Here is a 136,886-nt window from a genome sequence, read left to right on the forward strand (position 1 = left end):
CGCTTTAGAACCTTCAGCGATTTCAATGGGCAACAGTATATGTATTTGAAACGTTTTTTTTTGCAAGTTTGACATTGCTGACAGAAAGGTCGGGTCAATTTTGAGATCGCTGAAGTCAATGGGAGAAGGTTGAACTGCGCTTTTTTTGGACGGAACGCGTAATAAACACTCTGAAAACATGTGGTGCCTGATGAGATGCAAAACTGAATGATAAAATTGTTTGTTTTGTTGGGAGCCATCTTTTTTGGTCTGAGAAGGCCCTTGCAGAGCTCTATGACATAACTATGCTCTGGTGTAGTAATTTGGTTGTGCGAGCCAGCGACAGTAATCTGCGGAAGCGTGACTGTTCCCGTGGGACGATTGCCCTGTCGGGGCGGTCCAGCCGTCTCCCCAACGGTCACCCGAAGAGGATTATGTGTCCTGGAATGGAACCGACATCAACTACAGGTTGGCTGGTGGGGTGACCTCCAGTCCAGAGAGGGAAGCATGAAGACTAGGGGCGATGCGGATTGGTTTTTCCTGAGGATGGCGAGGACGGAAGGAATCTAGCACCCTTGACCCCGGGTAACTTTTAAAGGGGGGAAAAGCGGAATTTCCCCCCTTCGAAAATTCCGCTCCCCTTTCAAATTGTGCGTGAACGGCTAGGGAGGGAAGGGGGAATTTCCCCCTTTCAAATTTATTTTTGAACCCATTTTCAATCAATTCGCTACTCAGATTCTATAATCATCGTTGATCAGACTCTAGTCATCAATCAACATTGCTGGCGCTTAGATAATTTTCAATTTGAGGTTCCATCCAACCATTTTACGTTCAGTGCAGCGCAGCGGGAACTACAGATTTGACCCGATACCGATCGGATGGTCGGTGGGACCGTCTCTTGTCTTGTCTCTTCCGTCTCTTCGCAATCACTGACATATCGCTACAGGCGTCGGCGTAGAAACTGGCGGGGGACGGGGGTCATGACCTCTAAAATTAACACACATAACACGCTGCGAACCAGGGGTCTTCCTTCGAACCAGGGTCCTTCAATCGGTCTTGGCCTAGCAAAAATAGTCACGTGTTAACCTCTCTCTATTTAGAAAGGCGCTAATTGATGTTTGGCCAGGGTAATAGGTTGATACTACTGATTGACATTTGCAAGGGCGCAGTCAAGTTGGGACCTCCCCCGCCCCTTACCGCCAAGGTTACCTACGGATATTTTTTAGCTATTTTTTTTTTGGCAACCTAACAATATAAAGTGGCCAGAATCCGGGGAGAGAGTAGGATTTGGGGGTAGGTAAGGTTCTGCAGGTGCCATCCTAACAAAAACCTAATGGCATTGGGCCCCCCTTTCAGATGCCCCTGGATCCGCCCTTGCCCCGAACTAATTCCCCCTCTCGAGTTTTCCTGTAAAAGTAACCCTAGACTTGACCCTTCCTTATACTGAATGTATCTCAGGCTGTTAAATCTCTTAAGCGTTTTTTTTCTCGACATCGTCAGGGTGTCATTAATAAAAATATGAAATCCGGGAGGATAAATTAAATATAGAAATTGTGGCCAACAGAACATTATCAGTTGCGTTCAACATACTCGTAAGCATGATCACACACCCAGCTTACACATGAGCCATGTAATAAATATTTTGATAGACATGCTTAAGTTATGAAATCAGCTAAAGTGTTTGTAAAGTTCCACGATACGGATCTAATATCCTGCTATGCATCATGACCATTTCTAGTCAGGTCATGTCTTTGAACATAGGCCAAATTATTCAAATGACCTTTAAAGATCAACTTTTGATTCATTCGAAGCGTTTTGATCAAGTTTTGATAAGAGGAACACGAGGCTGGTAAAATTAATTTCATGCAAGTTTAGCTTAAAACTTTTAGTGTTTGTGGAAAAGCAATTGGTTTTCTCATAATACCGATGGTGGCAGACGGCAGTTGCTGTTATTTACGTGCTAAGCCGTTGACCTTAATTAAATCTGACAATATTATTCAGACATAGCGGTAAACAAGCTGCTTGTTGTGTTAGGTTAGGTTTTTTTCGGTCGATTTCAGAGTGGGAAGGATGACAGGAATTAGGGGGAGACAGGGGGCCTGGGCGGGAGTTCTGGGCCTCATGCTCCGCTGGGGCCGAGCCCATCACGTGGGTTGGATTGCCCTGACACATGGATAGCCCTGGGCGATGTTTCACGGCCCCGCTCTGCAGCACGCTGCGCTGCGCTGCCATGCATTGTTGCGGCGGTTGATATGAATTCGGCTCCACGCTAGCGTTACGAGCTTCCGAGTCTGTTGATGTTTCCATGGAAATTGGAAACCCAATGCACCGGTGCGCGCAACGCACCCTGTCCAAGCAAAATTTTACCATCGATGACCTCTGGTGACATGATCTTTTGCTCTGACCCGATCTAAAATTGGCTGAAGTATTTTTTTCTGCTTTTTGCTACTTTTGACGCTACTTCGAATATCACTTAAATGCCCAAAGCTGAGTTATAAGAATGATGCTCAATCCCCATTTCCCCTCCAACAGGGCGTGACAGTCTAGGCATTCCTGTGGGCACGGGCTAACAATGACTATCCCATAATCATTGTGGCCATGAATGATTATTCTTTAACACCGGTAACACTGCCATTCTTTAACACCGGTTTCGCTGCGCTGAGCGGTGGCCGTCCCGTTTGTTGGATTCTACGGCTGGCTGGCGGAAAGCGTTACCGGCCGCCCGTCCACCGCCCGCGGGCCGGACCGAGCGGTCCCGCTGACCCTACCTGACCTGAGCCCGGCGCGATATGGGACGGGCAGACGGGGGTTCGGCTCAGCGAATGCAGCGCCCACTGGTGCTGGCGACTTTTTTAATAGACCTACTGTACAGTCTGTATAACGCCCCGGTCAGTCTGTCCGCCAGTCTCGCGGTCTGTACGTCATCCTCTCTGGACAGCCGGACCGACCGACGGACGATGGCCCACACCGCCTGGCCGCCGTCAATTAACCAATTACATAAAGGGTCAGCCTAATCGGATCCTGGCTGATTGGCCCGCTCGCTGGTTATTGGTATTCGCAATATTGGCTGCGCTGCGTCCGCCGCCACCGCGCCGCTGGCGTCACAGCGCCGCCGGCGCAGCTAACATGATATACGGCGCGCGCGAGACCTGCGCCACAGGAGTGGTCAAGATAAAGGTGGCCACTGGCCGGCATGGGTAGATCGAGTATCGGTCGAGTGCGCGGCCCCTCGGGCAGATGGCTGCATAATCTAATAGATAATTGATGTAAATGGTCGGCTGGCAGCGGAAGTGACGAGGGCCTGCGGGATGGCACTAGCCAGGTAATGGGAGTGGACGCACGGACAGACTCACGGACAAACGCGCGGAAGGACTCACAGACGCACCCATGGACAGACTCACAAATGGGACAGAGACAGACTTAGATACGAGTTCATGGGCGGGACAGACTCCTGGAAAGACTTACGAACAGACTCACAGACAAACTCACGGGCGAAGCAGTCTCTTACCCTTGGACAGGGTTACTGACAGACTTACAAACAGACTAACAGCTACGTTATCATGGACAAACTCACGGACGGACTCAGCGACTGCGTTACGCACGGTCGTTCATTTCAGTTCCGTGGTGTCAATGTTGGATTTATTATCCGTCCCGTGCTCGAGGCCGTGTCGAGCTGCAGCTACGACACCGCTGTATTGATATTCTATAATGGAGTGTCAGCCACCGATACAAGGTCTTCGTTCACAGTGACATGCGGTGCCTCTGATAGAACTCAGGAGCGAACATCCAGAGACCTGCTCAGATCGTGAAGGGACGCAGTAGCTAGATAGGCTCAGAGCTCACTTCGCATAATTGTTTCTATACCTAATGGCATAAATATGCTATTATGTAGTGCCCTGTCGTAACTGTAGGTGTGCCCTCTGCTTAACGTCGGGACGCAGTGAACATTTGTTAGAATATGCCCTGAAACTACTAGGTCTTCAATGCTCCCTACCCGCTGCTGTCAACTGTTTACTGTCCAGTATACAGTGTCCACTGCCCAATGTCCACTGTCTAGTGCCCAATGTCCAGTGTGGCCAGTGTCCAACTGTCCAACTGTCCAGTGTCCAACTGTCCAGTGTCCAACTGTCCCTACTACCGTGACCAGCCGTAAAGTCACCGTCCGAGGTCATCTGCTCACGGAGGGACGGCAGTCCAGGTAAAACCGCCACCACATACCCCGGTACCCCTTAACTGCCGTCCAGCAGCAGAAATTTCATTAACCTCTGACATTTATGTCATCGTCGTTTGGCAAAAACCATATGAAAAAGTAAGATTTACGAGTGAAGCCTGATATAGCTGTAACGATTCGATTAAATCGCTTCGGAGATGAGCTCCCGCAGAATTATCATTTTCTTTTCATCAGAATAGCCAGAAAACTATAAAAGTGATGTCGGAATGACCACTTAAACACGACAGTGAAGTGATAAAGCAAATTGGATGGACTATGATGGTGGGTTGTAATGAATGGCCCAAGGCAGGCGGGATTTTTAGAAGCAATAAAATGAAACGCATGAATTCCTTCTTCAGTGCGACTCTGGAGTCTGGAGGTATCTAGTGTCAGAGCCACTACCTCTGTCACCTGGTCAACTTTGTCCAGTTTTCTGCACGTTCAGTAGTCCATTAATTTATAGCTCATTTGAACACAGCGAATGTTTTTGCATATTAACGAAATGTGAGGCATGATGCACTGGCAAACACAATGTAAATGTTCTCAACTTTACGGTAGACTGGAAGAGACAAAAATTCGAAACACCTTTACACAGTAACAACACATAAAAAAGTCTGATATCCTCTGCAGTAATATCTGCAGTGCCCGATGCATACAGCTAATGGGGGAGGCGCAAGGTCCAAAATCTCTCGCAATTCGCAGGTGAGCTATTCAAGGAAAATATTGCTTTTTCGTGTCCGTTCGTTTCTCTGACCAAACCACCATGAGCTCAAAAAGAAGCATTCGTCCTCGCCCTCAAAGATCACACCTTTTAGCGGTACATAAATCTGATCTGATAAGAGGAACTGGGCCACCTTTTGTTCTCATCCATCACCATGAAAGTTATTGTTACAGCGGGGTGCGCTGTTCTCTTTCGAAATCCACCGTCCTGGGAATGCCTCTCGGGTGAAAACTGAATGCCCAACTCGTCCCGAGACTGGCCAGTGAGAAACAAACATCCTCGCTGTCCCAAGCAAACAAAGCTGCTGGCAGAGGCCGGTCCAAGGTCCCTCCGCGCTCGGCCGGCCACTTGTCACCGTCCCACGCTGTCGCGCCACGTAAAAGTCATCATTTCTGCCTCCGGCCCGGCCGTGACACCCCCCAGGAGGGCGCGATTTTCATACATGGCGGCGATTTATGGCTCCTAAACTATATAATCACCGGCCTCGGCTGCATCCCTTGTCAATTTTTATTGGCCCCTGTCATTTATTAACGGCCCGTATTAGCAGAAAAGTCATTACGGCGCCTTTTGGGCTTCCTCGTGGCGCGGTGTCCACTCTGAAGTGGCCGTCGCCGTAAACAGGCGGGAGACAGCATTGTAACCGGGTCCCGACGACGCCGAAACGGTCCGGCCACTGGCAGCCATAATGAAAGCAGGGAATAAAATAAATAATGACACACAAAAAGCACACGTAAGAGATGAGCCATAAAGAAGGCCGGTCTGACAGGTAGGCGGCTGTAACGGCCGAGCCGGCAGTGCATTTCCGATGACCGGCCGCGGCCGATTCGTTAGCGGAGCTCGGAGAGACGGAACGCCGCGAGAGGGCGGCGCAGTCGCACGCACCGGGCGCGCGCACACTGTAAATTAGAAGTGCCGCTTTCAGATGGGACAAAAACGTGCAGCGCGACGACAGCCGGCCGTTTGATTCGTCCGGATGGTGGGCTGATGCAGGTCACATGGGTTTCGAGAGGCTCGGGAACGCCACTTGACGAGGACGGCCACTGGGAGACGTGGGAGACACGGCGTGACACGCAGAAATGAAACATACAAATACTAGGAGATGAGTAGAGAAATAAAGCAACTGTGCAAGTTTGAATATTACCTGTCGTTTTTTTTTTTAAGATGAGAGAACTTTGAAAGGACACGGTGCATTGCCCAACACCTGTGACAATCTGAAGTGGGTTCAACAATCAACATACCTGTTGCAAGCAAGTTGAGGTTGAATTATACTGCTCCTGCCTAAGCCTTGCGCAGTGTGGAAAGGGGTGGGGGCTATTTTCACCCAAACTCAACTCCTTTCCAATGAAATCGAAATCAATACATGCTAGAAAAACCAATGACATGAAAAAATAGTATGGTAATTTTTGAAATCAAAGACAGCATATATAACAAGAAAAAAATGAATTGAGCCTTCGCAATCGTTGAACCTAGCCCTTGCTCATTAGCAAGACCAGATTGACAATATGTGATGGACATTTTTGTCATCAATGATAAATATGTTTTCATTCAGTCATGATTGATAACTTAGAATGGCTTTGGAGTTTTATTTACATTTATTACCTCTATCATGAACTTCAGACGCACTCAATTTCATGGGCGTAAGAACCTCACGAAAAGTGCGGGGGGAGGGGGCAACGAAACTTCAATGTCACTTTGTGCGAGCCCCAATACTCATATGAAGAAGTTTTTTGCAGTTTTGTGCTCATCTCACCTTGCTGAACCATTTCCTGCTCTTAGTTTTGTCATTTAAATCAAACATAAAGATTAAGTGGGGGCCATGCCCCCCTCGCCCCCTGTTCGTACGCCTATGGTATGGACTATTTTACAATTACTGGTACGAAATAAAATGATCAAAGGATTGCCAGGGCTGAACTATAACTTGAGGAATTCGAGAACAAATAATCAAAATGTATGCTACACTTCCAATCCAACGTTGCTGATGAAGAGAGCAGACATAATATGATAACCAGTAGACGGCTAGTCTTTTTTTATAAACGCTAAGCAAATGCTAAGCAATATAGCAGTTCGCATGATAAGGCTGATGCAAGATGCCCCACATGCAAATTTCAAAACACTGAATGTATTTTTGCATATGGATGGACGACCAACATCCATGCAAATAGATGTCTATCGTCCTCATTTCCATCTGGCGGCCCCCTAAATTCTGGACCCTTCAGCGGCTGTCACCGGTAACGTAGCGGCGGGCGACGGCCATCGTTCACACGCGGGAGCACCTGTCTCGGCCCCGCCCGGTGCTAGCCTTCTGTGAGTGTTTGGACAGGTGCAGTCTCCGCGCGGCGCGCACTGCGGCACAGTATCCCGCCCGGCGCCAGGCGGCTGCTGACGGCCGTCCGCCGGATCAGCCTGCCGCGCCGCGCCGCTCCTCCCGCGGCCGCCCAGGTGGGATGGAAGCCGTTTTTGCCGACACCGCCTGCACAAAGAGTGACATGAATATGGCCGGGCCGTCCTGGGCCCGGTTCTATTTACCTGTCGGGCCGCCGGGCGCCTCGTCTCGTCAGGGGCGCCGTTTTTCAGCGGCCGACGCGTTTTTCTGTTGTCCCGATGCGTGGCGCGATTACACGAGCCACGGCCCGATAAAGGGGTGCGGATTTGTCCACAACAAACGAGCGAGCCGACCGCCGCGCCGCGACGGTGGCCGTGCAGCGTGCACGAGGTGAACGGGAACAATCGGACGGGGAGGGTGCACGCAGTCGGGGAGGGATGGGGTGACGTTTTTGTACGGGTATGCTCCCCTGAGCGGTAGAAGTGACGAGCAAAAATAGACGCCATATTATCATTTTGTCTGGAGTTGAGATTTACGACGTGCACATCCGAGGTGTTGGTAACAGATATTTCTGTCAAAATTAGCGGCTCGCTCACTGTGTTTCGGGGAGGCGAGAAAAACGGTGTTTTATGAACGAGCACGTGCCATAAGGCAGCAGGGCGCTGGCGAAAGCGGGACGCGGGGGGACAGAGTGCACGTCAAACCTATTTTAGGACGCCCTCTCTGCCATACATCTGCCGTCATCCCGGGGCTAACGGGCAGCACCGGCGAGGAGGGATGTTCACCAAACAAAACAATGTCGCTCGGCGCCGTTTGACTTTGGCCACGCCGTCACAGGCACTCGGACCTGTCAACTTCGCCTGCGGCATAATCACCTTTTCTGCCTGAAAAACCACAACCTGTCAATTAAGATTTTTCTTCAAGATGTATCGGTTCAAAAAGTTGGCGGCTGCGCGCGTGCCTCACGAGTCTCACTTGCTACATATCTCTGTTCATTGAACGGCCGGACTGAGGGGTTAAAGGCTCGGCGCTCGAGTAGCCGAGGAATGTCTGCCGCGCGCAGCCGGCACCTCACAGAGTGGCTCGTCTATCGTCGTGGCCCGCTGCGGCCGCCCCTGTCGATGCTGAAAGATGAGGCTTCTCGCGTGTGCTAGGTTTAATGTGCCGTTGGTGGGCCGGGCAGTCTGGCGCGCCGGCGCCGGGGGTGGCCTATTTTTGACAGAAGTCCGAAGAGCAAAACTCGTCTGAAACGGCGCGGCGGCGCACCTGGTCACAGGCGGCGGAACGGGGAGGGCACCGGGGCACCGTGCCCCCCTTTGATTTTGGCATCTTAACATTAGCCCTATGGGTGTTGCATGGAAAGAATGGGACCAAAAGCCGGCAGTGCCCCGCTTAATTGAAGGTGATCCGCCGCTACTGCACCTGGTAGCTGGGACTCTAACCAGGGAAGCAGCGCTGCTGTGGATTTCACTGTTCTGATATGGCTTGCAGGATCGACAAGTGAAATAAACGCATAACACATGCAATCAGCAATCTGAACTCACGTGGTTGGCCAAATGGGGAAGGTTATTGACAGACCGCTGCGCCCATGTTGGATTAAAAAGGCTATCAATGCACCTAAAGAACATTCCGTGAACTGAGCACGACTAGGATATCGAATACATTTGTGACGTAAAAGATGGCAGCTGAATGGCCGTAATTGTCTTAAAAAAGTTGGAAGTTACAGAACAGTTTCATTTTCATTTTTATTTATTTATTTTTCTTGCATCAGTATTCTTGATCTAGCCGGATCGCGGTAGCGCATCACTGAACACACCTACTCACACACCTCAGCATTGCCGTGGCCGCGGTGAGTCGGGGATATCCCCTGAGTGAAATGTGTGTGTGTTTCCTTACAGAGTAGCGCCTCTGGCTCCCGGCAAAAGCGGCGTTAACCGACAGGTGATTGGCGCCGAACAGCGCTCTCTCGGACTCCACAATTGGCGGCCGGGAGCACCATTTGACGCTGGCTGTCCGAGCCGCAGCCGCCGCCAAACACAATTAGGCACCGCTGCAAGTGCTCAGCCATCCTAATGGCAAAACAATGTTGGCAAAACGCTATAGATATGTGGTGTATTGAAGGCAAGTGCGGCCCATCTGGTCGAGCGTCAGTTGGCGGAGTGGCGTGGCTGTCTGATTTAGAGGGGAGAACTAGAATAGATCGGGGCTTCGGCAGTCACAGAAACAAAAGTCAATAGCACAAACAGTAATAGCGGCAGTGGGAACGGTGTCGACTGGAACAAAGAGAGACCTAGTACAGCTAAAGGCAAGAGGATGTTGCAATGCAAGCATTAGCAATGGGTGCATTCAACAGTGTTCATAACATAAATGCAGCTTATATACGCATAGGCAAAACTAGCAAAAGGAAAAACTTACAATATTTGCATCGCTGACATGGTAGGAGCATTTTATAGAAACAACAACAAAAACAAAAACAAAAACGCACAGCAGCACATTATTTTAAGATGATTTCCCAATATAACATTTATGTACTTCAGCGGTCAAAATCCTTTCAAGCAGCCACGACAGGATAAACATAAACAAAGGCATCTAGATGACCAAGCTCGCATCAAACCATTTCTACCTCAGGGAGCTCAGTGGCAAAAACGACTGCGTCAGCAGCCTCGGCGTCGGCGGTATAGCGGGAGGCCGGCTCTCCAATCAGCGAGCGCCGCCAACTTGTGTCATTGATTTTAAACCGGGCTTTGTTCAAATAATCCGGCATTGATTGAGCGGCGCTGATTTGGCGATGGCGGGCTCACTGGTCAGCGGACTGGCCAGACAATAAGTCCAGCCTTGGTCAGAGAAATAACCTGACAGTCAGTCCAGTACTACTCAGCGGACTGGCCAGACCATAAGTCCAGAATTGTGAGCGTCGCTGATTTGGCGATGGCGGGCTCACTGGTCAACGGACTGGCCAGACAATAAGTCCAGGCCTGGTCAGAGAAATAACCTGATAGTCCGGTCCTGGCCAGTGGTAGATTGGCCAGACAATAGTCCAGAACTGGTCAGAGAAATAACCTGACAATTAGTACGGCCTTGGTCAGCGGACTGGCCAGACACGAGCCCAGTTCTGGTCAGAGAAACTATTGGACAATCAGTCCTGTCTGATTAGCAGGCTGGTCGGACAATCAGTCCAGCCTTGGTCAGAGAGGCGATCGGACAATCAGCCCTGTCTGGTCAGCGGACTGGTCGGACAATCAGTCCAGCCCCTGGTCGGTAGACTGACCAGACCATCAGTCCAGCTCTACCGTCATAGAAATGGCTAGGAGGCATTTTTGTCCTGCTCAGCAGACTGGAAGTCCAGTCAGAACTGGTCCGCAGGATGTCCGACTCCGGACATTCAGCATACGTACTGGCTCACATCGAAGATCATACACTAGATTCAATCATCAGATGTCCAGAAAATCGGTCGTTCCAAAGGTGAATGACTGCTCGGACATTTATTTAGTTGACGGACTGGATGATTAGCGGACTGGCCAGCCAATCAGCTGACCTGCTGACCAACCAGTCCAGGACCTTTGGTCAACTGACTGATCGAAATTCCGGCGCTACACAGGCAGACAGATATGCCGGATATTCAGTGGACTGGAATCGTTAGAAGTTCGTTTGCTGTTCTGGGTCTGGACGAATCAACACCGAACATATAGAGAAATGATGATATTCAGTTCGCTAATGACATGGGCTACCTAACTAAGATATACATACTCGTATCTGTGGAATAGGAGAAACTTTAATGAAATGGTAGCATACTTTTTTTTTTTTGCTCATACTGATAAGAAATTGCGAATCGAATCCCTTCCCCTGCCTCATTCAGGTTTCTGATTCATTGTGTTAGCATGTAACTCTGGTCTCTGGCCTCTGGGTCAATGGTCATAGGCATCAATCATCATAATTCATAACTCGGAGGGCTGAATTGAAGTCTGCCTATGAAAAATGCCTTTCATAATGCTTTGGCACAAGTAAGTTCCTTATTTGTTGAAGGAACAAGATTAATTACTTATTGAGGTCATGAAATGCTTAACTTGCTTATTATTAAATGTGCAACAGTATGATTTCTAGCCTCCAAGTCATCAAGTACTGCTTTTCCACGGTATTGCAGTCCGATTTACAAGGATGAAAGACATGATCATACGATAAGAAGCTTGAAACGTATCCAATTTTAGGAGCACCAATATTTTGGAAGTTTAAAAAATGTAGAGATGCCCCTCAATCTTTCTGTCCTCTGGCCAATCTCATACTCTGAGGAGTTTTATGTGTAGCGCTTCTGTAAATGGAGGATCGCGCCATATCTTTTCCAGTTTTGCCTGCAGCTTTTTGCGCTGCGTGTGACTTCTGACGCCGGTTGAGGCGTCAGTCTTTGATGTTGGTCGTACGACTTTGATGCCTGCTAGCAAACAGTGATAAAACCATTCCGCCACGAGCGCTCTGCGAGCCGATTGGACCACGCTCTTTCATTAGGGCGTCCGGGGCGCCTCCGGCTCGTTAGAAAGTTTGACATTAAAAAGCTCGCCAATTTTGCATCTAGTGCGCGCAGCAAACTGAGGAGGAATCGGAATTTTATTGGGAACATGAAAGAGGTGCTTCAGAGAAGCTGGCAGCGCTTCAAGAGCTACTGCTAGCTTGCTGCATTCTATATGGGATTTGTGCAGGTTGAGAAAAATTTTCTGTTTCAGACTTGGTACAGTGACGGATTGGAGAACGTCTATAGAGATTACAGTGTGATTCTAAGACGTTTATTGAATACTAAGTTTCATACTTTAACGACATGATATGCGGAAAATCTAATTCCTAGGCATGTATGACGTTCATGTGGTTTAATAATTTCCAAAGTTGCGGCAAGTACTCTTTTTTTTTGTTACGTAGAAGACGGGACTATGATAGTTACATTTCTTTTGTCTTATGTCTATTGAATCTAACAAATGAATTCCAATTTCCACAATTCCAAAGCAGTTTGACAAAAAAACAGGTAGATAAAATATCATAGAATATATGACCTCCTCGGAAAATGACGAAATGAATGAAAATGATTAATTATTTATTGAAAAATTGATGATATTTCGGTCGCAGACCTCCGTCTAAATCGAATTCGTTAACCCTATTAGTGGCAGGCTCCTGGCTACCCCTATTAGTGGCAGGGGGGGGCTGTTTACGACCCCCCTTGATATCTCGAGATCTAATGGGCCGATTTTCAAAATTCAAACGGCATTCGATTTCGCTCAACGTGATCTACATTTCTAAAAACATAAAAATTAAAAAATGTCAATAGGGGGGTAAAGGGGGGTAAAAACGGGCAAATTGCAGATACATTTTAGACTGTTTATCACGGCCAGGTTTCTGAACCAATCTTAACGCAACTTTTGCCGATCGATAGAGAATGAACCAGGAATTCACATGGTTCCTAAAAATATGCATTTTCAAAAATCATAGGCGGATACAGATCATTGAGATTGGGGGTACACAAAAAGTATAGTAAATAAGGTTTTTGTTGGTACTGTTTCTAAAAAGGGTGGTAATGGTCTTGTTATGTTACAATTTTCTTATGGGAGAACGACTAAAATTGTATTGGTCATGCATAGGCGGTGTCAGGGCACCTATGTTGGGAGGTAAAAAATAACCCCCCTTTTTGGACGCCTGGATCCGCCTATTATAGCAAAAACGTGTCAAAAGAGGATGCACAATAACTTTGTATATGTTATCACATGATACCTTTCATTCACTGTTCGTAAAACTGGTGCATACAGTTATACTACATCAGCATCGTGATCTTCGCCCAAATGACTCGCTTCACGAATAGGACCCCCCAATTCCCAGTGCTCTGGAGCCGCCCCTGGTAAAGTTATGAACTTGAAATTTTCAGGGAATGTGCCCAATTTAGTTTTAGGAAAAGTCCGAAAATTTCAGCATCGTAGCTTCAGCGGTTTCGGAGATATTCCCGAAAAACATGAGGGGTGGATGAAAACAACCCCCTGCCATAGGGTTAAGACGTACAGCCCTCAGCAGACTGCGTGGTGGTAGGTATTCTTTTTTCGACAAAACCGGTGATAACTCAAAGGCTATGTTATCAGTCGGTCGAAACTCACTGCAAATAGATGCGCCATGCTCCACTTCTTCGATTAGGTCTATCACTAGACAACGTATACGCCTTGTGTGGCAACAAAATGCAAAAGCCTGTTTTGGGGGCAAATATAAACTTTTGGATTTTGTTGCCAAACTGGATAGAAAATGAACACGATGATAATGCCAATCTAATGTGCGAAGTCTCGCGCGTCATACTGTTACGATTTCCGAGTGACCGATGGCATAGTATTCGCGTTATTCTCGGTTTTGTCGAAAAAAAAGAATACCTACCACGCAGTTTACAGAGGGCTGTACAGTGTACACTGTACAACGCAAAAGTGTCTTTTTGCTTTTTTTTTGCAAGCCGCTTTTGCCTTGTACAACTTAACGAATTCGATTTAGACGAAGGTCTGCGACCGAAATATCATCAATGTATCAATAAATAATCATTTTTGTTCATTTCGTCATTTTCCGAGGAGAAGGTCATATAGGTAGGTATTCTATGATATTTCCTACAGTTATCATGCTCCTCGCCGCAGCTCTGAACGATTTACGAAAGAAAAAAAAACACCAAGCAACTGAGCACCTCAAGTTGTTTCTAAACAAAACGCATATGATCCTTCAAAAATTAAATGATTGAGTCCGTTTTCTGGGAGATTTCTCTCAGTACAAAGCATTCGATTCGCGCTGTCATGCTGGTGACTGGTTTCTAGAAATAGACGATCGCTCAGTTTAATTCGTTACATGGGTGTCAAAATATCTCGTTCCGGCTGCTATCGTAACTGCCCAGTGTCCAAATAACCGTACGCCGTATTCCAGTTTTCAGCACCCGATCGCACAGCCCGATGGTGTAGTTCAGCTGTCTGCGGATAGATGGCTCTGCCGGTACCTCTGGCGGCGGCGACGACCGGCCGGCCGCCGGCCGCCGCCGCCGACGATAAATAATATGTGATATGAGGAGCCGGGCGCGTCATAACATTTTGATACGCCGCGATATCGAGGCGGGTCGAGGGCGGAGCGTTATGATTGGCTGCTAGCGGATGGGGGCGGTGCCAGGCCGGGCCGGGGCGGCCGTGCGAGCGCCTTGAGACAGCGCGCCGGGCAGGGCGGGCGGCTGACGGGGAACGGTGCGGTAGAGAGAAGCATGGACGGAATGAAAATGGAATATGAATATGATTTAAATAGTGTATTCTATTTGAGAGAGAGAGAGAGAGAGAGAGAGAGAGAGAGAGAGAGAGAGAGAGAGAGAGAGAGAGAGAGAGAGAGAGAGAGAGAGAGAGAGAGAGAGAGAGAGAGAGAGAGAGAGAGAGAGAGAGAGAGAGAGAGAGAGAGAGAGAGAGAGGTCGGCTGCTTGCAAGACAAATGAGAGGTTGAATTCTGGAAAAGGTGACCGAAAACTGCATATTTTCAGTTTACAGAGAAAGCAGACTTTCAGGATAGTTATATGTAAATGGTTGTATATTCCAAAAATCCAAAACCTTCATCAAAACATTTTAAGTAAGATTTCACAATGAAATGAGAAATAAAGTAAGGAGGTCAGGCTATGTATAAATCATAACATTTATAACATTTTAAAACTGTAAAAAACTTTTTTATATATTTCATTTGACTTCTAAGTTTTAAGTGTTACTGTGCTTTACCGGTTCGTAATTGTGCTCAAAAATAAATTATCAGTCTAAAGGAAAACTTTTTATATTTTATCTAAAAAGGAACTTAACCCGCGCCCCACTGGGGGGGGCTATTTATAGCCCCCCCTCCCGTTTTTCTGCAATAACTTCCAAACCGCTCGACGGATCGACGCCAAACTTACAGTACCTTTGGCTGCATCAATTTGACACCTTGTGTCAAAATTTGAACTTCGTAGCTACCATAGGTCGGCCGGAAATGACGTCAGAGTGACGTCATGTTCGGCCGATTTCGACGCAAAACATTGAACCACGGCAATCGCTCCCAAGAGCTCAGTTTTTAAGCTAGATTCAATTTCTTTGCATGAAAGGACTCAGAATTGACCGCGCTATTAAACTGCCATCTCGAATTTTCAAAATTGTGAAAATTTCGAAAATTTTATATAATAATATTCAAAATATGTATTTTTATATTTTTTTCAAAAAGTTTTTGACTTTTCGAAAAAAACCGGAATATATGTGACAGAACGCTTGATTATGACTAACTCTAGCAAGTTTTAGCTAAATATCTTCAAAAATGGCCAAGTTATACGCATTATTGCAAAAAATTCACAATTATTAATTTTTCAAATCAATTTTTCAGTACGTATTTGACATCGTACACCAATATAAATGGCACCATCGTGTTCCTGAGCTCAAACTGCATCCAATAGACACCTTTTTTGTTGAAAAATTTTAACTTCAAAATTTGACCTTTTTTGACCTGAAAGTGACCTGACCTAAGCTAAATTCGACTCAAAATGACCTCGAATGACACAGACGAGATCAAATTCGAAATCTATGGCCTAAATGGACCATAAAACATGTGTCACGTGACCGACGCATGATAAAATATTTTCGTGACCTGTGATGACCTGACCTTGACCTGAAAATCAAAGTAAAAGCTTGGTACCCTCAGGGTATCTAGAGCATCTGTTTAAGAGTGTGTGTACCAAAAATGAGCCTGATCTGACTTGTAAGACGGCGGCCAGAGCCCAAAATGTGAACAAGCCAATATGCTAATAATTTTTACTTTGACCTGACCTGTGACGTCATCGGTGACCTCGAGGTCAATGAAATTAGGTTTCGCTCGACAGTTTTTCCGGGGCTATCAGACGCCGTTTGAATTTTGACGATCGGCCCAGTAGTTTCGGAGTTAAGAGGGGGGGCTATGAATAGCCCCCCCCCCCCCCAGTAGGGCGTGTTATACACAGACCCCAGTGGGGCGCGGGTTAACCCGGCCGGGCCCGGGGGGTAATCCCAACCACCGCAGCCCGGGGGGGGCGTTTTTCGCCCCCCCCTGTCTAACTCCGTAAATAAGGGAGCTACGGAAACAAAACCGATACCAAACGAAAGGTCCTTACGAGACGATTCTAATGCACCCAAAATTTTTGACCTCAGGTCAATTTTCAAGGTCAGAGGTCAAGGTCAAAGGCCAAAACCGGCACATGTGTAGTGATCTCAAAGTAAGCATTCTAGAGGACGGCAGGCTGCATCAAACCGGCAAAATTGGGTGTCAAACGAAAGAAGAGAATCTGAGGATTCTGAAAATGTGCTCCAAATCAAAGGTCAAGGTCAAGGTCACGCTCAAAGTTGACCTCAAACTTGGCACTTTTTCGCAAATCTTGCGTGTTAACTTCCAAGATGTTTTGAAATGTTTTGAGGCTTATCAGTTCCCTATTTGTGGTTCATCTTACGATACAAGGCTGCTCAAAGGTCAAGGTCACAGAAGAGTATCCCTGCTAGAGGCTATTTCACTGATTCAAGTTAGTAATAATCATGGGCGCCGCCACCGGGGGGGACGGGGGGGACGCGTCCCCCCCACTCTCAGAATGGAAGGGGGACGTCCCCCCCAAACTCATTACGGAGCGAGCGAAGCGAGCGTAGTCTTTCGGGAAATTTCTGAATTCTGAGTATGAGCGGCCGGCCGTGGTCATGCTTTTGCGAGACTTATATCTCAGGAACCACTTGACTGATTTACATGCCGTAATTTTTGTAGGGTAGCTTCATTCCTTCTAACAAGCATTGAACTATTCTCGATGCATGTAGGTGACCCATTATGCACCTGCCACGTGAAAAACGAAGAGGTCAGTTTTGTAACAATTATAATATCTCGGTAACATACTGGGCCGATTGCGCTGAAAGTTGGCATGTAGGTAGGCACCCACTAGGCAATGCATATCCTTGACCATGTGCCACAGTTGGGGGTTGCTGCTGCACGTGCGCACATGCAGGGGTCGATTCCCGATCTCGAGAACGGCTGAACCGATTATGCTGAAAGTTGACACATGGTTAGGGAGTAGGGACCGGTTAGTAGGGTGCAGTGCACAAGTTGGTTGGAGGTACCCCCTCGCAATTTCGTACGTGCAAGGCCCACCCCTCGCTCGCTCCGTTGGTCGCCCCAAAACGCGTTTTACTGGTTGTTTTCCTACTCGAAATTTGATTAGGCCCTTCGGTCCAATGAGACCATTTCAGAGCGGGAGGATGAAAGAATCAGTGGGAGACATTGGTCTGGGCAGCCACGCCAGTGAGCCACTTGGGCTGAACCCGACCAATTGAACAGGCAGCCCAGCCCACTGGCACTCACTGCGCCCGTCAAAGGACTATAGCTCCAGTGGAGCCATTCCCGCATGGGATAAAGTTGCCCGTCCAGCCCGGAGCAGGGGATCGCGGCGTGGAGGAGAAGGATTTGACTGTCCTGAGGATGGAAGAGATGGAACGGTGCCGAATCTGAGAGGGTCCAGGAGGTTTAGATACTCAGTATATGGGGTATGGGCCTACATGCATTGGTCTGACCCCTGCCACCTCGGCCAACAAAATCTCCAGCTCTTATCCGACCCGTCATCGCGGAACTGCCGATTTTTGATATCGTGATCAACGTGTGTCGCATAACACGACTGGCAGAAAACGGGCATAATATATTTCGTCTAACTAGCCAAGAGCATGATTTTAAACCAATCCGACCTCGGAGTCAAAATCCGAACAATTTCGAAGACTTCAACTCCGATTCTGGCCAAAACTTTCACTCAGACTAATTCCGGCTCCGACCCCACAGTTCTGCAGTCACACTACACTAAATTTTCAGCTTCTAAGAAATAAGCTATACCTACCGTTGACAGGACCACAAAACTTTGAGGCGACTTGACTACTTGACTTGGTGACCTGACCTAAAGTTTTCTGGTATCAAACTTGTTAAACGGGCTGCAAAATTCGTATTTTGGAGCAGTTTTGCCTGATGTTTTTTTTTTGCCAATTTTCGCGGCGCTTCGCGCCGATTCATGCACAAGCCAGAAAGAGAGATTGTAACTATACAACGCCTCCTCCCCCACGCGGGTATGCATCCTATGCAATATGCATTACCGATCAGATTAGTGGCATACATCAGCAATTATACCCTGATAGAACACTAGAGGCTTTGCCGTGTCAAAATTGAATCGGACATCAGATGTGTATATAGGTAGGTACTCGGTGGGAATTCGGTCTCGGGTCTATTAAAGGAAATACCTAAACTACTTTCCTCAAACCAGTTGTTTTGCCACAGGTTTATGAGTCTTTATGCTTAAAATGGTCAGGAAATAACATAATGAATATTTGCAAAAGGATTTTATTTTTATTCTTACATAAGAAGTTAAGAACCAATTACCGTCTTTCGTAGAGGCCTGATATTGCAGCGGAAGCTGATTACGCGTTGGCCAATCATATAACGTAGTTCAAACCAGCTAAATGCTGATTGGCTGGTATTTTTCCGTAAGGGAATGGATTCCTCGGCAAGGGTCTTCAAAACCTAAGTCTTTAAACCTAAAATCGATACCAATATCTTTGGCTAGGGTGATCGTTGGGCCATAAAAGCTCCTGATTTGTTCTTGTCGCAGCTCAGGCTACAAAACTGTTACTTCAGTTCAAAACCCAATGTTAAAAGTGGCATATTTGCTTTAAACTTTGAATGCATCGGGCCGAAAAAGCCACGGTAAGAATGCCTACTTTTGGGTTTTCAGTCGGTCAGTCCGTCCCCCCCAGTCAAAAATCCGTGGCGGCGCCCCTGGTAATAATAAATAAGACAATTTTGCCATCCGGAAGCTCTAAATGAAGGCTTAGAGGAAAATAGATGCCAGATTCGTGATCAGCGGGTACAAATCCATCATAAACGACCTTTCATGTGTCAAGGTCAACCAGAGGTCATTCGAGGTCACATGAGGTCAACATGAAACTTGACCTTTTCCGAACAAAATATATATCATTCGACGCGGCTTGACAAGGCGAATGCGATGGTACCATTGCTGTAGCTCTAGGACCATTTTTGTCGAAGTTATTTGCGAAAAAACTAAAACCACATTTCGGGGTTGTTGACCTGACCTCTGACCTCAGGTCACCGAAACTATTTTTCTATTTTTCTCTAGGTCAAACGCTACACAGCCGTGCTCGCAATTTGTCTTTATCTCTAAAACTCTATTTTTAGCAGCTATTTGAAGTTTGCGTCTGTGACGCCGAAGTTTGCCGTGCAGGAGTCTAGAAAAATGGACCTTGTGACGTCATCAAGGGGGCTAGGTCCAAATTTTTTACTTCAGAAGATGTCAAATTGATGGGAGAAAAGGTACTGAAAGTTTCGCCTTCCTATCCCTAAGTGTTCGTGAGTTATCGCAAATATTCGCCAGGGGGGGGGCGAAAAACGCCCCCCCCCCGGGCCCGCGAGGGTTAACTGTTCTCGTATCCCTTGAGGTCATCCGTTATTCCACCATGTTTTGATGGACTCAAAAACCTATTTCCACCCTAAAATTGTGAAGTGTTTTATCGGAAAAGATTACCAGCCACTCCTTCCTTGATTTGTTTTGCGATTTAAAAATGCATACTGTATTGTGAGAGTTGGAATATGACTCCTGACGCCTTGGGAGCCCACATATTTATTTGCAATAATGTTATTGTTATCAGTTCATCATCCGCCGTCTATTCTCTAGGATGACTGATCCGTCCAGCATGTAAATTGACCACTCGGTCCCACGGTAGACTGAGAGTCCAGTCTAGTGATGTCAATTACAGAAAATCGGAATACCGATACCAAACCAAAGACCAACCAAAACCGTGCGGAACTACCGAAACCGAACCAACTTGGAAAGATAAGGGAAATACCAACTTTTTACCAATTTCTTAGCCTCTTGTACATTAGTAAGGTTTCATAATGCCAACAAAATACCAAACACATTAGGATTGAAATACCAAATACCAAGTTGGTATCGGTTTGGTATCGGTATACCAAAAAGTTGGTATCCGATTGACATCTCTAGTCCAGTCCCAGAGAAGACTGACCGTCCATTATCACGGTGGACTGACCAGTCACCATTCAGTCCCAGGGTGAGTTGATCGACCAATCCCAGGGTGGACTGACCATCCAGTCCAGTCTCACGGTGGACTGTCCCTCCGGCCCCAGTGTGGACTGGCCGTCCAGTGCCAGGGTGGACTGACCATCCAGTCCAGTCCCACGGTGGACTGTCCCTCCGTCCCCAGGGTGGACTGACCGTCCAGTCCTAGGGTGGACTGACCGTCCCGATCCGTCCCAGAGTGGACTGACTCGTCCAGTCACCACCAGAGGTCGGTGGACGCTCACAGCGCGTCACTATTGCCGCATCACTGCCCTCCGCGCCGCACAAACGCCGGAAACGCGCCGTAAAACAAAAGGTGCGCCGCTCCACGCCGCGTCGCGCCTTGTACCGTTCATGGCTGATTGGGTAGCCTTCTGCTGTGAGACTGTTAGCGGAACTGGGAGAATCGGACACCGTGAGGGGGATGGGTGAGGGGCGACGTGTGTGTGTGGGGGGGGGGGGTAAATCCGTTGGAAGCGGAGCGGTAATGGCTGAAATGTTGTGCCAAAATTAACGCTATCTTATCGGGCTTTCAAATGATATGAACAACTATCGCAATAAAAAGACATATCTAAGGAATGAACACTTACATTTGTTTTTTAACAAGATGTCCTAAATATTATGCACTTGAATAATTATTGCAACATGGTGAGGCGAAAAAAGGTCGTAGTGGTGTATTGACATTGAATCAATACTTCCTCATCACAACACTTATGCAATGGTTCAACAACCTACAAAGACAAATACAAATCTGTATAACGGAGAACTTCCCATTTCAAAACACTGTAACTATTCACAAGTGCATAAGTTTGCGAATGGACGCTTCAAGCAATACTTGTGTTGTTTCGATGAGGCACATTCACGTTACAATAACACAACTTGCTCCAACGCCAATTTTAGATGTTTTCGACAACGAAGCGTCGCATTACGTAAAACAGCCTCCGCATGCAACACTGGAAGATAAGTCAGCGAAGAAGCTTATGCAGGCAATGTTCGACGCTTGATTTCCAAAAAAGGTGATGGATATGATAGGATATGACAAGATGAATGCTGTTGCTTATCTTTATGAGCATTTCAAGTATAAACAGATACATTAAAAAACTGATCAAATAATTAATGTTGGTGGCAACTCGATCCATAACTTCGGCTGTCTGGACATCCCTGTCTGTTCTCAGAAATTTGTTGGTGATGTCATTATGTCAAAACCGATGCAGACGTTCATATTTTTTAACCAGTCATCTGCAAGCAGTTATCAATCAATGACAAAATCAATCATGAAAACGAAATCTGAGTCCCTAGCTCATCCGTCCAGGACCATCATCTGTCTCCGGCCATCGGTTCTGGTCGCTCTGAGAGGTCCCGCTGTCCGAACTGCCCCCATCTGAGTCCTACATAAAGTCCGTCGTGTTAAAACCCTCGTCGACTAATCAATGTAATGCACCGACGGCGTATCCGGGCGACCGCCTATGATCCAACCCGACCGCTCCAATAACGAACCTAATTATGACCAACTGATAAATCTTGGCCCGTGTTTTTCCAGCTCTCGGCCTAAATTATCGAAATTAATCAGTCTCCGTCGCGGTCGATGAAAAATTGCCGAGCCGTCCGCCCTCCCGATTGCAGAAGCCAACTCATCATTTGCATAGCTAATCGTGGCATCACGTCGGTTGCGACGTTGCGGCGTCGGCCGGCAGAGGGCATCATCGTCAGCGACGAGCGATCGGCCGGCGCCGAGCTCCTAAATCCGGCCGCTGCGCCGTCGGCCGGCCTTCTCTGAAATATGGTATTGATCAAAACGTATTACATCCATTAGTTTTATCGTTATTAATAGCCGGCGTCGGACGGCTGAGAGCGAACGCTAAATCACATCGAGCGAAACTTATAGAATTCCGGCTCCGGTCAGCGGCTGGCCACTCGGCGACCGACGACGGCGACAGACCACGTCAGCGCCGATGGAGAGAGGAGGAGAGAGTGGCGGAAGGGTTGGAGTAAGAGTCAGAGAGGGTGTAAGAAGGTATTGCCTGCTCAGTGCTCAGGTTAAAGTACTGTGAGGAGTTTGGATTAGGACGTTGTGTTATTTCTAAAAATTGTTGTTTTAGATGACACATGCACCAATAGATAATCCATTAAGCCGAATGGCAGCTTAAGCTTAGGACTACAAATAGCTAGAAAATAAATATAAACAACTTTACAAAGCCCGCGGCAGAGCAAGGTGACCGGTCACCCCATGGTGCTCGCTCGGCTGACCCGCAGCCCCTCTCATAGTGGTTTCGGCCGGTGACCGGTGGTCAGTGACGTCACCGACCGGTCAGCCCTCCTGCGACACGGGTCCGCGACAGGGTCAGCGGCGCCGGCGGTCGTGTATCAGACCGATCAAATATTCAGCCCCACCGGCGGCCATCGACGAGAATCAATACGGCCGACGGCCGGACAGCCGGACCGTGGTGGGAGAGACGGAGACGGGACGGAGACGGGACGGAAACGGGACGGAGACGGGACGGAGACGGGACGGAGACGGGACGGAGACGGGACGGAGACGGGACGGAGACGGGACGGAGACGGGACGGAGATGGGACAGAGACGCGACGGGAAGGACGGAGGCCGACAGAGTCATTGAAAATGATGAAAAAGAAATATAAGCGTCTGAGGCTCTTCTTTTCAAAAGTAGCAGGTCCTGTATCATTATCCCCTAACTTTTCTTTCTGATTTTCTATTCCCCTTTCACTCTCTCTCTCTCTCTCTCTCTCTCTCTCTCTCTCTCTCTCTCTCTCTCTCTCTCTCTCTCTCTCTCTCTCTCTCTCTCTCTCTCTCTCTCTCTCTCTCTCTCTCTCTCTCTCTCTCTCTCCCTCCCTCTCCCTCTCCCTCTCCCTCCCTCCCTCTCTCTCTCTCTCTCTCTCTCTCTCTCTCTCTCTCTCTCTCTCTCTCTCTCTCTCTCTCTCTCTCTCTCTCTCACAGTACCCCACACGCATTAGTGGGCCGATGCTGGCCCACGTCGGGTCGAGAGCCGTCGTTTTTACCTGACATCGATTGCCTCGCGTCAGAACGATGCCACAGACGCATCGACAACGACGAACAAAAACGGGGCGCCATTCGGCGATGGTGGCCAGTATGGCCGCCGATCGCTGTCTGCCTATCGCCTCTGCAGTCTGCAGTATGGGTGCTCTGTGATCTGTCCTGTACCGCGCCCCAGGGTGCTGCAGGGCTCAGTGTTAGGTGCGAGTGTATGTAAACAATTGAACTGCATTGTCTGCATTGTCGAACCATAGGTAGTAGACAAATATTTTTACGACGAATTTCTTGGGTAAAAGTGTATTGAGCCATGAGCATTGAGCATTGAGAATGAACCATTTATTTGGTCATGAGCATTGAACAGCCGTCTTTGAGACACTGGGTCACTGGCTATGCCTTGGTGAAATGGCTTAAGTTCTCGCTTGTGCCTCTTATGACATTTGGTCACGAATGTCATAAAAGAAACACTCTAACGACTCTTTAAATGTACCAAATATGGCTGATAATCCATTAGCTAACGGCTGAAGTTATCCTATTTTCATGCACCGATAGTTGCCAAACATCCACTGTTGTCAGCGCCATCCACCGTTTGTTGGGTTGGCCATAACGATGCCACTCGGCACATCCACATTTCCGCGTCATTGGCCAGTCCCACACACCACCAAAAGCCGGGTTCACGCCGGCCTTCGGCGTGAAATATGCACATATATGCGCATAATTTGTACCTTATGTTGCCAGCGCAGTCGACACAGCGCCGCCATGACTCTGCTTCAGTCGCTACTGACAGTCGTCCATTCTGTTCTGTGCCAGAATATCGGGGTGCCACCGCCGCCTCTGGCGCCTCCATTCTCTCATTACTCTCCACAGTCTCAGCCTTTCTCTTTCCAGATTAATCCCAGTCCTTCAACCAGTCCACCATTCAGAGCGTCGATATGAATAATCCGCACTGCCGACGCGGCACCTATGAAGCCGCGGCTTAAGTGGTGCCCGGCGCCCGGCAATATTCCACCTCGATTTAGACATTAACCACGCTCACCGGCTCCCGGCTACCCCTTTCAGAGTCGGAGCGGCTCGCAGGCTCCCCCGGGAGCCGGGTGTTTTAAGCCATCTTCACATGTATGAAGCGGGCAAATAGAATTATGGAGTTGACACTTTTTAATACCGATTGTCGGGTCTCATATTTGTCCCCAGGGTGGGGTGAAGGGTAGCGGCCCCTGCGGATCAAACAGATGGCCAAAACGAGTCACTGCCGGGCGAACAGGGAGGCCGGCGACAGACAGACAGACGGACAGACAGACAGAAAGACAGACATAGAGACAGAGAGACAGAGAGACAGATAGACAGACAGACAGACAGACAGACAGACAGACAGACAGACAGACAGACAGACAGACAGACAGACGTATGCAAAAGACAGACGTATGCAAAAGACAGACGAGAAATAAATACGGTTATTACGAGCAATCAAACATTAGACAGTTTTGGATGATTTCTATTTCAATTTGCCCCTAGGCTATAATATCATTGCCTTTTGAAGACGACCAATATATTCCACCCATTAACCTTAAATTAGAATTCGCGCACTTCAAGAAAATCAATTGCAGATGAATGTTAACTGGGAAATATTATGCAAATCTGATTCTCTAGTATGTCGATCGCCCCTCGACAATCTACTCATTTTTACTGGCACGGTTTAATCAATTCCCATAAATGAATTTAAGTCGCACTAAAGGTTAATAATGATTCTCCCTGTAGTCATTTACAATGCAAATGCCGATCCAATGATAACATATCCCCAGGGAGGGCGACGCAGGAGATCCGCTACAAAGACTCGGCGGCTCCCATATGGTGGCAGATCGGCAATCTACTGCTGCCAACATCATAAGGTTGATAGAATATATTAACGCCACAAATTGTCGTAAACAGCGCGAATGGTAATGGCCGGGACGATGAATTGATATGAAAGAAGAGAGGAGCGAACAACTGTGACTTTCTGGTGTGCAGAAATAGAAATAACTTGTGCGGAACAATGTTATTTTGTAGGAAACGAATGGCATTAGGATAAGCTACATCTGTGCGATATGAATGGAGAATATCCACTCATGCTTGAAATGACTGCGACTGCGCAATACAAGCGACTCGAAAAATACTGCAATGACTATTCAGAGGAAGACAAATTATTTGAACATCGGGTAGCTTATGAATTAGTTTTTGGCTGGATGGTGTAAGAGCACACGGTCATCTGCCTCAGTATCTAATAAAGAAGTTCTTACGACGCAATGTTTTGATTATGAAACACTTAAATCACGCTTATTTACGTAAAAGACGAGCTTTGCATGAAAACTTCAGTTATTTATCCTGTGCTTCCCCTTCTTGCTCTTCTCTGTCCTTTTGCTATTCATATTATCTTCCTTCTTGTTCTTCTTTTTCACTCCTCTTTCGTCTTTTCTTTTTCTTCTATTTGCTTATCTTCTTTTCTTCACAACTCCCCTTCCGCCTCTTTTTTGTCTCCTTCTCTCTTATTCCCTCCTCTCTCTCTCTCTCTCTCTCTCTCTCTCTCTCTCTCTCTCTCTCTCTCTCTCTCTCTCTCTCTCTCTCTCTCTCTCTCTCTCTCTCTCTCTCCCTCTCTCTCTCTCTCTCTCTCTCTCTCTCTCTCTCTCTCTCTCTCTCGTCCCGTCCCGTTCCGCCGCAGAACAGAGGCCTGTCGATGAAGGGCCACCCTCCAGCACCTGTTCCGTTTCATAAAAGAATGATAAATCCATTAGGGGAGTGATTGGGCAGTATGATGAAAATGAATGTCGGAAGCGTGATGATTAATTCTGGCGATCGTTCCGGGCGCCCCGCGACACCAAACGTTGCTCCACGGCGGGGGGCTGCCTTTTTTGGTGGCTTTTTATTTGGCCAGTGATGGATGATCGTAGTGCTAATATTGAGTAACAGGATGGCCCAGCTACCGTGTGTAGCCGGTTAATCGCGGGAGCCGCAAGGAAGACGTGTGGCTGGTGTTCTCCGAGCAGGTAAATCCTGAAGGCTGCCCAGAGATCGACAGTGATCAACGCATGCTCTGATTGGAATGTTGAGGATTGTCAGCGATTTTCTCATAGAATGGGGAGGTTTTCTTAGAACATTCCAAACATTTGCACTAAAAAAGGCGTGAAATGTGGGAAAACGAAAATGCAAGAAAATACAGAAACGGGCGCCAGATGTCATACAAGACATTTTATGACAAACTCGCTTACATATACCCATAACAAGACACAAAATGCAATAATATACCTTTGCTTTTGGTTTTCAGATAAGTAAATGTGTCCTCTCCTCTTCAACACGTTCCTCTACAACCAAATACCATTTTATTGATAACGACACATACCGTTGTCAGTGAAGGGCCATGGCAAGGCCACGCTGCTGATAAATCCTCTCATGTCATGCTCGTAATGGATATTTTCCGTGCATCCATACGGCCGTGTTGTAATAAGACATACAGCCTGACATCCGGCCAGCACACGGCTATTGTGTCGGCGTATGACAAGACGGATGGCCAGACGTGCAGTAATAAGTTGATACTGTCCCCCGGGAGCCGCACCCGCTGATGGCACGATGAATAGATGCCTACCCCGTTAGCGACAATACGGGACGGAGCAGGGGGTCTCGGCACCCGGCGGGACACGGACAGGGCGATACCGGTGTCAGCGAGATGACGGAACGGTGGACAGAGAGGCAGACGGAAAATATGGGTAAGGGAAACACAGACGCAGGAAGCAGCAGATCAGATGGTGCAGCAAGAAGACAGACACGGATGGAGACAAAGCTGGAAATGTAAAGATGTGTCTGTGTGCAAATTGCAAATGCACACAGCTTCAGTCAAACGATAGGCATGGAGACACGTTTTGACCGAGGTGCTGCACTGGGTCAAATTAATCCAAAGAGCATACCTAGAATCTTGAGCTTCATATTCCTTTTTGATGCCGCATAATGCTCCCGATAACAAAGCAATTCGCAAGCTATTTCATTCAACCCTTGTGGCTGTGGCGAGAAATACGCGTATGAGTTTGCTAAGCAAAGGACCTGTCGTTGGTAGGTATACTATGCTGCTTGAATATGCTTGTTTTTCCTGAAGTTAAAAATGCTCCTCATAAAACGTGTGAATGCATTTTAGCAGGTAACTACTATTCATTAGTTAAGCGTATTTTCGTTGAACATTTGATATTGCCTATCCCAGATTTGTCCCAGTTTTACGATCCTCCCTGAGCCGTGCGGTCGGTCCATCATTTCCATCCCATCTGTCCACGGGGCACGTTCCTGTCGTTACCTTCAGTTTCCCATCCCAGCTCCCCGCCTCTCCCCTCCATCAGCCACCAGCGCCGAGAGAGCGCGCGCACGTGAACTGTAAAATTCATCTATAAAACAGTTATTAGTGTAATGTACCGGCCTGTCTTGCAGACTTTATGAAATGATGTCTACATAGGTCCCTAGTGAGCAGGCCGTCAAAACGACGCGCCAGAGCAGAAATTTATCACTGCCGGCGCCCCCTCCTCACTGCTCTCGGCGCTCTCCCCCTCTCCCCTCACATCACTCTCCCCAATCCCGGGTGGCGGCCGTTCGCCGGGCTGCAATATGGAATCGAATGGGGTGAAAAATGTGAAGTTATTAAATGGAGAATGTGGTGTCGGCAGTGTCAGATTGGCCCTCCGAGTGGGTGATGTAGCCGCAGGTCGGCTCTCCCATCACCTGAGCTCGACGGGGAATGGTGCTGGGTCGGGTGATGGAGGGAGGGGAGAGCTGCACCACCCTTCCGGCGAACTCCTCGATAGGCGTTATCACTAGTGTATTCGCGGCCATTGGGGCGACGTAAGAAAAGAGGAAAACAACTGGCCCCAAGAACTTTAAATTATCAGTTAGCATGCATCTTTTCCTTAATATGTAGATAATTTACCATTAATTGTTAGAGAAAATTGCATATAAAATCTTCCATTTATGCTTTTTTCATCGTTTGCATAATATGTTCTTTTACTAAGCTAGAAACACTAATTAGAAATAGTTCCCGCATCTCGTCAAGAACAATAGGAAAGGCTTGAAGTGAATAGAATAATTTAAATGGTTTGTAATCTATGTGAAGACACTTCTAAAATTGCCTGTAGAAATATTGAAGGAAAAAGTTCAACTTTTTCACAAGACAGATGTCTATAAACCTATTCAACGTGTGACAACTCAGCCGGTATTTCGTCGCCTGCAGCCAAGCTTTCCCTAGTGACCGATAGAGGCGCTGCTATCGATGTCCGCCCGTGCCGCCTAACGTCTTAGATGGGGGTGGTTAAAACATTAGACTAAACATCATACAGGGGGGTTGGAGGCTTAGGGTGGGGATTGTACCCCACATTTTCAAGAAATTTCATTTGAAAGCATAAATATGTAAGTACAGGGATCTATCTGTCCGTAGCCACCTCGTGCTTTGAAATCCGCCATTTATGTCTTCACTCACATTTTCGGCGGAAGCCTAGCCACCTGACACCATTCAACGACTTCCAATCTCCTTCACTGTGACGTGTTTGTGGTCTGCCAGATATCTGGCCGCTAGCCAGCATCAGACTGATCCACTGTCACCTCCAGTTGTGTGTGTGGTCCAGCACCTGTTCAGTAGGACGCAAGGGCCACTAGGCTTTCGGTCATTCTGGTTAGCGCCATCCCACGGACCCTACTGCTGCAATTTGCCGTCCACTGCACCTAAATCCTGCAGTTTGTTGATCATCGAAAACATCTTATCAGGTTTGCTGATTCTCCAGTCCACGACCGACTCGCTGTTACAGTTTGCTGCCCAATACACCTTGCCGCCTCACGGCTCCATCATGCGGCCCCACCGGAACCCATTGCTGCAGACTGTCCACTGTCCCCACCACTGCAGACTGCTGTCCACCGCACCACCACACAGCAAGGTGACGCTCGCCGCCGCGCTGTCCTGGTAGTCAGCGAGCCAATAAATATCGTGCCGTATCCAGACGCACCGTGCCGTCATTAATAACGGCCGACGTCACCAGATTAATCATTGGCCACAATGGCGGCGACGGCGGCGCAGCGCGGCGCAACGGCGACGTCCGGCGCCGGACACTGCGCGATGACGGCAGAATCACGCGCCGCCCCCGCCCCCGCCCCCGCTCCCGCCTCGCCGAGCTGTGATACAGTCGTGCGTGGCCAGTGTGCTCGCCACGCCGCGGGAGGACGGGCTTCTGCAGACCGCAGCTCAATCGCTATTAATTCTAGCTGCGTCTACCTCTGGGGTGGCCGGTTTGGGGTTGTGGTGACAGAAGGGACTTAGAACTGGATGCCGAGAGCAGAGTCTCCGTACAGGAACGATGTGAAGTTTTGAAGCAACTTCTATATTGACTCAATGGCTGTTCATCAGAGGTTAGGTGTTATGCAACCACTTGCGCTTGATATGACATGCCGAATATAATCATGACATTTTGCTCAAGAGGTTCCTCGAAACTAGTCTTACAGTTTCACTCTCAGTTGGAGCCGTCTACCACACGCACCTAGCGATTTGCTAGCGATGTTCATCCCGTGTGCTGCTCATCGGCCTCTGCTGTCCGTTCAGCGCCTGTCCTCTCGTCACTCAATAGATTGGTCACGGGGCCGGCCGGTCCGCGCCCCCCTGTGACGACCGCCCGAAATATGGAGCGGCGCGTGTCACGCTCTGAAGTGGCCGCGGCTGAGAGAGGAGGGGGCGACAAGTGCCGTGGGCCGGCGCGGAGCCGTGGAGCCGCGGCCATCCTCCACACCAGCTCAGCGTCCGCGTTCATCAGATAACATGCAAATCGTCCGGCCGACGGCGTCACTGTGACGCAAGAGTTGACGATCGGGCTGGGTTGCGAGTTGACAAGCCGCCATCGTTGACTGGCCGCCAGACCTAGCCACAGTCCGAGCCGGCTCGGCTGGGGACAAACAGACTGCGGTGATCTGACGAGCGAACTGATATTGAAGTGGCTGGGTACAAGTGATATGAGGTGACGTGGCTGGGGACGAGCGGACTGATGATGATCTGGCTGGGGACGGACGCCGGCGGGTGGAGCGGCGCGGCGTCGGCACTGTCGCCAACTCTGTGGCTGATGGCTCGACTAAAGCCCGTCACCCGCCAATACAGGCCACCAGCCGGGTCGATCGAAAAGTTTTAATTGTTTTCGTGCAGTTTGTCGTTGTCGCCAAAGCGTTCGATGCCGGAAATTTGAATTCGCCTAATGCAGCTTTGATTTAATTTCACTAATTGAAGCTGGGAGCTGTTAATCAAGATAAAATATATAGATAATCAGTTTAAGAAGTACTGTGGGGCAAAAATGCAAATGAAGATGGGAGTAAATTTGCCTCAATAGATCCCTGTAAACCAGCTAGAATTGAATTAAACGGGGAAATTCATTTGAATAAAGATTGATGAGGGCGCCGGCGCCGTACTGAGACCTTTACAGGAAGAAGGTTACTGGCAAAAGGTGGCCGTTTTCACGTCCGGACAAGGTTGTCGGCTTCCGTGCACCTCTCGTGCTACCCTATGCACCCACACATTTCGCCGGCGAGAGTTAGGGGACGGCGTGAAGTGGGTGCTTATTACTGCATGCACCACACCATGGGCGTTAATATCGATTTTCTGTCGAGCCATAGAGAATGGTAAGGACGCAATATTCAATTAGACCATTCCCTGTAGTAAAACACGGTGAATACATCAGGCTGTTGTGGTGTTTTCCGTTCAGTTGTTACACTTTTATAGCTGTGGAGCACTCTCAGGCACACACGAACGCCGTCAAATCAACTATCGCGTCCAGTTGGGACACTCGTCATCACCCTGCTCCCAGGAGCGGCGCCGGGCCACGAGGGGAGAGCCTCTTCACTGCGGCCGTCCCCCGCCAGCCGGCGCCGCCGTTCATCGGCTATGAATATGATTTGCTCTCTGTAGCAATCAGTGTCGGCACTTGAGCGCTTCTCCCCCGCCGCAGCTGGGCGGGCAGGGTCGGGGACGCGACGGCGGCGCAATCAGCACAGGCGCGCCGCCGCCGCGTCGGTCCTTCATACCGGCCCGTAACGACAAACCGATATTAATAGGCGTCCGGCGTCCGGCGCTATCCGTCTCTCTCCGTTCGTCGTGTAATGGAATAAGCGCGCTGTGCGCCGACCGCTGGCCGTCCGGCGACAAGACATTAGCGATGACGTATGGTGGACCGCGTGCTCTGCGCCGGGGGAAGGGGTGGCCGCCGCGGCGGGAGCCAGGCGGTGACCAGACTGTCCGAGCAAGGTGCCTGGCGTATGAGGGACTTAGGTGGCGAGCGGGTCTAGTAGTCTTGTGGTCGGACTATGTGAGAGGAGCGTTGTGATCATTGGCACAGTTACAAGAAGGTGATCAATCGATGTTCGACGCATCTGGTATGTGGATGATCAACGTGGCTTCAAAACTCCCACTGCATAAATATTGCAATTAATTCAGTGGTCTTGTATTCATCTTTTGTTTCTACGTATAATTTATTGCATGCAATATACTGTATTTCAGTAGCAATACAAAACATCATATGATGTACATAGGTACGGCGAATTAAGTGTATCAATCGCGATGGGGGGGGGGGCATAAACTGATAAAAGTCACAGTTGCAGCCATGCGTATTGCGTATTCGTACATTACATACATAACTACTTATACCAGATTCCATATAGAGTAAAACTGTCCCACGCTTTTTCATCCCAGGTCGTCTTGTCACCGATTCCTGCCTGTCATTTCCCACATCCTTTCACTTCGCTGCATTTTCACCCACCTTGATTCTCGTTTGTTTAATAACTGGGCTGGAAAATATCCCTTGGATCCCCGCTGAGTGCGCTGACACCATAGATACGGGAGAACAGGGCAGGTTTCCTGGCGGTCATAACCGAACATGACTGGCTGTCTTGTCGGGCCCATCAGCGACGGGGTCCATTCGGGGTGACTGTAGGACGCTGAAATACGGTGACGGTGTTCCGCTTTCACGAGAACGTAAGTGTTTTTGGCTCAGTTGCTGTAAAGAAGGATATTTAATACTGGCTCATCAAATGTTGGTCATCGCGCTTTATTAAGTTGCACTTATGATGTAAAGTTGTTAGAAGAAGACACAAGATTAAAAAGAGGCAGAACAGAATGAACCAGGCTCGAAAAAGGTCATAACAAAAGTGATGACATCTGTAACTACAGTCATATGTCAAATGTGGTGTCAAATTGGCAAGCTGCAATGTTTGAATTGTCAGTTGCTCCTCACTTAGTTTAGTTGCGAGTTATTTGTCTCGTTCCAACAGCTAAAAATCATATTTTGTTTCATAAATATTTGCATTAATGATTTTAGATTGTTCAGCTGCTTATCAATCGTAGCTGCTAGATTGTCATTGTCCAGCTGAGCCGCCGTGTGTCTGACGGTCCGCGGCTGGACGTCTGTCTGATTTACCGGCGAGTCTGGCCACCGCCCGGACTTTTGTCCACTGCCATTTATCTCCGCCGACTGCGCCATTAGACAAACTCGGCACCGCATTTTATTCAGACGAGAATATACGGCGATATCCTTTTATATTACGCTTTTGACATTTGTCTTTGGAGCGGGCGGCGCGGGACAGTTTTGTTTTGGCTGGTGGGCCTCTGGGGACAGCCGTAAAACCGGCGCCGGACGGCCAGCCATATAATTTTTCACTTTTCTAATCTGGCCGCCTCAGATTTAGTATGGCACGAGTCCATTCTTCTCCGGTTTACGCCCGGCCAACTTATTTTTATATCCATTTTTATAACGGGGGAGGGCATCAAATCAGGATGAAGCACGGAAGGCTGGCGCGCGCGTCCCCGCTGGCCACAATGGTGGTGGGGCCGCGGACAGCCGAGGTGCCACTCGGTGACGGCGGTGGACCGGTGGTGACAGAGCCCGTCTCGGCGCACGGCCTTATAGGACGGTCTGCAGACGGTTTATCGACCTCAGCCGCCCCAGAGTGGCCATCAGGCCCAATGAATACACCGTAACACCGCCAGGATGCCTTCATATCCCTCCCGTGACATGATACACCATGACAACTCAGCAACATGCAAATGGCTGGACCCGTGCCTGACATTGAGAGCCATTGTTTTGCCGTAAAATTTGCTCTGCGCCCGCTAGAAAGGACCCAGGATGAAGCAGTTGGTTGTCAGCAGAGAAACACGTCCCTCAACGCTGCAGCGCCGGCAGATTAAGTTGTTGCCGTTCTTGAGTGTCGACGCCGGTCGCCTCTACCCCCCCCCCCCTCCTCCCCCTCATCAGGTACCGTGCCCGAGTGTCTGTCCAGAGTCCGAGCACGAAGCCGTCCTAGTCCGGCTCTGTCTGTGCCCGCCGGCACTGATCCATTATGACAGCGGCGCTCTCTGCTCCCCACCGGCCGAACACATTATGGCACTTCAGCAGCCCCTGCCTCGCAGATTAACGCAAAGGAGCGAGCAGGGCGCTCGACGAATTTCCCGGTGCCGCCCGGATTTGCTATTAATCATATATTTACCATTGTACGGGCGTTGGTCGCCGGCGGCGGCGAACGTGCTGTATGGTGGTCACGTTAGTGGCCGCTGGTCAGGGGAGGAGAGACGAGAGACGGGAGAAGAGAGACGGGAATAGTGGCAGATGGGAGAGAGGAGACGGTGGGAGACGAGAGACGGGAGACGGGAGACGGGAGGCAGCGAGAGACGGGAGACGAGAGACGGGAATAGTGGGAGATGGGAGACGGAAAACGGGAGACGGGAGACAAGAAACGATGGACGGACGACGGGAGACGGGAGACAAGAAACGATGGACGGACGACGGGAGACGGGAGACGGGAGACGGGAGACGGGAGACGGGAGACGGGAGACGGGAGACGAGAGACGGGAATCGGGAGATGGGAGACAGCAAATAGTGGGAGACGAGAAAAGGGAGATGGGAGACGGGAGACGGGAGACGGGAGACGGGAGACGGAGACGAGAGACAGCAGATGGGGGACAGGAAATGGTGGGAGACGGGAGCTGGGAGATGGGAGACGGAAAACGGGAGACGGGAGACAAAAACGATTGACAGAGACGGGAGACGGAAAACGGGAGACGGGAGACAAAATCAATTGACAGAGACGGGAGACGGAAAACGGGAGACGGGAGACAAAAACGATGGACGGGAGACGGGAGACGGGAGAAGAGAGACGGGAATAGTGGGAGATGGGAGAGAGGTGACGGTGGGAGACGAGAGACGGGAGACGGGAGACGGGAGACGGGAGACGGGAGACGGAGACGAGAGACGAGAGACGGGAGACAGCAGATGGGAGACAGGAAAAGGCGAGAGACGGGAGACGGGAGACGGGAGACAAAAACGATGGACGAGAGATGGGAGACGGGAGATGGGAACGGTACGACATAAGATCGTGAGACAGAAGATGTCGAGACAGGAGATAGTGAGACGGAATGTAGTGTGGCAAGAAAGCATGATGGGCAGCAGACAGTAGGGACTGCCGTACACATGATACAGAGAGACCGCCATTGCAAAATAGGAGATACCTAGACATAGACCCGGGAACAGGGGGGGGGCAGCGGGGGCGCTTGCCCCCCCCCCCCCAACTTGGGAGCCGAGGGGGCGGCGCCCCCTCAACATTGAGGCAGCGAGAAAAGGTCTTTCCTCCCTTTTCCGGACTTCTTTCCTTCTTGTTTCCTTTATACATCTAAACATCAACACACGGCATTTTCCTTGCCATCTGAATGGTTTCTGCTGATACAGTATCGATTTGACATCTGCTATTGTCATCCCGCTTTGATTTGGGCCTGACCTTGGCCATAAGCTTGGCAGACCAGTTTTATACTGGACCATTTTGAGTCAACTTTGAGAAATGCATAACGTACAACGGTGGTAAAATCGTTGCTATAGGTACTCGTATAACACAGTTTACCCCTCCGGGTGTGAGGGAGGGGTGTGGGCCGGGCAATGAGTGCACTGACGTGGCGCCCTCGGTATGGGATGGGATGCATGGGATACATTAGAGGGCCGGTATGGGATTAAAGCTCAGCGACACTTAGGGCTTATGTGGTGCCTTCCGTTATCGGCAGCACCCTCAGAATCACCGGCGTAGGGCCCTCAGAGCCGCCGGTAAGGGGCCTTTATAGAGGCACCGGTGTGGGGCCGTTATGCAGGTGCCGGTGTGGGCGCTCAGAGGTGCTAGTGTGATTCTCTCAGAGGCGCCGATGAGGGTCCTTACAGGCGTTGCTGTGGGCCCTCATAGAAGCTGGTGTGGAGCCGTTACAGACGGGTGTGGGTGCTTTAAAGCTGCTGACGCGAACTCTCTACAAGCCGGCAGGGGGTCTCAGTGACCGGCAAGGGGTCCTTAGGCCGGTAGAAGAAGTCCTGTGGGGTCCTTAGAGACCGGCATGGTACTGTCAGACGCCGGTGGGGCCCTCAGACTCACCGGTGTGGGACCCTCAAAAGTCACCAGTGGGTGGCCTTCAGATGCACAGGTGTTGGTTGGGTCCTCAGAGCCGCCGATACAGGGCTTAATTTTAATAGGCACTGGTGTAGGCACTCAAGAGTTGGGGGTGTGAAACCCTCAGAGACACCGGTGTGGGCCCTCATAGGCGCCGATGAGGGCCCCATAGTTGCCGTTATGGGGCCCTCAGAAAAATAAGTGTGGGACCATCACAGGTGGGAAATGCCTCTAGAACTGGCCCCTCATAGGCCGGTAAGGACTCTCAGAGGCCAGTAACGGGCCTTTGGACTTTGGAGACCACCGAGGTGCCCTGAAAAGACGCAAGAGGCGCTCAGAAGCCGGCGTGGGGCCCTTATGGAGATCTTAGTGTGGCTATTTAGGGCCCATGAGGTGCTCTAACGAGCCCCATGGGGCGGTCAGCGGTTTGACCTTCAGCGGTCAAATGGCGCCGCAGAGCCACTCGGACCCGAAGGTCCCTTCGAACCCGATGGGGGGGGGGGGTACGTGTTCCCCTAGACCCCTAGCTACGCCACTGTTTCATATGCATCATGTCAGGTATTTAAGGCTCGCCCCCCCAACTTGAAAATCGTTCCCGGGCCCCTGTACCTAGACGGAAGACCATATGACGAAAGTCTATGGCTGGTGGAAGTGTGGGACAGAAAGAAAGACAGGAGACATTGAGACGCAAAATGAAGAGATAAGAAATGGTGAGACGACCGACAGCGAGGAGCCGGACAGCGAGACTAAGAGACGGCGAGGAGAGAAAAGGCCATGGATGAAAGACGACAGAGGAAAACAGAAAGACTCGGGAACTCCCTGTGACTCCCTTCAGTCAGTTCAATGATCCGCCGTTCAGTCTGCTCTCCCGCCGTTATACTGTGGACAGATGTCGGCGGGCACAATCCCGTATATAGCCACTCCGTTGGCTCCTCTCACGCCGGGTCCCCTGCCCCGTCGGACTCGAGGGGAGGGAGGGGAGGAGAGGGGAGCGGACGACCCCCTAGGGAGCGGCAGCCGTCATACGGCCCAGAAACAAGAGGAACGCGTCGGCCACACGCGCCCGGAGAGTGTCGAACGCCGTCGGACCGACGCGACGGCAGCCGCAGGGCTGCACTGGAGCGGGGCTGCGGCAGGACTGGAGTTGGACTGAGGCGGGGCTAGAGCGGGGCTGGAGCTGGCCTGGAGATGAGCTGGGGTGCTTTTGAGGTTGGGTAAGAACCGAGCATGGAGCTGAGGGCTTTGAGTAAGCTGAAGACTGAGCTCAGGGCATGCGAGTGTTTTCGTATGACCGAGGCCTGTTGCGGAATGTGTGAGGGCGTTTCGTTATTCGCTCTGCTGGCTCAGTGAGAACTTGGGCTGGGCCTCAGATAATTACAGCGCGTAACATTAATTTTGTACATTTATGCATATTTATCTATGAGACCAACTGCGACCGCCAATCCCTCTCCCCAGTGTCCCAGTTTCCCACTGACCCGCATCTGCCTTCCACACATCCCACCATGCCACCCCATTCCCCACCATCCGGTGTGCACGCGTGCCGGAGCACCGGTCCTAGGCCCACCTTCCTGTCCTGCTCCCTACCGCATCCTGAACTCCATTCACTGTTACGAGTCGGCACCGTTCCATAGCACAGCCCTCCCCCGCCGCCCCAACCCCGCCGCCCCAGCCCCGTTCATTCATGGAGGCCGGTACTCCCCATTCTGTGCTGAACTTCCTTCCGCTTTCGCCGGCTCGCGAGCGGATTCTTCTCTCTCGTGTCACGCTATAGAGTCAGTCACGAGTTCGCTATAGCAGCTCGGCTCCAAGTCTACAGAACTGAAATCTGCCTCCCTCCCCTGCCCCCTCCCTGCCTCTGCGACTCTTTCCGCCCCGAGGGACAGCGCTGGCCCAGCAATGGCTTATCGTCGCTCAGATTTTCAATATCATTTGACAGGGCTCCTTTTTCCGTGACAGATCCGCATTTGGGCCACTATTTGTCTGTTTCATAAGTCATTTTCAATGTCGGCGGCGATGTTGAGGCAATATCGTCGAATAAAAAGGCCTCAGAATGTAATAAAGGGGCGGCCGCCGGCTGTGTGACAGCGGTGGCTCGGCGGCGACGATACTGGCGCAGCGTCGACGATCGCCGCAGGCTCACCGGACTGCGCCGCGACTGTCCGCCGCGTCTCGGAGCCGACATTGGACAGAGGGCGTATACTGCGCGCTCCACTGCATAGTCTTGGGTGATGGATACAACACAAGCCTGAAGCCTTACATATTTGCTCGACACTGTCACGAATAGGATATTTCTCATTTATCATTTCATAATCCCTGGCTTCCTCTCCACACCCCTTAGATATTTTTACTGGGCTTATCTTCTCTCCCTCTCCTATAGTGGACACCTCTTCCATTCCTCTCTCTCCCTCTCTCTCTTTCTCTCTTTCCCTCTCTCCCCTCCCTCATCCCTCCCTGTTGGACATCCCTGGTGTCCGTCTGATCCCATTGTACCGGTCAGTGACGGCGTCGAGTCTGTGCGATCGACACGGCAGGGGGACTGGCCCGCCGGGCCCGGCCGGCCGCCCCGACCCCCGGCACCAGGGATTCGGCCGTCTTTTATGGAAAATGTATAAACAAACCCCGCCGGGAGTTGCCGTATGAGCCGGCAGATTGGAAAACGAGATAGAAAAATGACGTCTGTCGCCGAGCCACCGGTCCGACGGCGGCGATTGATCCAGCGTCGGGCCCGTCCGGCGCGGGTTCGGACGAGAACAGGGCTGATTTCAGCGCTGGTTCAGTCTGAAACAGGGTCGACTGCGGCGCTGGTTTGGACAGGAACAGATTAAAATAAATATATGCGTACATACCTCTCATAAAAGGCTAATAGAACATCGGTTCAGTGTTTCAGGATGGGCGTTGTCTTGCCGAAGGCCGCGACCGGCGCGGTGGCGGGAGGAGGGCGGTGGGCGGCCGGGGGCAGCGGCGGGCGACGAGCGGGCGGCGGGACGGAGGGCGGCGTACAGAGGCGGCGGACTGCGCTGAACGGAAGCCGACTCGGTGTGATGACTGGCCGTCCCTGAGGCGGCCGACCCCCGCCGAGCCGGCGATGGCCCGAACGCCGGCGCTCGTGATGTGACGCCGACCGATGCCTTCACGGTTTGAAGATGATTTATGAATAGTCACCTGGGCGCGGAGTGCAATTGGTCACGGAGGGGCGGCCGGCCCCCGCCCGCCCTGCCGGTAGCCGCTGCGGTCGCTCGCTGACCCTCGGTTTGTTACTGTAATTACCGGTATGAGCGACGACAGGGACCGCAGGGGGTCAGTCTTTGTGTGGTCACAGCGGTGCCGCTTCCGGGCTGAGAGGTGGAATGTTGAGCTGACCTGAGATGACCACTGAACAGGCATCACTGACCAATTATGATACAAGAGACCACTGACAACTGAACTGACCTGTGATGACCTTTAGCCTATGAGAAATGACCTGTTCCCAGTGGCAAAAAAAGGCAGCTGACTGATCCCCAACAATCCGACCCGTGTGATAATCAGATATCCCTGAAGCATGTCATTGGTGCATGAACACTAAACAGTTATCACAGATACGCAGCAACCATGTCAATCATATATCTTCACATTCATCGCTCACACAAAAGCTACTCGTGTAAAGCACATAAGCTTGCAGTAAGAGGCTTTTCAATATGATTATTTTGTTACATAGACGATTGTCAATTGGGTGTCAATTCTTCGAGTGAGATTAAATCTGGATTTCCCTGTATTCGCTAGTCGCGTCCTTCATTCCTCTATCCACCTGTGCCTGCACCAATCACACACATACACTGCGAGACAGTCTGCAATTATGACTCTGCAGTTTGCGCCAAATGAACGTGCCGCGGTGCGGACGGTGATTGGGACTTTTGGGCGTCACCGGAGCCGCTGAGCAGGGCACCCATGACAAAAACGGGCTGCCGCAAACGGCATCGGGACAATGGAGCGGCTGTCATCGGCGCGGCCCGCTCGCACGATCCGATTTCGACCGTCAACCGGAACGGTAATCAGCCCCGCGACTGGTCTGAGCGGTCCGGCTAGAGCCAGAACCCATTACCTGCTCAATTCTGCAGTCGCATCGCGCCGCGGCGGCGACGGAAGCGGCAGAAGCCATCTGTGAAACAAGTGACACGAAGCAATGCACCCGCCCGGAAATTATTTCTAAGACAGCTGAGATGAAAGAAGCATTGCAACTTGATAAGATTTCATTCATCAGCGTACAATTTTTTAGTAGAAAGCGCCTATAGCATGCCTATCAATTTCTGAATGCTAAGTCAAGCGAACAATGTGATGAACCATGCTAGGCTGTATTTGATCTTCGTTCACTGCAGCATCACATGAGAAAAAGTGACCATTGCTGAAAGATGATAAGCAGCTCATTGGTAGTTTACAGCTTCTACTCTAGGGTTGATCATTGTTTTGGTGACTCGAATGAATCAGCTGAGATTTAACTCTGTGATAAGGCAGAGGCCGATGAAGCCTACCAATAACCGGCTGAATAGCTTATAGTCCTGAACGTAACTTACACTGTCGGTATAGACTCCCATTTATTTACATATAACTAGATCCATTGATTCAATTTATTTACATATTCATTTATTTGCACATGTACAGTGCGGCAGTATCCACATATCCACTCGTATGTACTTACATCGAAGCTTCTCAGTTGGAATGAATATGATTTGATGTAGAGCACCTGTAACCTGCGGCAAAGAATAAAAGTCGCCACAGATTTGAGGAAATGGTTGGTAACCCCTCCCCATATCTCCACAAAGCTGGCGGTCGGCGGTGTAACCAGCCATAGACCACACGCCGGGCCCTGCGGTGGCCGTCCCATCACGCCTTTTACACCGTTCAGTCACGCAGGGCCTTCACTGGTGGCGAGGAATCCGGTACCCCGTCCCGGTACCGACAAATTTGTCCGCGCCAGTGGAGCCGCACTGATCATTTCACAGTGAATCGTGCATTTCGGCAACACCGGCAATTAATACGGTGAAGGGACAATGGCCGGCGAAAAAACTCGTGCGGAGGGACAGCATATTTGGCAGAAGACGCTTGAATGAGATAATTAGACGGCTGAAATGTGCATGCTGAAGGATAAGACCAATGCTGAATTTTTGGACTGTGTTTTTACTCCTGTTTGTGATATGTTACATTGGTATTCTTAAAATATTTTGGTACCTACCTAAATTAAGGAAAAACATTAAAAGATATTTTAGTTCTAAGCCTGGGCAGAAAGGTACCAGTACCTATTCTTTTCCTCTTCTATAGCAAAATAAAGAATTAAAAACCTGCATATAAAGTTAAAAGTGCACGAATGCGAGCCGAGTGTATTAGGCAGTATGACAGTCAAACACGAATACCGACAATCAGTTTTGCGTTCAAATACGTACGGACACCTCCAGAGAAACATGAAAAAGCACCGCCTGATAAAGCAGTTTTAATTGCACTGCCATTCCCCATTTTCAGATGAGTTCAGCGCATGTCGCCGGTCCGACTGCCGCGCCCCAGTTCCGCCGAGGAGTGCGCAGCATCAGCCGCTGTGTTCGCACTGCTGCGCCCAGCTGCGTGGGGCGCGCTGCCGGGCCGCGCCGCCACCGCCGCCGCCGCGCCGTATTGATTCGCTGCGCCAGGATCAGGTGTCATCTCGGCATCCCCTGATAAACTTCAATACATCGAATCAAACACTGTCAATTGGGAGGGCCGGACCATAACTCAGCGACGCTGGCGGCCGGGCGGGCGGCGGCCCCGGCGGGCGGCGCGCCGCGCAGTCGACGGGGCAGCACGGCGACGCGGCAGGAGCGGGCCCGGGATGGGCCAGGCTGTGAGCGTCCTGCACTCACCTTACATCTGTCCCACCTGCAGTGCCAGGCAGTAGGTAGTTACGGTGATTTGAGTTGTGTTTGAAAGGAATGATTCATATTCGTCTTCTTTAGAAAAAAATATTTTTCAACGTTTTGTCTTCAGGACCGATTAATGCATGCTGCGTGACTAATCTGACCACTGGTAACCATTCCAGAACTGCGCTTCTATAGCTTTTCCAGATTGGTGTAATTTGACATCGGCTCCCAACCGCCGCTCTTTGCCATTATGCCGTCCCTGCTTTTCGGATGACGCTGACGCGCGTCATTCGCAAGAAAACTCCACAAGCCATTCCAGTCCCAACAGACGCCGGCTTCGTCATACCGAGTGCGTCGTTTCCAGGTACAAGGACAGGAAGTGACGCGGGCCGGACCCTTCCCGGGGCGGACCGGCTCCTCCCTGTGATGGATCTCCGGAGCAGGGAGCTCTAGGGTCCGCATGGAGTCACGGGACGCACAGATGGAGGACCAGGGGCAGCTCAAAGAGGTGATGGTGACGCATTGAGGGGGGTTGGAGGGCCACTCAGAGGTGACGCAGAGATGACGTCGGTTGGGATGGATTCTTGGGAAATGATTAGGACTGGATCCTCAGGGTCGAGGAATGGTGCTAGAAATAGAGCAAAACAAGAGTTTTGCCACGACCAGCACTAAAATTATCTCGCTTTGATAACGTAACGAGGACAGTACAAAATAAAAATAAAAGACATCTCTGTACCCTTCGTGTGATTCCAAATTATGATACTGTCTGAAGCCGATTTCTCGGAGCCTTCACCCGTCCATTGGTCCGTGACCACGTCCGGCGGCCAGCCCGCTGTCCGGACCGTCACCTCCAGATCCTGTTCTCAGCGCCGTGCGGACGCCGCTTCCGGTGCCGTGACGCTGTCGCCGTGACGGCCGGTCATCGACGGCGTCACGAGCGTGCTGCTCATGTGGCCCGTCACCAGTCACGAGCGTGCGCCGCTCCATCATCTAGCCGAGCCGTCCTGGCGGCCGGACAATGGTGAACGCTGGTCGCGGTCGACGCCTTGAGGAACCTGGCTGGGAATTTCGCGAGGCGAGGATGCAGTCTCTGACAGAAGACGAGACAAATTGGCGAGAAATGGCAATAGCATGGAATATTGACGTATCTTAGGTGATATGATGTGTTCGATAAAAAAGGTTTCCACATAGTTACATACATATATGCATATTCAGTGCATACAGAAACAGCGGTAGCAATAACTTTGGTATAAATAGGTACAATTTCGACAAAAATATAGCGCACAAATTGTAACTCTAATCACATATATATTCCATGTTTCATGGACTTCCATCCAACATATTCCATGCAAGAGCAAGTTGCACGAGTCTATTTCAGTGCACACAAACCATTCTTTACGGGCCCGTGTATTATTTATATGATTGACGGGTCTGTCCGCTGCTACATCTGCGGACCCAAGCCCAGCTCCTGCCACACGTAAGATATTCTAAGCATCTTAGGCCATTTGGCTGCAGTTCTCGCATGATATGCCAAAATCCATGACCACTTGAAGTTGCACGTAATAAATTTCGGCGGCCTGTTCGCGCCCATTGTTTGTGGCTACCTCCGGCGGCGTCTGGGGCTGTGCCAGCTGCTCGGCTGATATTCGCAGCCATTGTTCAGTCGTGTCCACCAGACGACATTCCGACGTCCGTCATTTCTGCGCGAAAACACGGCGTCGGGATCTCGCCCTGTGTTGGCCGCGGACGGACCACTCGCCGGGAGTCCGCGCCGAGCGCTGCCCCGGCTGCGGGCTCGGCCCACGCGGGCGGACCGACGTCGGAGTAGCCCGTTACGGAGACAATATTCCTCTCGGAGACCGTCTCTCCGCATAACTGAGTCTCTCATCAGCCGGCGCTGGCTCGATATCACAGATAGTGACGGCCTCATTCTCACATAGCGGCAGCGCGCCATGGCGCCGGGCTGTCAGCGCCGCGCGCCGCGCCCAAATGCGCGCGCGACACTCTTCATCGTGTTTACCGGACAAAAACGGCGCGCCTTTATCTGCACCCGGGGATTAATAGGTGTCTCAGTGCGAATTTAATGTGCAATTAGACTGCCTTTGTTAATGTAGCGCCATGTCGGCCCGCGCTCCGGCGCGCCACCGGTAGACATCGTGGCGCGCGCGCGGCATAATTCCGTCATCTCGTGTGTACAATAGTGGCGCGCTGGCGACACACGCGCCAAACATATGGAGCCGGTCGCCGCTCGCCACGCGCCGCCGTAAAAATACCGGGCTGCGGGGAGCGGTGGGCGCCACCTATCTGCCGTGTGCGCACAAGAATGCGCTTAATGACGATCAGCGCAAAAACAATGCGGCAGCGCTATTTGCGGCGCAGACTGTGGCAACAATACGCGGTGCGTCGCCACCGGCGCCGGCGCGCCGCTCGCCGCCGCGCGGGCCGACGAAAGGCGGCGCACTTGGCGCGACACCGGCGCACATCGATCACCGCGAGATGCGGCGTGGTCAGCCGGCGAGGGGTCCAATACTGACCTCTGTATAGACCTGGGGAGAGAGCATTTAACACTGGCCCCACGGTAAAGTATACAGGAGAGAGCACTGACCCCTGGTGCACACCGTCAGCGGCAAAATATTTAGGAGTACTAGTTACATGCATATCAATCCTCAATCCTTTATCCTCTATCCTCCCTCTATCTTCCATCCTCCATCCCCCATCCTTCCTCCCTCCATCCTCCATCTCCCATCCTCCATCCTCCATCATCCCATTTCCCCTTTCTCCCATCTTCCCGTCTCCCAACTGTCGATCGGACACATCGCGCAGCCGGAGCCGCCGACAGAAATATGTTTTGCTTTCGGCCGGCGGCGGCCATTTCTTCAAAAGCGCCGGCAAACAGCCCCGGCTCAAACGGCCGTGCCGGTCATAACAAATCAATAAAGCTGGGGTCCGGCCGGCCGGCCGGGGCGGAGGTGATGGGTGGACGCCATCGCTGCTGCGGCAGAGGGCTCGCAGAGAGGAGGAGGGTAGAGGGTGGGGAGGGTGGAAGGGTGGAGGGATTGAGGGATCGAGGGATTGTGGGATGACAGGAATTTGGAATCATGGAAGAGTAAGAAATAGGAAGGTGGAAATATGAAAAGGAAGAACAATGGAAGAATGAAATCTTAGGTAAGTACCTATTTGGGAGACTGGTGTCTGGATGTAGCCCTGACAGACGGGTAGTTTAACGAACTTACAGCAAAACAGATAAGAGTAGGATATGATTGGGCTTGTTGAGGGAGAAGACAAGGGTCATACTGCAGAGGTATTCTACGAAGCACTGGTGGTCGAAATAATAGATTCGGCTTTCGACAAGCTGGAATAAGCGGATTTCCCAAAAGGCAAATGCCACCACAAGGGAACATGGGCAGGGGAACTGGAACCACTACAGACCAGCCATCAAACCGACCAACTATCAGTCTACTAGACAATCAGTCTGGGATCAGAGTGAGCAACTGGCAGACTGGACTGGTAGACCGTCAGTTGTTCTGCTCGTTCTCGCATTGACGGCGAGATTTAGCGGCGTGTCAGCCGGGCCGCGCTGCGCGCCGCCCCTCAATATTTCGTCAAGGTAGTTTTGACAGCGCCAACACAATGGCCGTTGTATTTTTGGTAATGCGCTGGCGTGCGGCCAGCGCCGAGGCGTCGACGTGGCTGGCGGGTCGGGGGTAGTTCGGGCACGCGCCGCCGCACGGCGCAGCCGGCGCGGCTACCGACGGGGTGGCCTGCGATAAGTTTTCTTTGATAGTAAAATTTTGAAGACGCATTTGCCCCATTCCCCATAGACATTCCGTGTGTTTTGGTTGTGACATCACAATACAAGCGTTCAAAAGTTTACGACAATCCGAAGGATACAAATTTTAAACCGGAACTAAATTTTATAAAAATATATATATCTAATAGAGATATGGGCTATAGCCGACCATGGTTATTGGGTGGATGGCCTTCAGTTTACATTGAAAGGAGCCCAAGACTCCGTCTTCAATAACCATTTCGGTGCGATTATATATCAAATAAACGTCTTCCCTAACTACGTCTTTCGAAGAAACGAAAATTATGTCGATTCAATAGCTAGTTGGGATTGTCAATTATCCCTTCTCTCACGGTCCGCCATCCATCAGGCCCATCCGTTCGGCTCTCATTGATTTTGAACCGTTACATCCTTTCAAAATCGCTCACATGTCGCGTCTCTCTCGACAGGGCAATTATCTACAGCGGTCATCCGGAGCCTCGGCGAGCGGACGGCCGGCGCGGAACTCTCCGGGCGCGGAACTCTCTCGTCCGGTTTCCGCGACTGTTCCCGCTGTCCGTCAGCGGATGACACACCGCTCTGCGATCGGCCTCTCAAACATCAGCCACAATGCGGCGGTATCCTGTTTCACTCAGTGGTCCTCGCCGCGCTCGGCGGCACGGAACCGAGTCGAAACTGTCGGGCTCGCCAACCGAGCGAGATGAGTCCGTGGTGTGGCTTCGTCCGGCCGGTGTCAATGCCCGCCGTCATCGCGTCGTTCTCGACGATCAGCCGTCGGCCGTCGGAGGGTGGGATGAAGAATGATGCGTCACGGCTCCTCTCTGCGCGACAGTGCGCACTGTTCCAATCTGCGGCGATACTGATCAGCCGGGGCAGCCTCCCCTGCCGGCTACCGGCCACCGCGGCCGCCGGCGCTTTGTCCACCGCGCTCCGGCTGATTGGGAATTCTGTCCATCCCCGACTGGACAGCCACCAATCAGTCCAAATCCAATAATATTCTCCTGTCAGTTCGGGATGATAAGGCCCCAATCACTGGCGGCCGGTGTTACATATATCTGCAACCCTTCCGTGGTCGGCGGTGGCGGCGGTGGCGGCGGCGGCGGTGGCGGTGCGCTGTGCCGACCCCCCTCGGTGGGGAAGCCCAGGAGGAGGGGGGGGGGGCGATATTGCCGATGCCCGCCACGCTCGGGTCTGCGTCTGATTGACTCGCCGACCGGGACTTGTGCTGTCGCCACCGGCTCGGCCGAGTGATTGGCAGACGTCACACGATGTGAGGTGAACGGTGCTTGTCACGGTAGACCTGCAATAGCGCTGCACCAAGAAACAATGATACGCGAACTATTAGCATGAACTGATTCCAGGTAACTGCGTGATGCGAGAAATAAAACAATTGAGCTCATTTTTGAATGTAGCTATACCGCATATTTTGCATTCACTGCGGGCTGAATCTACCAAAAAAAATTAACTGTTTCTGAATGCGCCTCATTGCACTTGGCAAGATTGCTGCAGAAGTCTTATATCATCAGCTGCTTTTTTAAAGATTTTAAGGCGGCAGATACCCAGACATGACTGGAATTTTAGGCCACGGCAGGTGATGACATGTGGTAACAGGTACTAAAGCTACACCACATGACAGCTGTTTTCAGATGTTGATGGGTTATGACAGGTGATGACAGACTATGACAGACAAGCTGGACGATGCCTGAGCGTGCGTCACATCTTACAACTCACATCGGCACCTGTCTCCACACCCCATACCGCGGTAGCCAGTCGGAACAAACAGCGGCCCGTGTGCCTCGTTAGTCGCCCCCCCCCCCCTCCGTTCCCCTCACCTCTCCCCTCCCGCACGGCCTCCCCACCGGTGCCGGGTTAACCCTCGCCCCGTTGGGGGGGGGCCATTTTGGCCCCCCCCCTGTGGTTTTTCCTGAATAGCAAGAAAACGGCGGCGCGCAGCGCCGCCAAATTTTCAGTACCTTCCCGGGCATCAATTTGACACCTTCACACCAAATTTCAAGTCTTAGGTCACCTTAGGTCAGGAGTTATTGAGGTCAAACTGAGGTCATGTTCGAGCAAAAATGAGCAAAAAACATGCAATCTTGAAACGCTCACCAAATCTACAGTTATCAAGCAATTTCAAAGTTCTTTATATGGTCTAGTAGACAAAAAGCGGCGCTACAAAACTGCTATCTCGGATTTTCAAAATTTTTGGTTTTTGACAAAAAAAAAATCAAAAAATTGATTTTTTTAGAAAAACTTTGAAAAAATCCAAAAATTTTCCGAATTTCGAGAAAACCGGAATATATGCGATAGTCCCAGCGCTCTTCTATATACATACTAAATTTCAGATCGATATCTCGTTTTTTGGCCAAGTTATAGCGAAAAAACTGTTCAAAAATGATGACGTCAAATTTTTGAACTCAATTTTTAGCAATTCTAGACCCCGTACGGCAAAACAAAGACCACCATTGAACTCCCCGTGACGAGCTGCATCGATTCGATACCCATTTTATGCAAAAATATTAACTTTGAAATTTGACCTAATTTGACCTGACCTTGACCTGACCTTGACCTGACCTTGACCAAAACGTGATCTAAGCTGGCCCCAAAGGCTGCCTGACCCATATAATCGCATTTGTCATGTAAAATGGACCATAAAACATGTATCACACGACACTTTCATATTGTGACCCCCCGTGACCTGACCTCTGTGACCTGACCTGGTATCAGTGACCTCAAATAGCAAAATATGTGTTTGAAGAACATTTCCCCATCGATGATTTTCAATGAAATGCGTTTTACTCGATTTTACAACGCATTTCTTGAAGTGCCTGTAAACGGTGAAAATTGGACCTTTGACCTGACCTGTGACGTCATCGGTTTGACCTAGGTCAATAAAATTGGGTCACAAGGTAGTTCCCCGTTGGGGCTATCCAACGCCGTTTACCGCTTGTCGCTATGTTGCGTGGTTCTCGAGATCTTAGGGGGGGGCCAAAATGGCCCCCCCCAACCGGGCGCGTTGCTCGGCAGAGCCCAACGGGGCGCGGGTTAAAGGGGTAATAGCCGGATGAGATGGCCCGGCAGGGGAGCGGGACAGCGCACAGGGGTGGCTCGCCACGCGCGGCACTGTCACCGGCGCTAGCGCGGGGTCAGACTGCGGCACCTCACAGCTGTGGGTAATTAGCCCGTGTCGGCAGACACACAAGAATATCGCCGTAGGGAACACTCTCGGTTGAAAACCATGTTTGTATTTGTCAACCACATAACACAAACAAAAACTATTTCAATTTGCATCGATTCAATTTCATTTGTCATTTATCATTCGTTTTGAAAATAAGCATATGATATTGATTCATAGACCACTATATACGATATATAGTGGTCTATGATTGATTTCATCCAGAAAGGTACAGTAATTTTCTCAGCATGCCTTTCACTTTGTCTACATTACTGTATGCCTGGCCTATTCAAATACATTAGCCAGAGGGGTGTGGTAATAACTGGTGTAAGCAAATTGACCACGGTCAAAAATGCATTACCAGAATGCACTTAAGCCAACATTTTGGGATGGTCTCGTTCCTAAGTCGGCTAAGAGCTTCGGTCCAGAAAATAAATTCATCGTTGGCATACAGTAAAATACATACCAAACTCGGCCGGTGATAAATTTTCAAGACCTCAGTCCTTACTGATTTTTGAACTCGGCCTTCGGCCTCGTTCAAAAATCCAGTAAGGACCTCGGTCTTGAAAATTTATTTACACCGGCCTCGTTCAGTATTATATAATACCGCACCGATAGCCCGCCTCCCTCGTCCCCCAGCAGGGCGTCTCAGTGCGCGCGGAGGCACCTCTGATACACCGCGGGGCGCCACCCAGCTTATGACATGACCGCAGCTACCGCGAGGAGTGCAGCATGCTACCTGCAGCGCTGGTAGGCTGCGGCGCAGCGGGCGGCGACGGGTAGCGGACGGGTGGCGAGCGGTGGGCGGCGGGCGGCGCTTTTGATGGTCGGAGGAACAGCAGTTGCAGGTTGAGGTACACGCCGGAGACGGAGAGTGAGCGGTAGCCGCACCTCTACTGGGTGAAGGTGTTGTGGTATAGAAACAGAGGCTGATTGCCGGCATGTGCGATGTGATGCCTGAGCCCGGTGTGTTTGCATGTGGAGATGTTACCGCTAAGTAAATGACTTGTATAAGATAAGTTCAAGATTTCAAAAGCAAAGGCAAAGGGTCCATATTCATGCGCTTATAAGGGTTGTCATTTTATATATGTCCGGTGATGAAAAACAACTCTTAAAAACAAGTCCCTGCTAATGCACGAATTTTATACTCAGTGAAAGCTAAACAGTGATTTCACGCCATCAATTCACACTGTCCTGTGCAGCTGGATGTCTTGCTCCCATGGACAGCGGTCGGTGTCGCCCTGTCAATCGCGGCCTTGATCAGCACAGCTGGGCCGCGGTGGCATCCTGTCTCAAACAGCGAGCGGCATGCAGCTGGCGGTCTTATTTAGGAGCCCCGCCGGCCGGCTATGGAGCCACTGACGCACAGATACAGTGCACGGTGTCCGTACAGGGCGCTGCGGCGGTACGAGGTAGCGGGTACTGTAGCTACCGGCACTACTGGTCAGCGATACTGTGGGATCTACAAGATCAGCTAGCTTACGGGGGGGGGGGGGGGGTCCGCAACTGGCCGAGCTTTGAAACGGGGTGGGAATATGCCGATTGACAGGCCAGATAGTGTTTGATCATAAATTCGAATTTTCTCCTTGATCATAAAAGTATATGCCAAATAAGCCGACGTGTACCCCTTACTCTAGCCCATGCGCCCATACAGTGATGTCGATTACAGAAAATCGGAATACCGATACCAAACCAAATACCAAGCAAAACCGTGGGGAAATACCGAAACCGAGCCAACTTTGAAAGATGAGAGAAATACCAACTTTTTACCAATTTCTTAGCTTCTTATACATTAGTAAGGGTTCATAATACCAGCAAAATACAAACAGATTCGGATTGAAATACTAAATACCAAGTTGGTATCGGTTTGGTATCGGTATACCAAAAAGTTGGTATCCGATTGACATCTCTAGCCCATACCGTTCACAGCAGCGTGTTGTACATACATTATTATCAATCATTTTCTGTCGCAAAAGACGTCTCAGTTTATGCTTTTCCTTTCGAAGTGTCTAAGGTTTGCATTTCAAAGTTACCTTGGCAGGCGAAATGCGAGCAGTATGATTAATGTTTCGCGTTTAAACACCAATCTTCGGTTGGAGCGTAGGTTAGGCATGCTGAGATTGCTCCGGGCATTGACGAACGTACCCACACTATTTTGAAGCTGTAGATTCATATAGCTGCATCAGATGCCTAACTTGTAGACTCGTTAACCCTATTAGTGGCAGGGGGGGGGTTGTTTTTATCCACCCCTCAGGTTTTTCGGGAATATCTCCGAAACCGCTGAAGCTACGATGCTGAAATTTTCTGACTTTTCCTAAAACTAAATTGGGCACATTCCCTGAAAATTTCAAGTTCATAACTTTACCAGGGACGGCTCCAGAGCACTGGGAATTGGGGGTCCTATTCGTGAAGCGAGTCATTTGGGCGAAGATCACGATGCTGCACCAGTTTTACGAACAGTGAATGAAAGGTATCATGTGATAACATATACAAAGTTATTGTGCATCCTCTTTTGACACGTTTTTGCTATAATAGGCGGATCCAGGCGTCCAAAAAGGGGGGTTATGTTTTACCTCCCAACATAGGTGCCCTGACACCGCCTATGCATGACCAATACAATTGTAGTCGTTCTCTCATAAGAAAATTGTAACATAACAAGACCATTACCACCCTTTTTAGAAACAGTACCAACAAAAACCTTATTTACTATACTTTTTGTGTACCCCCAATCTCAATGATCTGTATCCGCCTATGATTTTTGAAAATGCATATTTTTAGGATCCATGTGAATTCCTGGTTCATTCTCTATCGATCGGCAAAAGTTGCGTTAAGATTGGTTCAGAAACCTGGCCGTGATAAACAGTCTAAAATGTGTCTGCAATTTGCCCGTTTTTACCCCCCTCTACCCCCCTATTGACATTTTTTAATTCTATTTTTTTTTTAGAAATGTAGATCTCGTTGAGCGAAATCGAATGCCGTTTGAATTTTGAAAATCGGCCGGTTAGATCTCGAGATATCAAGGGGGGGTCGTAAACAGCTCCCCCTGCCACTAATAGGGGTAGCCAGGAGCCTGCCACTAATAGGGTTAACGGCTCAGTGTCAGATTTTTTCATTGTGAGCAGCATGCATGCATAAAAATGTATTTTCATGGATGAAAACTTGAAGGCATTTCTAGAAATGTGTTCAAGGAAATGAATATAAAATAGTTGCCATAATACGTATCTCATCTAAAATTTTTGCAAAATAATATCCGCTTCTTCGATAACTCCTTTGGAATGGCGGTGAGCCGGACTTCTCCGTATTGTATCAGCACTGCCGGTCTCTGCATCCTCAACACATGGCCAGATTGTACCGCTTCACGACAACATGATGCCAAGACACCGACAATTTACACGCTTACTTAATATGCACCGCTTCTGTGCATATTACCACCTGTGCACTATTGGCGGCACACCTGTGTCGCCGGTTACAGCGCGACAGCTCAGCTTTGGCCTCCAGCACGGCTCGTATAAATACTGACCAAGTGGCGCGACCATACTTTTATGACTCGGTAGCCCATTAGGCGGAGACTAACACATCCGCGAGCGGGGCGGATAGTGATGAAATCGGCGCCGTGCTGCAGTGAGCGAGACGGCGCCGGTGCCAGCGACAGCTCCGCTCACTGCTGAGCAGGAGAACAGCGCTCCGAACACGCGCGCACCCACTGATCTGCCGGTCCGGCCGACAACCAAAGCAAACAACAGCTCCGCCCACTTTGATTGCAGCATACCGTGCGACGGCCGCTTATGAGGCGCTGCTCTCCGCTCTGCCTCCTCTCCCCCGCTCTCTCTCCGTCAGCGTCTGTATGTCTGTCGGGTGTCGGCGAGTGAGGCGGTGTGTCAGCAGTGTGTCAGCTCAGCGGCCCACCTGCTGGGACTGACCCGGCGTGGTAGGCGGGGCGGGGAGGGGGCGGGGCTCGGCCCGTCGGCCGGCGCCGTCCGCCAGCCCCCCCCCCCCAGCCCCGGCCCCCCGGCCCCCCACCCAGCCGCACGCTATTGATCGAGCCATTAAACAACTGTGTTGAACACTGCGCCGTCATCGCGGCCGTCCCTCTGCCCACGACGGCGGACGTGTCACGTGCAGGGGCGAGTCCAGGGAGACAGCAGGGGAGGACAGGGCACGGGTCATTGATAGGGAACGGGTCAATGACAGGGGCGCGTCGAAAGGACAATGGCTGGTCCAAGCAGTCAGCAAGGGAAGTGACAATAAACGAGTTACCTGCACTGGTGACTTCATACGGACAGAAATTACATCAACTATGTCATTCTTGCTCGGAGAACTTCGATACCAGCACAAAATTGTTTAGAATTCTAGAATAGGTACTTACATGCCTACCTACTTATATCCTCATTTGACATTGTGCATAACTCTAAGCATCAGCAAAAAATGCCCGTCTAACTATGCTTTCCGATTTCACAACGTTTATAATTTCATCGCATAAACTGAAAAACCATCAAAGTATTTGTTTATGTCATCGCTACGATTTTCAGTATGACTTTTGATGTGCATCAAATGCTAATAGGTAGCTGTAAAATGGTCAACTTATTTCAAAGAGGCTATGAAGCGGGGCGGCGATCGCCTTCTTCGTCGAACTCTGGCATCAAACGACTGCATTTGCTAACCAAGAAAACGCATCTTCTTCCTCCCTAGTCCCTATATGCTTCCAATCTCTCACACCCCTCCCTCCCTCGCTCTCGCCCCCCCCCCCCCACGCCTCCACCGCTTCCCCGCCTCCCCCGCCACCACCGCCGCCGCTGCCGCCACCACCGCCGCCGCCGCCGCCGCCGCCCGCCTGATCCGATTGGCCTCCGCGGGTTATTAGACAAGTTGGTGGCCATGAGAGCCAGACCGCGTCGTTTTGACGGATGGCCGACGTTTATGGCGCCGGTTCCGGTCCGCACTGCGTCTCAGATGCGCCAGTATGGCCGCTCTGACCGCGCCACTGTCGCAGGCGCGCCGTTACTGTCGCTGACGCGTTGTCACTGTCGTAGATATTCCGCCTTTACCGCGGATCGCTGGACACTAGACCTGGACACTAGGCTGCTGCGTCAGACTGTTGTGGGTTTAATGATTGGTAGATTCCGCATTCTGAAAACACAATTTACAATCATTTACTTCATTTCAGAGTGTTCAAAGCAGGAATATGAGCCGTGACAGGACGTGACGCCTGTTAGATGGCATCTGCGCAGCATTGAAGTCTCCGATATGCGCTGCCCCTGAAGAGATCAGGATGCTGTGCCGCTAAACACGGCGACTTCAATGTAGATAAGAAGAGAGCACCGGACACTCGCATGATGCGTGAGGCCGGCCATCGTCAGGTTGGTGGATCATAAAAGTCGAGAGCCCGACTCTGTAAAACATGACTTAAGGTACTCACAGCATCAGGACAATGCCGTACAAGAGCAAGTGTAGCTATATTGCATGATGAAATATGATTGCAGTTCCATCAATTTAATCGAAACGAAGAATTCGTTTCATGATGCTGCCGTGATGGTGAGGGCTTGTAAATACGAACGTCTTAATTGAAGCAGCAAATAGTGATAGTGCATGTCAGAATATAGCTTTCAGATTATAACATCTTTGAAACAACTAATTTATTTTGCAATACGAGAATTACTGAGTAGCACAAGCACATTTCCAATCGTCATATAGCTAATTCAACGAATCGCACACAGCATTTCACCCATCAATAACCGCTATTTTCAAACTTCATAGCTTATTGAATGGCAATCTGTCTTTTTATTGATATTTATGACAGGTATTAATTGAAGTTATGTTCGGTTTAACAGCCCCCAAACTGCCGTTGGACGGGCGGCCGTTGAATGAGGAGAGGAACATATGGCTGGGCCCGATGTCGTTAGCTGGGCGCGACAATTTCATGTCCGGCTCTGAACGGGCACGCCAGGCGGAACCGGCGGCCGGCGCGACAAATTGTAATGAAGTTATCACATCGAGGAGCCAATGTGTCCAACGGACGACTGTGACGCCAGCCACGGTGGATGTTCAACCCTCGCAATGGGGTCGTCTACCCTACAACCATGTGTACTTGACTTCAGAAATCAGAATCGAGGCATTTGTTTTCCTGTATACATTGAAAATATGACAGAAACATATTAAGCCTTATCTAAATAATGTGTTCGCTGGCGTGCAGCCTGTACTTTTCCAGAAAGACCCACAAACCCTTCTCCTCTTCAATATCGGAGCAGTATCTATTCATTACGATTATGTAGCATGCTATGAGAAGTCGTACAAACCATTGAACTAAAACTTCGCCGTTCTCACAGGGATCGACACCGCAGCTTACAGCACCGGGCGACCACCCCAGCTCACGCACCACACCACACAACACCGTACGCACATTATTTGCCCGGCGGCGGCGGCTTTTCACACGTCGCCACCCGGCCGCACCGACCCGCCGGCCGACCAGCAATCCCGCTGTTGACATAGGGCCGAACTCAAATATTTCGGACCATATCCACACGGGCAATCTAGCGTTATTACACCCCAGTGCAATATCGTTGGTCCAAGGGCGTCATATTGTTTTGGGAGTGTTTGCTCTCGTCTCTACGTAGCGCTGGGGTAATATCCGACCGGAATGGCCCAGAGCGGGGTGGCGGTGGTGGGGGTGGGGGCCGCGCGCGGCGGACCGTTGTCGCTGTATGTAGTCCGCGTGTCAGGATTTATCACAGTGTCGCCAGCGGTGAACACGGCGCGGCTTATAAACCGACACCGATTGGACTTTGGTGGAGTTAGTGGATACGAGCTGAGAAACGGTGGTGGCGGTGGCAGAGGTGGGGGAGCGGTGTGAGGTGGAGGAAGTGCTGGATAGAGATGGGGGAAGTGGTGGATAGAGATGAGGGAAGCGATGTCTAGAGGTGGGGAAGAGGTGGAGGGAGGTGGGGAAGTGGTGGAGGTCGGCGGGGAAGTGGCAGTGGCGTCGGTAGAGGCGGCAAAGAGCATTGGTCACTGTGATGTTGGTGACATTGGTGGTGGTAGTGGCATAAGTGTTGGGGTAGTAAGCTGGACACTGGTCAGCAGCAGCAACTCCTTCTTTGAGCCAGCTTTCGCCTCTGAACACAGCGCACAGTCCGCAACCTGCCTAAGAAATCGCTATAACACCTGCGGCGCCAAGCCTTTAGAAGTTCTGCAGCTTCTGAGCACAGGCCGGTGGCGCTACCTCTGACGGCCGGTGTAGAGTGGAATTGGATTATGGATAGCACGTCATGTTACTCTAGAGTGAAGCTGCAATGGTGACGGATGGGTAAACAGATAGCTGTGTCACCCCTGAACTAGGCAAGGAGACTCAAGCACAAGAACAGCGGGAATCAGTAAACTGTTTAGTCTGAAATTTCATTTCAGTTAGGTACGAGGGCTTAGGCACAAAACAATGACCTATCAAAATTTACGGAAACAGGCGAAATACCCAAATGAGTTTCAATGACATGAATAGATATGATTTAGGTGTAATAGGTAAATTGAAAAGGGAAAAGGATCCTACAAAAAATCGAAGACAGAAGCCAACCTTAGATGACTACAGAAGGTAAAGCTGACTGGGAGCAAGAGTGGAATGAGAGAGTGCAATGGGCACGAGCGAGAGTGGGGAATGAGCGGCCTCTGGCACCCATCAATTACAGACGCAACAATATATGTCTCGATGAGCTCATATTATCCATGATACCATAAACACGGTTCAAAACAAGGTCGTTAAATTTGTTTGTACACCTGCTTAATCGGCATATTAGCCAGTAATGCCGTCATTAGAGTGTCAATAGGGCGCGTTGTGAAAAATGGCGCCAACTGACGCAGTCAACACGGAAACTTCCTGATGTACGGCAGGAGGAAAGAGGAAGTGCGAGAGAGAGAGAGAGAGAGAGAGAGAGAGAGAGAGAGAGAGAGAGAGAGAGAGAGAGAGAGAGAGAGGTGACGAAGGGACGTTAATGGATGGCCAGGATTGGTGACACAAGGAAAAGAGAATGAGGGAGAGGTTAACAGGTGAGATGAATTAACCCTCGCCGGTAGGGGAGGTCGGATGGACCCCCCATGGTTTTTCGCAAATAACTCACGTAAAAAGCGGCCGATCGCAACGAAACTTTCAGTACCCTCGCATTGATCAATTTTACACCTTCCCTGAAAATTTCATGACCCTGAACGCAATGACCTTTGACCTGTGACCTCTTTTCGGAGACCATGTTTGGCTGGAATCGCGATTCCGCGTATGTCGGCTCGCATTAGCCGCGCGTTTGCAATCTTTTCGTGGTTTCAAACGTTCGAACATGTGATTTGATGCTGCTCCCATGCATTAGGGTGGGTGTCAAGGTCACCTGAAGGTCAGGTCAGGTCATTGACCTTTGGTGACCCAGACCTCGGGTGACCTCGGTTCACTTTTTCGAGTTTTACATGTTTCTAGGCTAGTTTTTGGAGCTGAATTCAAATTTAGCAGCCATTTGAACATTTACGAAGTAGTTTTGGTGACTTCGTAACATGTTACGAAGCTGTCAGAGGCGGTTGACACGTACTACGAATACCCGTCACGACGCCTACAGGTTGACCTGACCTGACCTGACCCGACCTGGTCTAAATGATTAAAGACATCATCTGTGATCAAAACTAACACGATATTCGTGATCAGCACCCCGAAAAACCTCTTTGCATCCACACTTTACGACTTTCTAACAGGTCCCGATTTTCCCGACTTTGGGTCATTGACCTGACCTGGAAGGTCAACCAATGACCTAGGACCTTAACATTGGGTATCATCGGCTTCCTCTCGTCACGGGCAACACGCTCGTTTTTCCGCGAAGCTCTAGCTCGATCAGGGGCCAAACGGCAAGGGGGGTCCAACCGACCCCCCCCCCCCCCACACACACACATTAGAAGCTGGCAAACGCCGCACACATGCGAGGGTTAAAACAGCCGAGACTTAGTGACGATTTTTACGGAGTAGTAGGCTTGCAATATGCATCTTAGCTTATAGACACAAATTACGGCAACTCTTGTTCTAGGTATTGAAACGTTGAGTTGAGCATATTTGATAAGATTATCACGAGTATGAAAAATAACCTCTTGCTCATATCTGAAGGAATTAAAAAATTAAAGACCAATATATATTCGGGCGTGGCCCTTCCTCAGTGGTACAGTGTTACAATGGAACAACATTGTGTTCCATTGTAACAGTGTTCCATTGTAACACTGTACCACTGAGGAAGCCACGCCCGAATATATATTGGTCTTTAATTTTTTAATTCCTTCAGATATGAGCAAGAGGTTATTTTTCATACACGTGATAAACTCTTGTTCTAGCTGATAGAGAATAATCATAATAATAGGTTTTAAAATTGCGAGCAGCTTTAGATCCATATGTTCTTAAATACCAAAATATTGCATTTTTAACATTTGGGACATTCATGACCTGAGTTTCTTCCTCTGTTGTCAGTAGCAGTTGCATCATCTTCTCGGCGCTTCATTAAACCTATCGCTATACCATCGTCCATAGCGACAAGTAAAATGTGGTTTGCTTTGGTCTGATTGGCTTTTGGCTTTGGCTTTGGTTTTTATGGCGGAAACCCACCAGCCCAGGGTGCATGTAAAGTAAACATCCTCGGGCTGCTTCGTGCTCCCGAACTACCTGACGGGAGTCGGGACGGAGTGACGGGACGGAATGACGGGACGAAATGACGGGACGGAATGACGGGACGGAATGACGGGACGAAATGAGTCATTCCGGAGGATCGATTGAAATGACGGATGGAATACATAGACCAACTGAGACGAGCGGTACAGACCTGCCAGTTATGACTTGAAAGCGAAAATTGGTCTGGCAATAGCTAAGGGTTCAGTAGAATTTTTGCAACAAAAATATAATGGCGGAAAAACAGCGCGCAGAGATTCATCCACACTTTTAATCAAATAAAAGTAAAAAAACCTGGTGAGCAAAAAAAACACTAGTGAAAATAAACATGATGTGCTGTGAGACATAATTCGACACCAAGAGATTAATGATTACAGAATCGACGGAGGATGCCCAACGCCAGGATGTGGACCATAGCTTTTCCTCTATCCGTTGGCTGATTTCTCCAGTTCAGCGGCCGTCGCAGAGCTGCTAACGGTCCGACTGCCGCCGGCCGCCACTCCGCTCAGGCGCGTTTGCTCTCAGTTTGGTAATTATTTGCCTTGGCTGGAACGCATTACGCTATGAGGAAAGAGTCATTCTTGTCAAACAAGGTGCTGACGGAAGGCGAGGCTGAGAAACTTTGAGGTTGCCGCCGCGGTCAGACCAGACGACCGAGCCGATGATGACGATGCTGTGATATAATCATTACGACAAACATATTGTTGGATGGGATTGGCTGAATTTTATTATTGTAATTCGTATTCGTTTCGGGCTACACTGAGGTAAAACTTGTTTTAATTAACCCTCGCACGACCAGGCCATTTCTCATAACACGAACGACCAGGGGGGGGGTTGTTACGACCCCCCCCCCCTGGCGTTTCGAAACGGAAGGTCGTAGAGCTTAGCGGAAAAAACCAACGGATTGCTCTCAACGAGATCTCGCGATTGGTGGTATATTTTTTGGTCCTAGGTCAACATTTGACCTACTTTTGACCGGTCAAAGGTCAAATTTTCGGAAAAAAGACTTTATTCAACTTTCGGCGGCGATTGCGGCAAAACGGTGGGAGATATCGACTTGAAACCTTCACTATCGTGTTCCTTGATCAATTCTCTATCGTTTGGTATGTATTTCGTTTCCCTAGCTCTAAAAATGGCGCGTTGGGAGCGCCGGAAGTCGGCAAGGTCACAGTCGACGGCAGAAATTCGAAAAATCAAAATTTAAATTTTTGAAATCTGATTGTATTTTTGGATTTGGGAGGTCCATTTGCTCCCTATAGAAGCTAATATTGCTGCATATTCCCATTGAGGTGACAAGAATTAGCAAAATAGTGGTTCGGGCGCTTTTCAAAAATAGTACCGGACGCTGTTCCTCTTGTGACGTCATAGATCCGTGACCTGACCTGACCCGGTCAAATTTCTTATACCATATGATAGCCAATACTTGCCCCAACATGCATGGGAAGTTTCATCACGATCCATCAACCGATGTCCGTACCACCGGCAGGAAACCTCGGGCGTTGGCACTCAGTTTGTGAAAATCCGGCCGGAGGCTGTACCTCTTATGACGTCATAACTCCGTGACCTGACATGACCCGATCAATTTTTTTCGGCGAAAGATGCGCAAAGGTTGCCCCAGAGGGTATTGAAAATTTCAGCCCGCTACGACAAGCCGTTTAGCGTGCACTTCGAAAAAACCTCAGGGGGGGGGTTGATACAACCCCCCCCCCCCTAGGCGTTCTAGGGTTAAACCAGTGTAGCCCAAAACGAATACGAATTACTATAGGTAATTTACCTGAGGAAGATTAGAAATGACACTTCGTCAATAATTGTATTATTCTTTTTATCAGGCTCAACGCAGCCTACAAGATAAGCCTTAAGTATTTAGTTGTCAGCTTAAATATTTGTATTATGAAATCACTCCCGAACAAGCTTAGCGTTGCTATAGCCACCATGCCATCTTGTTGTAATGTGACAGCTTTTCTGGTTTGTGATGTGGCCTTTTCCCCGGCCCCGTTCATTGACCGCACGCCGGTGCGCTGGCTGGCTCTGCCTCCACGTGCTAGGCCGTGCCACCCTCAGTCGGCGAGACAAGACAATCGTTTCCATGGTCCGTCGGCCGGCGGCCGGGAGTGCATCTATTTATACCGTGCCCGGCGGCGGCTCGGCCCGGCCCGGCTCCTAACCTGCACTAAGGCCACCGCTCGATCCTGGCCGCTGCCGCAGCGCCGGCAGCGCCGGAGCTGAGCCGCTGAGACTGACGCGGCCCGCTCAACACCTTCCCATCACACCCGCGGGCCGGGGGCATCAGTTCGCAGCGCCGACCGGACCCCCGACCGCGGCTCCGGCGGCGGCCCGTCAGCGGCGGCGGCCGCCCCTCCCGCCACCCACTGACCGGCCCACCATCGAGCCCGGCCCAGCTCCGCCGCGCCTGCAATTCATATCGGTGGGCAGTCCACTGCGGCCGCCGCCGACCTATCGGCCGCCCGGACCGGCGCCAGGCGCCTCCCACTCACCTGGCCGGCCGCTTATCATCTGCGTTATGACAGGTTATGGGCCGAGGCTCCGCCCCCCGCGATATGATATGATATTACCTGCGCTGCGATTCGGCGGCGGCCGGCGGGCGGGCGGCGGCGCGCGGCGGTGGCGCCGGTCGGCTCAGTAGTCGGCCGGCCGGCGCGGAGGCAGTGTCTCAGAGCAGCAGCGGCCGCCGGCAGCCGCCCGAGCGAGCCGAGCCGAGCACACACGGACAGTCGGGCCGGGTCAGGCGGGGTCACCGAGGTCGGGTCATGTCGCGGCGGAAGCAGGCGCGCCCGATCCGCCACCTGGACTCGGAGGAGCCGCCGGATCTGCCACTGGGCAATGGTGAGTACCCGAGGCCGGACTTTATGCCGGTGAGGGGACGGTCGGGCCGGCCGGGACGCCGTCGGAGCTGCCGTCACAGCATGCGGTCGCTGATGTGATGACGTGCCTGTGGATGTGTGATGTGATGCGATGTTGACAGATTCCGTACACGATTTGAGAGGCCGATCTGGGTGTGTTGTCGCTGGTCCGCCGCTGAAAAACTGAACCATTACAAACCCTCCAAACATCAGCTTGCTGGTTGAGCTGCCGGGAGGCAAATCGGATTGGATTGGAATATCTTTTTCATTATATCTACGTGTGCTATGAACGGTTTGCGAATTATGACTGATGCCTCCTTATTTTCGTGTGGATGCTGGAAAACTTCTGGAAAGCCTCCCAAATACAACCATCAGAAAAGTAAATGATGTTAGTTTATTAGTCTGAAAACATTTCCATAACTGCTGAAAGCTTGATGCTGTATGATACTGTATGATTAAAAACTGTTAGCACAAATGCAGGCAATGATCTTTTTTGCAAGCATCATGAGTTGGCATTATTAGTTTTTGAATGACAGGAAAGCGTTGGATTTGAAAGAGTAGACTGAATCGCCTTTCCATTTTTGATGCTGGCAATATGATGAGAAATATGAATTTCATTCCGACATGGACAAGTGTGTATTCAGCCAATCTCTTACAATTATGTGTGTTGTTTTATTAAAAAAAAACATCATGCCACATATATATTGAAGGGATTTAGCATCGAGTCATACGGATGTTTATTGCTGATTGGAAAACGGGCAAAGCTGTTGCGTCCGTCCTATTTCAACTGAGTGTGATCCGCGTGTGGAGTGCTCTCGGCTATGTGTTATCATACCAAAACCAATCTTATCCCATTAGATCATTCGATGAAGAGCTGCCACTGCTAGATAGTCATTCTCCCTAGATGGATCAGGCATCTATAAACTCTCAAAGTGAATATTTGTCGAGGAATATGACATTGGAAATAATGCGAAATAAATTATCTACTGACGTATGTGATTATGTATGCAAATGCACCCCATTTCATGTGCAACGGCTAATCTGCAAATATCAGTCAAAATATTAACATTTGATTAGTTACTCCTTCATGCTTATCGGGCGGTTTCGCGCTGCTGGCCAGAAATTTTATGAAAAGACACACTCATATTTTTGTCATTACCATTGTTGTGATCTAGGTCGAAATCTGAACGCGATCTATGGGACATAATGCTGTATTTCTATTATATTTAGTCTAATCAAACCATTTTATTTTATCTAGACATTGCAAATCGCATATCCCTTCGACGTTACATTCAGAAGTACACACATTCCCGGATCATAAGAGGGTTGCTTTAACGTCTCTCAGTCATAGCAAAGCATCACTAAGTTGACGGTCACTTTTTTACGATGTCACATGAAGCCTAGTTTGCTGTAATGAGCTATGGTGATTTGACAAAATGTGACGCAAAGTTGAAACAAAAAAGGTGTGCATTCTGTTGCGATTTCTCACATTATCCTCACATGAACATAACATGATTGACGTTACTTGACATGAAAGAATTGTTGGGACATCTACAGCGTCTTGAATGTTATGTTTACTGGTGCTATAAATACGGCCATCGCAGAAATAAGACAAGAAAAATAAAAACCATCAGTTTTATTTAACGTCAATGAAAGGTATTCCCTATCTAAGAAAGGCGACCAGCAACCGTCAAACTTGTGCAGCTGGAGGAGCATTGTGATTCTGTTGAGTTCTTTTCCGTCTATCTGTTTTATTGATGTCCAGTAATGTTTGTAAGGCCTCACTTTTCAGTTTATAAAAAGCTTTTGCACACCTATGTCGTTGGGTAACATGAATTCGAATATACTTGATGACTTAATTTGCGTGCCTAATTTAATTGGATAGATGCAATTTTGAACAGCTATCACTCAGCTTCAACAATAGCTGTGGCCTTATTACATTTTTTAGTATCTAAAATCGTAGCAAAAATGCAAGATTGATTCGTCCGTGCAGATGAAGTTTTTATTCACCTTCCCTAATGAATATAATTCATTTGAGCAAATTTTAAGCAGTGTTACCTTCTCTGTCCGACAAAAGCTTTGAAAAATTTGATCCAGATGGTCAGGATGTCATTAGAAGCTGCTGCAATGGTTGTTACCGTTTCTTGGCTTCTTATTTCCATTCAAGTTCTATTTAAGTCTTTCCCAGAATGATAAAACATTAATAAATTCAACTTTTTTACAGAAAAGCGTACCTAAATTTTGCAATTAACAGACGATGACTCACCGTTTGAATCAACAATTGTTTTAACCCTCTATAACAAAGATGGAGGCACAGCTTGCATTTTCGTCTCATATTTTAAAATAAGACAAGATATGGATGTTGGATAGAACTTAGAAAGTATGATTAAAAGATGATTAAAAGTATGATTAAAAGCTCCTTTGCAATATCTGCAAATGTAGATAAAAAAAATCAAATGAGATGCATGATACGAGTACAACAAACACTTTCTAGATTGAGTTAAGGTATTTTTTAAGGTATTCACAACATAGCATCGAGTTCAGTCAAATTATGCAATTAATTAGTTATGTATGCTGGCAGCCGCTTATCATAAAACAACACCATGAAATCAAACACAACAAAGGTGTTTCACAAACTTACAGATACCTATGCGTATGCATTGCAATCTAAAAATGAGATTTGTGATTCTGCTGAGGTGATGCGAGTCTGCTAAGGGGAAATGTTGCATCTGCTACAAGTTTTCGGCTAAAATATCAGCTATCACCAGCAGCATTGAACATTATCATACCAGCGTCGTCCATCAAATGAGCTCCTTACTTATGTTTCTGATTCCAATTACTGGTGCTGGCATATTGTGCTGTCACAGCAGTGCTCCCGGCCCGGACGCTGAGACTGCACTCTGTCGGGCCCGACCACAGCTCTGCATCACGAGCCACTCGGCTGGGCTTCCCAGAACGGCACGGATAACGAGGCAGGTCGGGTCAGCCAGACGGGCTAAGCACTACCGACCACAGTGTGAATGCACGCTGTCACGAAGAATTTAATGGCCCCAGCAGATGGACGCCAAATTGCTGTTTACTGCCGCCATCCTGCACAAGTCGGCTAGCCTTGAGCAGGACGGGCTTTTTCTCACATTGAGTGGCTCTGTGCATGTGCACGGCACTCACTAAAATCACCCGATACCCAACTCTGCCCCTCCCCTCCCTCCCCCACCCCGCGCCCGGCCGGCCGCCGCCACTTTATGCCAGTGATCATACACGGTTTGTCCATTTTCTTGTGTCGTTGACACGGGAGATAGGCGTCGGACCGGCCGTCATATTCATTGTATTATACAGGGCCATATTATGACCACTCACATCTACATACGGCCGACGCTGAGCCACGGCGGGCTGTCAAGGATGTCTCATGTCATAAAGGTGTCATCAGAGAGGTCAGAGAGGATGGGATGCGTCATCAGAGGTCATGCACTGCAGGGGTGTCAAGTTTAGTGTCAACAGAGGTCAGGCACCTCAGAAAGTGTCAGCAGAGTACACATTCGCTGTGTTGTGTGCTGGATCTAGGCTGTGAGTATGAACGCTGTCCATTCCATCCACTGTTGTCCACTTCTGCCCAGTGTCCAGTGTCCATTGTCCATTGCACTGTCCACCGCAGTCCAATATGCTGTCTAACGTTCAGCGTTGTCCACCACGAGTTCGGCTACAGCCACCGCTGTACCGTGCGGGGAAGCCGGCACGCTGTGAGAAGCCGCAGGACTCGTCCAAGAGCTCAAATGAAATGATGAAAGCCATATTTGCTCGCTGCCTGGCCGGGACTCGCTGTTTGCACTTCTTCATCGCGTAAAACGTGACTCATCGAACATATCCTGTCGACCCTCGAAGGTGGGAGGGAAGAAACCACCGCCGGAGAGCACTTCTGAGAAAGTTGGACGAGCTGGTTCACCGTGTGTGGGTTTATTGTATGCAGAAGTTGTCGCCAAACATAAGCTGCCTCTTCAAAGTTTGAGTATCAGAGATCAAATAGGAAATGCAACGAATAGTGCACCATACAGTATTTTCATCACTCAAACATCGGCTAATGAATAAGAAGTAAATGATTGCAAAACTTCTCAAACTTGTAACGGAAGACTGCGTTTGTCATATATAAACCGGTCCATTTATTCCAGACATTCAAATTCAATTTAACCAAATTTATTTCAATACTGCATCAATTTAACTACAAGACAGAATTTTTAGCGTCACTTTATTTAGCATTTTATTTATTTATTTTATTTTTATTTATTTATTTCTATGTTCATGTTTGAAAGGTTCGACAAACGTTATTTGCTTAGGTCATCGTTGCGCGCACTTTAAATCCGCCCATGGGACTATGAAATATTTTATCAGCTTTCTTCCTCGATAGCAAAATGTAAAACTGGTGTGTTCGAAACCCTTCAAATTCATCAAGATCAGTGTCCTATTCAATAGCCTGTTACTAAGCTGAACAATGAACAGGCTGTCCCTTCAGCACATCTATGCTGTGGTCGCATGACATGGCTCTAGTTGTCACATGAGACTCGCCTATTTCCATCACACAGGTGCGTGGGGTGATCGGTATACAGATGCTTCATGTGACCACCTGTCATACATCTACCCTCAGCCCCGCCTCCCACTGTAGTCCTTACCCTTTGTTGCCGTCCCGTTAGTATGCAGAAAGTAAAACACGCCTGCTGAGGGGGCGAGACATTTGTTGGAAGTGAATCACACATATTCAGAACCCGATTGAAAACGGCAATGTGATATTGAAACGCCGTAAAACAACCTTCTTCCTGTTCATAAATAATCATTTTTTTCATTTAAATAGTTTCTTTCTTGGAGTCGGCGATATCAAGTTGAATTTTGACATGGCATGGCATAATTAATCGTTTTTTATACCAAAACGCTTTATATGTTTAAAAATAAGTCAAATCATATTACAGCGATTATGATAAACAGTAAATCAGGGAGGCTGTGGCACCGTACTAAGCGAGTCAAATTTCACATCCCTTTTTGAATACAAAAAATTCGTTGGCTGAGAGTTGGCCATCCCTGCCCCGGGTTGGTCGCTGAGTAGACCTGACGCCAAACCGACCATTTGATTCTCCGACAGGTCATTCTTGTTTATCATCTGCTATCTCCAAGATGTTGGTTACCACCCAATATTTCCGTTAGGCAGTGCACCGGCACACTGTCCCTGACCGTTCTCCCATTCTCCTCCATCTGTGGGTCAAATTTGACCGTCAGCCGGTCAGTCAGTCGGTCAGAGCCAAAGGCACGCCGTTTCTCAGACACCCTGTCCGGCACGGTGCGTGCCAGACACAAGACCCACGGCTCTGGTTACCCGCAGACAGCAAAGACTGGGGTCATACCTATCCGCTCCTCCGTCCGCGGGGGTCTGGGTATCACGCTGGGATAGGCTGAGGCTAGTACGCGTGGCAAAGATAGACTGAGGCTCGAGTGAGGATAGGTATAATTGAAGTTCATCGACGTTTGGGCTGTTAAACTTTACAAAATAGACAGTTTATACTTTTTCTTCATATACCACACATCTTTAATCCATTTTTGAGCCGCTGATCTGGCTGCTGCCTGTGCTGAGGTGCTTCCGTCGCACTGTTGAGGTGATGTGGAGAGCCTCCGCTGGTCTGCAAAAGACCGTCTCCTGACGCGGCCCATGTGCCGAGTGGTGACGGAGGTGATTCCGTGGCCCGCTCCCGAAATACCGCCCGCCGGCGAACAATGCACCCGTATCGGTGAGAGGTGGGAGTGAGAGCTGAAGGCGCGGGGAGAAGGAAAGAAGGAGATAGAGAGGCAAGGGCAGTATAGGGAAGGTTGGAGAAATGTGTTCAAGGCTGAAGAATGTGCATCGGAGACACCAAATCCATGTACTGGTGGGGAAATACCCAGAAGCCGTTTTAGGCGCAGAAAACACGAGTTTTCTCAGCACAGTCACCAGGCAATAGCGCCTCGTTTGGGGCAGAACCCTGGCGCAGCTTCGACGGTCCATACTCCATACCTTCATTAGAATGTCGCCGATGCCCCATGGGCTGCTCCTGATCAACAGAGCCGTACCAGGCCGACCCTGCTCCACTCAGGAGACTGAGCCTGCACGGGTCGGGCCCAGGATTGAGCTGAGATTGAGCCAGTCCCTGCCTCCCTCCGCCTTGAACACGGCGTGCCGCGGACGTTAGCGCGGCTTATCCCGGCCCGGTGCACGCCGCCCGCTGCGAAACGGCTGCCGAGGTGACGATGTGATGACGCCCGACCAATGTCGTCCGTCACCCGACAGGGGCGGGGTTCAGCTCGGGTCAGAGGGAGGGGGAGTGATGACGTCAGGTGTGCTCCCCAGTACCGTGCACCTCCGAAGGCCTCCGCAGCCCCGGCGACGCGCCAGAGTAACCGTAATCGCTAAGTGGCCATCTCAATAAACCTAACCGAAGTCGGAGCACCGGACGTTCCATGCGGTGGCGCCGCGCGGCTGCCGACGCCGCTGTCACAGACATTAGAGACGGTGGATGCCAGCAGCGCGGTGTGTGCATATTCAACACGACCGCTCACCGCCGCTCGCCCTCGCTCACAGCACGCTCACTTCCAGCTCACTATCCACTCACCATCCAACTCGCAATTTTCGCCACCTGTGTGGCTGCACATCCACTTAGCCCTCCCCTAACCACCCAGCTCACCACAACTCATCCTTGCTCACCACTTCTCACCACCCCACCCAATCCGCTCACCTCACTCATCCCCACCAAAGCGCTCATCCTCGCTCACCCACCCTCAACCACCCGCTCATCCCCCAACCCACCTTCTCACCCCCTCTCACCGCCCTCTCACCAGCCAGCGCCAAATGACGTGTCCTGGCGACTGCGGACACAAATGGCCCGGGCTCACCATCAGTATGCGACCGGCGGCGCCGGCAGCTGTCATCCAGTCGCGATCGGATGACTGAACAGCCCTGCAAGGCGTCCCATTGGTATGCGTTCGCTCAGAGCCATTGACAGGGCGCTGTGCAGCTCTGCGGGGTGCCACTACCGGCACGAGCGAACCGTTTAGCGGTAGGAACAGGTGGGGATCCCGCTAGGATAGAGCATCAGGGATGCGGCGTTGGTTTGAGTCGGTAGCGGTTGTATGTTCTGTTGGGGAGTCGAGCATTGTCAGCTGCTTCAGCAGTCATCGTCCAGCAGTCATCAGGAGTTGTACTAGTTTTTAATTTGATTGCGCCTTGCGACGCTCAAAAATCGATTGATGAAGGCAGATGTCGTGTCACTTACCTGTCTCCAAGACGGAAGGTGTGGAATCACGAATTCTCCGTGTCTTGGTTACATGCTACCTCGTCTCCTCCGCTCCACCCTCCGTCATCCTCCGAGTCTGTGACGAGTCTTTACAGTCTGCTGTGTCTCCGCCGTGTCTCGGCGACCCGTAATGTCTCTGCCGTCTGTCGTGTCTCCGCCGCGCCAGTGACCGTGTTTCGGCCGGTCAGTGACGTGAGCAGACCGCTCGACCCGCTGTCCCAGGGCCACCCTCAGCTGGCGCGGCGCTGGCCACGGCGGCGCGCGCCGCGCCATTGTCGCCCGCTGACGGGTGTCGTCGCTCCGTCATCCGTCATCGTCAGCCGCCGTCGGCAACGACGACTCAGGTCTCGGCGTCGACGGCGATGCTCTCTCGGCGCTTATTAATATCAGGCCGGCGTCGGCTCCGTCAAGATGGCCGGCTGGATAGCGTCCGACATGTTTTATTAATGATGCTCTGTTTTCACTGCTGGCTCCGGCCGGCGAGAGATTTGGCAATTATTAGGGCGAGAGCAGGCCGCGCGCCCTGGTGCCGGTGCGACCTCCCCCGGGAGCCGAGCACCACGATCAGATTAATGACGCTTTAACGTGCGCTTATTCGCCGGCTGATTGTCGCTTAATACGCAGCTGCAGAGCGATGCAGCACGACCCAGTGTTTGATTTACTGTCGTCTCTTGCAAGCCAGTCGGCGGATACGGGACCGGCCCAGCGGCAGGCGACAGAGCGCGCTTTACGACGCCCCTAAGCGACGAGCCAAATGAATTTTACCAATCCCAATGGGTATAGTGCGACGCTAGCGGGAAGGCGGTTTGCCCCTGTCTCATGTCTCCGTTCTGAGAAAAGATGAAGCATGCTGCACGTCCGGAAGACTCGTTCCGTCGTCGGGTGTGTTTCGCGTGACCGCCACCAGAGGCGCCACCGGTCGGTGCTGTGGTCCCTTGTCGCTGGGCGCACCTGCCGGGTCGACGACAGCCGCGTCTCGGGAGACACGCGGGGCCCGTGTGTGTGTGCTTGGCTGCGTGGGTGGGCAGGACTGTACCGCGACGGGAAGTGTATGAGCTGACCCTGCTATATGGGAAGCTCGGTCGGAGGGAGAGGAGAAGGGAGGAGAGTTCGGGTTGGAGGGAGAGCCTCGGAGCTGCCGGGCCGGTCGGCTGGCCGCCGTCCTCCTGAGGTCGTCCCGCTCCGGCCGCGCCCCTCCCCATCGACTATGTATGAGCGCCGACAGACTGCGCCCGTCGGCGGCGGCGACACCTCTCCCCCGTCTCCCCTCCCCTCACGGGAGAGGAGTGACCCCCTAATGGGACTCCACCCCGGCAGAGCGAGGTGTGAACCCACCCTACCGATAGTATCGGACGGTCATAAACCGTGACATAAAAAATGCATCTGCTGGCCATCGATATCTGTCGCGAGCGCCGACCGAGACAGGGTGGTCCCATCTGCCGCACCATCCGTGACGTCACCAGTGACGTCACTGGGGTCAGCGGCTCAGAGGCGCCGTCAGACTGGGGCACGTTCCCCGGAACACGAGCCGTGTGACACGTGCCACGTGTCCGGTCTCAGACGTCACGTTCAATGATGGAAACGGTATATCTCGATGCATTAGATATAGGCCGAAATAAGGTACGAGACCGGATAAAATTGGCGGCTCTTCTGTGCCTTTGCCTCGCCTTTCCGGTGGCACAGACCCGATGATGGATGTCTGAAATTTGTCACACTTGGTCATCATTGGTCCAAAAGTCTTGGGTTAGTCCGCCATTGGGTCACCGTTGGTTCACATTCAGCAGAGGTAAACGGTTTGCCGGCCTCTGTCGAGCTTCGGATCCACCTGGGAACCTGGCCAACTTTGGCGATTTGCATGGAACTTGGACCTGTTATGTGCGCATTTTGACCGTTGTTATGGCTGCTATCTAGAAGGTTACTCGCTTCGACTAATGCTTAGCGCCCCAGTGCCCAGCTAAGGTCATATGTGAGCGTGACGACGTGCATGAAAGTGCTGTGGGGACGTGCTGTCTTAGAAACATTTCCGTTTTACTTTCAGACTCTATATGCATTATCCTGGAATGGATGCAAGGTTCCTGAGTGAAACACTAGCGTAGGACAACGGTTGGCCGGGTTTTATGAAAAGGGCGGACGCCGCTGAATACAAAACTCCTATGCAAATACAATAACTGGTGACAAAAGTTATGACTTATCAGCAATAGGAGGTGTTGTAATGGGTCTTATCTTGGCAGTAACATGAAAAATAGATTTGGTTCTGAGCATGGCACATATTACACGACTGCTGAGGTGTTGCAGCCATCAGAATCTGACAGTAAACAGTCATGAATGATGCATCTTTATGCGGTCTGCACTCATATACATCCGAAATGTGTATTTGTTATTATAATAAAGTGCCGTTTAGACCGGCAACATAACCAGTGTTTGTATCATGATGGGCCGTGAAGGAGTGGTAAAAACTGTGGCACTGTTTGCACTGCTCACCTCCGAGGCGCCACAGCTGTCGAACTGTGGCGCTGAACAGCTGGTGACGAGGATCGGAGGAGTTTACAGTCAACTCCTTCCACGGAGAGGGAGTTACGGTCAGTAGCAACTCTAGCTACAAAGAGGTGACACGTTTCACGTGTCAGACTGAGAACGAGCTTCACGAATTTTACAAACCGTTGCTGAACATGCGTTCTGAATTGTCGTGGCCCTCATCCTCTATCCACCCCCGCATCTCTCTCTCTCTCTCTCTCTCTCTCTCTCTCTCTCTCTCTCTCTCTCTCTCTCTCTCTCTCTCTCTCTCTCTCTCTCTCTCTCTCTCTCTCTCTCTCTCTCTCTCTCTCTCTCTCTCTCTCTCTCTCATCGTTCTTTTTCTCTCCCTCCCTAGCTCACCTCTCCACGTCTCTCCGTCCCTCCTTCACCTCTCTTTCCGTCTCGTTTCTTCCAGTCCTCTCCACCTCTCCCTGCTCCCTCTGTCGTCGCCCTTTCCCGCACACGTCGTAATCCGTCCTGGAATTCTGGTCGTGCCGCTTGTCGGCGCCGGCTGTTGTCATAACCCGGCGTCAGCGGGACAGCCCGGCCTCTTCGACACGCGGTGACACTGTCGAAGTGTCATACCATACCACCCGTGCGCTGGCCACCTCGGAACTGTCTCACCAGGGAAACTGGCGCTGTCCGGGCATCGAAAATAATGAGAAGTTCGGTAAACTGCTGAGATATTTTTAGGTTAATTTTTGTCTGAAGTCGATCGACTGTGACCAAGGATTTGCTTTTTTGATAGATAATTAAGTATGAAATTAATTGGAGTAAAAGGAAGATAGGCTTCGTGCGTCGTGTCAATTTACGCATACATCATAACATGAAATAATTATAGTTATTTTCTGTCACTTCGTATCCCTCGGTTTGGCGGGTGGTTCCAGGAGCAGGAACTGCCACCAGTGGGCGATCGGCCTTTACTCAGCCAACAGAGTGTCTAGATCACGGAGGCGTCAGGCATGAGCCCAATGGCAACTTAGCGGCCCCCCGGCTAAGAGGCGTTGGGCGAGGGCAGACAGATGCCGGAGAGAGCGAGGGAGAGGGAGGGACGGTGGGAGGGAGAGAGATAAGCGGAGCGGGCGGGCTGGGGCGGGAGGCACGAGGGGAGCGCGGGATATAGGACAGTCAGAGACGAGACAGCGAAGGGGACGGACCATCGGTCATGGTCTCAACAATTTTTTTTTGTTCTTCTTTGTTTTTTTTTTCCTGTCGTGACCCCACTGTGGCGGGTGGTTCCAGGAGCAGGAACTGCCACCAGTGGGCGATCGGCCTTTACTCAGCCAACAGAGTGTCTAGATCACGGAGGCGTCAGGCATGAGCCCAATTATAGTTATTTTCTGTCACTTCGTATCCCTCCATTGCCTCCATATTTCCCTCCCTCCCTGCTCCTGGCTCTCCCGGCGCGTTGTGTCGTTGTGTTGTGTCTCCGCTCGCTCGCGACCGACAGATAACATCAGACGCGGCGCTTGCGCCCGAGACATGGCACCGCCTCCGGGCGACATCGGCGGCGCGGCGGCGACGAGTGGCGGCGCGGTGGCGGCAGAGGCGGCGCAGCAGGCGGTGGAGTAATGCCGTGCCGCGAGTCGCCTTCCTGGACGGGGTGAAGAGTCGGATCTTGGCCTGCATGGAGCGCGGAGTGACGCTGGAAACGGTTCGAGTTGAACTATTCCGATGGTTTGATTGTGAATGTTCCGACGTGTGTTCGGCCTCTTGGCTGTGCTCAATCGCTTAGAAGTCGTGCATTCGTTATGCAAACTTTATGCTGAGCTCATCGCCGTCAAAGGTTTTCGCGGAATAAGTTTTCTACTAATATTTATGCATGCTGTAGAGGGAGATATATCACACGAGTCTAGATGTGCAACACTATGCTCCTCTGGTCCAGTATCATACGAACGTGACCTGACATCTACTCTCCACTCTACTCACCCCTCGCCTCTCCTCTGGCCACCGGCCACGGATCATGACATGACCCAGCGAAATCTCACAAAGGACGCCGAAATGTTATGAAAATGACCGGCCAGCAAATATGGCGGAAAATTCAATATTGAAGGAAAAGGCGGTGTTGGCGGCGGGTCAACAGCAAATGGAGCGGGCCAGGGGCAAACAGTGCGCGGAAGCGGCGTTCGCCGGCGCGGCTATGGCGCGTTTGTCTGCCCTGCGCCGTCCCGCGTCGCTCAGCACATGATCTTCCGTCGTTCTGTCTGTGGACGAATGTACAATGGCATCCACTCAGATGGGTCGTGGCAGATCCTGGTTGATCGATTGTCCTAAGTCAGCTCCTCCGATATGTTTCGGACATCCATAAGGACATGTTTCTATGGATGGGGCGGATTTAGCCGCAATATCGAACAACGCGCTTCATCGGTGTCAAACTAACTGCAACCGGTACTGCAATGCGATCGTTCCGGACCATTTGTCGCTTGCGTCGCCGCGTGGTGGGATCCGACCACCATAACTTGGCACTACGTGGGGCTAACGGCTGGCAATGGTCCACCCTCCCCCGCCCAGCCCCCAGGTCGCCCTTACCCCTCCCCCACTCCTCCGTAATGCAGCGAACCGGTGACGACAGTTGGTGATCAGACTGCTGTGTTGGCAGTTATAATACACGGACCGATCATGCCTGAATCGAAAGGGGATATCTCGCGTTAGTACGCGTTCCTCCACACTTAGGACACGACGCGCCCATCTAGCCATCCCGGACAGGCGCAGAGATCACGCCGGAACTAACCCAGGATCTCCGGATATCCGATGACAATCATGAACCGGTCCCAGGAGGGAAGTTCGCATATAGTCGCTGAGACCAGAAGTTTTGAACGGGGTCTTCCGTGTTATAAGGAAGCGTCGAGCACCGACATTCTGTCTTTAGCACCGGTCATGTGCTTTAAAATGACCGACTGGACATCGCAAAAGTTCAAGGCAAATGTGTCTCCGCCATTTGGGGACTGGCTCTTCAACTATTGAAGGCAGACGGCTATTCGTTCTGCTGACCTGCTATCGATGAACTGTGGAACCGTAGACGACGCATCATTTCCGTTTACATCTCTTAGCAGAGAGCTAGAGCGGTTCCAGACCACCCGGAGACAATTGTCTCACGGGCGGAGACAATTGTATCGCGGTGGTGTCTGGAGTTCCTGCCGGCCTCCCGTGTGCCGCTAAGCCAATGCATTCACAAGTGGCGGTACGGCCCTAAAGCATATGTGGCGACACGGGCCATTTCCCGGGGGCACTGGTGGCCAGAAGACAGCGGCGGCTCGAGCCAGAGTCGAGCCGTCACTGAGGCAGGAACCGAACTCCTCCGCGCGCAGTGAAGGACAGCCCGATGAGCAGTAAAGTTGGGAAAGGCAATGGTCTCCGAATTTAATGGCACTGAAAAGGAAATTGAATATCTATAATTGAAGGCTAGTGGTATTGGAAGTGGAACGTTTGATGATATGATTACCAAGTAGATGAACAATTAAGCGTTACATTCGACCATCAAATAAGGAAGCTGTTGTATGCAGCGGTGCCGCTGCTGCTCATTGTTGGCGTGTGTGGGGAGCTGTCCCATATCAGCAGTTGTCACCTCGCGCTGATGTTGTCCCGGTTCACACCATTTTTGTCCCACAGCCCCCTCCTCACCCACGCTCTGTAATGAGCCTGTATTCTCAGTGTCCACTGCTCTGAGAGAGAGGGGAGGAGTGTGTCACCGGTGGGAGCGGCTCCGACAGCTTCATTGGCCGACTCCGGCCTGCACGTGCCCGTTCACGAACCGCGGCCGGTTATGAGAAGGGCGGACGGCGTCCCGCCCCCAGCGTGCCGACTCCCTGCGCAGTCAATGGGCGCGCCGCGGGGCCACCGGCGCTAAAATGCCCTGCCCACAATACAGCTCAATCGGAGTCGCGCGGCGGAGCCTCTGGACGGGTATTCAGCGGGCCGGCCGCGGCCGCCCCCGCCGCCGCCCCCGCCCGGCGGACGGCGGCGGCCGGCGGGCAGGCGCCGGTCACAATGACCACTGTCCGGTGGTCACCTGCGCCCGGTGCGTCCGACGCCCCCGCCGCACCGCCGCGCTGCGGCGCTCACGCTGAATTAGATTTAAATGCGTGTGTTTGTCAGCATGTGGCCGCGCGGGCGGAACAAAAACCGGTGTCGTGGTCAGAGGACGGGCCCGGTGGAGCACCGTTGGCCCGTGGTCAGGCGCGTGGCGCACAGTCTCTAACGGCCAGCTGGACACGGAGGGAGAGGGAGAGAGGTGGGGAGGGACAGAGAGGAGGGAGCAGACGCTCCATCAGCGTCCCGGTGGACCACTCTTCAACAGCTCTCGGACTGAAAGGACGGCCAGCTGCTGTTTAAAATCGACCAAACTCGCCGCTGGTTGACGACAGCTCTGTTTTGTTATCACCACGCCTTTTGGAGGAGACATATTCATCTTCATCCAGAGGCTTCATTCTATTTACTATTTATATTGCAATGCTTGATGTCACTGGACAGACGATGAATTGTGCGCAGCTAGCTAAGATATTGGCAAGGGCTTTGTTTTCTGACTTCATACATGACAGCAGTGCGGCGTAGAATGATCACCGCCTCAGAATTTCAAACACTGCATTATACATCAAATTTTTCATTCATAATATGTACTATTGAAAGCTGTATGCATGTAAGTACCATGGAAACGGTATTAGCATTCTCATTTATGTGCATGTCATTGGAGCTCACCCGTCAGGTGACGGCGGCGTCCGTTTCGACAGAGCAGATGAGCTAAGCGACACATTATTTACAATCAGTGGGTAATATCGCCATATTTACAGGCCCAGATGCCACTTATGCGCGTCGAGTGCATGTCGTTCGCCGACGGCCGGCTACCGACGCTGTCGACCGGCCGCCGTATGAATTTGAAGCAGCGCACTGACAAAGCGACGACGGCCACGGCGCCCTATACGGCTAACGGCTGGGCCGACACCGGCCAACGCGCACCGCTCGAATAGAAATCGGCCGACAGACGGCCGCCGAGAGGTGTACCCACTCGACATTTGACAATGAATACTGCAGAAATGAGGTTAAGGACGGAGATGTTTCAGTTACCGGTAAAGATAAGATTTGCTCGATACTTCGTTACTCTTCAATGGATGGATGTTGCTATTTGCACGCCCGATCGCGTCCTGTCTCCGTACCGTGCCCACTGCGCCCCTGGGCTTCCGTGCTGGGGCGGGAGCCGGGAGCCGGGAGCCGCTCCCAGGGATGATCCATGCTCCCTGGGGACCAGAGGCTCTGAGGGCGGCCCGGCCCGGCCCCGTGGCGCCCCGGCTGCGTACCTAGGGCCCGGGGCAGGACGTTAGAGCCCACCGGCCGTGCGCATGTGTGTGTGCGTGTGTGCCCTGTCCCATGAGAGCGGACAGTCCGTGGGTCAGTGCTCTCACAGACAAGCGCTAGATGAGAATGGAATGGGCCTGCCCGTGCCCCCGGGGGAGCACTGGGATGCCGGCGAGGCCGACTGGGGGAGGCTAGCCTCGACGGGGCAATATTCCATCCGAGTCAGTGGCGGCAGACAGGATGTGAGAGATGTGTCAACGGCTGCAATATGCGGCCCTAATTCGGGACGTTAAAATTTAGTGCCGTGTTAACGTGCCGTTATGCATGCCGACCCATCGCGGAGTGCATTTCTACATCATCGCTGACGAGCTGGCCGGGTCCGGGAGCCAGTTAATGCGCGCTCTGTGGGTCACCACTCAGCTGGCAGGCCGAATACAAATTTCAATGGGAAGTTCAACACTTAGCTGAGCACTCGTAAAATCTCTGCGCGCCCTCTATGGTTACAAATAGAACATCTCCACTTTTCCAGGCAACTTCCGAAATTACCCCATCATTCACGGCGGGCACTTGTTGCACGCGGTTTATGGGACATTATTATCTGGCATGCCATTTAATAACATTTACTGATGGCGCTGGGCCATTTCACCTAACACCGGTGTCCAGAAAATGGCCCGATTCCCGGATCCGGCGCTGCACTCGGCGGAGAGCGCCGCCAGGGCGCGCCGGCCAAACACCAGTCAAGTTCCGTTATAAAATTTACTGGCGATGCGTGCCTCTGCGCTGAATCGGCTCCGATTTCAGAGCGGCCAGGCCGGGCTGAGGGCGATGGATTCCAGTCATTTATTCTTCCTTTTAGCCACGGTAGCCATTTGGAAGTTGGAAATGTCATCGACTAGTCATAGTTCACAATCATCGGCATCATTCATCAACCGAGATCAGGCGGGAACCCGACGGTGCTGACGTTTTTGCATTCCCTAATTTGCCGATGTCGGTACTTCAAAGGGAAGCGATGGGCGGCACGTGTTCAGGTATAACATTTGAGTCTGCTAATTGCTGCCGGGTCGACCGGGCCGGGCCGGTTCGGGGACCCCCTTTGTCCACGCCTGACCGAGCAGGTGGGTAAGGGTACGGCCCGGGCACCGAAGGGTTACCTTTGACAGGCCATATGTTCGATTAGCCTCTGACCAAACAATGACCCCCGCACCCCTCTGTGCGACGCGATGGGCACCCTCGCCAATACCATATACCGACAAATGGAATCGGTAAATGGATCCGGCCAGTGAAATGATCCAGCCTGGCTTTAGCATGCCTCGCCGCGAGGGAAATGAGATATAACCTCGTGCACTAGGATATTGTTTGAAGAAATAGCCGTTCGACCATCGAAAACTCGCCGGAGGCGGCCGTAGCGTCGATCCGCGTCCCATATACCGCCGTGTATTGACTGAGGCAGCTCTGCTCTAAATCCTGTCCGCCCAGGGAAAGGGGTGCGTCCTCGCTATGAGCGCCGGCAGCTGGGGAGGGCTGTGAGTTAGGGCCCGTTGTCTGTTGCCGTGCCATTGGGATTGATTCCGGACCGCTGGGCCGGACTGTGTTTGTGTGTCTGTGTGCGCCGACCGGCAGCTCGCGCGGGCTGGCCCGGTCCGATTGACATGGTCCAAGCCGTGTCAGCGAGAGGTGGCGGCGGTCGGCCGGACCGGTAGTCATCTCACTAATGGGCGATGATGCAGAGCTGCTGACGTCACCATTTGGCAGCATCTGGCAGCCCGGCCGGTTCCGGCAAGTGCTGGACATCGGCTGACCCATGAGTACAGCGATCTCACATTGAAGTCTCCCATAATTCCATAGCTCAGATGAATACGTGCGTCAAAACTTCCGCTTACTTGTGACATTGCTCCATGCACGTCCCAAGTGTGTGACTGTGTGCGTGTCTGGGTGTGTGACTGGTTGAGCGGCTGGCCTGTCTGCCGCCGCCGTCTCCGCAGCCTGTTCTACGCCTCAGACAGATGGCTGAGGGCGGCACGGACCGTTCCCAGTTTTTGCGCCAAGATGAATTCATTGTTGTGATAGGCGTATTTATAGAGACGCGCCGGCTGGAGGGAGGGACGGGTACAGCCATTGTCGGACCCCAGACGTCACCCGGACCGAGCGATACCTGGATGAAGGCAGGTCAGGTCAAAATGCTCCTGATCCTTTGGTTCTCAATGCAGGTCTTCTGCTGCACCCCCGAGTGTAGAAGATAAGGAATTCGGGGATAACAAGATTTAAGTTGGCACGCCCAGCGCAAATTTGAGCTTTTGAGGCAGAAAAAGTGAACGAGTTATTTGTGCTTTTCCCGATAAATAATGATTGACTTCCTCCTGCTTTGAACAGGACCATGCGATCGCAAAGAGAAGTCTGATTGCATAATGCTCACCTTTTTATGAATCTAACACTAAAACGGGGCTAGCACTAGCACATGCCTATTTTGCTGGTGATTATTTTCTAGATTTGTAACGGACCAGTGGGTACCTTGATGTCCCCTGAATACGTGAATGACTCAAATCAGTCGTTATAAAAGAGGCTCCTTCCATGCCTTTCGTTTCTCAAGAAATAAAGCCATCGATGTCTCAGCGTTTCTCATTAAAGCATTCGAACTCAACGCTTTAAAGGTTCAAAGCAGTCTCACTTTATGAGACACAATTAAATAAGCTGGGGCTTAATGGGCAATTATTCCAGCCCAGTCGTTCCACCCGAGCATGCATTCTAAATATAAACAGATGCGCGTCTTCCCAGTTTAATGCGTTTACGACTGTGAGACGGACGGAATATGGAAGCGATTCCACCTGGCGTCATTCCACCTCACCGCTCTCCATTTTCCTTCATACTTCAGCTGTGCTGCGTCGTTCGGAGACAATTATCCGATGGGACAGAGGGAGGCAAGTCCATGTCTCATCGGACCTGAGTCAAATAATTAACGGACGTTCCTGGATGACATTGATGGCGTCACTGGAGGCGGTGGGTAGCGGCGGCGGCGGCGAGCTACCGTCGTCGGCGGCGGCGGCGGCGGCTCGGGCGGGGGCGGCGGCGGCGCAGGAGGCAGCTGTTTATCCTCGGAACGTATCAGCGCCCGTGTCTAGCGGAACAAGCACCTCGGCCGCCGACGGCAGAGAGTCAGCCCATTTCGAAAGAACAACACCCAGCAACGGGACGTAAATCGTCGGACGCTTCCTTTGTTTCAGCTGCATTAGCCATATTTCTCGAGTGAAATAACAAATAGGCGGCGAGCGGCGAGCGGCACGTGCTGCCAGCTCTGCCGGCTGTCGATTCCGATACATACGGCGTTTGACGGAACTGGCCAGGGGCGCAGTCAGGTTAGGTGGGAAGGGGTGTTTGTGGTGCTTAGAGATTTTTGAAGAAAAAAAGACACAGACGGGGAAAATGACAATTTGACAACCAAAGTTATGCTGGCTGTTGATATCATAAAGCATGATCATGAAACTCGACTGGATTTTTAATATTATCTTTGTGAGCACGACGTTTGACTGAATGCAGTTACAAGTTGGAATTGATATGCATACGATGCTCCACTTTTGGCTTTGAGTCCTGTGAATCTCTCTTCATCCACAGCTCCTATTGGCATGGCACTTGGTAGCGTCAGCACTTGCGAGCTATCTCGCATGATATAACTCGTTGCACGAAAGCATGGGAAACTTTCATCTGACGCTATCTCGTTCCGGTGAATGCCGCGAGGCTGATTGTGACTTACCTTAGGCGATCGAGTCACCCTCGGGCTGCGAATCTGCCGTTTTCACTGAGGCTGGTGCGCCTGCCGTTATAACCCCTGCAAACTCAGGTGTCGGCAAGGGAGTCAATCACATCACCATTCAGCCCGGGGCGGTGGGACTCACCTTTGAACAGTGTGTGAGATGTCAGCCGTAGCCCCGGGGCGGTCTCCTCACCACACCTGACCCCGTCGTCACAGGTCTTCTGGGCGGGACACGCTCACTTGCGAAAAACGCTAACATCGGTAGGCTGAAATAACACGGCTGAAGCGTTCCGGTGATATAAAGATCAGTCAAGCGCACTTTTGCGGAATGGCTTGATCTATGCGAATTGCTTGCGGTTTGTGTGAATAGCAGGCGCGCCAACTTGGCTCCTGTGATCAAACAAAATGCGGAAATCGACGACTCATCGTAGGTATGTCTACAGAGATGCGATGGTACATCGTAGCCTAGCAGCTACAACAAAAATGATTCAGAGGAATCTTCCATGTGACTAAGACCGTTTTCTGAATTCTTAGAACCGTCCTTCATATTCGTCCCTGTCGCCTTGTTCCGCAGCGGGGCCGTGCCATTCCAATGGAACGCCGTCACCTTCGCTGGCAGTGGGATGAACGCGGCAATAAAGCACAGGATACTGTTAAGGACCGAATTCCGTCTCCGTAAGCCCGCTAACGAGATATTTGAACATTTCGGGGGTCAGACAGGGCCGTCTTAGCGCCGTTTCCCACATTTGTGTCTCCGTTTATGCGTGTAATAATCCGGCCGGGGGCGGCGGGGCGCCGGCGCCGGAAGTCAGTACGCCAGGCGCGTGCCGGCTGCGGCGGGGGCGGGGGCGGCGGCGGGGGCGGCCGCTCCCCTCCATCTCCCCGTGGCGTCGGTAAAAAGCTGAGCCGACACCAGTGTTTCCTTCAGTCGGCCGGGTCTTCATCAGAGCCGATTGCCGGTGCGCTGGCAGGAAAAACCGCCCTCTGCCGAACAGCTGAGCGCCCGATGAACAAGGGGCTCCGATTTCGCGCATGACGCGGAAACATGGAAAAACGCGCCGATCCCGGAAAATGTTTGCCGTGGGGATAAAAATGGACCGGCAAAAACGATAACAGATGCGATTTTTAAGCGGAGGGTGATATGCAAAAATGATGCTGTCATCTGTTGTGAGCCGGGCTGCCGTGCCAAATGACGCTGTTTTTATCATCGCCTGGGGCTAACGAGAAAGAGAACAACATCAAGACGACATTGTTGCCGGACTATTTTTAATGCAAATTGTCTCCCCCGGGCGCTGGCGGAGCGCTGGAAAAACGCACGCGTCTCGACGAGCTATTTTTGCGTGTTCCGAGCCGCTCACGGTCGATTTTTGTCATCGCGATGCGGCACGAGTGTATCGCTCGAGCTGCCGCGGCGGTCGAGGAGGCGGCCGGGGCGGCGTTTTACTGGGTGCACGAGACATTAATCACTCGAGCGGCACCCGGCCAGGGGGATGTCGGCGCGCTCATCGTAGGTATGACTGGTTTGTGCAGCTGTCGGACTGAGCACCCGGCGGCCGACGGCTCGTCAGACACGCATGACTGATCGACGCTAATCTCATCCGCCATCCGTCAACAGAAATGTGGCTGCATGATTTACGAGCTGCTCTTGAAACATGTTCTGTGGTCAGGGCAGAAGGTGAGGAGTTGAGAATCATCCAAGCATAATCTGTTATCACCCTGGTGGAACATGATTAAACGACGAAACCCATTGTTTTATTTCTTTCACAAGTTAGACGTCAGAACATTTTGGCATCGTTGTTGATCCAAGGGATGTTCCCCGTGCATCATTATTTCAATCCTCATCAAACATGCCTGGGAGGGCAGATGTCAATACTCATCTAAAACACATTAGTGTGTGCCGTCGAGGCGGCGGTGCAATTTTTCCCTATGCTGGGCGGGGCGATTCGCTAGCTGATTAGACCCGCTGAGCGAGCACCAGTCGGCCTATGCCGAGCCCACAGCACAATAGCTCCATCGCCCATTCTAGTTCTGGTATTTGCTGTCATTGTGAACAGGCTAATTATCAGGCAATCCTCCAATAACGCAACCTCGCTGTAATTACGCTTCTTTATTCACCCTAAAAGTTCACTGAATACAAACGGTAATCACCCGCTAACCACGTAAGCAATTAGTGATCGGTGCATGTGGTTATTATTTAAAGGGCGGCCGCGGACCGCCGACCTCACCGCGCGCTCGGTTCCGCCTCGTTACCGGGCACGTCAGCCAACCACAACAAAAATGAACAAAAATGATATGAAAATAACGGGGGCGGCGCCGCGCACACTCGCGCGGAAAAACGCCCTTTGGTGGTCGGCGGAGCGCGCGCGCGGGCGGGCGGCACGAGGGGAGTCGCGTGACCAATAATTGGTAAACGGTATCGCGTGCTGGGGACAATTTGCGTTTATGAACATCGGTGTGGCAGGCGCGTGTAATCAGGGGCGGACAGGTAGGCGCGCTGTGATACGGTGACCGTGGCACGCGCGGCCCCCCGCGGATATCAGCGCACCGTGAAATATGGTCTGTGCGGAGGTGGATGACCACATGCCGGACGGTAGACGGGCTGGTGGCTTACTCTACATGATTCCAAACGGGCTGGTGTGTGCTAGGGGCCATCGTCCGGGCAGTGTTCGTCCTGGTAGGCTGTCATCAGAGCGCCGCCACTCGGCAGCAGGCAGCAGCGAAGGCCAGCCGCAGCCGTAATAACGGATGGCCACTGGAAATTTATGGCTTTATTATGAGGGGAATATTTTTTCATGGCCACGAGGGCGGCTCTTTGTCCGGCCTTGCGCCACCAGCACGGCTCGGCGCCGGGCCCAGCCAGTGAACGGTGGCGACCGGCCCAGCTCAGTTCACGGACTCAGTCCTGGTGGACTGAGATTGGAACTGGGGCCGGGACTGGAATAGGAACTTTGACTGCGATTGAAACTGCATACCTTCGACTATCTTATGCCTTCGTTTGGTCAGCTTAGAAAACTGACTTCGGTATGTGGGATACAAACTCTTGCAAGTGCTTCTGGTATGAAATTCTACAACAAACTGTCAGTGGCGAAAAAAAAACAGAAGTAGCATTGCCGCGTCAGCTTATACATTAGTGTCTATCAAATAGCTTTACCAACATCAGCAGTGGTTCCAGTTATCTTTACTGTGGAACAATATCATCCCCGGTGATATCACTCCACCACTTCCCACCATATCTCCCTCAACTGCTACAGCTGAGCCACCCTCCACCTGCCTCCCGTCCCGGTCCCTCCCTGGACAGTCAGCCGAGCCTCGGATGATGTCGATCAGCGCTTCGGAACGGATGGCGTCCGTCTGTTTAATGAATGGCTTCTTTAGAATTCCTCGGGACATGTCATAAAGGGGGGCGGACGCGGCAGATGTCCGGCCTTGACGCCATATTTCCTCCAGGAGAGGCGATGTCGGCCATAAAGCGTCCGCCCGAGACGCGTCCGACGATCGTTGTTAATTTTTCCTTTATGGGCCAATAAAATTTACGGCTTATCATTTTATACAGGTCACGAAAAAGGCCATAACTTTTGGAGTGAGTTTTTGGTCATTTTTACGGCCAGCAGGCCATTGCATATTGTTCGTTACGGTGGGAGTCACGTCTTGTGTTGGTTATAAATGAGATATGCATATGGTTGCAGCGATGGCCGGTCGGGACAATATCTCCATTGGTTCATGGGTGGATGGAGCCGGATATGTTCCATAAAAATTGTTGTATTTCTTGGTGTGTTTGCGCTATCATGTCTGCAGGGAAGGCAATATTGTATGTCTCATACTTTCTGTGACATTTCTCCCGCTAACTTGATTCAGAAATGTGTCGTCACTCTGTCGCTCCTCTGGCAGGAGACATCTGCGATAGCACCCCTCCCCCTACGGACAGTTCCCTGATCTGACACCCCTCAGCCCGACCAGACTGTCCGCGTTTATTCCCACTGCGGCCCTCCGATGGCCGATACACATTTCTGCCCAAAAAGAGCATTCGGGCGGAAATTTATAATGCCCTGCCTTTAAATGAGGCCATTATTCTTGTACGCTCTGGATGGGTCACTCTATCTGATTTGAGGCCGGCGCTGCTCCGGAGCAGACCGATAGCCGGACAGATAAGATACGGATCGCGTCACCTCCGGACCCGGCGGCGCCCGCTCCGGCTCCGGCCGTCCGGAAACGGAGCTCGCCTGGAGTCCGGATAAAGGGTTATGATGGCTATCGGGGCGGCCGGGCGCGGTTTGAAGGATGACAACATTGTCATAGCTCCACAGAGGTCATTGTCCCGCTAATGTAGCGCTTTTTTTCTCGCTCTGGTGGGTGGCGCCTCGCTTCGGGGCTCATGAAAGTCATGACGGTTTCAGACAAGGGAACGTAAAAAAATCCCATTTTGAATGAAGTTATTGAGAGATGGTTCCAATTTGTCATGGAGCAGGGCTCATTTTTTTCTTCTCCAGGATAATCTGAAAGGACGCATGCTGTGGCGGGAGACTTTTGAAACCGTGCCACTCTAGCTTATCTTCCAGGCATGATAGTGCAATGGCAGTTCAAATTAAGCAGGTACAAATTGATCGTCCAAACTTCCTGGCTCAAGACAACCTTCATTGCACCTTCTTCAGCAGCCACATCTTATTACCTAGCAGCCCTGGGCAATGGCTAACGGGAAATAGCCACCTATCCACACATATTTCGCTCCGCTTACTATGCTAAATAGCTTCCGATACCGGATGAGCTGTTTCTCAGTCATGCATTAGTAAATTATATTTCACACCTGATTGGCGTTGTTTTCCCATCAAACCAGCCGTATCGACATCTCACCCTGCTCCCGGGGCGCTTTTTACCATCATCCCTGCTCTTTTCCTCTGTCTCCGCGCACGTTTCCCCTCTGCCTTTCTCGTTTTATCCTCGCGTTCCGGCGCGGCCCCCAGCTCTCGCCAGATTGACGAGAATATGGATTCTTTCATCGGTGTTCCATTTGGCAGATTGGCCGCGCTCGGAGCCGATCGTAAAACACGCTTTATGAATAAATAAATGATTAGGGAAATAACGGGGCCGGGTGACAGCAGTACGGACAATGCCGAACCAAATGAACGGACCATCTCGGCCGGGGCGGTCCTCGCCGGGGCGAGCCACGGGGGCCGCCGGGGACCGCCGTGCCGGAGACCGTCGGGGAGGGCCGACGCGGGGACCGCCGGGGAGGGAAGAGGGAGGAGATGGGGCGCCGTTGAGAGCCGGACGGTCCACATCCCCAGCGTACCGCCGTCAAAGCACGCAACGATGCCGGTCCTGTCGCCGGCGATGTTTTATCGGTGGTGTACGTGCGCGACGGAAGCGACTTACGCCGAACGCCGGCGACAACACTATGGTAATCGGGCCAGAAGTTAGCGCCAGGGGCCGTGGGGAGAGGTAGTGAGGTACTGGCCGCAGCAGCCACCCGCAGCTGGCCAGACAGCTGCTGCAGCTGCTCGACAGCTGTCTCGCAGCTATCCGAATCGAGCGGAGCAGCTCTCCACAGCGGCCCCGGCACGTACCGTTTTTAGTAGCCATCAATGGCGGGCCCATCTGATCAGCCCGTCCGATGAATCTGAGCGAGGCTGGGGCACATGGACGGCCATTTCGCTCAGAGAGTCTATTTCTGCTTGAGTCACTAAAACAACGACGAATTTACCTACAACATCAAGCAGACTTGCCTCCTCTCTAGGTGGGTCGACCCTGAAATCTGTGAATCAAAGTTGTGTGCCACACCATTGCGGGGTTCCCGACTCCTGACACCGGTCCGGTCTGACTGCTCCTGGCTCCAGTCCGGTCCAATGCAGCCATTTTTTGGTCCGGTCCAGCAGCTCCTTACGCCGGTCCGCTCCTGAGTCTGGTCCGCTCCTGAGTCCGGTCCGTTCCTTGGTCCTTGGTCCAGACCAGTCCGGTCACTGCCCGCTCGGCCGCCGCCGGCCCGTCCGGACTCGGTCGGCGCCAATATAGCTGGCTCCCCCGGTGACAATTAGTTCATTACTGGCCGGCCGTCCTGATTGCCGGCATTCAGCTGGCGCCGCGAAATGACCGAGAGGGGACGCGCTGCTGCCGCACATGTAACCGGCTGGAAAATAGCCACCTTCTTGGCCCGATAAATGATCAATCTGGCCGCACGAGCTGCAGTAAAGTCGATTAATGCCCGCCTGCGGCAGAGAGAAAAAGATAACGTCCAGCTCGGCAGCCGAGATTTGCGGCGAAATTAGACAACTGCGGCGCGCCGGGGACGAGGAGATGGGTGTTTGGCCGCGGCGGCCGTTCGTGGATCCGGCGGTGAAATGACGGCATGCTGCGAGCAGCGGCACTCTGCCAAACGATGAGGCGCGTTCTTCTGAGGCCGTTTGACCGCCCACCACTTACAATGGCAGCGGTTCCGGTCGGGCCCCGGTCCAGGCCCGGTCCGATCGCGGGGTCCATACTTCCCGACACTGAGTCAGCCAGTGCTAAGGCGACGGAAATTCCACCTCCATCGACAGCACTCGCCCGCCGCCCGCCGTGTCGGAGGGATTTCGGGCGCATTCCAGTCGCCTGGGATACCCCTGTGTCGCCCTGTGTTCCGGTGAGCTCTGAGCTTCGCGAGGTCTGAGGCTGGGGACAGCTGGCCGGCGGAGACCAACCGTCCCTCGGAGTTGTGACCGTCCCCAGCCAGCCGACCGGCCGACCCGGCTCAGCCTTGACGGCGACATATTTATTTGTGGTGCCGGCCGCGTGGCGGCTCGTTTTGAGCTGTGCGCGCCCAAGCGGCCCTCCCATCACCTTCCAGAGTCGTCCGGCCGTCCGTGGAGTCAGAGCGCAGTTTTACACCGCCACCAGCGATAAATCGTCAAAACCGTCTCCCGGAATACTAAGGACGGTTAATGCCGTCCGGCGTCACCGACCGCTCCAAGAGGGACGGAAAGGGAGGGTCACACCACGCCGCTCCGACAGGAGCACGGACGGAAAGGGACGGTCCCGCCACTCCGAAGGGGACAAGGGCGAAGAGGAGGGGTCACACCACTCCAAAAGGGACTGAGAGGGTGGTGTCGTCGAAAGAGACGGAAAAGTGGAAATTAGAGTGCCGCTGTGTTAGAAGATGATTAACCCGCGCACCGACGGGGGGGCGGATATCCGCCCCCCCCCCTGAGGTTTTTTGCGAATAGCGGGAAAACCGCGGCGCGTAGCGCCGCGAAATTTGGTATGACTATAACCTCATCAATTTTACACATGGTGTGCAAGTTTGAACCTCCTACCTTTTAAGGTCAGTTCACCAGGTCACTTTGAATGACCCAACCTCAAGTCACTTTTTTGCAACTTTGTCACCGTGCCAGAGCTACAGTAGATGTCGGAGGCCTTTGAAAGTCGCAGGATATTATTAGGTCATTAGAAGCTACAATTTGTATATCTCGGAATTCTGATATCGGTGACCTAAGGTCAGGTCAATTTCGCGACCTCCCCATTATAAGTCAATGGGGGAAAAATCAACTCCCTGTTTTTACCACTAAAACGGGTCAGAATGGCCCCATATACCATACATGACTTCATATACGATCAACCTTCACTACCTTGAGGTCTGTTTTGCTGTTGGGCAGCTGTGAGGTCATGTGACGTCATCAAAGGTCACCAAAGGTTTTTGGCCAATAACTCCGTACAGGAACAAGATACAGACGCATGGATGATCTCATTGTGTTCAGCTCGTCAAGACGCATCGAATGATATACATGATGACCTCGAGGTCACGTGACCTGAGGTCAACCTTTGACCTTGACCTTTCGAGGTCAACATATATATCAATCGATGCGAATTGACGAGAGGATCACGATGATGCCCTTAGTTTGTTCCTATCTTGACTAGTTCGAAAGTTATTCGAGAAAAACTCTCTCCATATCTAGCGCCGCCATTTTGACTTTTCGACCCCTGTGACGTCATCTTTGACCTGACCTGAAAATGACCTTGGTAAAAATTGTAGATCTTGGCCGTGCGTATCCGATGCCGTTTACCGCTTGTCGCTATCTTGCTTCGTTCTCGAGATCTCAGGGGGGGCGGTCATCCGCCCCCCCCCCCCGTCGGTACGAAGTTGGCGCAGACCCCCGTCGGTGCGCGGGTTAAAAGTTGAGATCAGTAGAAAGCAATGAAAGACTGGGTGGAGACGGGTCAGGCACCGGGCTACAGCGAATGGACCCTGTCTTCGACGAAAGGTAGATGGCAGATAGATGAGAATAAATATGCGGTCGGTGGGTGGCGGAGCGTTTGAAGAGCCGAGATGGGTCTGGACCCTCGCAGCTGACCGTAATAATACATTTACGTCGCTCCAGATATGGCCGTTACAAATTGCGATAGAAGACCAGCTGACAGTTGTGGGCGATCGTGACAGTACAAAGGACGAATGCCAAGGCGGCGTCCAACAGGATCTTGACTGACGCGCGGTCTAAAACAACAGCGACATTACCTTCCCATACGGCCTGAGTCATAGCGCAATTAAAGGATTCTCAAAATGGCCGTTGGATTTCATAATATATGGCATGGCAGAGGAAGGTGACGGCCTCGATGAAGCGATGTCCATAAATTAGTCATCGGCGGCCGTTTGCGTCCGATGACGATCCTCTGCTCGGACGCCGCGCCTTGTCGGTCGCCGCCCGGCCTGCTCTGTGCATGAGCGCCCGTTACGAGCCGGCCGCGCAGTAAAACCGGTGTCGCTGCAGCTCGCGCGCCGTGCATGGTCTCGCAGCTGCCGTCACGCCGATTCAGCGCAGCGGCCTTCAGCTGCGCGGCCCGGCCTTCGCGAGCGTGGCTGGCCACTCGCTTAGGGCGCAATTGGTCATGTCGCGTGGTAACCCGTGAGGTACTTTGCCAGCGACTGTGAAGTTGGGTCATGTACCTTCTGAACCATTCGTCCCCAACCGGTAGGAGACGACGGTGGAGACATTATCATCTCGACGGCCTCGCCCACTAACGCCATCTGTGTCCATTTGTGTTCGTTCGGGCATTGCCGGATCATCTTGGGAGCAATAGAATGCAGAAGAAACCTGAGGCGTACCGGTATTGACGCTGCCGCATTGAACGATGCAATGATGCACCTCATGCCCCGAGACACTGAAGCCTTCGCCTGCTACCTTCGCGCGACGCCAACCGAGTCGCTAGTCACTTGATTGAAATTCTCCTCGCTCCTGGCCGCTGTCGATCCCACATCGCTCATCTCGCCACCGGTTGACGGTTGGCTGTCTGCCGCATTGTCCACTTGTCAAGCTTAGGGCCGTCCCAAGGTATCCTTACGGTCAGGAGCTTAGCTGGACATCCAGTTGGTCATCTCAAAAGGTGCGAACAGTTTGACCTGGGAGGGCTGTCGCCTGTCCCTTCACGCTGCCTACTCCGAGACAGAGAGGGAGTGTCGCCGCTCCCTCCATGGAGCAGCCGTGTGAGTTCCGGGGTGGAGTGTCGGCACTCCTCCGGAGGTCCACTCTGTCGCCGCCGTCCCGTCGACAAGCCGTCATCACCTGGACCATTGTTCATAAGCGGCACGCCGACGGGGCTGTTAGTTGTGCCGCGGCCTCGGCGCTACCTGTCCGCCGCAAAAACCTCCCGCCTGGCACCCGGCCCGCTCGGGAGCTTCATATGAGTCAACACACCAACTAGCCATGAGAGAAAAACCAGCGGCTCCTCACACATGTTATGACTGCGTCTCGGGCGTCCGCTACCGGGCCTGACTTTGGTGTTTGCTGAGCACGCCAAACCAGGTAGGATGCAGCGAGCGGTCAGATCGGTGCAGAGGTGTCTCGTTGCAGGTTGGCTGGTTCCCACGGACGAGCGCGGTATAATGTGACGTCTATGATGGAGTATTGGCATCGTAATGTGACGGCTGTGACGCGCCCGACGGCGGCCGGTGGCGGACGAAGAGCCTCGGTGACGCGGCCCGTGACACTGACCGAGATAGGGGATGCCTCGTCACGCGGAGATGCGAGTGGAGCTGTCACACAGGGTTCAGATTGGCGTTGACCTGTCACAGAGGACCGGATGGGAGCCGACCTGTCAAGTCGCAGGGTCAGATGGAAGCTGACCTTGCCGGGTTGAGGCTGTCCGGCTCAATGTCTTTTTCTCTTCTTCTCTCTCCCTCGAGGCCTTGTGGCAAACGGATTCAATAGACATCAACTTTGATATCAAGTTACCCTTTGAGTGAAGGCTGAAACGGTCGGGGAGTGAGGGTTCTTGCCCATCTCCCACTATATGCTCTCACCATATGTTCTCTGCTCGCAACCAGTTGCTACGTTATATAATATTGTTTATGACTGTAATGTTATCTTCTAATCAGCATCACAAATAACAGCTGTCAAGATGAGTTAGCCGTCTGTCTGTCCAACACAGCTTTCCGCTCCCTTGTTCAGCCGGCCATCCAGTCCCTTGTCAACCATCAACGTCCAGACGAGTTACACTCCCTTTCTCAAACCCTACACAATCGCTTGCCTGATGTCCTATCCAGTCCCACTGCCCGATATTCTGTTCACTGTCCAGATCTGCTGTTCCCGTTCACTGCCAGGCCCACTGTCTAGCCGAGCTGTCTGTCCAGCTGTCCGACTGACCCTCCCGGGCTGTCCGGTTGTCCGGCTGACCCTCCCGGGCTGTCTGGTTGATCGTTCGAGCTGTCCGGCCGGTGGGTATCGGGTTGCCGGCGCTGCAGCTATGATGTATCCCCCGCCAGACGGTGCACCATCAGAGTAGCATTTGAGCGGCGCCAGGCTGTGATGGACGGCCGCGCCGAGCTCGACACGGACGCGCCACCATTGTCACCGGCGGCCACACACACTTAGCATGGAAGCGCAAACGTCGCCTTTAGAAAACAATGGATCGCGCCGGGCCGAGCATCTATCAGGCATCTGTGGACAATAAGCGTCTGATAGGGTCGCTGTTGTTGTTTAAAGAAAGCTTCTGCATGTCGGTGGCTGATCGTGTATTCGGCGCAGAGTCGACGCCGTGGCGAGCTGCCGTAAGACACGAGCGTCACTATCGCCGCGCTGCCATACGACACGAGCGCCACTATCGCCGCATCTCGAGCGCCGCTCATCTCGCCGCGGCCGCGCCACACTCGCCGCGGCGCGCACAACCGGTTTGTCGACGTTTAGCGGCGCGGTGGCGACGGCGGCGACAGCTCTGTTAGCGGTCATAAGATGGGGAGAGAGGCGAGTAGGGAAAGAGTGGCGAGAGAGACTAGTGGAAACGGATTAGGGCTGGCTGGAAGAAGGAAGTGATTTCTCGGGCAGGGGTGACCGGGTCGAGAGCTTGAAAGCTGATGTGTAAATGTTGTTTGCAAATGAGGATAGAACTCCAGAAGCGATGCAACGTCACTTTATCATTGATCAGTGATCCGACCGACGAATGGTCTCCAATTGATGACCAGGGTTGTTGTCCAGAGTCTGCAGGGATGTCAGCCTATGCAACCATGCCGATTATGGCGAGAGGGTTCGAAGGGCCGGTCTGTGTCTTTCCGCACCCCCACCGGACCACCACGGCCTCCTCCGTTCCCGAGAAGCCAGCAACGGAGACGGAAACGACCCTCGTTAAGCCCAAACGACAATAAAGAGCCGGGTCGGCCGTGGTGCCGTGTGACGCGGACCAACTGGTGTGTCTGGATGGCCAGACAGAGCTCCTGGAGCGGCATGCCGAGACCTCATGGCCTGCATGGGGTGCAACGCTCCAATCACCCACAGTTGGGCATGCTTTTACTTCCAGTCATAACCAATTCTCTGACTCTCAGTTTGTCCCAGCTTTTGATTCACAGCCTAGCAGGACTCTTCCAGCTTCCAGTCTTCCAGCTTCCAGTGAACTTCCAGTCTTGTCTCTTCGCGGCACCTTTGTTTGTCTCTGCCCCTGTCACGAATCGCCGACCACACCCACCACTTCTCAGTGACGCCGGACCGGTCACTGTCGGTTTCCGCCGACCGTCCCGGTGCACTCACTCTCGTTTGCTGGATGTGCCTGGCTGCCTGCAGCTGCAGGTGCAGTGTTGAGCCAGCGGCCGAGGCGTGCTGTCCCCACTCCTTCAAATTCCTGAGTGGTGTGGCGACAACGGGCTGCAGGATCGCCTGTTTGAAAGGGGTTCGGTCGGTCAGTCGGTCAGCCATCACCTGCTGCCGATCGGTTCAGGGAGTGGCTCCAAACGAGGCAGGGCGTCTGACGCTGTCACAGCCGCAGCTGTGGTGTCATACCGGGCGAGGAGCTGCCTCAGCCATGGCACAGCTGAGGTGTGACATTTTGGGTGCGACACTGATGGCGCGAACAGGAGTGGGCTGAACCGGACAGGGGCGTCAGCTGTCGGGCCAGACAGGACAGCTGTCAGTCAAGAGCGGGTGACCATCTTGCTGTAGCTTGGGAGACATGGCCTCGGTCTCGGTCATGGGTTGATGTTTTTTTTGGGGGGGAGGAGAATTTCACATTCCTTTTCCTCGCATACCGTAGTTCTGTTGATCTTTGAGATGCTTACGGTGTTGATCCGGCTCGGTATGATTTGTTTTTATGATATCCGAAAAGAGTATAGAAGCTTTCAGACATATTTTATTATTTTACATTGATGGATTTATGAAGTTTGCCTGCAAGTTTTTTTTACGGCATGGGCAGGGAGATAGACAATGTTACTCATCAACAAATTGTATAAACGCAACTGGACTGAATTTACATGGTATGCACTTTCAACCGGCGAGCATCGTTTCATCCAATAATGGCATTCGGTCAGCTGCAGCAGTCTGGTATATTTTTGGACTCATTCTCTGTCTGGCAGTCATCTGAGCTCGGTTTTAAACCCACCCCACTCGTCTGATCAGTCATTGGACGGTCTGTCTCTGGGATGGGATCGCCACTACCACCGTCGTCCGAGGAAGAGAGGAAAAGAGGAGGATAGAGAGAGGCGCCGTCCCCGACGGTGGTCGGCCAGATTGGTCAAACAATTAACACGCCGAGTCCCCATAAGCTCCTCGGTCATCCTATGTCCAATTCGCCGACCAAAACTATTTCTCAATCCTGAGGTCTCTTGCACCAAAATCCTCTTGCACCAATCATGCTTGGATTATTTTGCATCGTATACCCAGTCCAAGTCTCAAATGTAACAATTTGAGTGCAAAATTTAGCAAGCACATGTAGGATTATGTATTGAGCTATTGCAAACCAATTTACCACCGCTAGATTAGCTCATTCTGAAACCGGTTTTTCGATTTTACCTAGCTAGGTAGTTTGGTGCAAGAGGCCTCTGTTTCATTTCTCGATGTTCTTTGGTGTCCGCACGACGTCCACAAAACTGCGGTTTGCTTGATTTAATGCCGTCGATAGGTCTTTAATTTCTATTTTGCGTTTAATTGTCTCCCTACTTATGTAATGCAGTGGTGTGTTTCAGGTGAAGAGGCTGCTGAATTCATGTGACCGGCAAGGTCGGCAAAAGAATGCTGAAGTAAAGGTTTCAGCCCAGCCCGGCCATTTTGCCCGTTTTATAACCCAGTGGACTGTGGAGTATCCAGTCACACAGATCACAGACCCCACTCCCCATAGCCCATGTCTCAGACGGCTTGAACCATGTTCTGGGGCAGCACTGGTCAGGCTCCCGTCGGGCTGTGCTCAGGGAGCCGGTGCTCTGGGTCAGCCTGGTCATCCACGCCGCCGAGCTGTCCTCCGGGCCTTTGCTCTGGGAAAGGCTGTTGGGTGGATTTTTGGTGACTCCGACTCCGACTCCGACTCCGACTTCGGCTTCAAAAACCAACTCCGAGCGACCTCCAACTCCGACCCCACAACCCTTGCAGGTCTGTGACTCTGACTTTGAGTTCCAAAATCGACTCCGACTCCGACTCCGACTCCGACTCCGACTCCATAGTCCTGGCTCTGGTCAGCCGCGCCGCCGGTCCGCCGCCGCGCCGGTCCGCCGCCGGTCCGCGCAGCCGGCCGACCGCCACGCTCCGGCGCCCCGCCGGCCGATCGGCGCTGTCTTGGCCCGATTTGATCGGCTATTGATTGGCCCGGGACGGCTGCCGCCGCCGGCCGACCGTTCTGACATTTATACACAAGTGGCCGCGCCGATAAAATATGGACGGCCGGATCTCATGAAATGGCTGCGTCGTCGCTCTAGACGAAGGCTGCGGCGGCGCAGGCGCGGCGAGGGCTACGCTGGAGGTGGGGGGGGGGGGGGGGGGCAAGCGGGGGTGGCGTAGGAAGTGACTATAGGGTAGTAGTTTAGTCTGATGTTTTAAGTTTGATTGCTCAAAAAATTATTGGATAATAAGTGATGATAAGTGGTAATATCAATATGATATAAGATTGGATACATGCCATAAAATAAGTGATAGGGTATTGCACATTTCCTTTCTGTTGCCCTTTAAAATTTGCAAATATCCCATCGCATCAACTTTGTGATACCTCATAACTTGATATCTCATCATTCTTTATCTCAGCATATCTCATTCGCACGCAGCTACACGTTGTATCAGATTGCCTTTGATCCTCCCCGCCAGCCCCATTACTGCTGACCTGTCCTCCGGCACGCGGCGAGGTCACGTGCCGGGCAGTAGTCGCCGCGCGCTCGACCGTCCCCTCACTCGTCGGCCCGCGAGGCGCAGCGCCGGTGACCGGTGCGGAGCCCATCGGCCGTCTATTTGCAGTGTGCGAGTGCGCACGCCTGGCGTGCGTCCCTTGTCTCGGCACCAGTTAGCGATCTGCCGTCGGTGCCGAGCCGCCAACACGGCCGGGGTAGGACCGACGACGGTCGACGGTATGCCCGCTAGGATCGACGCGACGGCGAAGTTGTGTTGGAGAGGGAAACATGGAACACTGACCTACTTTTCCGCTGCCTTCTGCCGAGGCAGTAAGGCATAAATGCGCTTTTGGGAGTGAAACTCAGCCTTGGTTCTCAAAACATGAAAGTTTTTAAACGGCCGTGATACGGCGTTTTACCTGTTGCTTTATCGATTATCGAAAGTTCTGCTCATTGAAAATATCTAGTATATTTTCGGACAATATTTTTTTTTTTTTAATGAAAACCACCTCCTATATGATTCTATGCCTCAATTTTCGTCGAACGGGCCCTGTCGAGCTGACCCACCGGGCTAACCGACTGCGCTGACCCGCCGACCCGCCGGCAGGCAGGCCCGCCCCGGCGCCAGTCCAAACCCCAGCTCTCCACCAGCTCCAGATGAGAAGCATTTGTCCTCTTTGACAGGCTATCGAACCAATCACGGACCAAACTCAGACCCATCCTTTTGATTAATGTCCTCTGGTCAGGACAGCGCTGGTTTCGTCCCATATTATAACTCTAATGGGCCGGATCTCTCATTTTCATAAAAGTGGTTTGGGACGCGGTTGGCGGACAGACATGCTGGACGGCATCCGTTTTACGATACCGAGACAGCTGTCACAGTGGGCTGTAATCGTTTTCCACTTTGGTAATTGTATGTGTCTGGGTTGACGGGGCAGCCACGATGGCGGGCATTTCACGGACCAATGCACCTCTTCTTGGGCTTTTCTAGTATGTCGCCGCCGATCACAGGCGGCCGGCACTCGTCAATGGTTTCCAGTGAACCGGTTTTCACCGAACAAATGGATTACTTTTCGCGCTGATCTCCCGCCGTGGATGTGAATCGGTATAACTGTCACTTGCAGCGTGGTTTGCATAATCTTGCGCCGCTCTCTGTCGTGGGGAATGCGCCGGGCAGAGCGGCGACGGCGGTGCGGCCAGCGAGCTGTCATTGATTGTGCTTGTGACGGCCGATGCCATCGGGCGGCCATATTGCCCCGCCCGCCGCCCACGACGCCGGCCAGTGACGTCATCAGCTCGAGGGTGTCACATCCGTCAATGGCCGCTGACGGGCCGACACAAGCCGTGTCCACCAGACATTCTCTGAGCGACCCCAAATAGTATAACTGTGTTTGCTGTCCGCGCAGACACGGCACTGCGGTGCCTCAGTACTGGCAGAAGGCACGTAGCAAAATATGTTTTGTGCTCCGAAAGTTCCCGTGTTTCTTGGTTTGATAAAAGTTGCAGTATGAGGAAGATTAATTAAAAGTTACATTGACGTCATATGAAGTATTTCGTAAGTATGTGTGTTGCATCATCGTTCCGCAAAGATGCCATACCGCTCGAGCTCCGGCAGGACCCCATGAACCTCGATACCAGTGACGGACATTTACTACAGTCAGTACCGACGAACAGTAATCTCCGTCCGCACCGTCCCATCTCTAGTGGAAGCTCCGGTACTTCGGTACCAGTGACGGACGGGCAGCCTGCCCGGACTCCGACCCCGTTAAATATTGCCCGGCACGGCTGTCACAAGCGTCGGCAGTTTTCAATAAAGCGCGTCCCCCGAGGCGGCGCCGTTCGACTTGTCACTCCAGGAGCAGCCGTCTCGCTCGTCTCCGCGTACTGCCGCACGTGGGCCACGTGGGGTCACACGTGTGATCACACGGGTCACACGGCATCGTATGGGTCACATGGGACCATACGGGACCACGTATGACTACACGGACCACGCAGGACCACGCGAGACCACACGGCACGGGGCTGGGCGGGGCGGCGCCGGCTCACGGGTCCTCAGGTATAAAATACGGCCGATGACACACGCGCCGAGCGGTGCGCCTCTTTTTGTGCCTGTTCACACTTACACATGATAGAGGCTCGGCCGGACAGAAGGTGACAGCGGAAAAACGCCGGCAAAAACAGCCAGAACAATCGGCGCTGCTTTGTCCGACGCCGTGATGGGACGAGGCGTAAGGGAGAGTGCGCGACGGGCTGCCTAGGTGGGCCGGTCGAACGGAGCGGGACGACTCCACCCCCACCCCGCCCCCCCCCCCGTCTGGGTTTCCAGTCCCCTGCTGCTGCTGCACGCGGGCAGCAACGGAGCGGGAGGTGGCTCTGTTGCCGTTATTGACATGTTTTTATGACTGGTTCGATGTCTTTAGTTTTGATTTGGAAAAAAATTACAACTTTTTAGGATAAAACATCAAATTGCGCCACCTAGGTCATCGCAACGTCGGGCTGTTTAATCATTTCTTCCTCAAATTGTGAATGCAATAGAACTTGATGTTCGCAAAACCATTGTGAACTTCGGGACAGGGAATCTGTGAATAACGGTCCATCCTCAGAACTGAGCTGAGGAAATGTCATTTTCGTGCAAATCCTCAGAAATTGCAAGTAAATGGCGAAGTACTTGTATGAACAGCATTATGACATATATATGTTTTCAAATATAACCTTATGTTCAATGATTGCGAAATGCAAATGGTTCCAAAATTAATTACAAAATGAATATATTTCGGACACTGTCCTTCTTCAGTTCAGAATTGCAAATTAAATCATTTAGTCACAACAGCGCCAGAATATGTCGATAACAGCTAAGTTAGGAAGTCTCACATTGGTAAATTCTCGCGCAAAATAGACAACCATCTTACATTTGAAATGTTCACAAGGTACCCTTTCATATAAATATAATACATGTGTCCACAATTTACACATTAATTCATCCCTATCATCTATCAACCCTAGAACGCCTAGGGGGGGGGGGTTGTATCAACCCCCCCCCCCTGAGGTTTTTTCGAAGTGCACGCTAAACGGCTTGTCGTAGCGGGCTGAAATTTTCAATACCCTATGGGGCAACCTTTGCGCATCTTTTGCCGAAAAAAAATTGATCGGGTCATGTCAGGTCACGGAGTTATGACGTCATAAGAGGTACAGCCTCCGGCCGGATTTTCACAAACTGAGTGCCAACGCCCGAGGTTTCCTGCCGGTGGTACGGACATCGGTTGATGGATCGTGATGAAACTTCCCATGCATGTTGGGGCAAGTATTGGCTGTCATATGGTATAAGAAATTTGACCGGGTCAGGTCAGGTCACGGAGCTATGACGTCACAAGTGGAACAGCGTCTGGTACTATTTTTGAAAAGCGCCCGAACCACTATTTTGCTAATTCTTGTCACCTCAATGGGAATAAGGAGCAATATTAGCTTCTATAGGGAGCAAATGGACCTCCCAAATCCAAAAATACAATCAGATTTCAAAAATTTAAATTTTGATTTTTCGAATTTCTGCCGCCGACTGTGACCTTGCCGACTTCCGGCGCTCCCAACGCGCCATTTTTAGAGCTAGGGAAACGAAATACATACCAAACGATAGAGAATTGATCAAGGAACACGATAGTGAAGGTTTCAAGTCGATATCTCCCACCGTTTTGCCGCAATCGCCGCCGAAAGTTGAAAAAAGTCTATTTTTCCGAAAATTTGACCTTTGACCGGTCAAAAGTAGGTCAAATGTTGACCTAGGACCAAAAAATATACCACCAATCGCGAGATCTCGTTGAGAGCAATCCGTTGGTTTTTTCCGCTAAGCTCTACGACCTTCCGTTTCGAAACGCCAGGGGGGGGTCGTAACAACCCCCCCCCCTGGTCGTTCGTGTTATGAGAAATGGCCTGGTCGTGCGAGGGTCAATCACTAGACCACAAGCATCTAGTCGTCTATTCAACCATCGAGCCATGCAATCAGTCAAACATCCAACCATCCATGTACTCACACATCACTCAGCTATAGATAATTAGACAATCAAGTCATCAAAGGCCACCATCTTACATCAAAGAGCATAAGTACTTTACCATTAAACCATTCATTCAAACCTCGAAACAATACTCAATCGTTCAATCATTCATGTTCATCCATACATTCATACATTCATTCATTCATTCATTCATTCATTCATTCATTCATTCATTCATTCATACAATCATCCAATTATTCAGTCCTTCATTCATTCATTCATTTTCTCACATATCATTCATCAATATGGTTGAATATAAAAGCCACTTGTCACTCAGTAATACACACATGATCAGTGAATCAGTGGCAAAGGCACCAGAACAGAAGACGTTACAATAGCGAAGTTGTAAATGCTAGAGTACTACAGGACAGGATCAGTTCCTCATTTCTTTCCCTTGGTCTATGACTCGTTACCCTTTAAATGATGGCCCAGGCCGCTATGTTGCTGTTTAGAGCTGGGCGAATCTGTTTGATCCAAAGAGACTCCGCTATTTTCCTGCCTCTACTTTCATCGCATGCCTGCAGAATCTTTGCCCTTACATTATGGGGTCCCGGCCGACACTGGGGATGCTGTGTTCGGAAATGCTCGCCCCACGGGGAGTCATTCCGCTTGTTTTTAGCATCTCGCAAGTGTTCGTTGTAGCGGAGGCGCACCGAACGTCCCGTCTCACCAACATAACTCTGGTTACACAGTTCACACGTGAGCTGGTACACCACACCTGAGCTGTGGCATCTTCCTTTCAGTCCGGCGGCGCACGAGTGGCATCGAGAGCCACCGGGACAGGGTGGAGGCTGGAGGGCTGACCGGACCAGTTGGTGCCTGATGGTGTTCTTATTAGTCCAGGCCAACCCCAGGTCAGGTTGGCTACTCCTCCGGACGACTGACTGGACCGCGTTGGCGAGCTCGTCGTCGACAAATGGTAGCACCATTCTGACTGCGGAAGCATTCGGTCTTCTTGTTCTTGCTCTGGTCTTGTTCATGCACTGGTCCACCGCCTTGTTGATGGTCTTCACGTTGTACCCGTTGTTGGCGAAGAGCTCTCTTGTTTTGTTGATGCTTCGGTGTCGGGCGTTATCGTCACTTGATAGCTTGATGGCTCGTCGTATTTGTGAGTGAAGCACTGCCCTTTTGGTCTTCCATGGTTGAGCCGACTCTGCGTGAAGTATAATCCCGGCTGATGTTGGTTTGATGTAAAGTTCCGTTGTATACTTTCCCGAAGGGTAAACTGTGATCTTGGTATCTAGAAAGGGGATTGGTGTATTGTCTTCCGTCGACTCGATGGTAAATTTCATTGAAGGATGTGCTTCGTTGATGTGGGATAAGTATTCTTTGAGACTAGTTGGTCCGTGAGTCCACACTCCAAAAATGTCATCGATGTATCTCATGTAGATGTCCGGTTTGAGAAGTGCGCTATCGAAGGTATCCTCAAGGTGTCCCATGAAGATGATGGCTAGTGGTGGGGCTACGTGGCTTCCCATGGCGATACCAGTCGTCTGGCGGAAGTATTTGTCACCAAATCTTAAATAGTTGTAGAAAATGAATGAATGAATGAAGGACTGAATAATTGGATGATTGTATGAATGAATGAATGAATGAATGAATGAATGAATGAATGAATGAATGAATGTATGAATGTATGGATGAACATGAATGATTGAACGATTGAGTATTGTTTCGAGGTTTGAATGAATGGTTTAATGGTAAAGTACTTATGCTCTTTGATGTAAGATGGTGGCCTTTGATGACTTGATTGTCTAATTATCTATAGCTGAGTGATGTGTGAGTACATGGATGGTTGGATGTTTGACTGATTGCATGGCTCGATGGTTGAATAGACGACTAGATGCTTGTGGTCTAGTGATTGATAGATGATAGGGATGAATTAATGTGTAAATTGTGGACACATGTATTATATTTATATGAAAGGGTACCTTGTGAACATTTCAAATGTAAGATGGTTGTCTATTTTGCGCGAGAATTTACCAATGTGAGACTTCCTAACTTAGCTGTTATCGACATATTCTGGCGCTGTTGTGACTAAATGATTTAATTTGCAATTCTGAACTGAAGAAGGACAGTGTCCGAAATATATTCATTTTGTAATTAATTTTGGAACCATTTGCATTTCGCAATCATTGAACATAAGGTTATATTTGAAAACATATACAAATCCTCAGAACATTATATGATCGCATTGCCGATTTTTTTTAAGTTTTATTCATAATTCTAAAAGCTACATAATTCACAAATCGAGACAGACTCACTGTCAGTATATGAGCCCCACCAAAACTGACCGTCCTGGGTGAGCCGAGCGCTAAGCCTCTCGATCTCCCGTGTGATCTCATCCCTTTGACCGGTCCGGTTATACGGCCTGCTCCGATTGAGGCCGATCTCGGCTGGCCGCGGCTCGGATTCCCCACATTTTGTTATGGCCCGTCCACGCCGATAGGGCCGGTCGGCTGACGTTTACGACAGTTGTGGCGCCCTAGTGACGTGTGCCCACCTGCACATGGTTTTATTAGTGTCACGCCGGATCGGGGCCAAACGCAGCGGTCAATCGGTCCGATCGCGGAGGGTCGAGCGGCGGGGAAGGGGTGATGGGGATGGGCGGCACGAATCGGGAGTTTGGGGAGATCGATTGGAGGGATTTATCTTCTGGGGTGGGTGATCGGGTGTAATTTTTTATAGGTAATGATTTTTGCATTCTTGAATTACTTAAAATCATTGCATCGATGTTTCCATTACGTAGGAACTTTTCAGCGTTTTCTAAAACTTTGTATGTTTGTTTATTTATTGGGTCTGAGAGCGCATCAAATACAGCAGTTACTTTGGTACTTCTCTAAATTGTCGAGCAAATGTTCCGCTTTCTATGGAGCCGCTGAGCCCATCACATTGTGTGCCACGTCACGGCACAGCCGTTCCCATTCTGAAGTGCGCTCTGCAGGTCGGCGTCATAGTTTCGGCGCTGCAATAAGTGACAGCCTAACAGGTGACTGCTAATTGATGGGTGACATTTTTCGCCGACATAACATCACAATCGCCTTTTACCTGATGCACTGTGTGGCTGCGCGGACCGTATATTTCGCAGCGGTCAACACACGGCAGTGACCAGCGCCCTCGGTTCGTGCCCTAATTGTGACTGCCTGTCGGCGCTTGTCCTCCGCAGCGTGACAAACGAAAATTAATTTCCCTCCTTTGTGTCATCAAGATAGTGCATAATTTGTATTTTTCCTTGCTCGTAAATTTCCTCTTCATATATTATAAATTTCGGCCAGCGTGGCGTGGTCCGATGTTCCAGCAGCTGGTGCATCGGTCAAAACGGGCTAGCTCGTAAATATCGGCGGCAGTCGGGCCGGCGGATCGGGCCGGCGACCCGCCCGCTGGCAGGACGGGCCGATTGAGGGGCGCGTCGACCGGCGACGGACGGCCTCCATTAGTGGCGGCTATATGACCGGAGCGCCGCTCCGAGCGACCCCCTGCTCCAATGTACACATATTCAAATTGCGGCAAATTTATGGTGCTTGCATACTAAATGCACGATTGGTTGGTTATAGATTTTGCAGAACCTACTGTCAGAGTAGTATCACAATACTACTATCTTTTTAACAAAGATTTAATAAAGCTGCATTTTAATTGAAAACCTGCATGAATAAATAAATGATCTTCAGAAACAAGTCAATTGTCCAAAATTCTGTCAAAATATTTAAAAATATTTTGTTAGACAGGTTTCCAATTCTGTAAAGGCAGGGAGGCAGGGAAGCCGCCGCCTCCATCTTGGCCCGGTGAGAGCGGAACAGGAGGTGAGCCGGCGGCCGATACCCGCTGACAGTGGGCACCCAGGTACCGCTCCGGCATTACACATTACTCAAACGGGGCGACAAACAGATAGTGGGGCCGACACGGGCCGATATGAATACAAACAGGACCAGAGACACGCTGGCCCTGTCGGCACGCGGCCGATAGCATCGCCGGGCGCGACCCGGGCTCCCTTCCCTCCTCCTTCTCATCCTCCCACTCCTCCTCCTCTGTCCGTTCTGACTGCCTGCCTGTCTGTCTGTCTGTGTGTCTGTGTGTGTGTGTCCCGCGCTGTGTGTACTCACACTCCCGTAGAAGTGGGTGCCGAAGGCCCAAGTGGGGACCGGAGGACCGGCGGACGGCGCCCGGACGATGGGGCGATATCGCTCGGCTAAGTGCACCCCTTCGCCTCCGACGACGGCGCGCATGAGAAATGAAACGCCCGCCCAGATGGCACGATTGGGAGGCGCAGAGAAAGAGATGAAGGACCGAGGACGAAGTGGGGCGACACTGGATGCCGGTCGCTCGGTCGGCAGGGGTAGTGTTCCATGGAGCTATGGAGCTGTGGAGCTAGCAGTGCTTCAGCCCAAGGAGCCAAACAGCTATTTTTATGGAGATACATTTATTGTGAAAACTCGATAAACTGTAGCTTGCCAGAAACTTGGTCCTATTTTATTAGATCTGCATCAAAAGATAAGCCGATGGATATCTTTCACCAGAGTTGAAGGCAGCGACACATTTATTTGTTCCCCCTGGAATATTGCGAAAACGACCATGTTGCGGTTTATGATTCAGCCGAGCCACCGCCAAGCCATCTTCCAGGGGACACACAATTACACGTTTTCTGGGAACGTTGCAGTGCGCTGCGCGACTGGCTGCAAGTTATCCTGTGCCCCGAGGAGGGACAGGGAGGCCCGTTTACTCAGATCTGCCTGGAGGGTGTCTTTCAAGGTCCTGCAGTGGGGGGGGGGGGGGGTGCTGAAGGACCGGAGGTCACAGCCCACTGCCGGAGGACTGTTATGAAAGACCGCGCTGTCCGAGGGCCATTATGAGGGACCGATGGTGTCCAGAGGGCTACTCTGAAGGACCGACAGTCCGCCCACTGTCCTTGGCAGGTGTTCGTCCGTCGCCTGCCCTCGTGCTCAAAGCCGTCATGTTGTTGGCTGCTTGTGTTTTCCACTAGGTTGTGTTTCGCTTGTCTTGTGTGACACTATAAATCATTTGAATGAGATTCCAGTTGTTAAATGCTGAATGCATCCAATCTAACCCCAAGAACTTTTACATGCATGTCTATATATAGTTTACAAACTGTGATCTAAAAAATATACGTTATCGAAATTTTCGAAAACCTAAAATTAAGATGAAAATTTCGCTGGCATTGCCTTCAGCGATGCATCCTTTAGCACAAACATGATATGGTGCACTGTCTACTTTAAATCACTGCATCTCTTGGACCACTCATCACTTTGCGTCTTCGTCATCCCTTTACTATGCATCTTCTAGCGTCCACCTTTTGCCCTTTGTAGCGGGCATCCGGCGCCGCCCGCTCGTTTTCGGGTTACCTTGAACGGGCACCAGTGGAAACGTCACACTAAATTACCCGGTGGGACCTATTTGGGATGTCACGCCCGCCTTCTAACTACTGACCCTCGTAGCTGGAAGACCAAGGACGGGAGGAGCGGTTCAAATCTGATCTCACCATCGCACAAAGATTGCCCATGACAATTTCTCAGCACGTAGATGTAGGGCAAGCCAGCATTATTATAGTTGATTTTTTTTTTTAGAAATTTTGTCCGAATGGATGAATGGGTGGCTATGGGCCCGGGTGCCCCGCTAAGCAGTGCCTGTTGCGAATGACACCACGGACCCACCACCCCGATGATGATGTAACGTATTGATTAAGGCCTCTTTACCCATGGCTGGCGTTTGCTGGGTCATAAATGTAGCAATGCTAGCATTCTAACAAAACGGCGGAGAAAAAATTACATTGCGTCAACTCTTGATTTCTCCGTGCCTGTGAGATTACCAAAGTTTTTATACAGCCGGCAGCACTTGCGAGGGAGCATGTGTACCGTTCATTCCGTTACACACATGTCCCCAGTGCTCCAGACGGGACCAGCCGCTGGACGGATCGGCGCGGCGGCCGGCCCCTGTCCCTGCTGGCTAGAAGGACGTCCCCGGACCGATCCCCGGGACTGATAACAGCCTGCCTCATCCCACGGACACATTTAAATATTTCAAGAGGTTTTGATTCAAAGCATGAGGAGCGGACGCCGTGTGCGCAGTCGTAATGGATTTTACGGCCGCCGACCCAGCGGAATTTCTCTTTATATGTCTGCTGTCATAAAACGAGAGCCGGATCCTCCAATTATTTTTCACAATACGATAATTTTTCACCGTGTAGTCCGACAGTTATGAGCGCGTTTACAACTAGGCCCAGATTTTAGGACAAAGCCGGTGACGGGCATGCGTGCCTCGGCGCGGATTGTATTATGTATCTATCAATCCCGGATAAATAGCGTCCGGGATCTGAATGACACAGACGCGGCGCAGCGGCGGCGCCGGCGGCAGTGGCGGCGCAGTGCGGCGGCCGCCGACCTGGCCAGGCCAGCTCGCCGGCCAGATGACATGGCGTCCGGCAGCCATGTTATACCGACCGGCCCAGAGCACCGTCATTTATCATCCTACGTCAGCCAGCGCCGGTCTCGCCGCGCGCCGGGTCGATCTGCGCTATGACTGCCGCCGCGCCGAGCTGTGGGCTAGTGGCCGTGGAGGGAATGGCCCTCTGGCCCGGGCAGATGACGGACGGACAGACGGACAGACGGACAGACGGACGGACAGGCGGACGGACAGACGGACAGACGGATATACGGACAGACGGCGAGATGGACAGAATGGATACCTATTTATTACGTAACTTTGTACACGATTCGTAGTCCTCTCCAATTAGACGTAATTACTTCCTTCTGAATTTGTTTGTCATGAAATGGAATTTAACGTCGTAAATGTATATTTTATACCGATATAATGGCCGGTTTAGTGTCGGGAGCAGGACATGGGATTATGGGTCGTTGACTGAACCTGTTCGAAGTTGATCTTTTAGTTCTGGCGGCAGCGGCCATTATATTCGGCAGCGAACTGCTCAGAGGTGCCGGCGTCTGTCACGCCCATCAGACGAACAGACACCGGTCATGCATTATATGGTAAACAACGGCCATCGCCTGCGCTAGCACAGTTTGTACTGAGCTCTGAACATTACGGGCTGTCAGCGGGGCAGCTGAGCCCCTCGTCACATACCCGGAGCTGGGATGTTTTATGCAGCCGCCACCGATACCTATCCCAAATTTTTGTACCCAGGGTGTCGAACTGTGATCCGGTGTTGGACTATGCATGCATAATTATCAACGCCATTATCATGCCGATACATTTGGGAACATGTCGTAAAGTTAACTGCCCTATCGTGCAGGTTATCTATGAATTAATGTCGCTGGTGATTTAAGACCTAAGCGTGAGGTAACAGTCATATGTAGGGTCGTGCTAGATATAAAAAACATTTGACAAGAAAATGATTGCACGTAGGAGCCTGAACTGGCAATATCACCGTTCGGCAGTCTCGGTCACTGGCAGTAATTACTGTGGCAAACTTAGATGAATGCTGAGACTGAGAAGACCAGCCCGTTTTTCCTCTGCTTTTAACGCCATGCTGGCTGAGCACGGCTCATCCTAAAGTCACCCCTGACTGATTAGCGAAACCGTCCAGATTTTCAGGATCACAAAACATCAAACGTGCATTACCAGCATATTATGAAAGATGCTTTTCTGTCAAACGTGGTTAAACTTGATGTTTTTTCTCTCTGGGAAATTCCTTTTCTAAGGGTGTTCACTTCCAATACATTAATTAAGTTTCATACTTTGTTAAACCCTTATTTTTAAATATCTGCAAGCGTGTATGATGTAATATTAGTGTCTATAGCTTTGTTTGTCTCATGTCCTGTCAGTGTGCAGCGTGATGAAGTGCAGTCTAACACAAACTGCTGTCACGGAAAGTGGCTGTAACCAACTAATCGGGTCATTTATTAAGCTCCCTGGCAAACAGATTTGTTTTACTTTAGCGTCCACTCAACAGCTGATTTTAGATTCACGAATTACTTACGGACGGCAATCCTTCGATAATGCCAAACGGGACAGTTTTAAAGGGACCCTCCCACCTTCAAAAAAGTTAATGAATTGGCACGAAAGTGATGTCGCTCGGTTCAGAAAGAGCGAAAGCGAATATCTACCAAATTTCACCGAAAAATATTCGCCGGTTTTCAAGATATTAGACTTTAACTTTTGTTTACTATTTTAGATCTCCGCTTCTCCTAGCGACTTCATTTTGGAAGTGCGGCGTTCGCGGCAGATGTTGCGCGCAAAGCAGCATATACCACCGCGTGCTACAAAACGTTTTAGTCAAACATTTAAAAATCGTTAGATATCTGCGCTGACGTCACACATTCAGAGGGGTATTCCTATGCATTAGCCCCTCTGAATCAAAATGCTGAAATTTTGAAATTCAATATTTCCGATTTAAGGCATTTCTCGATGTTGTGAGTGCCGAAACCGGTAATTGTGAGCCAGGGACCCCATTTTGGCTATCTCAACTCAAATCTAATGTTAAGGTGGGAGGGTCCCTTTAAGCAGCTGGCACAGTCCCGGTTTCTCTGGCTCATTAATAACCTCAGATGACGACACTCTAAGAGTTCCTAGTGGAGCCCCTGAGCATCGCAATAAGCTTTCATCTTTGCATGTTTGCTTGCCTTCTGTGCATCAAAACATGTTCGCTTTGAGCAATATGAAACTTCTTGTCTGCAAACATTGTTGTTTGCTAAATCCTGCTGTTCCTGCTTGTCAAAACTGGAGAACAAAGCATATCTCCGATATTATCTTGTGTCGTGGCTGGCCTGAGTGCTTGCTCTCGCTACACTGGCAGTCGGCTCGATATGTATGGCAGCTGTGTTCAGCTGATATGAGACGGCACCGCGGCTCTATCAAACCCCAGGATATCAAACCGCCCTGGTAACTGCCGGCGTATCAAAATAGCTCGCCGCCTCTGACGTTCTGGCCCAGTGGCGCGTCCCAGCCGCCGGGCCATTTCCCAGTCTGCCACCTGCAGCAAAACTGGCCTCCGCGTTTAAATTGGACGATTTTTTGCCTGACGTATCTGGAGGTCTTTGGTGGCGTCAGCAGCCAAAGCGTCACTACTGAATTAGATGGGCAAGGTGGTTAGCGCCTCACTTCACCCGCCGCCTCCGCCGCCACTACCAGCCGTCATCCAGCCACTTATGAGACATACTATATGACGCATGCCTGGCTGGCACCCAGGACGCTCTGCATGTAGGCAAATAGTGTTCGGACGGCGCCATCCTGGGGTCGGCTATTTGATGTGACGACTTCAAAGGTGTGCCGCCGGCGGGGGCAGGTCGCCGGCTGATCAGAAAGGTCAGCCGCCAGGCGTCTTGTCGAACAGAGCCGAGGCGCCTTATCATACAGCCGAGGGAATTCGACATGTGTCGCTGCAGCCGCGTCCACAGGTTGTGTACCGCTCCTGCAAAGGAGGAGGGAGCTCTGCTGCGGGCCAGACGCCGCGGGCTAGCCGCCGAGCCAGCCGCCTGCGTAAATAGCACGGCCCAGTGACAGCGAATTGCGGCGACATGTGAAAAGACAGGCTTTTATTGGCCGATCACGTAATGCTGTCACCGCGAGTCTTTTGATCTCATTCCGACCAGATGCTCTCCCTACGCTCACCACCGCCGTCCCTCTGCCTCCCTCCCCCTCTGTCACACGCCGCCATCGTAGCGTGATTTAATTTGAGTATTTAGTTTAGATTTCATCGTCCTTTCTTCCGGGACGGCTGCGCCGGGCTGGCGCACAGTGTGTCGTTTTTAAGCCGCTCCATCTGTGTCGTTTTAGCGGCCCCCTCCCCCCGCGTGTCCCAGGCGCCCCTCTGACAGCCAATGGCTGTGTCGGCTGCGCCGGCGGTCCCAGCCCGGCTCGACCCCGATCGACGCGATCGGCTGATACAGTGTCGCCAGCCGCCTGGTCGGATTATCCAAAGGGTTGTCGGCCGTCGCACCGCCCTTTGTACCCACCGAAAGCATATGACGGGCGCGAGCAGGCCACCCTTTCATATGGAGATGCTCCAATTGGGTGGAAAATTGTCGAGGCGAGGCCGCAAGCGCCGCCGTGGAAGGCATGAGCAGGAGACAGAAAACTGCATTCCTTCTTGACTATGCATACAGGTCTCAGGAAAAACGACCCTGTTCATAGTTGGCAGAAAGTCCCGACCAGTGACCTGTGGTGACCTGTGGCCAGTCACCTGAAGTGGCTTCCCAGAGAAAGCACATGGCACGTCGCGGCTGGGCTTCACAATAGCACCCGTTGCACTGCACCGTTACACTGAGTGTGTTGTGACGGTCGGCAGGCTGCAGGCTGGCCGGTAACGTGACGCACAGGTCACATGGTCACTGTCCGTGACAGGTCACGGACAGGAAGTCGTTTTGCACGTAACGGACCTGGGCGGAGGAGTCATCCGATGACGTCGCTAATTGGAGAGCTAGTAAGACCGTAGTGTGTGTGCAGGTCAAAACAGCGGGCCTTGGCAAGTGTCTTGACGGGGCTTGACTAGGACCGAAGACATTGAACGGACAGCCCAGCTTGCATGGTAAGAGCGCCTCTGGCGGAAAACCACGCTTCACCACCACTACCAGCTCCGTGCTCGTTGCAGCCCGGCCCTATCCAAGACCGGTCGGTCATAAAATATAACTGCCGCGACCGTACCTGGCGGCGGCCGCTCCCTCAGCTGTCCGCTCTGCGCTGCGTGGACGGAGGACAGTGGCCGGACGGCGTCACCGCTCGTCCCGCCGGCCGCGGCGGTAGTCCGCCGGCCGCCGGGAGGGGGCGGAGTGCAGCGCGCTGCCGGCCCGGCGGCCCTGATCACGGATGCGAGTGCGCCGCTCGTCCAATGGCGGCCGGTGCCGCGCGGCTCGCGATGGCCGCCCGCCGTGCAGCCGCCTGCAAACGAGTCCATATTTTATCGGCGCGGCGCTGCCGCCGGCGCACAGCCTGCTAGCCGTCACCAATCAATGCCCGTCGGACGGCCGACGGCCGCGGCGGCGTCATAGACGCGCTGGGCGGACGGGACGGCTGAGGAGGCGGTCAGCGGTCAGAGGTCAGGTCAGGTCAGGTCAGGTTAGCGATCGGGGATGGGCAAGGGGTTCAGGTCAGGGCGGCGGGCAGCGGGAAGGTGTTAGATCGGAGGGCTCTTGCACCAAAATACTATACTATATAATACAAAATGCACCAAATACACCAAAATAAATTCTGATGCACTGGAGTCCGGACAGCCATTCGAAAAACTCTTCCATAACAGTTAACTTATAAATTATACGGAGCAGCTGATGGTTTACGATATGGGGTGGCGTAAAGCAATTTGCCGCTGTAGGATAGCTATAAGCTAGCTACAAAAATAGTTTTCCGATTGTACCTAGGTATTTTGGTGCAAGAGGCCTCGGGACAGCGAGCAGGGCCGAAGCAAGGGTCAGGTCAATATAACGTTCAGTCGGGGTCAGGTCTAGGCGTCAGCCAGCGGGCTTAGGACAGATATATGAACTACCGCCACAGGGTTGAACGGGGGACCCGCATGTCAGACGGCTAGACTGGCAAGTGGCAACCCCGTCAGATGAAGTCTGATCTGGCTGCCGGGTCGTGCAGATCGGAGATCCCCGCCAAAGATGCGTCCCCCGATATAGGCACCGCGCGTCAGTCCACCTTCACAGGCCCCAGACTACCGGTCACTACAGCCGCTGACAGGGCCACCGCTCCTGAAGGATACCCCTGTCAGGCTGTCGGCTGACAGAAACAAATGTCAATGACAGATGGCCGGTGACGTCTGGTGTCTGGAGGACAGTCGCCTGACAGAGCGGCATAACTGTCAGATATGTCTGACGGACCTGTCAGAAGGTCACTGGCCGACAGAAGTCAGAAAAGCGTAATAGGTAATGCAGGTTCAAAGCACGGAACTGCAGCACGTGTTTCCCCACATGGGAGGGAGTTACGTCGCTCGACGTCCCACCCAAACAGGTCATTAGAGCATTATCGTCTGTGCCTGACCTGTCCGTCTCTGGAATCTCGCACCTCTCCATGCCTCACCCCACACGACCCTTTCCATCAGAACGTCACGCGTAACGCGCCGCTCGTGGCGGCGTTAGCGGCGCAGGTGCGGCGGAAGGGGCGCCACGTGCCGGTGCACAATGCGCCGCGGCACGGTCACCGGTCCGGCATCCGTCAGCGCCGGGTGACACTGGCCTGTCGGGGATGACGGACGGCTCCGGGGGCCGGCGCCGCGACACGGGCCGCGCTGCGAGCTCCGGACGGGACGGGAGGAGAGGAGAGGGAGAGGCAGGGCAGAGCATCTGTCACCGCGCTGCCGACGAAACAGAGCAGCTCTCTGCGCCCGCGGCGCGGCCGGGCGCGCAAACTCGCCGCCGGCTAAGAATAGCAAGACAAGCAAACAGCGATCGAAACCCGCCGTCAAAGCCGAGGTGCAAGCTTATGAGTGTTTAAACATGTTTATGTGGGCGCCTGTTTGTCTAGCTTTGCTGTTGCGCGGCCCAGAAACATGACCGACGTACGAGCGCGAGCCGACTGCGTCAGAGACGAATGGCACGCGGCAGAGACACCACGAAACACGGATGGGAGACGATTGACGAACATGGGCCCACGCCACTAGACAGGCAATTCGTAGGCCTCGAACATGAGACGAGCAGAAGCGTGTGCCCTCTAGTTCGACGCAGAACAGATCTGACGTAGGGCTGTTTCGGCGCAGTGGGACGCGTCGTCTGCCGCTCGAGGTCTCACAATGGGTGCCATAATCCGACGTCCAGCCGAGCTGCGACCGCACCGCGCCGCGTAACTGAATGGGAGCAGACCCAGTCTCACGTGCACATATGTATATAGTTATGCGATCGGTGCGGCGTGTTTCACACCGCGCTGAGCATCGCGCCTTTCACCGTACGCAGCCACTCATAAGTTGGGCCGCGCCGGCCGAGTCATAATCTGGTGCGCCGAATAATCCCCGTTTTGAGCTCCATCGCGGCGTGTAATGGCGCTGGTAATGTCGCGCTGGTCCGGTGGGGGCGGCCGGCGCGGTTCGCCTTCATCTGCCGGTCCGACGCGCTTCGGCGCGCCTGGCCGGATCATCGGATCGCGGCGGCCGAGATGGATCAGGTGGTCTCCTCTCGGGACGGCGACCCCCGCTGGTGACGGCTCACGTGCTCTTCTTTCAGGCGGTGTGCTTTGGAGGCCGTTGGCCGCTGTGTGGGGTGTCTTGGACCTCACGCACGTCTTACGTATTCGGTGTTGGGTTGTTTGCTCCATGGGTAACTGACGTTCCGTTCTCTCTGTGCCCCCAGGCGGCGGATCGGAGGTCGACTGCGCCGACCTCGACGGCCGACGCTCGCCGATCGAGGAGCGTCGTCCCGAGTCCGAGCCGGCCGCTGACGCCGAGCAGGACGAAGCCGACGGCTCGGTGGCGTCTCCGGCCGGCAGTGTCGCCAGTCGGGACAGCCCCCGCGCGCGCCTCATCACCGAGGAGACCAAGCTGGGAGCGCTTCAGGCGAACCTGGCGAGCTCCCTCAGCTCGCTTGCCTCTCTGACGGGCTCGCCGGCGGCTCTCCCCGGTCTGCTGCAGGCCCTCAAGGCTGGATCTCCGTCCCTGGAATCGCTGCAGAGCACCGGCATGGCGGTGGCGCAGCTGACTGCCTCGGCTGTGGCCAACAACACGCACAACCCAAAGGCTCTCCAGGAGTTGGCCATCCTACAGTCGACGCTGTTCACCCTGCAGCAGCAGCAGGTGTTTCAGATGAACCTGATCCAGCAGCTGCAGGCGCAACTGCGTATCACCAAGAGCGAGGAGCGCCGCGATGGTTCGGAGTCGGAGGGTGAGCCTCGCGCTGCTGGCAGTCCGCCACCGAGCGACCGGCAGACGGAGCCGCCACTGCCCTCCCCGCCTCTCAAAGAAGAGCCGCTGGACGGTCCACCACCGTCGCAGCTGCCGCCCCCGCCACCGCCGCCACCACCGTCGTCAGCGCCGCCGCCGCCGTCACTGGCGTCGTCAGTGATCCAGCCGACAGATGACGGGCCGACAGAGAGCGGCAACTCGCTGCAGCTGCTGCAGAAGACCACCCAGCAGGTGCTGAGTAACGCCAGCCAGGGTCTCCTGGCCAACAACATGGTGGATGAGATGTACCGGCACACGAAGGCGCCGGGAGGCTTCTCCGGCGACCGCAAGGAGGCGCCGTTCTTCAAGCACCGCTGTCGCTATTGTGGTAAGGTGTTCGGCAGCGACTCGGCGCTGCAGATCCACATCCGTTCTCACACCGGAGAGAGGCCGTACAAGTGTAATATCTGCGGGAACCGCTTCACCACCAAGGGTAACCTGAAGGTACACTTCCAGCGGCACAGCGCGCGATTCCCGCACGTCAAGATGAACATCAACATGGTGCCAGAGCACATGGATAAGTTCTTTCCGCCACTGCTGGCGCAGCTGGGTGAGCTACCGGAGACGCCGCAGCCGCCGGTGCCGCCGCCGCACTTCGGATCACCTCTGCTCGGGCCTCCGCCGCTCTACTCGCGGGCACTGAATGACGAGACGGACGCAAGTCCTGGTGAAAAGGTCCGACCGACCGGCGACCGAGGGAAAACAGCGCCTCCTCCGCCACCCCCGCCGCCGCCTCCACCGCAGCTGCCGCCTACCACACAGCAGCCTCCGACCCCCGAGTGGCCCGAGGCTGGTGATGAGCCTCTCAGTCTGACCAAGCCGCGAGTGAGCCGGCCGTCGGGGGAGGAACCGACGCCTCCGCCGCCCCCTCCGCCACCCCCTGTGACGCAGTCGCTCAGTGACCGTCTACGAGAGCTGGAGTCTCTACGCCGTCTTCTGCCGCCTATGATCAAACGGCCGGCAGACGACGAGGCGGGCCTGGACCAGGCTAAGAGGCCGCGCGCTGACGAACCTGAGGTGAAGCGCGAGCCAATCGAGGAGGATGCCGGAGCACCTCTGAAACCTGGGTCGGAGGTGGACGAACGCAGCCGCGACAGTCGCCTGAGCGAGCCGCGTGACTCGGCTGTGCGCTCAGACAGCGAGCCGGCCGACCACTCGCCCGAGCGGCCGCAGAACCTCTCCAAGTCGGCCACGCCACCAGTGCCCCGCTCTGCAGCGCTCGCCTCGCTCGGCCAGCGCATGATGCCCTCGTTCCCGTTCTCATTCCCGATGACGAGCATGCCTCAGCCGGCGTTCCCGTTCCACTCCGGCTCGTTCAACCCGCTGTTGAACCTGCCGCCGGATGTGGACCCCAGTAAGCACCCCAACATCTACACCAACCTGCTGCCCAAGCCGGGCGTTAACGACAACTCGTGGGAGGCGCTGATCGAGGTGCAGAAGACCTCAGAGACGTCCAAGCTGCAGCAGCTGGTGGACAACATCGAGAACAAGATCACCGACCCGAACCAATGCGTCATCTGCCAGAGGGTGCTCTCATGCAAGTCTGCGCTTCAAATGCACTACCGCACGCATACCGGCGAGCGGCCCTTCAAGTGCAAGATCTGCAGCCGCGCCTTCACCACCAAGGGTAACCTGAAGACGCACATGGGTGTGCACCGCTCCAAGCCACCGGTGCGGATGTCTCACCAGTGCCCTGTGTGCCACAAACGTTTCCACAACGGGTTGATCCTGCAGCAGCACATCAAGCTGCACACGGGCGAACCCACGGACATGACTCCCGAGCAGATCGCAGCTGGGGAGGTGCTGGAGCCGATGTTGCCCCTGGCGCCTGGGTTCCCGCCGGCGGGTATGTTCCCTGGAGGTTTCCCGCTGCCGCCTAGCCACCTTCCTAGCTTCCCCGGCTTCCCGGGAGGATTCCCTCTGCACCTACCCAAGCGGCCTCTCTCGGTCGGCAGTCGCGACAGAGACGAGAACGGCAACCGCACCAAGGAGGGCGGCGCGGCCACCAACGGCGAGCGCTCGGACGCCTCTGGGGAGGACTCCATGGACTCGGGGGCGGCCGGCAGCGGCTCCCCGCAGCCGGCCGAGCCCGCCGAGCCTGTATCCCCAGCCGCCGCCGGCTCCGGCTCCGGCTCCCCGGCGCCCTACTCCGGCAGCGCCGACGAGACTGGCGCCCAGCCGCTGGACCTGACGCCTCGCTCGGCCGCCGCACCGGCCGTCCCATCCCCTGCCGTCTCTGCGGCCGCCTCGCCGCTGATGAGGCTGCCGCTCGGAGGGTTTCCGAACCCGTTCACGTCCGGACCGATGTTCGGACAGTTCGGGGGACTGGACGCCCGCTTCCCCGGAGTCGCCGGCTACCCAGGTAAGCGTGACGTCACCGCTGTCAGACGCGCTGATTGGCTAGTGTAAGATCCGGGAGGACGTGGGGACCCTCTGTCATATTGCAACAGCTGAATGCTTTTCTAGGCACGCCAGGCGGGACGGGTGATTAGTAAAATGCTAGCTAGATGGGAAGCACGATTGAAATTAAGCTCCTGAATTATTCACGGCAATAAATCTCGTCTATCTGTCATCAGGTGTCGCAAACATGTGCATTTATAAAATGGGCGGCGGGTTTTCTGAGAGCTGTCGCGCGGCTCGGGTGATAGATATCGGGCGGAGTTTCCGACAGCAGGGCGGATGGACGGCGCACGGTGACGCTACCTCTGACGGTGTGTTCACAGTGATGAGAGGTAATACAACGTGCAATCTGTGCTTCAAGGTTTTCGCCTGCCAGTCGGCTTTGGACATTCACTACCGCAGCCACACGAAGGAGCGGCCTTTCAAGTGTCCCCGCTGCGACAAGGGTTTCAGTACAAAGGTGAGTTAGAAGTGTCCCAGCCCTCGGGTCACTCGAATCCGACACCGTACATGTCAGGTCCACATACTACCTCAGATAAACAAATGGGCAAGGTGTCATGGGGGCGGGGGCAGTTTCTTTTCGAACGGGTTTAGATACAGTGCTAGTAGGCGCTAAAAGTTACCGAATCTTAACTACCTATATCAGGTTAGCTATCAAGTTAGGGAAGTTTGCTCAAATGGCCGAGGTAAATTGTTTTTCCGTTTTACTTCGTTTATCATTAGATGGCATTTTCAGCTGGTGGCTCCGATAAACTTCTTGCTTTATAATATCAAAAATTTTGCGCACTAACATTTTGACTTTTTAACCCTCGCCGGCCGAGGGGGGGGGGGGCGGGTGCCGCCCCCCCATAGGGTTTTTTTCGAGATAGCTCCGAACACGCTGGCGATAGAGAGCTGAAACTTGGCATACCTGACCTTTGATCCAAGCCGCATCTTTTGACACCAACCGCATTTTTGGGTCAGGTCAGGTCACTGACCTATGACGTCATAAGCGAACCTCTGCACGGTCTTCAGATGTCGCAACTTCGCAACGCCCTCACTGCCAGAGGAGATGTCACAGGGAAATGAAACTTGCAGGATCTAGTATCCATTATGAGTCTCACAACTTGTATATCTCGGATTTTTCCTAAAGGTCATATGAGGTCAGGTCATTTTCGTGACCTCACCATTATAAGTCAATGGGGAAAAATTCAAACTGCTATTCTGGCGCCGGGAACGATCTCCAACTATCTCAAGCACACAGAATCGTGATTTGATGCACTCCTTGCAAGGTTAGATGCGTCACTTTTGCAATGTTGACCTTGCGTGACGTCATTTATGACGTCATCAAGGTCACATTAGTTTTTCGTCAACAACTCTTGATCAAATTGAGCTAGCGAGTCGAGAAGGCCACCAATGGACTCAGGAAGACCTGCCGAATCGAATGATATGCGACATGACCCCTTTCGACCAACTTCGTGACCTGGGGGTGCTGACCTGACCTTGACCTGAGGTCAACACCCCAAGTTGACCTGACCCGGACAAAAGGTATATCATTCGACGCGCCTGAGCGAGGCGAACACGATGCTGCCAAAATCGCGGCTCTGCGGCCGTTTTTTGCGAAGTTATTCACCAAAAACTGAACCGTACCCTGGGGCACTTGACCTGACCTCAGAGGTCACCGGTTGACCTAGGACCTTAAAATCGGGTACCAATCTCTGCGTCTCGTAACGGCGCACACGCTCGTTTTTTCCGCGACGCGCTAGCTCCACCAGGGGCGAAACGGCGAGGGGGGGTCGTACCCGCCCCCCCCTCGGCCGGCGCGTATGTAGAAAACCAATAGGTCCGGCGAGGGTTAAAACGTTTCTTTGCAGTTTAATCACCCATATCATAGCACAGTGTTCTGCTCCTCACGCCGTCGTTATCAAAGTCTATGTTCTCATCGAAGGTGCGCCGTTTATTGTAATCCCCATGTGGAAACTTTTCTTTCAGGTATGCGACAAGTTTGGCAGCTTCATTTTATAGCTAAAGTTTCGTGAACTTTGCTGAACAGCCATACGCGAAAATGTATTAATCTGCCCATCACACGATCTGGGAAGTTTTACGACTGAATTTAAAGTTGGGGATGCAGAAAGACGGGCAGTCCAAGTCATTTTCAAACTTTGATTAGATTCCTTTCATTAATATCATAGCAGGTGCGAGACGAGTGTCCGAAGCGAATGCTTACCATCAATTTTCCACATATAAAGTATGCGATGAATATCGCATGAAATTAAGCACACAACGCGCCAAACGTTGCGGAAGCATATCTAACAAGCTCCCGAATGCGAGTTCGATATGCGGGGTTACATATTCAGTGGGAATTCGGCCATATCCTGTTTCCTTCTTGCTAAGCTCATAACTTCAGGAAAAACAACTATAAAAGACAACCTACCGGGGAACGATAAGTCGGTCGATAGGTTGTAGGCACCAACATATTTAAAAGTAAGACAATAGGCGACTTCATTGCAGCAAAATTGCTCCACTAATGTGATAAAACTGCACGATAGCTTGGTGATGCCGATTGTTTTATTTTGACCGATTATTGCTGGTAAGCAATTGGTCCCCTTCGCATTTTTAGTATGGTTTAGAACCCGTAATATTTTTTTCGTACCGTTTTTTTCAAGTTCATCAACTGACCAACTATTACTTCATAAACTTAAAAAAAAACTATTCGATAACCGTTATGTTTACCTAAGAAAATAAACGGATATATCAGTAGTCCGTTTAAATGACGATGTAAATTTAATTGGTATTTTATTTTTACTAATGTGGAGACAATAACGTTTTTACATGTAAATTTATTTATCTTGTATATCAATTAAATGCACGTCTGTTCACATTCATGATGCTATCTTACTTTGCTCGATGGCTGGTTCAACGGTGTTTTTCCCTGTTGGATGACATGACAATGATTGTGAGTTTCGTGGAAAATAGACGGACAATGAACGGCAGTTGCACAACTCACCGACGAGAAGTTTATAAACATTTATCATATTCAAGTTCCGTTAGTGGATTATTTTTCATAGGTATACTTATCATTACCTTTTTTACAAGTCTATCTTCTAGTAATGAAAAATAGTCATCTATAGGCATTCGAGTCACCAAGAATAGGTATTCGAGAAAAAAAGCTGGAACATAACTTCTAGCCTTTAGGTTCGAAAAACATTCATGAAATGGGCAGACGTTTCATCGCAACTCATTGCCACTGCTCAGCGATAAAAGATACGCACTTTATTATCCATATGCACAATACACATGCTAAGCTTTGACAACTACGTAAATGCGAAGCTTACCCAAAGGTCCGATATTTTCCCATTAAACACGAAGCGTTTTAGCCATTTATCACGGTGCGAGCGACTTTAGCGAGTGTCATTTGAGCGAACGTCATTTGAGCGAACCATTTTCAGCGACTGGCAGCTTAGCGAATATCAAATTGAGCGATTATCAAATATAGCGAGTATCAATTTAAGCGAAAGCTATGTTCCAGCGACATCTATTTCGTCGACTACAGTTTGAGCGACTGTCATTTCAGCGAAACACTTCATCGTCCCGTAACGGTGTATTTTTTTTTTTTTTACTTTTGCGAGCGTACGTACAAAGAATGTTTCCGGAACTTTTCATGGTTATCCGGAACTGGATGGCGGATGTCACGTTCAAAGTTCAGACATTAAGCTCCAAATTTAATGCCACATTTCTAAAAAAAAAATCCAGCGGTTCGATTTCACCCCTCAACTGTTTGCCAATAATGGTGACCAAACGTTTGTTCAGAGATTCATATTGCTTGTGCTGTTTTTCGCGAAATTCCCCCGCTTGAATTTGGATCAGTTCCCCATGTTGTAAAATTTGTTCTTGCCCCAAGCAACGTGCGAATTTCCAGATATTTGGGTGAGGTCCCTGAAACATAGACTGGATCCCCCTGTGTCATCCCTCGAGTTTATTATTGATCCTTGACATTCCTTCCGTCGTCCTATCTCTCACGTTCCACATTTCCAGATCAAAGTTGCATAATGAGGCCAGATATGTTTGTGGTTTCCAAGCTTAAAAGCAAATTTTTAAGTTGCCGCGCGCAGCTTGAAGCATGACACATACCAAGCGGGCATTCCAAGGGCAAGAATTCCCGAAAAGTAGCAAATGATTGACTTCCGTCGCGTTCGGTTTCGCTGTAACTAACTGTATTCGCTCAATTGGTCCCCCATTGACCTCCATATATTCGCTCAATCTGGTCTCGCTGTTTCTGGTCCTCGCTTAAGTTGATAATCGCTGTGATTGAATTCGCCGACTTGACAATCGCTGAAAAAGTCAATCGCTTAAATTGATAATCGCTGAAAAGGCTTCGCTCAAATGTCGTTCGCAGAAATGACGCTCGCTCAGGTGTCGCAGAACCCATTTATCATCAGTTGGCACTGCTCTCACTTTCCCAGGGAAACATGAAGCAGCACCTGATGACCCACAAGCCGAGGGAATCGGGCGCCGGCTCGGGCTCGGGTTCGGGTTCGGACGGCGAGATGACCCGAGCCCCGAGCCCCGAGGGCAGGTCACCAGCCCGGCCGGCGCCGACGCCGACCAGCGAGCAGCCGACGCCGCCTCTCCCGCAGCCAGGTGAGACGGGAGGGGCTGAGAGGGATTCGTCGAGTGAGCAGGGTATTTAAACTCAGCGGTTCTTACTAACTACGATAACTACGATCAGCGCTCACAAGCCGTTGTTCACCTCAAACTGCCGATCAAATGCCTTATAATCTCCATTATGGTGGCAGTTGACTGTGCCTGCATCGAGTTCTATACGGACGTGACCATCCGTATCGCTGCCCCGCTATACCTGAATACTTAACTGATAACCTGTGATGTAAACATAAATGCTACCACACTGCACGATCTTTTACCTGATGCGGACAAAAAAGTATTGGTAACAGTCCCGTTGGATGAATATGTCCCTTACCTGATTGTCACTTGGTGTCCCCTCTCATATCTAACCCCGTCCCTGTTTTTTTTTTTTTTTTTTGACCCACAGATGACCGGGAGCGCTGGGGGTCATCATCTCCTCCGCTGCCGCCGGCTCCGGCTCCGGGCCTGGCTCCGGGCCTGGCTCCGCCTCCGGGTCCGCTGCCGACGGCGCTGGATGACATGATGACGTCCCCACCCGCGCCACTCCACCTCAGCGGGCCGCCTCGAGCCGTCACTGAAGGTTAGTACTCACAGAGGTTCATAGGTGGCAGCACCAAGCACACCGAACTGGACAGATGGCGATGAGGCAGGGGCCAGGGGTATTTGTGGAAATAATTTGCTCTGAGGGTCACGCTCGTTTTAATGGTCTCCAGAATCAATGTGTATAGTTACAATATCAAGGCTCATTGTCAAGTATGACATTCTCTGTTTGATAAGTAGGTAAATGTCAACACTTACCGTTCAGTTTACGATTATTAGGTACCATACCTTTTCAGAAGCAATTATGCCTAACAATGCTGTGCTCAGTAACCGCAAACAATGACTGGTGTTTCTTGTTGCAGGGCTTTGAGGCTAGTTCAAGCCGTGTCTATCTGGAATAATGTTGCAACACATATCACTCTAGGACAAGTTGGTGTGACGTCCGGCGCCTACCGTGCGGTGTCCAGCCTAGGTGGCGCTGCGGGCGCTCTGGACGCCGCTGTTCCTACACATGCTAGTCGAGAGCTGGGGAGAGAGAGAAGAAACAAGACACGCGCCGCTGTAACCCTCGTGTCCAAAGACTGGCGCGAAGTCAACGAGAGACGCACTCGAGTCACGCTTATTGAAACTGGCGTGCGGAAAGGCGACTCTCGTTGTGGACCGTTCCGCCTCACCTGGGAGGCAAAGCTACGCGAGCGTCATCTATACAGCTCGCGCGGTGCATTTGCTGACTAGCGCGTCATCTATAAAACTATGAGGAAGTGTTAGTTCGCTTTGTGGCCGCCTGTGCTCGCTTCTGTGCCGAGTGCCGGCAGGTGAATGTTGTCGCTGTGAGGAAGGTGTGTCGGTGTCTATTTGTGTGTTTGTGTGGATGTTTGTAAATACCGAGTTGGTCCCTTGCCCCCGGCGCCGGCGGGTCGTTAGCCCCTGTGGCAGTGTTGGGCATGTGTCGTTGTTGCTGGTTGTTGTTGTTACATGTATCATACCGGTGGCAACGCCAGCGGTACCATTGTCTGCGCGCGCCCGTGTATTTATTTGAGCACCCGTATATGCAACGTTTTGTGGGTGAGCAGCAGCACCTCAGCCGCCACAGCGGCCACCTCGTCATTACCAGCCTGTTCCGCTGGCCCCGCAAACGGCACGCAAGTCGCTGGCTTCTGGCCTGTTCACGGGGTCTATGTTTCCTCTGTTTTCTGATCTGTGACGCGTGATACGGTATCATGCAATTAAGTCCAGGTTGGCATTATGAGTTCACAGAAGAAATGAGTTCCAACGATGAGTTGCGATCCAAACCGGATCACACGTTTTAACTATCCCAGATTACCAGTTATCGTATCTAATTTATTTCTATCAACTTTCCAATTTCCATGCTGCTTACTGTCGAATCTGGATAAATGTTCTGTGATATATAGACAAGATCTGGCGCAAAATCATTCCATTAGCCGTCGGTGGGACTTAAGTTGTATAACGGGCAGTTCTCTGGGCACTACCCCCCGCACAGGGGTGACCCGGGTGCCTACAGAGCTCCGCGGTCAGCGCGGACCACCCTACCGAATGGAACGGCTTCGCTCGCCCCTCCAATGCGACCCCCACTCCGACCCTAGTGTGTAAATACCTTATGGATACGCCAACTTTTGGATTCGACCCCTTCAGTGTGCTGTAGTGACATGTTTTTCAAATAAACTTGACCAATATCACACGAGGTATCGGACTTTGGAAGGCGGGTGGGGCCACAAGCCCATAGGACAGAGCTTATCAGCTGTAGTTGGTACTACGGTCACCAGATGGCAGCGATACCGGTGCACACAGCATGGTCGTGGTGTTTCAGCGACACCATCTCTTCTGAAACCCTTGAAATTTCCATTTCACGAAGTTGTGGACACAATAGTGGTCGGACAGATATGCTTAACTGTACTGAACTAAGATGCATTTACGTGGAGTACCTATTTATAAAATGAAAAAGCTAAAGTCTGACGGAAGTAGAAAGTAGGTGGAGTTTTATCGATTTATCACTCGATTTATCATCTGCGGTGATTTCAACAGCTTTCCAGTTGAGTCCCTCTGCCGGCTCAATGGTTTGCATCAAATTGTAACAGCCCCCACGCACGGGGACTCAGTTCTGGACCTCATCCTGACCGATCTGGGTGACTATTATCACGAGCCTGTGATGCTGTCGCCCCTCGGGCGCTCCAAGCACGTCATCGTGCACGCTCGACCGCGCACCATCCAGCCGACACCGAGGGAACGAACGACCGTGCGAATGCTGCCGGACTCGGGAGTTAGAGCATTCGGCAGGTGGATCACAGCACATGACTGGACCCCCGTATATGAGGCGTCTTCCCCCGATGAACAGGTGGCGGTGCTGCAGTCAACGCTCTCCACTGCTCTAGACCGATTTCTGCCTACCAAGACATTGCCAGTGCGACATCGAGGGAAGCCTCACATCACCGCCACCGTCCGACACGCCATTTCCCAGAAGCACAGAGTTTTCCGACTCGAGGGCATGTCCGACCGGTGGCGACATCTACGAAATAAGGCCACTCATCTGTGCCGCAAAGCCAAGGCGGAATTCTACGACAGGAAAATACGAGGAATGAGGACAGCAAAGCCGGCTACTTGGTACCGTCAAATCAAGAGTCTGACCGGCCGAGTAAAGAACGAACAGCTAAACTTCGCTGAGTATGAGACTGGTGGGGCGCTGGCGGAAGCGGTCAACCAGCACTTCGCATCTATCTCATCCCAGCTGCCGGCACTCAACCTGGAGGAATTCCCTGCCTACCTACCGGCGGACGCACCCCCACCGGTCATCCGACGAGCTGACGTCCAGAGGGAACTGAGCAGCATCCGCTCCAACATCTCCACCACACCGAATGAGCTACCAGCACGGCTGGTCAAGGAGTTTGCCTTCGAATTATCGCAGCCACTCACTCACATCTTCAACTCCTCGCTATCCTCCGGAAAATTTCCGTCTGCTTGGAAGCTATCCTTCATCACCCCCATTCCCAAGGTCAACCCTCCAACCTCTTTCAACGATCTTAGACCCATTTCACTCACCCCGCTCTTCTCCAAAATCTTTGAAGGATTTTTGACAACCTGGATCATGGCTGACATTACCCCATCACTTGACCCACACCAGTTCGGAAACAGGCCAGGCTACTCTACGGTACATTACCTGATCTCGCTATATGACTTCCTGGCTAAGAACACAGACAGCTCTTCAAACGCTGCGGCCATCCTGGCGATCGATTTTTCCAAGGCCTTCGACCTGGTTAGCCATGATGTCGTGCTCAGGAAACTACTGGACCAGCAAGTTCGTCCCTCCATCGTGCCTACAGTAGCCAGCTTCCTCAACGAGCGGAAACAGGTCGTTCGACTTGGTGGCTCGAATCCTGTCTCATCAGAGCTCACTACCACGTGTGGAACGCCCCAAGGGACAAAAATCGCCCCGATTGCATTTTTGGCTCATATAAATGACTGCGCAGTTACCGAAGATCATCGATGGAAGTATGTGGACGACCTCAGTATCGGCATCCTGTCTCCTGCAAGAGATGCAAACATTGTCCTTCAGAAAGCCCAGACGGCCGCATCCACTCTGGAAACATGGTCAGAGAACAATCTCATGAAGATCAACGGAAAAAAGTGTCATATACTCATCTGCAACTTCTCTCACAACACGGATATGGACGGCGCAGTAATCATTAACAACGAACCAGTACCTGTCGTCTCTACCATGAAACTTCTCGGAGTCCATATTACTTCTGACTTAAAGTGGACGGCAAATACAAATCATATCACAAAAAAACGCCTCTCGCAGGCTGTTCATGCTCACAGTCCTCCGTCAGTTCCATGCAGATCTGAGCGATATCCGCGCCGTCTACATCAGCTTCATTCGTCCATGTCTGGAATACTGCTCTCAACTGTGGCACACGGGACTGACACAGCAACAAGCACAGGCAATCGAGCAAGTTCAGAAAAGAGCTTGCAAAATCATGATAGGATACGAAAACTACACCGACTACGCCTCTGCCTGCCAGCTCCTCAACCTCGAAACTCTGAGTGAGCGTCGCGATGCTGTCCTCTGCAAGCTGGCGGCCGACATCCTCGCCAACCCCGCCCACCCACTGTACCCGGGCGAGCAGCTGGCAAATGTGAGGCGCCCTCTGCGCCGGCAGCGAAAGTTTGTCGTACCGCGGGCCAAAACTGAGCGGTATAAAAAGTCCACTGTGCCTGTACTCATAGATCTAATGAACAGGATGTGATCCCCACGTAGATATGTTCGGAGCTCTTGTGAAATGCACTGTGTTTTTAATTTTTGTGATGCTTTTCACTTCTTCATGTGGTGCCACCATTGCACAGCTCATGTACGGCCTTTTTACCAGTCGTTGACTGTCACGTGGTCAAATAAACCTTTATGTATGTATGTATGTATGTATGAGTGGTCAGATGGAGCTACACCGCACTTTCAGCGTTCTGAAGGAGGAGCAGTAATGGGTGAAAAGCAGCAGCTGGCATTGCTCGAGAGAACGCAAACCTTCAAGCGAGAATGCAAAACGAGATCCGTCTGCCGAACAATGCGGAACAAATTGATCGTGGTTACAAATTTCTAGCATATTAGTTAAGCAGTCAGCATCTAGGCAGGAAACCGTGCCACTAATTAGTTCAGAGGGCAAAACGGAATAAAAATTACGCTACTCGTCCAGCGGTGTGCGAACCACTTCTAATCATCGTGTCATTCTAGCCCAGCCCAGCGCCTCCGCGAGACACGCCGCGCTGGACAGACGCCATTTATTGTGGACACGTGACGGGGACAGCGCGCCGGGGCACGGCCGGCGAGCGCGCAGCGCGCCGGGCGCCCGCCACCTCCGCCCGACGGGCTATCAATGAACCGGGCACTCAGTGCGGAAACGTACAAACTCACGCACACATGAGACGCGCCACGCAGACACGTCGACGCCGCTACTGTTTAGAAAACCGGCTACAAACGAGCGAACGCGCGCGAGATAGAACGACAGGCCCGCCCCCACCCGTCCCCAGGACACCATTATCGTGCAAAAGCAGCTGTAGGCAACGGCAAATACATAAATAGATGTCTGATTTTGGATTGACCGCAGCTGCGGCGAACCGCCGGGGCGGGCGGCGTGGCCCCACACAACGCTATCCGCGCGATATCTTGAACATCATCGCAGCACATGGGATGAGATACGGCCGACATGATTGGCTACGGCGGCGGCGCGCCAGTACCGGGTATGGATGGAGCTGCGGTGTCCGGACCGGCCGGCGGCGGTCCGGCCCGGCTTCTGTCCCCCTCAGTTCATCACGGAGCGGCGTCACCGCGATACTGCCTGTCCCGCTGACAGACCTCGGAATAACCACTGCGGTGTCCCGAGCACACATCAACACCAGCTGATCTGCTGAGCTCACCTGTTACACGCCAGCTCACGCTGTTACTCACCGAGCGCAGGCTTGTCCGCAGGCGTGTCGTCTTTGTACCAGCCGAGTGACGAGGGTGACGGCGGCGGCTACTTCTTGCTGGACGAGCCGCCCCAGCCTGGCGGCAGCGCCTGTGCCGGCAGCATGTCCAGTAGATACTGACGCTGGATGTCAGCCAGCGACTGCGTGGTCTTGGAGGAGCCGCTGCTGCTGCTGCTGCCACCGGCCGCCGCGCCGCCCGCCTGGGCTGCCTGCGCCATCGCCAGCTGGTACGAGTACATGATGGGGTTGAGCTGGCCAAGCATATGCTGCAGCGCTGCCTGGCCGTGCGCGCCGGGCAGACGGAGCATCTGCTGCTGAGCCGCCAGCGCCGCGGCAGACTGGTTCATGGCCGCCGCCATCATCATCGGGTTCATCAGCGCTGAGGCGTACTTGGGGTCGGAGAACTTCTTCAGATACTCAGCCTCCGCGGCGGCCAGCTTGTTGGCACTAGACGTACGCGAGTGGTGGGCCTCGCGCGGCTGGTGGGCCTCCCGCGCATGGTACGCGTCTCGGCCGGTGTGTGGCGAGCTGCGAGCGGAGTGGTGCGCCTCGCGAGCCGAGTGGTGCGCGTCGCGACTGCTGTGTGACGAGTGGTGACCGTCTCGCGAGCTGTGTGACGAGTGGTGACCGTCTCGGGAGCTGTGGGACGAGTGGTGAGAGTCACGGCCGTGGTGCGAGTCGCGGTGGTGCGAGTCGCGCTCGCGTTTGGCCGGGATCGGAGTGATGGTCGTCTCAGGAGTGGGCGGCATAGGAGTGGAGGCGCTGGACGGCGCCGGGGAGGCAGCCGCCATTTTGGCTAGCTGTTGCTCAATCTCCTGTTCTTGTTGGAGTGCCTTCACGAATGCCGTCTTGAGGCGACTGGTATGCTCGGCCTTCAGCTTCTTCTTGATGTTGCTGGTGACGCATTCCTCGCAGGTGACGCGGCCGGGCCGGTTTCGGTCCCATTTCCAGACAGTCGTGAAGTCGCGCCGACACTGGCTGCACGAAAAGTTCTCCCAATTGGTCGTGTCCGGATTTTCAGACTTGATGAAATCCACCACCTTCTCCAGACCAAGTAGGTACACAAACGGCGTATTGGTGCCGCTCGGAATGAAGCCCATCTCAGGCGGCGGCGGCTTGGGCGGCGGGATCTGCAGCAGCGTCTTCTCCAGCTGTTTCCGCAGCGCCAGCTTGGCCACCTGTTGACGCTGCTCGGGGGTCTGTTCGGGCACACGGTGGTGCGCCGGCTCGGGTGCCCGGTGCGCCGCCGAGTCACGTCGGATCTCCACCTCGGGGGTGAGCGGGTACGAGCCGTACGCTCCAGCGAACTGGGCGTGCGGCGAGCCGGCCTGGCTCTTAAGCAGCCCGTGCTGGGCGGCCATCAGACTGGAGAGGGTGGTGTGCGCGCTGGCGCCGCGGCCCGTCGGGATCACCGACACAGAGCTGGTGCCGGAGTTGCCGCTGGTGACACCACCGCGTGAGCTCGACTTGGTGCTGCCGCTGGAGCTCTTCACCAGCATGGTGACGCTCGGCGGAGGGGTAAAGCCAGGTGTGGACGCCGTCTTGGCCGCCTTAGCCGCCGGCGGTGTCTTGAGCGGAGGCGTGGCCGCCACGTTCTCCTTGGCCTGTACCTGCCGCACTCGCTTCAGCAGCACCAGCTTGCTCTCCTCATTGCGCAGCTCCTCCCGAAAGCGGCGGATCAGCTCCATCTTCTCGGCCAGCTCGGCCGGCGACAGCTCCTTGATGGGCGGCAGCGGCTTCTCCACGTCATCGTCGTCCGACTCCTCGACCACCACCATCTCGGTGGCCTCCGTGTAGTTTTTCTCGGTCCGCGGCCGCAGCGAGCGGCGTCCGTCGGCAGCCGGCGCCGGGCGCTTACCGTCCCCACCGCCCTCGCCCATCCTGGTGACGGTGATACCCCGGCTAGAGAGGTCCATGATCGCCTCGCCCACCTTGGAGGCGGGGTCTCTCTTCACGCTCAGGTCCATGGCGCCTGCCGGCCGTGCCGTCAGTTCAGGCGGCCTCCTGGGCCACCAGTGTCGGCGTCTGGGTCACTCTGGAGCAGAGCAGAGACAAATTGCGTCAGGAAAGACCTTGAGACGTAGCATGTAAGGGCAGACACAGGGGTCGTGATATACTGGGTCAGACACCAGAGACGAGTCACATCGGGCCAGGAGAAGACCATAGCGTTGGTTTTAGCTCTAACATGACCAAGATTCAGGGATTCAGGGATTCAGCACATAATGCAGGGAATGGAAGCAAGCATTTATGCAGAAGTTAAGTTGGTACCAAACCAATGAAATCCAATAACTGAATAACTCCATTCTATCTAACACAGCTTTCAAGTTCATTGTAGTCTTTAAATCTCATAAGCATCTTGGGTTTGGTAAATTAATGATAATTTGCCAGACCCTGGAGCTTCTTGGTAAGGATCTGCGGAGACTTCAGCCTGAAAAATTGAAGGTATAGTGGTACATATTCAGCTGAAATACAGTATGTATTTAATGGATGGTTGATATAAAATATTGAAGCTTGTATATTCAATTATAGGTACGTATTTACTAACTGCTTTATGCTTAGTTAATACAATTAAGGTTTAACCATTAAATGTTTTACAAAAAAGCTATGAATTTACAGTGCAAGTCTTAACATGGATTAGCAATGGTGCAGACACTATCATGTTGTAACAACACATCATGTGCAAGGTAAGTACACTAAAATGCAAGATGAAACTACACTAAAATGCAGCAGAATTTATCAGTACTGAGGGCTATAGGTTAGGTAGGTAAGCTGTACAGCACCTTCAACTTTTAAGTATGTTGTATGTTGTACCCTAGGAAGGTAGGCTCTTGGTTAGTAGGTTGCACGCTAGATTCTTGCAACTTGTAAGCTGCTTTATAGGTTGAACTTTGTTTAGTTTTTAGGGAGACTGAATTTGAATTGGATACCATTTCATGAAATTTTGCTGCATTTTTCTCTGATGTTGTTATGCTGAAAGCACAACTCATTCATAGGTATTCAGCGCTGCAGAAACATTGAATTGGCAATATGTTGGCAGTGCTGTAGCACATAGGTACTTAAATTATATTTATGCCTAGTATAAATAAGTGTACCGTAAGGTGGGGCTATTTGAGACAGTGGGGTGTTTTTAACTTTGATCAAAACAGTTGAGCTTGAGCTTAAACGCCAGTGTCAATCTGTCATCTCATAACACCCCGTGGCTTACATAAAACTTCTTGACTAGTAGTAGTACAAGTAGGCACCGATGGCGGCTGGCGCACAGAACTTGTCTAAAAAATTACGGCAGGATGTCAAAGTGATCTGTAAGAAAATAAATTATCTGCAACTCAGTCAATTAAAATCACAAATCATGCAAAATCCCTTGTTGTAAAAGTCAAAGTCACATAACAATATGACACATTATCCCTGGTGTTAAAACCCAAATAAACCAAACAGTCATTATCAAAGTATAGGTAGTACTGTGCAAGTCTCAATAATGTTTGAAAACAAGCTAAAAAGAAAAATACAAACCACATACCCCCAAATGTTCACATAAAACCCTACAAAATTCAACAACAAAACACACCATTCGACGCCGCAAAAACTACCGCTATATAGTGAAGAACAAAACTATTATTTTGATAAACTTTGTTTTTTTATTAAAACGAAAGGAATGACAAAACAACATCAATTTTAAATGGTTGAATTTTGAATAATCGGGATGAAAAAGCTAAAAAAAGTGTTGTAAATATTCTCCTTTGCATTTTCACCACTATAGCTTTCTTTACGTTTTCCTAGCGACCAGTATCAGTATAGCGCCTTTTGGGGCGACTAACGGAGCGAGCGAGGGGGTGAGTCTTGCACGTGCGAAATTTCGAGAGGGTACCTCCAACTGACTTGTGCACGGCACCCTACTGACCGGTTTCTAGCGATGTGCCAAATTTGAGCACAATCGGCCCAGCCGTTCTCGAGATCTGGGAGCGGCACCCTGCACGTGCGCACGTGCAAAACGGGTCCCAACTGACTTGTGCACGGCACCCTACTAACTGGTCCCTAACCGTGTACCAAATTTGAGCGCAATCGGTCGAGCCGTTCTCGAGATCTGGAAACGACCCCTGCACGTGCGCACGTGCAGCAGCACCCCAACTCTGGCACATGGATATGCAGTGCCTAGTGGGTGCCTACCTACATGCCAACTTTCAGCGCAATCGGCCAAGTAGTTACCGAGATATTGCAACAATTACAAAACTGACACCTCTTCGTTTTGCACGTGGCGTGGCACGTGCATAAGGGGTCACCCAAATGCATCGGGAATAGTCCAATACTTGGTAGAAGGAATGAAGCTACCCTATAAAAATTACCGCGTGTAAATCGGTCAAGTGGTTGCTGAGATATAAGCCTCGCAAAAGCGTCCGCACGGCCGGCCGGCCGGCCGGCCGCTCATACTCAGAAATTTCCGTTATTCTACGTAAGACTCCGCTCGCTTCGCTCGCTCCGTAACAAACTGTACACTTCTAGAGATATTTACAAAAGAATGAGAAGAAACGCTACGATTCGGTTGTCAATCGTAGTACGACGCGCATGTATCATGTATGTATCAGGGCACTAAAGAGTCGTATGTATGTATGTATGGTATGTATAAAAAGCCTTCCACATATGGAGTGGTGATTACGGCGATTACGGCTCGCCGGAGCGCCTTCAAAATTCAAACGCGAGTTGCGGAGCTCTGCGGAGTCGATTCATTTTCGGTGACTCCGACACCGATTTCAAAAAACCAACTCCGACATCGATTCCGGGCAGAATTGTCGACTCCAGACTCCGACTCCATCTCGATGATCCCTGCCGTCGAATGACGATTCGTCATAATTCATTGACGAATCGTCACGACACTTTTTGTTCCAGTTTGAATTTCATTGCCTCTCATATTCCGAAAACAACGAGAGAAATTACTGTTAAGTGTTACATTCAAATTTCAACAACTTTTTCAGTTTTCAAGCATTTCAGACAGTTGAGAATGCTTGGTGTACAAATATGTCTGGCGGATGACCACTTATTTGCTCACGCTTGCTGTCTGTGACATTTGTCTGAAGTTTCAACTTTTTGTGATATTGTTAAAATTACGCTAATTTTGTAGTAAAAAAACATTTTTGAATGGTTTATGATTTATTTCATGTACTGTAATTTAAAATTTCAAAATCTTATTTCCCAATTCAGTAAAACTTACTCGAAAAAGTCACGTGATAAACGAACTTGGGGTAGGTATGGCATTATTTGTTTGGTAGCGAACTGTACGCACTTGATGTGAAATCGAGGCAGATAAGTGTTGTAAATATTCTCCATCCAGAGGCAGAGGTAGAGAGGCCTTGGGTAGAGAGGAGGAGAGGGTGTGTGGGTTGTGTGGGTCAAGGCCCCAAGTGTGGGTGATCTATATACTATGGGTCAGGGTGTGTGTTTCGTACCCGTGGGTGTGTTATTGGCATTGGCGAGGACTGTGGTCAGTGGTGTATTGGGAAATTAATCATTTAAAATAATTTGAGTCTTTACTTTAATTTCGCCATAGCATTAAAACAAACTATAGCCATAAGCCATTGGTATTCTACTGTCAATCATTTGGTACAACGAAGGCCATCAGAAGGTACGGTCACTCCCCTCCCAGGTCCCGACTAATCAGAGACATCCTGAGTGACGTCCCCCTGATGCTCGCAAGGGGTACTCCATTCCTTTCCAACATGAAAATGACTATTTTCATTTGAAGATCATTGATGGCACTCTACAAATACCGCTCAACCATTAATGTCGATGGAAAGCCCAACTAATTTTCTAGCGACAAAAAAGGGCAGCAATATGCTAAGAAATAACTGGTTTTAAAGATATTGATAAAGACGATTTAAAAACCTTCTGCAGTAGCAGGAAAGCAGCGTAAAAATGCATCAAGCTTCAATTTTTAATACCTATGAAGAAATCATTTTTCAGTAAGTTTTTTGATAAGGTAGGTAACAATTTAATCATCATTGTTATTACAATATTTTTATTGTTTGTAACTTTATTTTCAAAACAGTATTTTCAAAAATGGCAGCTATTGGCAAGTAGCTTGGAAGCGATTGTGGCGCACCTGCCATTATTGTCCTGGGGGCTGGGGCCCCCTTAGGATGTCATCAAAACAGGAGTGACATGAGCCTGGGTGCAACATGAAAGGAACTGTAGACATTAGCTGATGTTATGCGCATGGTAAACCAGCTTTTCTTTTTACCATGTAACATTTGATTAACTCACCTGTTAATCAAATGTTACATGGTAAAAAGAAAAGCTGGTTTACCATGCGCATAACATCAGCTAATGTCTACAGTTCCTTTCATGTTGCACCCAGGCTCATGTCACTCCTGTTTTGATGACATCCTAAGGGGGCCCCAGCCCCCAGGACTTATAAGTTCATCATGAGCTAGACAAGGGGGTTATTCTGGTCTATGGGGTACCTACCTAAATTCCTTGCCTCTCACTCTGGATTTAGCCATCTGGGTTCCATTCCCAGGCAATCCAAGTGCAGCATTGATGCTACCTGGCTGCTTCAGCTTGGAACAGCATGAGAATACCAGTTAGCACTTGGTCCACTGGATACAGTGTTAAACTGTAACCCAAGCCAACCAACCATGAGCTATGCAAAGAGTTTTATAGCAGGTTCACTTCACTCACCTGTGAAGTGTTATATATGTATAGAGATTTTATAGCAGGCATCACTGGTGCTTCCACCCCTTTGGGAAGTCATTAGATATCCTGGTAAATGGTAATTGAGACATTTAAATGCATTCTGCCTATCAAATAGTCTCTTATAAAACAAAATCTAACCTGAGCTAACCTCGCCTCCTAACCTACAACCTATAACCTAATGATGTGCAACTTACAACAAAACTTGTGTAAATATCAAGCTGGTGAATCTAGTGTCCTTTCACAAAAGAGTGGCAGCACCTGTGATTCTCTTACCTGGTTGGGTTCCCATCAGTGTCGGAAAGAAAAAGGCAAGGTGGAAGGACCGAAAGGAATCCCTGAATGCCAGACGCGCCAGCCCAGTTGTGATATTCTTGACCATTACATTGTCCTGGGAGTTTTGACTGGTATTGTGCGTCTTCCACAAGCACGTCACAAGCATGTGTGATGCCTGCTAGAAGATTTCTGCTTGTTTTATCCTAAGTCCTTACAGTTTGTTCTGCTACTGAATAATGATAGTGTGTTTATTTTCAGGCTTTTGAAATGTCATCACTGAAGAACAGCAGCATGCCAATACCTGCCAATAAGTCAAGATAATCAATTGCTTTGTGAATGGCATACTGTTTGCCATGGCCTTACATTTCATTTACACCATAGTCATCTCATCACTGCTGCTTGCTGGCACCTGCTATGGTAAGAGTAATTTTCTGTCTATGTGTGTCCTGTTTAAGGCTACATTAAAGGGGAGGTTTTCTGTTAGCTTAGGGCTTAGTCAGACTGCAAAACGTGACATGTGCATGCCAGGAGGATGTGTGCCCAGTCTGATGGGAGTGCATTCCTGGCAAGTAGGAATGCACACCTGTGCCATAATTTGCATGCCTGACACATGGCGTTTCAAGTTCAAGCTTACATGCCTTGCATAAGCACAACAAGGTGGACTTTTTATTTTTGATATTCATTTGGGTAACAGTTTTTGTAGCCAATAACAAAATTGACATTAAGTTGGGGATTTGGGAACTTCTTTTAGTGGCTACATTACAGTGATAGAGGCATCATGTTGGTGGTAAATGCTGGCCAAGAACAACTGGTGGTCACACATACTGGTTGACCTGAACTGGCCCACAGCCGACCTACCCCAAATGCACGCATAGCATCATCAAACAAAACTCAAACAACCGAGTTACGCCATTTGACAGAGGCTCCTCCGCCCATCCCCTGTATAATATAAGCTGCACTGAAATGCCGAAATTTGTGATAATGTCCACACTAGTGAACTGTTGCACATTTGATCCCAAAGAACAGCGCGTCGCTGACACAAATGTGCGGTACTAGTTGGGTCACTTAAACAACGTCTGTCCACAAATTTCGCGTTTGTTTCATTAGCAAGCTTCGAGTTGGAGCTCTCCAGGCATTTACGCCCTGCCTCGTCATTGCATTCCTGCGCGCCTGGGTCTTGCATGCCTGAGATTTGTAATGTACGCCTGAATAAGGCTAGCAGAGCAGCAGTGCACGCCCGAGATCTCGTCAAAACTCACGTTTTTCAGTCTGGGTGTTTACCACCTTCAGGGGCTGAAAAAGTCGGCTCATATCTTGTTACAATAACCCTAAGATCTCATCTGATGAAATAGAAATACTAGAGGCCTGACTTCATCCAATTTCCAATGAAGGTGCAAGGCTGGGAGAGACTAATTAGCTTGTGGACTTTTGATCCTTTCAGATAAAATATTTACAGTGTTCCAGTGCCCCACCACCTACAGCTGGCATTTCGCACGTATATGTTGGTGGCCACTCACTGACCATCTGCCCTGTCTTCCTGCCGGGCAGGTCTCATATGCGAGTGCAGCGAGTGTCATGGCTCTCAGAATGGCACCTGCGAGACGGACGGCATGTGCTTCACCTCAGTGGAGCGAAAAAACCCCCAGTCGCAAGATATCACCAAAAAGTACAAGTTAGTATCAGGTGTCTGTTTTGGCAACATGCTATTGGGCTAGTTCTGCCATGGTTAAGTTTCAATGTGTTGTATGTATAGGTACTAATGGTAGTATGGGTCCACTCTGTCTAGCATTTATCAGGAACCTATGCATTTTGCACAATTTCCTGTATTTGGAAAGCTGGTATTGTCAATGGACTTCTTTTCTTGCATTCCTAACTCCTTTTCTGAGCATACGGTGTTCCATCAGTTGATTTATATTTTTGCCGGACTATCGTGCATTTTGCCATTAACGTTATGCATACGATAAAAGGCTTGTCACGCCTAAGTTACTGCTGACCGGCCAATGCAGTTTCATTTTTATTTTAGCCCTTTGCGTGTTGTGAAAAGCATAGCGATGATGTACCTATTAGCTTAATGACTTCGTTAGCTCCTGTCTGTAACAACTTTCTTCCTTGTTGTTTCGTTCACTTTGTGTCATAGCGGCTGTCTGCGACTCGGCGTTTGCTGTTATCTGTATCATAGCCGTTCCGAGTTTCCCGCTAATGTGAGCCTTTGACACCCACCTCTCGATGTTGTGTTCCTGTTGCTTGGTTCCAGCGTTCGCCCACGTCCCGTAGTTCTCGATGTCTGTCGCGTGTCCATCCTATAGTCGATCTCCGTTCTGTCTGCTAAACCTACCTTGCTGTCTGTTGGACGTACCTAGCTTCCCATCGTTCAGTCCATGTGGTGTTTTCCACTGTTCTGGCACAAGCGCTGATTTCTCCTACATTTAAAAGCTCTGCATGTTTGTTCGCTTTTCGTTCCAGTCCATCCCAGTCCCGTTATGATCGTTTCGATTGTAACTGTCGCGTAATATCCTATGTTGGGTCCAATTCTAGGGGACTCCTTTGTTTTTGTGCTGTCAAGAGTTTTCCGTTGGTCTTGCTCATTGTCATGGTCTGGCCACTCATGGTATGCGACTGGGCCGTCTAACGTCGCGTCTCTAACCGTACTTTCCGTCCGCTCTGCGGTCACCAAGGCTGAAACAGACTCTTTCCGTAGTTAGGAAGTCGCAAGCCAGAGCCTATTCAAATACAAATATTGTTCGTATTAATCGCTCATACGGAGATGCGAGCGATTGATACGAGCGAGGTTGATATATTTTTCATAGGCTCTTGGGTGCGATTTCCTGACTGCCGAAAGTATCTGTTTTAGCAATCACAGTACTCCGCCGGCCCAATGGTCGAGACGGCACGGCGAGGACGCCACTGAGAGGGCTTGTAATCACATTGTCATCTAAAGTCGTTGGCAGTCTCCGCTCGTGCGAGCGCGACCCGTGGCGGTGCCTCGGCTACTGATCCCTGGGGCGGGCTGGTGAGGAAGTCCCACTCGGCACTGCACGTGTGCTGGACAAAGGGTAAAACTCAGAGACTCTTCCTAAGGAGGACCCCTGAGATATTGCCCGATCGGTTTTCTCTTTTTTGTCATATATCGGTAGTCACCTCGATGCGATCTCTTCAGCGAGAAGGAACTGGAAGGGTGAAATCCTCTTCAATACATCCGTGAAGCTCATAGAAAGCTCCCCGATAAATAGCTGATGCGATAGTTCTAGATTCCAAGATATTCCGTTTCCATAGAAGCTTAGAGTACCTAAGGCTTAGGATATTGAGCGAAATGATAAGAGGTAAATGGCCTGGCTGCTGGTCGCTGCCTGTGTGGCAACCTGATCCTGAAGCTCCGGCCGTCTGCCGTGGGTCCGACCAGAGCCCTTAGGTAGCTGAACGCACCTGCCTACGGGAACCGAACAGGCTCAGGTGAGGGGCTGTCAAACTCGCTATGGTCTGAACATGGCTGTATGAATGGCCGGTCCGCCGTGAGCTCTGAGCCTGGCATCCTCTGCCTGTCGAACTGAGTTGACTGATGGTCCATCTGGCTGCCTGTTTGTCAGCATGCCTGCCTGCACCCCGTGTGTGTGCGTGTGACTATTCTAACAGCCTCCAGCGGCGCCGCTGGTCACCCGTCTAACGCCGCCCCTGCCGCTAGGTGCCTGTCGCGCGTGATGCTGACGCCGCGAGACAACCCGATCGTGTGCCACGGCATCGAGCGTAACAATAAGACGTACGCCAGCGCGTGCTGCAACGACGGCGTCCGCTGCAACCTGCGTCTGCAACCGCAGCTGCACGAGGTTCATACCATAGGTGGGTTCCGTCATGCGCCGCCGCCCGCCCGCCCCGCAGTCCACCGCGCCGCGGCCCACCGCGCCGCAGCCCACCGCCCCGCAGCCCACCGCGCCGCAGCCCACCGCCCCGCGGCCCACCGCGCCGCGGCCCAGGTGCAGAGATTTGGTGGCTGCGCTCGCGAAATGCCGAGCCTCATCGAATCCATCATCCATCACATATGATGTACTCGTTGAACTCTGTTCCGTTTTGATGGTAATCTGCACAACAATCTCATGAAGCAGCCCGGTAATCTCCTGTGTCGCCCGCGGCCTCCAAATCTCTGCACTGCCTCTGCCGCGGCTGCCAGCGTTAGCTCCCGGCAGAGTACCTCCCTCCCTCCCTGGCCTCCCCTGCAGCCGTGCTGCGCTGTATGTACAGACCGCCCGTCCCACCGCCCGTCCCCAGCACTCGGTTGTTTATACTGGGATAAGCATGGATGAGAGCTGACCCCTCCCCCTCCCCCCGCCTTGAGCTGTGACCGATGCCTCCTGTGCCGCCGTGGGAGGGAGACTGACGTTGTTGACGTCATACGCATGGCCAACACCCGGGGTAAGAGGGATGGGTTAGGTGCAGACAGGCCGGGATGCTGTCTTAATATGCCAACCTGATGACTGAGTTGCGCCCAAGGTCTG

The 136,886-nt window shown here is 51.6% G+C and overlaps 3 protein-coding genes across 7 annotated transcripts; 2 read left to right on the forward strand and 1 right to left on the reverse strand.

The window, feature by feature from the left end:
- Nucleotides 1–60,923: 60,923 nt before the first annotated feature.
- Nucleotides 60,924–121,674, forward strand: LOC122368859 (homeotic protein spalt-major-like). Of its 2 annotated transcripts, none has more exons than XM_043343130.1 (6): nucleotides 60,924–61,131; nucleotides 111,821–114,769; nucleotides 115,131–115,267; nucleotides 119,250–119,427; nucleotides 119,837–120,010; nucleotides 120,333–121,674. In XM_043343130.1, the coding sequence occupies exons 1-6, from the start codon at nucleotides 61,056–61,058 to the stop codon at nucleotides 120,338–120,340; spliced, it is 3,522 nt and encodes a 1,173-aa protein (XP_043199065.1). In that variant the 5' UTR covers nucleotides 60,924–61,055; the 3' UTR covers nucleotides 120,341–121,674. The 2 variants fall into 2 exon arrangements, 1 of the variants encoding a protein (XP_043199065.1); XR_006254314.1 differs by having other exon boundaries at nucleotides 60,931–61,131; nucleotides 115,169–115,267.
- Nucleotides 121,675–124,741: 3,067 nt separating this feature from the next.
- LOC122368855 (transcriptional repressor p66 alpha-like) lies at nucleotides 124,742–129,242 on the reverse strand. 4 transcript variants are annotated; one of them, XM_043343125.1, is made up of 3 exons: nucleotides 129,008–129,040; nucleotides 128,648–128,742; nucleotides 124,742–127,477 (listed from the first exon to the last, which is right to left on the reverse strand). In XM_043343125.1, the coding sequence occupies exon 3, from the start codon at nucleotides 127,407–127,409 to the stop codon at nucleotides 125,490–125,492; it is 1,920 nt and encodes a 639-aa protein (XP_043199060.1). In that variant the 5' UTR covers nucleotides 127,410–127,477; nucleotides 128,648–128,742; nucleotides 129,008–129,040; the 3' UTR covers nucleotides 124,742–125,489. The 4 variants fall into 4 exon arrangements, with proteins under 4 accessions (XP_043199060.1, XP_043199059.1, XP_043199061.1 ...); XM_043343124.1 differs by lacking the exon at nucleotides 128,648–128,742 and having other exon boundaries at nucleotides 128,960–129,242; XM_043343126.1 differs by lacking the exon at nucleotides 128,648–128,742.
- A 7-nt stretch (nucleotides 129,243–129,249) lies between these two features.
- Nucleotides 129,250–136,233, forward strand: LOC122368854 (TGF-beta receptor type-1-like; the record flags this gene model as incomplete). The annotated part of the gene is made up of 4 exons (XM_043343123.1): nucleotides 129,250–129,272; nucleotides 132,658–132,816; nucleotides 133,948–134,071; nucleotides 136,079–136,233. Coding segments are annotated over exons 2-4 (343 nt in total), but the record flags the coding sequence as incomplete, so codon positions are not given.
- Between the last annotated feature and the right edge of the window lie 653 nt (nucleotides 136,234–136,886).

The sequence above is a fragment of the Amphibalanus amphitrite genome, unplaced genomic scaffold, assembly GCF_019059575.1.
Source record: "Amphibalanus amphitrite isolate SeventyFive unplaced genomic scaffold, NRLGWU_Aamphi_draft 000983F_arrow, whole genome shotgun sequence".
NCBI classification, from domain to species: domain Eukaryota; kingdom Metazoa; phylum Arthropoda; class Thecostraca; order Balanomorpha; family Balanidae; genus Amphibalanus; species Amphibalanus amphitrite.

Coding starts and splice junctions, on each gene's coding strand:
- LOC122368859 (XM_043343130.1), top strand. CDS start 61,056: ATGTCGCGGCGGAAGCAGGCGCGCCCGATCCGCCACCTGGACTCGGAG. Junction 115,268..119,249: donor ACAAGGGTTTCAGTACAAAG/GTGAGTTAGAAG, acceptor TCACTTTCCCAG/GGAAACATGAAGCAGCACCT. Junction 119,428..119,836: donor GCCGCCTCTCCCGCAGCCAG/GTGAGACGGGAG, acceptor TTTGACCCACAG/ATGACCGGGAGCGCTGGGGG.
- LOC122368855 (XM_043343124.1), bottom strand. CDS start 127,409: ATGGACCTGAGCGTGAAGAGAGACCCCGCCTCCAAGGTGGGCGAGGCG.